This window comes from Protopterus annectens, chromosome 1.part1 (genome assembly GCF_019279795.1).
Source record: "Protopterus annectens isolate FY-2018-M chromosome 1.part1, PAN1.0, whole genome shotgun sequence".
Lineage (NCBI taxonomy): Eukaryota > Metazoa > Chordata > Ceratodontiformes > Protopteridae > Protopterus > Protopterus annectens.
This window is the reverse complement of record NC_056726.1, coordinates 1,778,624,528-1,778,768,706: the sequence shown is the minus strand read 5'-3', so window position 1 is coordinate 1,778,768,706 and position 144,179 is coordinate 1,778,624,528.

The following is a 144,179-nucleotide window of genomic DNA, read 5'->3' as shown; positions in this document are numbered from 1 at the left end:
AGCCTAGTACTAAACTATGAAACTATGAACTATGAAAATGGCTTCAGAAAAATTAGAACTCGGCAATGCACTTATGTGATGGACTTCTTTAGCAAAAGAAAGCAAATTCATTCTTAAACTATCTTTGAGACCCAGTAAAGATTGCACTGGTCTTTGGACTACATAGAATAAAAAGTTGGAACAGTTCTTGGCCAAATAACATGAAAGCATCACTGAACCTTCGGTTTGAATTTCTTCACCTCCATAAGCAACAAGTCTTGCACTACTGGTTACATTGAGTTGTTTGTTAGTTCTCACTTTAGCAAATGAGTCTGCTGATATAACATTACACTTTAAACCAGTGTCTACTTTGAGCTCTGTGGATTTTCCATTAATTCAGACAGTACAAAACACTTCACGCCTTCTCAAATTACTGCATCAACTCTTTCACCAAGTACTGATACACCATCTACATAGAAAGCTGACTGCTTGGGGTCTACTTGATCTCCTTGCATTTTTGTGCTACCTTTCTTTACAACTGTGTGAGGCTTACTTGATTTGCAAAACTTTTGGAAATGGTTCAGTTTTTTACACTAGTGACATTATTGACCAAATGCTAAGAACTTCGCTCTTTTAGACTCATGATTTGCACCACAGCAGGACAGTTAACAATAAAGCTAGACTTGAGTTTTGCTAATTTATGCTTATATTGCACTGAGTTTGAACGCACTCCTTTCTTAGAACTTTTTGGAAAGCCACGTGCCTTCCCTGGAAACCATGTAGCTGCCACGTGCTTGGGCCTTTTTTTTTGGCCACATGTTGCATACTATCTACATTTGCTCTGGAGCCAACTGAAACCATGCTCTTGTCATTTGCAAGCATACTTGTGTGTCTTTCTGTCACCTCATGGATTTGACAAATCTCTATGGCTTTGCTCAACATTAGATCACTGTCACAAAGTAAAATCTTTCTCACAGCAGCACTATTAATCCCACACACAAGCCTGTCTTTTATCAACTCATCTTTTAAGTCACCAAACCTACTTTAGCTCTGTTTCTCAAGTCAGTTATATAAGCTGCAAATGTTTCTCCTGGTTTCTGATCTTTTGTGTAAAACAAATGCCTCTCTAATGTAATATTCATCTGGGGGGGTTACACATTTCTTTGAACTTGTGCTTCAAATATTCGGGGTCTTCTCTTGATTCAGCCTGTACAACAATATGATATTGTCACCTTCTCCTTCATGTACTGCATGTGCATAGATAAATGAACACTCTCTTTCTATGGCCTCTGACCCAGATAGGGTTAGCAAAATGAATGCCCTGGTGCATCCATCTCTATCTGCATAAGCTGTTTGTATAAAAATACTGTACTCTTGCTCAAATATTCTCCAATTCTCTGAAATATTTTGATCAAATACAAGTGGTAGGGAGTTTCGAAATCTGTCTGCCATATTAACACATACCAGTGAAGGATTTTGCAAATAAGCACAAACATACACACATGCACAATGCCAAAAACTTAGACAGTAGTTGTAACTTGTCCAGTGCCTTTGCGCTTCTGAATTTGTACCTTTTGGGCTTTTCAGAATCATATTAATGGACAAACTCGTAGTACCTTTGAACAACTGGACTTTGTGAAATAAACTTCTTGGGCATTTTAATACTTTTGCAATATTGTTTGAAAGGCTAAAATGCTAAAGTCATTTATCATCATTTTGCTAAAATCATTTATCATCATTTTACGAAACATTTCAATAAGTTTACAATTCAACTAAATAACTCTTGGGCATTGTAATATTCTTTAATGTCTTTGCAAGAATCACCTCTTATCAGTGTAAGAAACATATCTAGTAACTGCACAATGTGAATAAACTGAACACATCTTGCCCAAAACTCAATAACACTTCTCCAGGCCTGCTGAATCTAGCTTTGTTTGTATGCTTGTTATTTCCCTGGAACGCTAATTCCACCTAAAACACAGCTTCTCAGCGCTTCTGTGGATCCCTAGTGATATCTTCATTGCTTACTGTACTTATTTCCTTGCTTCGCTTGAAAGAAAGTTACTGTTTGTCATTTTTGCATTTAAGTTACCTGTAACACATTGCACTTGTTACCTGGCACTTGCTCACTAAAGCAATTATAAGTCAGCACTAAAAATTAAAAGCACTACACCCTCGCTCACCATTGGCCCTTGTTTTCAATTATAAAGGAATTCCCAATATTATTCGCATGTCCAAAGGTCAGTTGTCAATCTCCTGTCCGGTCCAGCTGGTGAATATGGGAATCTTGAGGCAATGTTACAACTGCCTCATGTACACAGACAACCCTCTCCTCCTCCCAACAAATTCCAACACATGTGAGAGATGCAACCATATAGCCAAACTGGAGGCTAAGCTCTCTCAACTCAGTACTGGCATAACCAGTCAGGAGGAGAAGGAAACCACACTCACTACAATTCCAGTCTCACATAGACCTACCACGACAGCAAACCAAACACATAATCACACAAAAACATACTCGGAGGCTCTAAATAAAGATCTGCCTAAGCAGCAGAGACCTCCAAAATCAGACACCCAAGCAACCACTACCCCAAAACAAAACACGTGCAACACATGTCTCACAAAGCCAGTGTGCTGAACAGTCACAGCCCTTAAGGCTAAACAACACACCTGATACACTTGTAATAGGTGACTCTATCGTCAGGCACACTGACGTCCCGCGCACCAGGCTGAACAAGGAGAAGGTCACGGTGAGCAGCCTGTCTGGCGCTAGGATCTGCCACATAACACAAGCACTCAGGTCACTCCAAGGCAAGTACAAATATGACTCAGTCATTGTCCATGCTGGTGTGAATGACCTGAGACGTACCTCCTGGACTACATGAAAAGAGACATAGAGGAGCTCTCTGAGCATGTAGCCCAGGCTGGTATGACCCTGACCTTGAGTAGCATCTTACCCTCACCAAGAATGATGCCACAATATGAAGACAAGATGATCAATTTCAACAATTGGCTTAAGTATTGGTGTCATTCAAAGGGGATCCAATGCCTGTCAGCTTGGGATGATATGCACGACAAGCCACGATGCTTTGCTAGGGACGGCTTGCACCTGTCACCCTGGGCTTTGGATATTGGCAAAGGCTCTTGCTACCCCATAGTGCCTTTTTAGGCAAGGCTCAAAAGACAAACCCACCTCCATAGGTATCACAAGGGATAAGAAACTAAGAGTAATGCTACTCAACGCTAGAAGTCTAAACCTCAAGATGCACGCACTGAAACCTCTCCTTAGCATGGAGAACATCGATATCTGTGCAGTAACAGAAACCTGGTTCAGGACTCCGAGAGCACCCCAGCACTACCAGGTTATACCTCATACCATGCTTTTCGGCCCCAAAACTTGGACCGAACTACAAAAGGAGGGGAGTATCGATATTCATCAAAGATACCCACACCTCTAGGTTGGTGGCAAAGCACGAAGCATCAGAGACTATCCATGTGCAACTAACAGTGGGTAAAACTGCCTTCCAGTTTATAGCCTGCTACAGACCACCCTCCCAAACCCAGGAACCCCACTCGGCCTTCCTGAGAACACTGGAAAATATGAAGGTCTCTCCGAACACCATTATATTGGGCGACTTCAACTACCCAAACATAGATTGGGAGCATTACTCTAGCTCCAACACCCTTGCCCAAAGGTTCCTAGAATTCATAAACTCAAATGCTATGGAACAACTTGTTACCACTCCCACAAGAGGGGAAAACATACTGGACCTGATCATCACCAACATGGGGACTTTATGCTCCAGACCAGAAGTGTATCCCTCACTGGTAAAATCAGACCATAAACTGATCTCACTGGATATTCACATCCCGACCCCACCCCTTGCCCAGAAAACCACAGTGAAAAACTTCTCTAAAGCAAATTTCACGCTCCTCAAAACCGAGGTGGAATCCTTCAAAGCCCCCGGGCCTGTGGAAAATACGGCCCAGACCGCAGAATCCTTTATAAATGCATTCTATGAACACCTTCAGGAATGCATGGATTATGCAATCCCAAATAAAACCAAGACCCAATCCTCCAAAGGCAGATGACCTGTCTGGTGGACCCCAGCTATAAACAAACTATACAATAGAAGGAGGAAGCTACTACATGATAGAGCAAAATCCCAAAAAGGGAAGGCATCTCTGATCAGTATTAGCAAAAAACTAAGGGCACTCATAAAATCGTCAAAGGCCAGCTTCGAGAGAAAAATTGCACAGGACACTAAGGATAATCACAAGGCTTTCCTTAGTTATGTTAGGAACCTGGGTGGGAATTCCCAGATATGCTCAGAATTAGTCCAAAATGACAAAAAATACACTGATCCCACAGACATTGCCAACATCCTAGCTGACAGGTTCAGCAAACTTCTCCCCTCCCCACCAAAAGGGCAAATATCTATCCCAGCAGAGTGCTGCCCCCCTGACATCTCAGATGTTCAGGTGGGAGCCACCCTCTCCAAAGCAAAAACACAGCATCAATGGGACCAGACGGTGTCCCAGGCTGCCCTACATGAACTCCAAGAAGAGCTAAACCCAAACATAAAACTACTGTTCAATCTCAGCCTTACTACAGGATATCTACCCAAAGAGTGGCGTACAGCAACAGTGGTCCCTCTCCACAAAGGTGGTGCCTCAACGGACCCTGGAAACTATCGCCCCATAAGCCTGACTAGCTTGGTCTGCAAAGCTATGGAAAGGATCATCATGGACCTCATAAATAAAGATATTGGGGACCTACAGACACTGGATCCTACCCAGTTTGGCTTTGTTAAGGGCAGATCCTGCCTCTTAAACCTGGTTGACTTCTTTGAAACAGTCACCAAGGCCATTGACGAAGGGAAGGTGGTCCACACAGCCTATCTGGACCTCGCAAAAGCCTTCGATACAATACCCCACTTGGGCATTATAGATAAGCTCACCAGCTTAAATATAAACCCCTATGTCACTAGATGGGTTGCAAACTGGCTCAAGGACAGAACTCACATGGTTAGAATTTCTGGAGCCATGTCAGACTCCAAACCAGTTACAAGTGGCATCCCACAAGGCTCAGTCCTGGGACCTCTCTTGTTTGGTATATATTTCTCGGAGGTACAGGCCAACACGGAAGGACTGTGGCTGACCAAGTTCGCAGATGACTGCAAACTGGGCGCCATAATCAACTGTCCAGCCGACACAAGCATCCTCCAAAAGGGCCTCATAGAAACAGACAACTGGTGCCAGAGCCATGGCCTCAAGCTAAATGCCAAAAAGTGTATAGTCATCCCCTTTGGCAAAAACAAAGTGCCTACAAATTACCACATAGGTGGTAATCCATTAAGTACAGAAGAAGTAATTAGGGACCTGGGGACCCAAGTTGATAGCAATCTCTCATTTGACAACCACATGGCCAAAGTGGTTAGAAAAACATTTTATATAGCCCACCTAATCATGAAGGGATTCACATCTAGATTAGGGGAGGTCATCGTGCCTCTTTACTCATCCCTCATCAGGCCCATAATCGAGTACAATGCCCCTTTTGGGATGCACCTTACCAAACACCTGCAGCAACTGGAAAGACCCCAAAAGTACCTCACCAAGTGGATCAAAGGGCTCAAACAGATGCCATATGCTGCCCGGTTAAAGAAACTCCAGCTCTACTCAGTGGCATACCGCCTGCTCAGAGGTGACCTGTGCCTGACATATAAGGCCATGTCCAACCTGGAATTAAGGGACATGCTGCACCTCAAAAAATCCAAATCCCATCGAGCTACACGCCCGGGAGACTTGAACCTCAGCACTGAAATAAATAGGACATGCTGGAGGGACAGATTCATAACCCAGAGGCTCCCTTCACTATGGAATAAAATCCCAGTCCAGGTTAGGCAGAGTCCCTCATTGACTCTCTTCAAGAGGAATCTTGATGAGTGGATGGGAGATCATAGGTTTACCCCAGGTATCATTTCTGTGTCACTGTTAGACAGAGGCACAGTATACTAACCTCGAAAAAGGGCATAGCAAAATTAATTTAAAATGGGTGGCGAAAGCCAAACATACTCTGGCTAGGCTTATAAATGCCCTAGGGCAGATAGCCTAGTATGAACCTATGAACCTATGAAGTAATTGCACTTTGTGAATAACTGCATACAGCACACTGAAACATCCCCAAAATGGCAGTACCTTGCTAGGCAACTCTTTACAGTACAAGAAACACTCTGTAATGGCAGCACTTTACGAAAAGACACAACTAGCAGAAAAAACTTTTCGGAATGGCTATACTTTGACTGTTTTGTCATGAAATAGTTGCACTTTAACACAACAAGCAACTCTTTGAAATACACGCACGGTAATAAGCAGACTGTAAGAACTTTTCCACACTTTGAGATACTTCGAATAACTTTAAATATGCCCTTGCTACTTTGCCAAAATACATGCAGTCGCCTTGCTTTATTTTTGCTTAATGTGCCCTTTTTGTGCTTATATTTGTTTTGCTCGTTTAAGCCCTTTTCATGCCCAATGTACTTTTCTTGTGCTTGTTTTACTCTAAACATGCACAGTTTTGCCTTAAACACACTCATTTTGCTTTAAATGTACTCATTTTTGCTTTAAACATACTCATTCTGGTTTACCATTAATTGTTTCATCAAATACTTTTATTTTAAACATTTCCTTTAGTTAGCAAACTTTTTGCGCTTTCTGCTTGCTTAATAATGTGGTTTGTGCCCTTGTAATGCCCCTTTTTGTCTTCATATCAGATAAAGGTAATGAGAAATAGCACAAACTGTTTAATTCTTTTCTGGCTCTTTTTGTGCTCTTTTCTCTCAATTTTACCTTCACTGTCGTCTGTGCACCTCATGGCTCTGAATATTATTCTCTTCGATCCTGGTTCTGACACCATGTTGCTCTCCTATCTAGGACACAATAGAAGAGCCTTTGTGGGTTCTCTTCAAGCAGCTTTATTTTATACAAACACATTACTATAGAAGTTACTGACTTTAACTTAAGTAACATATACAAACTAACAACTGCCATCTTGCATGCTCTCTCCCTGGTGCTGCTCTTTCAAAATGGCACTAGTGATTGCATATGTCTGGGATTTATATGTGCACATATAGCCTTGGCATGCTTCTTAAAGATATAGCACACACATCACTTATACTCTGCTCTACAGATCCAAAGCCACATTCAGTGTCGACATTTCTACCAACACTGACACTATTACCTGCAGGGTGTGACATAGTTTCCTCGATGCCGTTTTGAGAATAGTGGCTGGTGAGGAGACAGTTGAAAGTGAGGGCAGGAAACAAGTGCCCATATGCCCATTGGTACAAGGGGGAGGGGAATAAGACACATCTACTGCTGCAACTTCATAAATGCCTTTAACATTTTTTTGTAGTTGAAATCCACTGGACTGAGTGGCAGGACTGACAGAAGGAGTGGAATGATTTAGTGAACAATAGTCTCCAAATTTACCTTTAGGCAAAGAAATGATACTGTCCCATCTAGATAGTCTGAGAGAACAAGAAGTACAGTAACTGGAAACATTGAAACACTTGTTGGAGTAGCAACAGAAAAGAAAGACTCTGTCTTTCTGTTTTTTTTTTTTTTGGCTGGTGTTGGGGATGATTCTTTTGAAGACAGACCGAGTCTCCCTATGATTAAGTTTCTTTTCTCTGTGTCTATCCTGTCCTTAGCTTTTTTCCTTTGTCTGTGGAAGTCAGAGGGACCTGTCTCAGTCCTAAGCACTGAAAGGATTACATCCCTGAGGAGCAGTAGAGGAAGAAGCCCCTTCTGCTTTAAACATTCATTTGTGTTCCCTAGCTCTTAAAAGTTTTAGGGTTCATGCCTCACAAATATCACCCTTTTCAGTCACAACCTGTGCAAAACACCAAAGCCAAAAACAATAACAAATAAAGCACAATGTAAAACAGTATATAAGACAAGGTAACAAGAGTAACATATCATAAAGTAGCAGCATAATGCTAACATATAAGATAACATGCTTAATGAACAAATAAATAATTAGCAAAAAAAGAACAAGAAGAAATAAGTAAGTTAATAAACAAAAAGGCAAAAGAAAAATACAGTATGTTTAAATATTATTCCAAACTGATTATATGTTGAAATGAAATGTTGTGCCTGCATTTGGAACATTTCTTAAAACCTTTGGGAATCCACACAATGCAATTCAGTGTACCAAGCAACCAACACACATCTGAACTGTAAACAAGAGCAATGGAACTTGTTTAGTAATGAATTAATTAGTGAAGTACTGAATGATAATTAACAGTGAATAATCCTCAACTGTTGAAAGGAAGTAAAATTAACTATCCAAAAACAGAACTTGAAAACAAATTTACAGATAATCCTACCTTTGTAAACAAGTATGCAATCAATGCCCAGGAAAGCAGAGCAAATGCAGAATACTGCTGAGATATGGCAGAAATATTGAGACCCAGAAACAGAGAAGAGAAAAAAAGACTGCCAGTAACAAGCAGTAAAAAATAAATCCGTAAATTATCAAAATTGAAAGCAGCTAATATTTTCTGTAAAGAATGTAGCATGAAGCCATTGATATAAACTCACCAAGTAGCAAAAAGAGATCTGGAGAGGAAGCTTGAGAGCATAGCATTATGGGTAAGGGGATGAGTAGTTGCCTTGGAAAGTGGTTATCAAAGATGGACTTCCTTCTCCAAGATCTAGGAGTACCAAAGCTACACTAACAGTGGAGTCTGTATTTTGTTCTCTGCATGTTCTCTAACAGCTTTGTGCATAACCGTGCTTTGTAAAAGTCAGTTGTTGTGTCTTTGTACGCCCATTCATGCATGTCTCCACAGTAGACGCTCTAACTGAGAATCGAACGGGACAACGTCTTGCTGTGAGGCGACAATGCTACCGCAGCACCACCACCGCGGACGCTTTGTAAAAGTCAGTCCAAACTTTATATCAAACGTTTGCTGCTTTCTTACCTGAAAAGAACAATGCAGGAAAAATGTTAATGTTTGCTAACTTTAGACTATACAGTTGTATCTGATTTGACTACTGTATGTGTTTTTTAGTCTTGTTTATGGAGGCACTGCCGACCTATATCTAAACTGTCATTCTTCTGAGATTTGCTTACTTTTAACCAAGTGGTTCAACACCCAACCCACAAAGTTTTAAAATTACTCAAGTTCAAAAACACTGAAACTGATTCTCTTGACTGTCTTCCAGGAATGAAAAGCCAGAATGTTGTGTTAGATGTATTTACATAGAGGCAAGATGGTGAAAATATTCTTTAGCAAGAAATTACAGGAAATTGAAAAACTGCAAGTCATATTTTGTTACATCAAATTATGTATGGAATGATGTGTTCTCCTTGGATGTTAGTAGGTATCTTAGACTACAGTCATACCTAGGTTGTACCAAAATGATTTTAATTTCCAAGTGGCTGGACATGTTTAATAGAACTGTAGAACAACAGGTTACCATCACAGTTTGCGTATTACAAACACTGTTATCATGTGTCAGCAGGCACATCATTTCAGTAAAGAAAAAATTTCCACTCTCCTCTTATAACTCTTGTTTTACAGTGTACCTGGGAGTTTAGATTGACCGAAAGACATGTTTGATTTCTACATCCTTCACTTGCTTGTTGTCTGACTCAGTATATCACTTATTCTCACCAGTTTCACAAAACAGGTAGCTGAAATATTTAGGTAAAGGGTTTATAGTATTATCAAAAATGTATGTCAGAGTCTGTCGCAATAGTATTAAGGGAGAGAAATGTTGAAGAATATAGATGTCTTTTTGTTATTAATTTATTTGCATAAATTAAAATTTGATGGAAGTGCCAAACATCTTAAACGAAGATGTGGTATATTTTTTAAGTAAAGATGTTGATACTTTTCAGCTACATCAAGATGTAGATAAATTGCAAGTTATTATTACTGATGCTTTAGATAAGTATCATAAAAGATGACAAGCCATGAAATATACATACTTTGAGCTAACAACTTAATTGAGTATTGCACCCCCTGGTTTGTTATGCAGAAATGGCCTTCATACCCAGTTTAGCCACTTGCATCCTCTCCTGCTGGTGCTTATTCTAGTTACTGTAAACAGAAGTTACCTATTTGCTGTAACAATAAGATTTGCATTAGCAATTTCATCGCCATAACCTCTACAAGCAGGTTCTGTGGCTCAACGGACTAAGGCATGTATCTGGTGTGATGGTGTTCAGGGTTCTAATCCTGTGATATCCAAATAATTAGGGGGTGAAGGTTGGTATAATGGTCAAGGTGTTTACCTTACAGACATAAGGTGCAGGGTTTGATTCTCACATGGGGTAATTGGCTAAGCTTAAAATGGCTCACAAGGGCAGTTAACCTAGTACTAATCTATGAAACTATGAACAAATAACATTTGCAGGTGTTAATGTTTCATAGTCTGGTTTAGCACCTGTTCTTACCTATAATCCTCAGTACAAAAGGCATCTTATCTAGATATGGTTAACACACAAGTCAGAGTCTCCAGAAGAAAAACCTAATGGAAGCAGAACACTAGACAGCAAATAGAATAATATCCATGGACATTTAGGTAAGGAACTGGAGGTTGGGAATGATAATGGAGAAGAAACTGCCAATACAGATTTGCTATTAAGGTATGTGAGCTCATGAGCAGACAGGTGATCCGCTGTGGCAACCCCTAACTGGGAAAAGCTGAAAGAAGATTAAGGTACGTGAGCTACTTTATATTCAGAATTTCATCTCTGTCACCACTGTGACAGGTTCCCAAGCTTATTCTCGTAAGTGGCTTATCATAAAAGAATACCACAGATTATGGCAACTCCAAAGGCGGATCTTGAACTGAAGGTGACATCCAACTTATAGTAAATTGAATATACATGATGTCTACATAACAGCCACACAAATGTCAACCTTCAAAGTATTTTTGAAGAAGGCTTGTGAGGTGGCCATGGACATAATAGTATGAGTTATGGTAGCTTGATCTAAGGACTTGCCATACTTTTGGTAGCAAAATCTAATGTATTGTAAAAGCTAAGAAGAAAGAGTAACTTTGTATAATTTCTGCCCCTCCCCACACACATATCTGGGTGGAGAAGGATACAAAGAGATGGGAATCCTCTAAGAAGAAAGAGTAACTTTATATAATTTCTGCCCCTCCCCACACACACATCTGGGTGGAGAAGGATACAAAGAGATGGGAATCCTTCATTTTAGTTTTTCTTTTGCTCAAATAATATCTGAACTGCCTGTGGGTTTCTGTGCAGTCCAACAAGGCTTCACCTCATTTGGAATAATTTGGGAAGAAAAGTGGAAGACCAACAGGTTGATTTATACTACGTTTTAAAACAAATTTGGATATGAAGAAAGGACTGATATTCAGTGACTTTCTTTGTGAACAATTATATAAGGTGGATGAACACACAAGGCCTGCAACTCCGAACTCCTTGCTGAAATAATCAGCATAAAAAAAAAGCTTTTAAAGAAAAACAAAACTTTAGGTTGGCAGAACCAAATGGTTCATTTGGAGAGAGTGTTAGATTCTGCAAAGAGGAACATGAGACTTGAAAGGCAAATGCAAGGGATGAGACTTGAAAGGCAAATGCAAGGGGGAAAGCCACACTCAACTGAAATTTTGCATACTTTTAAGAGAAACATGAGACTTGAAAGGCAAATGCAAGGGGGAAAGTCACACTCAACTGAAATTTTGCATACTTTTAAGAGAAACATGAGACTTGAAAGGCAAATGCAAGGAGGAAAGCCACACTCAACTGAAATGTTGCATACTTTTAAGAGAAGCTGGAGAAGCATCATTCTCTCCCTGATGAAAATTAGAAATGACTGGCACTTGAACTGTTACTGAGGGAAACCTAAACCTGAGTCAAAAATCTGTGAAAGATATTCCCAAATACTATTATTTATTTTATTTATTTCAGTTTGATAACCAGGGAAGTCCACTGGGCCAGAAGAACCCATTTTCAGTGGAGGCCCGGGGAGAAAAGCTCCATAACTAAGCAAATTACAGTATAGAACAGTATAATATAAAACAAGCAAATTACAATTTAGAAATTATAGACAATAGTAGATAGCTATTACATGTTAAACTGAGATAATAAGACAGAGGTGAAGTTAACTAGAGGCAAAGTACAAATGGTGGTATTTACATCAAATGTAGCAGAAATGGGTAAAATATTCATTAAGCAATGGAACATTCTGAAGGGAGAAAAAGTTTTAGTAGAAGTGTACAGTTGTGGATGATATGTGTCAAAGGCTGGTGTTCAGAAAGAGATAAGTATAGTACAGTAAGTGGGGTAGAGAACAGTCAGGTAGTGGTAGTAGAACTCAGATGGAAGTTGTAAGGAATAGTATGGAGAGTCGGGGAAGAGATTGGGTCTGGAGTTGAGAACAGGTTTAGTCCTCTTGCTGTGGACCATGTACAGAAGGTTTCCCTGCAGACTCCAGAAACTTACTAAATTTGGACTGGTAAAAAAAGGTCCGCAGCCACCACTGTAACTGGATAAACTATGCAGTTAACATTGGGGAGTGCAGGTCTGTGTGAGAATGACTAGAAGTTTGATAAAAAGGCTTATGGAAGGTCTCAAGAGGAGAGGTCTTTCCAAGAGATGAGGCCAAAGCAGAGAGAGCCAAACCTGTCAGGGCAGAAGGAGCTAACAAAATGATTTTGGCTTCTCATTTAGGGGTAAGAAGATATGGGGACAGGTATAAATATGTTCTTGGAGCACTTGAATTAGTGCATCCCTTGAGCATCCTCTCAAGGCAGGTATAAGGGAAAGGGATTGCTGTGTTTGATGCTGGAGGAGAATGCAAAGAGATCACAACATGGACTCCCCATGATACAACAAGGTTCAAGCTTTCAGAAAATAGATATTGAGCCTATTCATCAAAGACTTTGGGCTGATGTCAAACATGAGTAGCAATGTATGGTAAGAACGATGACAGGTGGAGGCAGCAGCGAATTCCCAAACTCTCATGGTCTCCCAATAAAGTGGATAAGAGTGGCTCCCTTACTTTTATATATACCAAATCACTGCCATGTTGTGTGCTTTTAATAGTGTCCTTACCTCCTCCTGTCCTTGGATGTGGAGTGTCCGAGGAGGAGGAGGAAGACTGACTGGTATCCTGCCTGGACACTGTAGTCCCTCTGTCATGAGTCAGAAGGGTAGTCAAGGTAGATGTAGCAGATGAAGATGCCATGTGAATTTGTGAGCTGTGGTCTGGATCTGTTCAGAGGCAGCTCACACAGGAAGGCACCTGAACCTGCTGCAACCCCAGGGGTTGCCAAGCTGGAGGAGCTGAGACAGTTGAAATGTATCCTCATCCATGAGGCCATCAAAATCAGTGATAAGCATAAGGATGTACTGTAACAATGGCAAGCAGCAAAAGGTACCCAACACTACCACAGTTCAGTTATAAAAAGAAGCTGGCAATAGCACTGCGATATTAACAACTCAGACAGGAAAGGTGTCTACTAAACACAACAGCACTGGAAAGAAGAATAAACAAGGACTAAACACAACAGAGCTGGAAAGAAGAATAAACAAGGACTAAACACAACAGCGCTGGAAAGAAGAATAAACAAGGACTAAACACAACAGAGCTGGAAAGAAGAATAAACAAGGACTAAACACAACAGAGCTGGAAAGAAGAATAAACAAGGACTAAACACAACAGAGCTGGAAAGAAGAATAAACAAGGACTAAACACAACAGAGCTGGAAAGAAGAATAAACAAGGACTAAACACAACAGAGCTGGAAAGAAGAATAAACAAGGACTAAACACAACAGAGCTGGAAAGGAATAAACAAGGACTAAACACAACAGAGCTGGAAAGGAATAAACAAGGACTAAACACAACAGAGCTGGAAAGAAGAATAAACAAGGACTAAACACAACAGAGCTGGAAAGGAATAAACAAGGACTAAACACAACAGAGCTGGAAAGAAGAATAAACATGGACTAAACACAACAGAGCTGGAAAGAAAAAACATATCCTCATTCATGAGGCCATGACACAACAGAGCTGGAAAGAAGAATAAAGAAGGAGTAGCCTTACCTTTAGGAAGGCTGTAACTGCAACAACTTTGGAGCAAAAGAAAAATTCTCTCTCTCTGAAACCATGCTAGTCTGAGGTTGTTTTGATGAGTAACTAACTTTATTGTGCAGCTGAAGAGGGGTAATTTGGCACCAAGGATTATTTGCAACAAGATGTATGAAGGTAGACTTAGCAAGTTTTAAGGACTGAGCTCACTCTTTGTCCTTGAGGTGACAGATGAAACTCCCAATACCAAGTCTAGCTGTTTCAGTCTGCACATTACAACCTAGCTGGTTCTGTGAGGTATATATATGATCTCAAAGTTTGCTAAGGAAATTTCTGAATTATGTGGATTAACGCTAATGCTTTTTTCTGCTTTTGTGCTTTTGTTAAGAAACTGGAAACTAGATGGATTTTTGTGTGTTTTAATGTGCTCAGTGAAAGGAATGCTTAAATGTAAACCTTTTAACCAATTATTTTGTCCTGTTGGGATAAAAACATTTTCTGATGAGGGAAAGAAGGTGCCCATTCATTTTGGCATCCTGATTATAAAACTAATGTGCTCATTCACACCTAATGTTCACTGATAGCTTTTTTTTCATTGTGGCAAAGAATGGTTATCCCTCCAGCCATTAATTTAGCTTACAGTAATACTTCAAAAAAGGTTCATTAAATTAGCCATATTATCAAGCCAAATATATTTCCATGACATTTGTATTAATTAGTGGGAGACCTAGGTTTGCTTTTGTCTTAAATAAATTATTGTTCTTCATGGTTATACATGCATATCTGGTTGGGACATAATAGGCAAGGCCACTACTAAAACTACATTAATCAGATACTGTCCTGACAGCGTTGAAGGTTGACAGTGTTATGGCGATAGTTTCAGTATACATTCATAAAAGCAAAGCTGTATGTATATAAAATAAATGGGCTTTGTAAGTACGAACACCCTTGACCAAATAGTGAATGCTGCACCCCCAATGTCTTGTACTCTCTGGTAAAGTCAGATCATAAGGCTGTCTCCTTCAAAATTAAAATAAACTCCATAACCCCAGTAAATCCATTAACTGACAAGACTATTCTAAGGCAAACTACGTTTTATTAAGTGATGGCTTGCCAAAGTTCAATGCCCTCAAACCAAGATAACACAGCAGCCTATGCTGAATTGCTCTCAGAAACTCTGTACAACAATGTCAATGGCTGCATAGAGGCTGCTGTACCTAGCAGAGGTAAGCCCAGGACTAGCTCCAGAAACAAACCACGCTGATTGCATCCCAAATTAAACAGGATATAGAACAAAAGGAAACAAATATGGCAGATATCAGGAAGGATAATTTCCATAAAGATAAAATCTCTCATCAAACTAAGAAGGCAACTAATAGAGCTAATTAGGTCAAAGCCAACTATGAGGTTAAGATAGCTTCTTAGGTGAAAGATAACCATAGGACTTTCTTCAGCTATGTCAGAAACATCAAGGGCAGCACACAGCAATGTGCTGAACTGGTGGTCAATGGTGCCACATTCACTAAGCCTGGTAATATAGTGAACCCTATAAACAACGCAAAAAGAAAATAAAAATATCCGCTAGCAGGTTTAACATATAATCAGGCTCAGTGAATCTGTTAGCAGACAAATTCAGTTCCTACTTTACCCTGTCTCATCCCCAACCATCTCCCATGAAATACCCTCAAACATAACCGCTCCAACTATAATTAAGGAGTGTGTACTGGCTGTGATTGCTAAAGCCAAAAACACAGCCTCAGTGCACCCCGATAACATTACAGGATGCCTCCTGAACACTCTAAAATGTGACTTATCAGGACTCCTGGAGTCACTCATTACAGCCAAGCCTACATGTGTTTCTACAGTTACCTTGTACTGACACCTTTAGGTGTCAAATATTACTTGTTCATATTTGCATTAATAATTCCAAAGCCATGCTACTTATCAGGTATCAAAATATTTCATCTTAAAACATACATGGTGGCAAACATAGGGCCTAAAATTATCCCATGATGTATTCTGCACCATCTCCAGCAAGAACTACCTTCACCATTGAGCACCCTATTCACCCACAGCCTAAGTACAGGCTTCATTCCAGCAGAGTGGAGAACTGTCATTGTCATCCCTTTGCACAAAGGTGGTGCCACTGCTGACCCTGGAAACTATCGCTCCATTAACTTGTCAAGTCTGATCTTTAAAGCCATGGAGTGTATTATTATTATGGATCTCATAAAGAAGGACATAGACATTCTCCAAGCACTTGACACTTTGGGTTCGTCAAGGGATGATTTTGCCTGTTGAACTTGGTTGACTTTGAGACTGTCACCAAGGCCCTGGTTGAGGGGAAAGTCAGTACATACAGCTTACCTTGATTTAGTCAAGGCCTTTGACACAATCCCTCACTCGGGCATCATCAAAAAACTAACACAGCTTGGCGTAAATCCCCATCTCATCAGGTGGGTGGCCAACTGGCTCACCAATAGGACCCACAAGGTCAAAATAGGTGCCTCCACCTCTGACAGCAGACCTGTCAGTAGTGGTGTTCCCCAGGGATCTGTCCTGAGACCCCTATTAATTTGCATCTACTTCTCAGAGGTCCAGACAAAGACAAAAGACCAGTGGCTGACCAAGGTTGCTGACGACTGTAACTTGGGTGCTGTCATTGACTCCCCAAATGTTAACATACTGCAAGAGGGTCTCACAGCAACATATGACTGGTGCCAAAGTCATGGCCTCAAGTTAAATGAAAAAACATGTATTATCACACCATTTTGGCAAAAGCATGGCCCCTACTGATTACCACATCAACGGCAACCCCCTAAACACACAACCTGTGGTAAGAGACCTGGGTACTCAGGTTGACAACAATCTCACATTCGACCATCATGTAGTAGCCGTGGTCAGAAAAGCCTTTTACTTGGTTCATCTCATAAATAAAGGGATTGCATTCAGAAAAAGGAGTTTATTACCTCTCTGTACTCCTCCCTCATTAGGCCAATAATTGAGTATAATGTCCTATTTGGTATGTACCTCTCCAAACATTTGCACCAACTGGAAAGGCCACAGAAATACCTCGCAAAGAGAATCCATGGTGTCCAATACCTGTCCTGTGTGGACAGGCTCAAATCAGTATCACTCTACTCGGTATCATACAGATTGCTCAGATGTGATCTGTGTCTCACCTACAGGGCAATCTCCGACCCTGCCCTACTAGAGATGCTCCATATCTGTAAGTCTAACTCCTCATACAGGCCTAAATCTAATATGTGACATCAGCAAAATCTGCTGGAGAGACAAGTTTGTCTCCCAGAGGCTGCCCCATCTCTGGAATAGACTTTCCATACACATCAAACAGAGTACCTCGCTGACCCTCATCAAGTGCAACCTTGATGAGTGGATGGGAAACCACAAATTTGTCCCAGGGGTTCCACCTATGTCCCTCACTGACAGGGGTGACAGGTGCTGACTGAGGTTTCTTTTTTGGGGTTAAACTTTTGGCTAGGCTTGTAAGGGCCCCAGGCCATTAGCCTAATAACCTCCTATGATCCTATGAATTGTATTGATATTTGACCTCTGTTTAATGCAGCTAAAGAAATATTGAATATTATTTGTATACTGTTTATTTATATTGTAATAATTTTCAGATTTCTCTAAATATCACAACATTCACGTAGCACAGATAGAACTGCATAGCCTCATATGAAAGCTCACAACTGTATGAAGAATATCTTGCTGGCAGTTTGTGTCTTGCTTGAATTATTACTGAGATATCTTAAGTGGTTTATACAACAATACAAAATTAATATTCACTACCTTTATTTTGGCTTATAAAATCCATTTTAAAGCATTGAACTGAATGAATGCCATTAATGTAAAGATTAATTTATCCTGAAGAAATTGCCATTTACAGTTTTCTAGTAGCATTTATGGTTCCTGGGATATGAATGTTTGTTTTAACTGTAAGGTGATAACTTCATTTTTTTAAAGGCTCAACCACACCCAGGAGGAGTTAAAACTACACACTCTAAAGAGCTGTACTGGAAGGAATGAGTTAACTACAGTCTTAAAACACATCATGAAAACTACAGACCCATTAGTCTGACTAGTTTCATTTGGAATTATCATGGAATTTATTAACAAGGAAATAGAAGACCTCCAGACAGTGGATACATCCCGGTTTGGCTTTGTCAGAGGAAGGTACTGTTTACTGAACCTGGTGGATTTCTTTGAAAAGGCCACTAAGGCAGTAGATGAGGGGGAAAGCAGAGAATACTACCTACCAAAATCTGGTTAAAGCATGATACAATACTCCACTTGGGCATTGTCAACAAACTTACGAAGCTAGGTGGAAACCCCTTTATAACACGCTTGATAGTTAGCTAGCTTATGGATAGAACCAAGAGGTTAGGGTTAGTGAGTCCACCTCTACAAAGTGGCAGGCCATCAGTGGAGTCCCTCAGGGTTCTGTATTGAGCCTTGTCTTCCTTAGTATCTACTTCAAAGTGGGCAAAGTCCTCTAGATGACCATGTTCAAAATGATTGCAAAGTGGGAGCAGCCACTGAATTCCCCAAGATGAGAACACATTTCGGGAAGGCTAAAACAGAGAAATGTTTGGTGCCAAAGCTGTGGCTTAAAACTCAGTATCAAGAAATGCATTATTGTACCTTTTAGGAAATTGTCCACCCCAGTAACTACGTCATCAATAAAACACCCCTAAAAGTTGATCCAGTACTCAGGGATCTGGGAACTTGTGTAGATATTAACCTAGCCTTTGATGTCTAAAGTAGTCCGAAATCCATCTATGTTGCTCAACGTATATGTAAGGACATGGTATCTAGTTCTAGAGAGGTCATGGTATTACTGTAGTCGGCCCTCATCTGACCCATCATAGAGTATAATGCCTCTTTTGGTGTTTGCCCTACCAAACACTTCCAGCAACTGGAACTTCTACAAAGGTTCTTTACAGAAAGAATACAGAGAATAAACACAATGCCCTACACTGATTGCCTCAAAGCCCTGCCTCTTTACTTGGTATCATACAAACTTCTGAGATGTGATCTTTTCCTGGCATACAAGGCATCCCTGGATCCTGTTTTGATGAACCTTTTGTGCATCCACATAACAAACAGTATCATAACTACTAGATCAAAAGATCTACATTTTGATTGCAACATAAATAGGACATGTTGGAGAGAGAGATTTCTCTCAGAAAATTCTCATTCTCTGGAACAGGCTCCCCATCCATGTGAAGCAGAGTTCCTCACTAACCCTATTTAAGTGCAACTTGGACCAATGGATGGATAATCTGAAATTTACCCCTGGTCTGGTGCCTATGTCTCTGATGGATAGATGCAGTCAGTAAATCGCCCTTTATATAAATCAAATTTGTGGTTCACATTTGGGTTTGTGGCTAGGCTTACAACAGCCGTAGTTATTAGCCTAGTATATACCTATGAACTGCAGAGCAGGTCCATAATTAAACAAGTACACTATGGTTGTGGACAGGTGTAGAAGAGACAAAAATAAAAGGCAAGAAGTACTTCATTTTTTTTACTATGCTGAAGATGATGCATCTACTGTGAGTAAATCACACTGGTTATGCAGTAATGATAAAAAGGAACAAGTAAAGTTAATGCATAACTGGATGAAATCCAACTATTTATGCAGCTCCTAAAGTACATTTACTGACTGCCCCAGTGCGCTTACTAGGGCACAGTAGTAAATTTATGACCACTACTACACTGAGTCAATGCAAAATGCAGCCATATGTTGCTTTCCTCTGTTTTTTTTTTTATTTATTTTTAGGACAAGCTATATATTGATTGTAGTGGTATTTTGAGTTTTAACTCTACTTCAGAGTACTTTTACCCAACATTCATTTTAATGAAGGGAAGTGTGATATCTCTGAAACTGCGCACAGTTGCCTTGCAAAATGAATGATTCTGGATAGAGCAGCGTTTCATTTCTAGGATTTGTCTTCCCTAGGCCCTTCTCATTGTTGGTGTAGTGGAATGCTGTGTATTGGTCAGGACTATACCCAGGACCTAAGTAAGATTTCCTTTCCTGCTAGGACTTGAGCAGACAAAGGTTACTAGAAAATGCCAAACTGTTTTAGAGGTATGACTCTATACTTATAGTCTGCATAAATAGGTGTAGAAAGCCATCTAATGTACTGGGCTGCCAGGATGGATTATACTCACTTTCCATTGGGATTCAATATGCAGCCCATGCCCAGCATTTTTCTTTATTGAGTTGCCATTATGTTAGAGGAGAAAAGGTCATATGTATTTAGTCAGGAAAATCAACATTTCTGTGTAGCATATAAGATAATGCATACATTCAATGTACTGACAAAGGCAGTCTATTGCTTTGTAAACCAGGTGATATCCTTGGAGTTAGAATGCCATGCTTTAGTATATTTTGAACTCAAATGGCCTATTTTTTATTATGAAATGCATTAGGGGAAATTACATATGTCTTCTTATGCAGAGGCAGGAAATCCAATGTTTCAGAGGACTTTTGTTGTATCAGTCTGACATTATTTCTAGTTTCCATTGGAAGGCTACACAATCTCTGTGCAAAAAGTTGTGTGAGATTAATATCCAGAATATATGTGCAGTAGGTTCTAAGTACAATGAAGAAAAAATCATATGTATTTTTAAAAGATTTTTTTTTCATTTGTAACATGCTGTGGCTGAAAGCTATGCTGTCAGGTGGCTAAATTGGTAACTAACAGTTTAGTACCATACCTCTCAACCTCTTAGTGCAAGAAATCTGGTCAGAGCCTAAAATAATGGTGGACATAGGCCCAAAAATAGGGACAGATTTTAAATATCGCTTTTATAAACTTAGAAAGTTGCTAGAATAACAGAAGTTGTTTTAGCATGCAATTCTTGAAGAAAATAAAGTCTGAAACTCAAATGTATGTCATTAGTTAGAGACTAGAATCCTCAGTGTTTGCCAGAAAACCACACATTTTATGAGAAACAGGCCAAAAATATGAGGCAAGAATCTGAAAATTCTGTGAAAATATAGACAGTTGAGAGGTATGTTTAGTACTCGGGTGCACTTTGTGAATGACCACCCTGTTGCTGTATGAATTTGTTTGTTTGTTTCTTTCGGCTTTTCCCGGTTAGGGGTCGCCACAGCGGAACTCCAGTCCGCCAATGATTGGCAGTAGGTTTTTACGTGCTGGCTTGCCAGGCCTAACGCACAACCTTCAATGAAGGAACGCCCATTCACGCATGTCGACACACAGAAGACGCTCTAACTGAGAATCGAACAGGCAACGTCTAACTGTGAGGCTGTTGTATGAATATTTAATAATAAATTTCAAAGGTGAACTAAATACAGCTATTTATGCATAATAGGTGCATAAGTGTTTACTAGGCTAATGACCACAAGGGCCTTTTTAAGCCTAGCTGCAGAACAGAGCGTGTCTTTGTACCTTTAAGAAGCATTTCCAGATGTAGGCACATGAATATAAATAGTGAGCATGTGCAGGCAGCACCATTTTGAGATAACAGCCAGAGTGTTAACATGTATGAGCATGGTAGTCAGTCTGTTTATAAGTTTATTTAAGTTTAAGTTACAAAGCCTCATTCCTGATGTATTTGTGTGTAATAAAGCTGCTTTAACTGAACCCACCGCTGTTCATCTGTTTTATCCTGACTGGATGAGTGACACTAGCCATGCATCCCAAATCTCTGACAAGTTTTGATACCCTTGAAAAATGTAAGAAGGGGCTTGGGAGATGAAACATTTACAAGCGGGACCTGGGAGATGAACCATTTACAGGTTGCCTGTGTCCATTAGAGACATAGGTGCCACCAGGGATGAATTTCCTGTTCCCCATCTAATTGTCCAAGTTGCACTTGAATTAGGTTAGGGAGGAACTCTGCTTCACATGAATGGGGAGCCTGTTCCAGAGACTGGGTAGTCTCTGGGATACTTACTAGTCTGTCCAGCAGATCCTATTTATATCACAGGCAAGGTTTAAGTCTTTAGAACTGGTAATTCTGGTGTTATTTGTTTTGCGGATATGCAGAAGGTCCATCAGAGTGGGGTCTGACAATGTCCTGTATGCCAGGCATAGAACTCCTCTCAAAAGCCTTTAGGAGACAGAATACAAGGATAGGGCCTTGTGGTGGTCTGCATAGGACATTTTAGTTATGCCCTGTATTCTTTTAGTGAGGAACCTCTGTGGACATTCCATTTGTTGGATATGCCTGGTTAAGCACATACCAAAGGTGGCATTGTACTCAATGATAGGTCTGATGAATGCAGAATACAATGGAACAATGACTTTGTTTATAAGCTGCCCAACATAGAATGATTTCCTCACTACTGTAGATGTGCTATGGTTTAAGGCTAGATTACTGTAAATGTGTGTCCCTAAGTCCCTGACTACTGATTGAACTACAAGTGGTGTGTTGTCAATATGATAGTAACCAGGGGTGGACGACTTCCCAAAGGATATTATTATGCATTTCTTGGCATTTAGTTTTAGTCTGTGGCAACAGTTGTTTGTCTGTGCCAGCCCTTCCTGGAGAACATTTGTGTCTGTGTGGGATTCAATGACAGCTCCTAATTTGCAGACATCTGCAAATCTAGTCAGCCAGAGACCACTGACACTGACCTTGACTTCAGAGAAGTAAATGCCAAAAAGGAGCAGTCCAAGGACAGATCCCTGAGGGACCCCACTTGTGAGTAGCCTCTTTCTAGAGGTGGACTCCCCAATTCTAACTTCTTGAGTCCTGCCTGTGAGCCATTTGGCTATCCACCAGGTGACATACGGGTTTGTACCTAACCTCTTGAGTTTGTCAACAATGCCAGAGTGGGATATTATGTCAAATGCCTTGGACAGGTCAGGGAAGGCAGCGTGAACTATTTTGCCCTCATCCTTTGCTTTGTTGACCTTCTCAACGAAGTCCACCAGGCTGAGTACCTAGGACCTGCCCTTGATGAATAGAAACTGGTTTGGGTCCACTGTCTGGAGGTTTACTTATATTACTATTGATAATTTCCATGATAATTCTTTCTATGGCTCTACATATAAGACTAGTGCGACTTATTAGTTTCCAGGGTCTGTGGGTTGCCCACCTTTATGCGGAGGGATGACTGTTGCTGCTCTCCATTCATGAGGCATGAAACCTGTTTAGAAATTACAGTTAAGTAGCAATTCCAGAGGGCCTGAAATGTCATCTTTCATGCTATTTACAAGGTATCCAGGGATATTGTCAGGGCCCATTGATGCAGTGTTCTTGGCCTTGAAGACAGCATTAAGGACCTGTTCCCTAGTGATAGCAGGGGGAGTTATATTTGATGGTATTATCTGAGGGAAGGTTGAGGGGGAGTGAGGGGTAAACTTGGAGCTGAATTTATCAGCCAGTAGGTTTTCTATATATTCTGGGTCAGTATAGATGGATCCATTTACAATGAGCTCTGCACACAATTGTGTACTGCCTGTGAGGTTGCTGACATAGCTAAAGAATGCCTTGTGTTTGTCTTTGACCTGGGAGGCCAAATTTACATCAAATTTGTTTTTTTAGACTTTATTTTTCCTCTGAGTTGTTTGTTTAGTTTGATGAGAGTGCTTTTGTCCTGCTGGGTGCTGTACCTCCTAATTTTGCCATAATTTTTTTCTTTCAGTCATGCATTGTATTCATTTTGTGATTCTACCAAGGTGGCTTGTTGTTTGAGTTAGTTCTGTACTTCTTTCTGGTAGGCACAGCTGCCTCTATGCAGCTATTAACATGCTTGTACAACATTTCTGTGAACAGTTCTGCATAGGTAGCAGTGTTCTCAAGGTTTATAGGGGCTTGAACTTTTGCCAGGTTATCACTTCATAGCAGGAAGATAGCCTTAGAGTAGTTCCTGAATATTCCAGGTTTAGCTGGGGGTCCCGGTTTTATTTTTACTTCAAAAGAGACCATTTTATGGTCTGACCTTACCAGAGAAGACATTACAGTAGGGGGTGTGCAGCACTCTCCCATGTTAGTGAGGACCAGATCCAATATGGTTGCACCCCTGGTTGGTGCATTGACAATCTGATCCATGGAGTTTGTGTTTACAAAATCAAGAAATCTATGTGCCTATACATTTGGTGTCATATGGGATTCCCAGTTAATAGCGGGGTAATTAAAGTTGCCCATGAATATCTTATTGGGTTGGATGGTGAGTGTTTCCAATAAGTTTAAATACATGGTATAGGTTTTCTGGGACATAGAAGGGGACCTATAGCATGCAAGGAAGTGGTATTGGACAAGCAAGCACTGCAAATGGGGATTCATATGCCTACCTTGTTAAAGTGTGATATTTTGTATTATTCTCTGTTTTCATTCTGAATTTAGTGTTTAACTGTTTAGCTTGTAGAACTGAATAATGCACTAGAATGCATCTTTAGTGAGTTGTTCTATACAGTTCACCAAAATGTATGTGTGAAAATATGTGTATATACAATAACTGCCTAGAATATTTCTTTACTAACTCATTCACTCCAATGGAGCTCAGGAAGTTTGCATTGCAACTTCCAATGGGTGAAGCCTAAGCCTTTTGACAGAATCAAATTATGTCCTCACATTTCAAACAAATGTTCATATCTCTGGAACCAAAAGATTATGAAAGAAGTATAAATGGCAAACTCTTCCGAACAAACTATTTTTATAGTGGTAATACAAAATTCGGTTTTAGACCTAGAACCTAAAAAGTCACAGTAAACATAGTTACTATTACATTTGTAATATTTTCTAAAAACAACTGAAAATATTTCAGCAACCATTCAAGTTACACACATACTATCAAGCAGCATTTTATTTATCTACAGCTTTCATATGAGGCTGAGATCAGTCTATGTTACTTGGTTGTTGAGATGTTTAGAAAAATGTGAAAATTATATCTATATAAATTAATATCATAAAAACAAGTTACTATCTATTTACCTGCATTGGGCAGAGGTCAAATATTAATTCAGTTGCATTTGCTACTGTGTAAGCTTTAAGATGAAATCTTTTAAAACCTTGTACATAGCATGGTATAGCAATAACTGATGCGAATGTGAACAAGCAATATTTGATGCCTAGAGCATCAGTAGGAGTTGATTGCAGATGTACCTGGAGGTGTCACTTGGATGTAATGAGTTAAGTTGTCATTATATCAGAAGTGAAACTTTTAGATATGTTTTTCTTTAAATTTGATATAAACAAATATTGTATATCTTCACCAGAATACATACATGCACCTGTCTGTCAATCTATCTATCTATCTATCTACAAACACACACAAAACATACCAAAACAATGAGGTCAAATTTAGTGTTGCACTGCAATCTTTAGTAAGAGTAGAATATCAGTCTTAGGTGCATTTTGTAGCTGAGTATCCTATTGTTTCTGTCAGAAAGTTTCTTTATGAAAACTCCAATGAGGACTGAGATGTGAGCTTTTCTACTTTGGTACCAGATGCAATGGTTCATAGGTCTTCACTTCCACAATCTTGACCTTTTGTGTCAGACTAGGTTTCCATGTGAGGTGTTGTGTTGAACTTTTGACAGATATGCTGACCATGGTAATAGCGTATAATACTTCTGATTTAATGGCACCTCAGTAAAGAAAGACAAAATCCTACTGATATCACCAAAAAGAACTATACATGTGTATATATATATATATATATATATATATATATATATATATATATATATATATATATAATGTGTGTGCGTGTGTGTGTGTATGTGTGTGTGTGTGTGTGTGTGTGTGTGTGTGTGTGTGTGTGTGTGTGTGTGTGTGTGTGTGTGCGCGCGCGCGTTTATAATAAGCCTTATCTAAAATGTCAGAACAGAATCTGGAGCAGCTAGACCAGTGGGGTCAAATTCAGTGTTTTAATGCACTCCGTAAGGGTAAGACAGTTGTCTTAAGTATATTTTCTAACTGAACACCATAAAGTTACTGCCTAAGTATTCCATAGTGGAATCCCAAAGAGGGACAGAAATATTCCGTTTATACATAGAAAAAAGGTACATTGCTTTGTCTGCCTTCACTACTGCAGTCTGATGTTTTGCACATTACTCTGATTCCATTGGAGATGTCCTGAATTTCAACTCAGGATACAAACTATAACAGTGGCTTAGAGGGCTTTGGTATTGATTTGCTGTGACAGGAGTAAATCTCTATTTATTCCTCCTAAGAGGAAGTCTGTGGCACTGGATTTATGCCCCCATTTAGACTCATGCAGTTGTTAATACATTACATGAAGATTAAGTTAGGTATGTGTCTTCATACTTAGAATTATCATCAAAGTGCATAATGTAGCTTAGGTTCATTAGTTATTTTTGGGAGAAATGTGTTGTAATATTTGCTATGGTTATAGAGATATGGTATTCTATTGCTAGCAGTCTTTTTGCCAGAGATTGGCTGTGACCCTGTGGTCTACACCACTGCCACCAATTTATATGTGATGGCATTGGTTTTCAAACTATACCATTGGCACCAAATAATATATTACATATAGTTAACATTAAGATTATACAGTAAATGCACACTGTTGTTTTAGGTAAACGCAAGTACCTGCCACACCTAAATAAGCTTTCCACTGACCAGCTGCAGAACTTCACTGACCAGCTACAGAGCAGAGTTAGTATGTCTAGCTTCCTAGGATTTTACACACATTGAGTTGAACTGAATGCCTTTGAGTGCTCTCTTACCAGCAACAGCAACAGCAGTAGCAGCAGAGACTTGTCCAAGATTAGTTTATACACACACACACACACACACACACACACACACTTTCCAGGACTGGTTAATGACGTATTTCTGATGACAACACTCCTTTTCCTGCCTTTTCATTAACATACTACCAACACCTTACAACCAAGACATTCAGATATTTATTTAGAAAATAATACTAAACACCGAAACATAACTTCTGTTCGCTCATTGAAGGCCCGTAGTGCCTTGAATCTACAGTCTCCGAGGAGACAGACAAAACAACTGGTACACCAACATTTTTATAACAATGTTTCAACATCACTAATTAAGTGATGAATTTTCCTTCATTTCCATTTAAGGAAGCATTAACTATTTTCATATTATTATGCTATCATATAAAAACCTGCCAATTAATTTCAACATTCAAACCTCATGAATGATATTTTGTGTGTCAGGTACTGCAAGATGGCATTTTAACCAAAACAGCTCCAGTAAAGTAATGTATAACTTTCATTGCTTTATTTTCAATAATATACTGAAACAATAACTGATGTACAAATGCAGAGTCATTGGACATTATTAATTTGGCTAATGACCGTGCTTTTAAGAAGATTAAAACTAGTACCCCCTGTTTTACCAGAGTGGCTGGGTTTTGAGTTAGACTTTTTTGGTTTCATGAGAAAACTATATGTGGAGGTTTTCTTTAATCATTGGGAGGGGGCAGAGTTCTTTAATCATGAGTGTTTTAGTGCTGCACAAAACAAGTAATATAACTGAATGTAATAATGGCAGTTTATTGACTATATTGGTATATGAAGCAACTGATGATATGTTGAAGGCTGTACAGCTGAGGTGCCAGGGATTTTTAAAGAGAAAGTAAACATTAAGCTTAGTTTACATAAAGTATTTACTACTATTATTGACATACTGACAACAGTCAGACCATTTTTTTATCATCATCAAAAACACATCACCATTTACTTTTAAAATAAGCCAGTCATTAAATATTTATACTAATATTTGTTAGCAACAGCTCTAAGAAGTCATTTCAAAGGGCAGATGCTTCTTCTTTCAGCTTTTTCCTGTTAGGGGTCGCCACAGCCGGACTCTGGTCCGCTAATGATTGGCAGTAGATTTTTACAGTGCTGAGGTGCCAGCCCGACACTCAGCCTTCAATGAAGGCATGCCCATTCACATATGTTTTTTGAATGCCACTCGACTACGGGGAGGACATGCAGACTCCACACAGAAGGCACTCCAGCCGAGAATCGAACGGGAGAACCTCTTGCTGTGAGGCAACAACACTACCGCTGCACCACCGTGGCTCTGGCTCAAAGGGCAGATACTAAGAACTGAAATATTGCCATGACAATACACATGCCTTTATACTTTATATTTATTCATCCTTGTGACCAAACCATACCGACCATAGGTAAATCCAGCATTACCCACACCCAGCCGTGGGTTATTGACCAAAAATAACATTAAAGGAATCACTAAGCTGTAGGCACTGCATATTTTTGAAGCCAGTTTCACTTTTTAATATCTCTGCTGCAGTTCTACATAAAACAACTACTCATCCTTTACATTTCCCATTTCTCTCATTTTTTGCATTTTGCATGTTGTAGAATTAATTGGAAGTACAGACTACAACTACAATTGCAAAAAACTAAAAAAAAAATTTATGAGGAAAAAAAACATTGTTTATTTTAACACAGCTTTTATTTATATTTTACTGAAACAATTATTGCAAGCTTTGTTTAGGCTATCATAATCATATAGCCATTTAGATACTCTTTTTTTGGCCAATCATTTCCCTACAATCATGTACATGTGCATTTTTCTTCTGATTGGCATACTCAGTATATAGTTGACTCAGTCCCTGGATTCTTAAAGGTTACCACTAAGTGTACACTTTCTGTATTCACGAAAATCCCTACCACATTGTTTGTGTTGTCTATTCACTCAAAGGCTACACTTAGTGGTAACCTTTATGAATTCCAGCAAGTGCGTTGATATTGAAAATAATACTCATTTACAAAAATTGATATTCTAAAAGGCATGCACATGTCTGTGATTCTGAGAGTTATTCAGAAACAACAGAACATTGCACAAAAAGGAGTGACTCAGGAACAGAAGTAGCGGAATCCAAATACCACAGTATGTGTGGTATGCAACTGACAACGTATTAGTATACAAATGAGTGACAACATAATAATGACATAGCCATTGCATATGCAAATGAATCCAAATATGGTGGAGCAACTCAAAAATTTATACATTTTGTACAGAGTGCCATGGTGATCAGCTGTTCTGATCACCAGGATTTGTCAGTGTATGTGATATTCAGTCATGTTTTAACACTAGGAGTAGCATCGGTATTAGTAGGACAACGTGTCAGTGGCCATTTTTAGAGCCTGTGCCCATGAGGTTGCACTTTGTGACATGCCTCTTTCTACTTAATACCTTAATAATTCTATCTGTAAGGTCTTTTACCATACAAAACTTTGACCCTAACTATATAAACTACAAACCTCATTGCTATATAGCTCAGTTCCCTTTGACTAACATATCTATCTTTCAATTAATTACATAACCTTCAACCATGAACTACAGTGAGTGTCCTCCTAATGTGTAAATAATCAGTGTTCACATACTCAGCCTTAGTAACCAAGTTAAGATGTCTGTGATTATATACCTCATAATCGTGTAAACTGTAATATATTTACATAATGAGTGCATACTGCTACATTGTGATATTTTTCTTTTTAAAACTGTATAACTATGAATATTCTGTATTATGTATAAACTTCTTTACAAATATCTGTAAATGTATCTTACTTCTACGTATTATATAACTGCTGGAGCTTTTTCCCCAGGCCTATGATGAAAAGGAGCTCCTTTCAGCCCAGTCAGACTTTCATAGGTTCATACTTGGCTATCTGCCCTAGGGCATTTATAAGCCTAGCCAGAGTGTGTTTGGCTTTCGCCACCCATTTTAAATTAATTTTGCTATGCCCTTTTTCGAGGTTAGTATACTGTGCCTCTGTCTAACAGTGACACAGAAGTGATACCCGGGGTAAACCTATGATCTCCCATCCACTCATCAAGATTCCTCTTGAAGAGAGTCAATGAGGAACTCTGCCTAACCTGGACTGGGATTTTATTCCAGAGTGAAGGGAGCCACTGGGTTATGAATCTGTCCCTCCAGCATGTCCTATTTATTTCAGTGCTGAGGTTCAAGTCTCTCGAGTGCGTAGCTCGATGGGATTTGGATTTTCTGAGGTGCAGCATGTCCATTAATTCCGGGTTGGACATGGCTTTATACATCAGGCACAGATCGCCTCTGAGTAGGCGGTATGCCACTGAGTAGAGCTGGAGTTTCTTTAACCGGGCAGCATATGGCATCTGTTTGAGCCCTTTGATCCTCTTGGTGAGGTACTTTTGGGGTCTTTCCAGTTGCTGCAGGTGTTTGATAAGGTACATCCCAAAAGGGGCATTGTACTCAATTATGGGCCTGATGAGGGATGAGTAAAGAGGCACGATGACCTCCCCTGATCTAGATGTGAATCCCTTCATGATTAGGTGGGCTATATAAAATGTTTTTCTAACCACTTTGGCCACGTGGTTGTCAAATGAGAGATTGCTATCAACTTGGGTCCCCAGGTCCCTAATTACTTCTTCTGTACTTAATGGATTACCACCTATGTGGTAATTTGTGGGCACTTTGTTTTTGCCAAAGGGGATGACTATACACTTTTTGGCATTTAGCTTGAGGCCATGGCTCTGGCACCAGTTGTCTGTTTCTATGAGGCCCTTTTGGAGGATGCTTGTGTCAGTTGGAGAGTCGATTATGGCGCCCAGTTTACAGTCATCTGCGAACCTGGTCAGCCACAGTCCTTCCGTGTTGGCCTGTACCTCCGAGAAATATATACCGAACAAGAGAGGTCCCAGGACTGAGCCTTGTGGGACGCCACTTGTAACTGGTTTGGAGTCTGACATGGCTCCAGCAATTCTAACCATGTGTATTCTGTCCTTGAGCCAGTTTGCAACCCATCTAGTAACATAGGGGTTTATATTTAAGCTGGTGAGCTAATCTATAATGCCCGAGTGGGGTATTGTATCGAAGACTTTTGCGAGGTCCAGGTAGGCTGTGTGGACCACCTTTCCCTCGTCAATGGCCTTGGTGACTGTTTCAAAGAAGTCGACCAGGTTTAAGAGGCAGGATCTGCCCTTAACAAAGCCGAACTGGGTAGGATCCAGTGTCTGTAGGTCCCCAATATCTTTATTTATGAGGTCCATGATGATCCTTTCCATAGCTTTGCAGACTAAGCTAGTCAGGCTTATGGGGCGATAGTTTCCAGGATACGTTGAGGCACCACCTTTGTGGAGAGGGACCACTGTTGCTGTATGCCACTCTTTGGGTACATATCCTGTAGTAAGGCTGAGATTGAAAAGTAGTTTTATGTTTGGGTTTAGCTCTTCTTGGAGTTCATGTAGGACACAGCCCGGGACACCGTCTGGTCCCATTGATGCTGTGTTTTTTGCTTTGGAGAGGATGGCTCTTACCTGAGCATCTGAGATGTCAGGGAGGCAGCACTCTGCTGGGATAGATATTTGCCCTTTTGGTGGGGAGGGGGGGAGAAGTTTGCGCTGAACCTGTCAGCTAGGATGTTGGCAATGTCTGTGGGTTTGATGTATTTTTTGTCATTTTGGAGTAATTCTGAGCATATCTGGGAATTCCCACCCAGGTTCCTAACATAACTAAAGAAAGCCTTGTGATTATCCTTAGTGTCCTGTGCAATGTTTCTCTCGAAGCTGGCCTTAGACGATTTTATGAGTGCCCGTAGTTTTTTGCTAATACTGATCAGAGATGCCTTCCCTTTTTGGGATTTTTCTCTATCATGTAGTAGCTTCCTCCTTCTATTGTATAGTTTGTTTATGGCTTGGGTCCACCAGACAGGACATCTGCCTTTGGAGGATTGGGTCTTGGTTTTATTTGGGATTGCATGATCCATGCATTCCTGAAGGTGTTCATAGAATGCGTTTATAAAGGATTCTGTGGTCTGGGCCATATTTTCCACAGGCTCAGTGGCTTTGAAGGATTCCACCTTGGTTTTGAGGAGTGTGACATTTGCTTTAGAGAAGTTTTTCACTGAGGTTTTCTGGGCAGGGGGTGGGGTTGGGATGTGAATATCCAGTGAGATTAGTTTATGGTCTGATCTTACCACCGAGGGATTCACTTCTGGTCTGGAGCATAGAGTCCCCATGTTGGTGATGATCAGGTCCAGTATGTTTTCCCCTCTCGTGGGAGTGGTAACAAGTTGTTCCATAGCATTTGAGTTTATAAATTCTAGGAACCTTTGGGCTAGGGTGTTGGAGCTAGAGTAATGCTCCCAGTCTATGTTTGGGTAGTTGAAGTCGCCCAATATAATGGTGTTTGGAGAGATCTTCATATTTTCCAGTGTTCTCAGGAAGGCCGAGTGGGGTTCCTGGGTTTGAGAGGGTGGTCTGTAGCAGGCTATAAACTGGAAGGCAGTTTTACCCACTGTTAGTTGCACATGGATAGTTTCTGATGCTTTGTGCTGTGCCACCAACCTGGAGGTGTGGGTATCTTTGACGAATATTGATACTCCCCCTCCTTTTGTGGTTCAGTCCAAGTTTTGAGGCTGAAAAGCATGGTATGAGGTATAACCTGGTAGTGCTGGGGTGCTCTTGGGAGCCTTGAACCAGGTTTCTGTTACTGCACAGATATCGATGTTCTCCATGCTAAGGAGAGTTTCGAGTGCGTGCATCTTGAGGTTTAGACTTCTGGCATTGAGTAGCATTACTCTTAGTTTCTTATTCCTTGTGATACCTATGGAGGTGGGTTTGTCTTTTGAGCCTTGCCTAAAAAAGGCACTATGGAGGTAGCAAGAGCCTTTGCCAATATCCAAAAGCCCAGGGGTGAAAGGTGCAAGCCGTCCCTAGCGAAGCATCGTGGCTTGTCGAGCATGTCATCCCAGGCTGACAGGAATTGGATCCCCTTTGAATGACACCAATACTTAAGCCAGTTGTTGAAATTGATCATCTTGTCTTCATATTGTGGCATCATTCTTGGTGAGGGTAAGATGCTACTCAAGGTCAGGGTCATACCGGCCTGGGCTACATGCTCAGAGAGCTCCTCTATGTCTCTTTTCATGTAGTCCAGGGAGGTACGTCTCAGGTCATTCACACCAGCATGGACAACGACCAAGTCATATTTGTACTCGCCTTGGAGTGACCTGAGTGCTTGTGTTATGTGGCGGATCCTAGCGCCCAACAGGCAGCTCACCATGACCTTTTCCTTGTTCAGCCTGGTGAGTGGGACGTCAGTGTGCCTGATGATAGAGTCACCTATTACAAGTGTATCAGGTGTGTTGCTTAGCCTTAAGTGCTGTGACTGTTCGCACACTGGCTTTGTGAGCTATGTGTTGCACGTGTTTTGTTTTGGGGTAGCGGTTGCTTGGGTGTCTGCTTTGGAGGTCTCTGCGGCTTAGGCAGATTTTTATTTAGAGCCTCCGAGTATGTTTTTGTGTGTTTATGTGTTTGGTTTGCTGTCGTGGTAGGTCTATGTGAGACTGGAATTGTAGTGAGTGTGGTTTCCTTCTCCTCCTGACTGGTTATGCCAGTACTGAGTTGAGAGAGCTTAACCTCCAATTTGGCTATATGGTTGCATCTCTCACATGTGTTGGAATTTGTTGGGAGGAGGAGAGGGTTGTCTGTGTACATGAGGCAGTTGTAACATTGCCTCAAGATTCCCAGACCAGCTGGACCGGAGAGGAGATTGACAGCTGACCTTTGGACATGCTAGAATAGTATTGGGAATTCCTTTATAATTGAAAAAAGGGCCAATGGGGAACAAGGTACTCAAGGGGAGTTTGTGAGGGTGTAGTGCTTTTAATTTTTTAGTGCTGACTTATATAATTGCTTTAGTGAGCAAGTGCCAGGTAACTTAAATGCAATGTGTTACAGGTAACTTAAAATGACAAACAGTAACTTTCTTTCAAGTGAAACAAGGAAATAAGTACAGTAAGCAATGCAGATATCACTAGGGATCCATAGAAGCGCTGAAAAGCCGCGTTTTAGGTGGAATTAGCATTTCAGGGAAATAACAAGCAAACAAACAAGCATACAAACAAAGCTAGATTCAGCAGGCCTGGATCTAGTCTATGCTACAGCAAACAAGGTGTACCAATTTCAGTAAGAAACAGTTCAAATATGCAGGCACTATAAGCCTTTAACCAGAAATTCCCAGCTCAGAAGGGCAGAGTCCAGCCTCTCTTCCCACAAGAGTGCAGACCACGAACCTTCTTAATGTAAAATAACTGGCCTGAAGCCCAAGTGCTTAAACCAGAACTGATACACTTTTAGAATAACAGACACTGAGCCCTCAATCAGCAGTTCCCAACTTAGAAGGATGTAAACTACCTGTCCTGCCACCACAGTTCAGGCCACAAACCTTCCTAATGTAAAACAACTGGTCTGAAGCCCAAGTGCTTAATCCAAAAGACTTAGAATGATAGCTACACTTTAATCAAGTTACTTAAAGCTACACTTTAATCAAGTTACTAAATACAATTGAATTATTTCCTTGTAAAGAAGATGCAATGAATAAATAAATAGAGTATATGCAATGAATAAATAAATAGAGTATATACGGTGTAGTTTATAAAGATGTTCTGTTGTGAAAAATAAGAAAGAACTCCTCTTTCTGACCTACCGCTCTGATTTTTAAAGCAGAGTGATATGATTTTTAATCCCAGGAGACTGAGAGATATGCATGCTATGTATGAGTAGTGTGTGTAGTAGCACATCTGTTTCCATTGTTATTAACTTTTGTAGACATTGCCATTCTTTCAGTTCCATGACCATACAACTGCACCAGTGGGTTTACACATGTGGATTAGTGCATTTTATGCATGACTGTCCTTAGCAGACTCCAGCGGTCTCAGCACTGTCATCCCACCTCAGTTTATTGGCCACAGAACTGTCTGCTAATATTCTGTCAGCAGTCACATCCTATGACATACTGCAACGAGCTATTGGCATGTTACCACCCTTGCAGCACTGTACTGACAGTACATGGAGAAATGACAGTACAGGAGACGTCATATCTCCCATAGCAGTTGTGCTGGTCTGTGTGTAAATTGTAAAGTTTTAGCTGCCCACTCACAGCAGGTCAGCAACCTGACCTGCCTTTGTGCATTGCATCCTGATGAATTACCTCTCCCAGAAGGAGGGTAACCTCCCCTGCATTAATGTGTCTATAGCCTGACAGGGTGAGATCCACTTGTACAGCAAGACAATAACCTGATCTGCCATGTAGTTTATACCCTGACAGGTGAGTTCTCCATAGTTGGACAGTAACTTGCTATACCTTTGTGCTATGTTACCCAACATGCTCTACTGCTATTATCTGATCACATTGCTTCCATGCAGCCTTGTATACATCCTGCAGCCCTGAGGTCCATTACCAGTTTTCTTATTTGTTGAGAGCCTACCTGCATAGCAGCAGAAACTGCTATGTGTCTCTCAGTATAGTTACTGTGTTTTTATCATGCTAAAAACAGACTTGTATGGAAGTGGTTATGCTTATGAGGTTCTGTAGATGATCACTCTTGAATCTTTGCCATAATGCACTATGCTTTCAGCCATAAAGAACACTGCCATGCTAGTTGTTGCCCATTCCTGGGCTAGGAGGTCATCTGAATGGTTTGCTTGTACACAGACACTATGAAGCTCTTAGTGTCATCTGTATATGCTAGTAGTTTGTTTCATTGCGCAGCTTTGCTGCCTAGAACATCACATGATATCATAATGTGCCACTATTCACATCAGACTGCTGTCTTCCTCCTTGTTCTGAACTGCAGATTGGTCATGGCCTCTTCAGGTGCTGTTTTATCAGGTTTCTACCTGATGCAGCAGGTAAGTTAAAATATTTCTCTTCATGATGCACACACATTAAAGGGAGTACATGTTGGAGGCTTATTTTGATCTCATGTATAAAACTGATGAGACAACCACTGGTATCACCTACTCTGTGAGTAATGCAAACAAAGGTTGAGTGATCTGTATAAATGTCACTGACCTGCTACAGAACTGGTAAACTGGTTAGGGAGAGAAAGAGAGAGAAGGCACCAGCATCTTTTGTAATCACTCTGTCCTCATTATGCAGTGCAGTGTTCTAACCTTCAGTTTTTATTATCCTTACCTTTTATTAGCAGGGGTATATTGTACTGAATGCTGTTTTTTATGTCTTACAGTACCAAAGAAAGTGGAAATGAATTGTAAAGCCTGTCTAAAGAGAAGGAACAGGTTCTCCAAGCTCTGAGGTACTGATGGTTGCCATCATTTAACTTTGGAATAAATGTATCATATGCATGAGTACAAATGCACTGCCTATTTTTTCTTTTTGTTTTCTCTGTCTACAGAATCAGCTGTGCTGCAGGAAGAGGTAAGGCAATAGCCACTTGAGGTTGCACCAGCCAATGTGCCTTTTGCTGGGTCAATAGCAGTTCCCAGACCTGCCTCACTGTTTGGGGACAAATATTCCTCCCAAGTGGAATGTGATCTGGAGAGCTCACTGGTCCCCTTCATACCCACTTCTTATGTGGGGGTTGAAGGCTTCTTCCCTAGCCAACAGGAGGTGCAGTGACTGGTGATGGCAGTGGTGGCCTGGCAGCTTGTTACTTGTACCAGGACCTTGAGTGCAGCTAATAGTTACACATAGTTAGACAGAAGTTCTCCAGGATGTAAAACAGGAATCTGACTGTCTTTTTTTCCTGGGTTTCCTCTAGGCCAGTGTATACCACCTTATCCCCCCATCATGGTGTTTCCATTCCTTGTGTGCCACTCCTCATACCCAATGTCTGTAGTCCAACATACTTGTCATCAACTGCCCTTCTTCTTTCCATCTGCAGCTCTTCACTGTTGCCCATACTTTTCAGTTCATGCCTCCACTCCCTGTTTCTTTATTCATTTTTGTTGATTTGTCTGCTTCTGATACATTTCCTATTCTATCCTGCATCTCCACACATGCTCTTTGCTACGACTGTTGTACCACTCTTAAAAATGGAAAATGGGCAGCTGTCTCAGTAAAAAAAAAAAAAAAAAGAAACGAAAGAAAGTCATGCCTCCATCTCATGTTCTTTTCAGGGTTGTTCCTCTTCTTGTTTTTACCTATTTTCTGAATGTCCTCTCTTCCCATTTCCTCCCCATTTCAGAGATGAGATGAGCTGACACTTTGCTGTGCTGGCCCTATGTGTTCTACTCAGCTTGCCCATGCTACAGCCATACCTCTCAACTGTCCAGATTTTTACTCATATTTTTGATATGTTCCTTATAAAATTTGTGGTTTTCTGGCAAATCACTAAGGACTGAAGTCATTAAATAATGATACTCTTTTGAGTTTCAGCCTTCATACCCTACAGATATGCACAAACCAGTATTTTAGCATCTTTCTAAGTTTATAATAGAAATATTTAAAATCTGTCACTATTTTGGGCTCTTGTCCCCCATTATTTTAGGCTATGTCCAGATTTCTTGCACTAAGAAGTTGAGAGGTATAGCTGTAGCTGTGTGGTATTTTCTCTCAAGTGTGAACACCACACACACCATTGGGAATGCCATCTTATTGTGTCTGTCATGCAGGTCACATGACTGCAAATAGCAGATGAAATTTCTCATTTTTATATTTTTGTTTGACTTATGCTTTCTTTACACACTTCCATTTTTTTCAGGTAAGTCCTTTAAGTGTGTACTTAAAATTCCACTTGCTATGCAGGTATCCACAACTTTTGTTGAGACTATATCTAGTTTTCATAAAAACGTGCTGTTATTTGATAATTTCTTGTACCACATACTATTCAGTTTTGTATTAACAAGTTAATTAGCTGAACAAATTCATAGCGTCTGGTTCAGTTTTTCAGCTCAGCAATATAATCGTTTGTAGTCTGTAGGACTCACACCAAGAGCATGTTCCTTGAATCACAGTATCTGTGTAGCCCTCTAGTTTACTTTCCTCCTTTAAAAAGAAAAAAAAAAGTGTTACAATACATCCTTCTTGACTAGTGACATGCAGAAATGTTGCAAAATTTCAGGCTTCTCAGCTATTCCACTTTTAGGTAGTAATATGTCAAATTTTTGAATTCAAAGCTTACAGTTTTTACTAAATTGCCTTGGTGGTTAAATCTGGCCCATTTTTCTGTCTTTAAGCTTTACTTCTGTATTCCTTAGCACATACCTACTGAAATGATGTACTGCTTTGCTTCTGATACTATATGATACCTGCGCATTTCTCAGAATGTTTCATATACGATATGTACAATATAGATGTGTTATTAGATGCCACGATGTAAGCCTAAGACTGTTTTAGAAAGTATGTCACATAGCATCCAATTTCCTATAGCTAGGCATTAGCATATTTAAACTGATGCCCCATTACAATACAGTTAGATACACAATGTTTCCCTCCTTGTCTGGCATGCCACATTTACCAAAGACAAATCTGTACCATGACAATCCCATTTTTCAACACATTCTGGTCTGTAATGCATTAATGCCCGGATATGGGGAAAGGGTTCTTGTAGTTGTTCCTATTACCTAAGAAAAAGAGCCAGTGTAAAACAAGCATTTACCTCTTGAGTCTCAGTATTCTGGGGAAGTAAAAACATTCAGGATGATTACCTCATACACCTTTATTTCCTTGCTCTTAAGAGATGCCTTTCCAGTAACTCTGGACATGAAGAACTTCTACCAGCACAATCCTATTAACAAAACTCACAGATAGTAGCTCTGTTTCAGAAATGAATGAAAACTTACATTTCCAGTTCCTGGCTTTGTTCTTTGACCTATGCACTATGTCTACCAAATAAATGACATCCAGATTTTGCACATCTGAGGATAAAAGGCATTCGCATTTACCGTTAGGTGGATGGCTGCCTAATCATGGATGTTCGATAAGGTAATAGCAGCAGTCCCTTAGCTACACTACTCTGTAGTACAATACTTGAACAGGGACTTAAGGCCTCAGCAAAAAAACGATCCTGAACAGAAGTATAAAACAGATTCAGGTCATGAAAGTGAAGCATATACTGTAGCACTGAATCCAAACCGAAAAGTTCCAAAAGTGAACCATACAAGTCAAACTCTGAAACATTAAGATCATGCAGAAATCACACAACTCAAACTAAAAAATACCAAGAAAAACATTTGCAGGGTGACTGCACCACTTTGGCAACTTTCTGAATTGTTTTCAGCTTGGGTGACAACTCCATATAACTACATTCAAGTGTTTCATTTCTATTGATTTTTTCATCATGAAACTTTAATCCACAAAGATTCATTCCAAATAGCTTGAAAAAAATAACAAGCTTCCTCACAAAATAAGCAGATCGCACTGGGCATTGACCTATCTACATCACTAAAGGGCCACTAAATGAACATTTTTGTTCAGAGACACCTTACCGAGCCGCTATAGGCACCCATACTTTTTCAGTCCAGTGGAGCTAAGTTTTTCTTACTCCTTCCTCAAGTGTTCTCGGAACTTCTGTTAAAGTCCAGAGAGAGAGAAGACAGGGGTTTACCTAATATCTCTAAATTGGCCAAGACAAGCTTGCCTGTACACATATGCAAGGAAGATCCAGTCACGCTACCACACCTTTTTACCCTGTGTACAGAACAAGGATGGACTCTACAGTTTTAGGGAGCCCAAATGCAAGGCCTAGAATATTTCAGGTTAGTACTGTATCTCTTGTTGGCTGTGGTCTGAAAGAGACTAGGAAGCCAACAAAAAGACTTAATAAGCTATGTGAAATATACCTTCAATTTGATGTGAAGGGAAGCATCTACATTCAACTGTTTCTTTCATTCCTTAAGTCCTGCAGTGCCTTTTGGAGCCCTTTGACCAAGTTCTAGCTTATTTCATGAGTTAAGGTCACCCTCACAATAATAACAGCCTTTTTTAAGTTTGGATCCCCTATTTTCAATAGATTTGCATTGAAGCTCTTTCTGGAAAGCACTGTGGCCTAGGATGTTTTAGAAGGATTCATGCTAATTTGCCAAAGATAATTTCAGCAAATGGAAACAAATCGAAAACCGTTCATCCAACCTATCTTTGGCAAACATTAGAACAATTTTTTTCAGCGGTACAATGTTGCTGCACCCCTCCATGTGGGGGGGGCCCTGGCCCCCTAGAATTGCATATTCCTACTTTGAGGTTGCACAGCAGTGGAGGAAAAAGAAAACTCCCCAGCCAGTGAATGTAGCTTCAGTGAAAAACATCCGTTCTTTTTGCATTTGCCAAAACTACATTCATCCAAATGACATATTCCCTTCCAGAACATCCATTCCTCACCTTTGGACATGACGCTTCTGATTAAGAAACTGCCTTTGAATTTGCAAGTGTTGCTACCCTTTGTCTTCAAAGATATTTCTTGGTAGCTGTCACTTCAGCCAGAAAACCTTACCTTCATAAAAGCACAATGGCATTAAGGACCATGCCAAGTTCATAAGTTCATAGGTTGGTACTAGGCTATTGGCTCTAGGGCCTATACAAGCCAAGCCATAGCAATTCCCTGGCTATTTCTTCCCACACTGTTTAATTTCCTGGACCCCTGTTGTTTACTGCTGTCCCACTCCTTAGCTAAACAGTGGAACTATCTCCCCACACACCCATGCAACCTACCTAACCATACAAATTTCAAATCTCAGCTACTCTCTCATCTTTCTTCCAAATGGGAATGCCCTTGCCATGCTCCAACTTAACCCCCCCCCCTCATTCCACCTTGCACTGACTCATCCAACTACCTCTCCTATTACTTCATCCCACCCAAAACAATCCCTCCCTACCAAAAACTAATTTTCTCTCTAATATCTATTTTACTATACTCTCCAATCTCAATTATACTATTACCCTCTCCATGCATAATATTTTCCTAACCTGCTAATGGCTAGTAGCTATACATTTTGAAATGTTAAACCTACAATTGAGTTTATAACAAAAATATTCACTTTATGTAAATGTTGAAATTTCTGTATTGAATTCTGTCTTTTCATTTTTGTAACATTGTGACAAGCCAATTGCAAATATCATGGTGGTCATCTGTAAATGTTTAATTAGCTGTATGAACTATGTCCTTTTGTGACTTGCAATTATTGTTGAGCTTTTCTCCCAGGACCTCCACTGAAAATGGGCTCTTCTTGGGCCAGTGGACATCCCCAGTCATCAAACTTAAATAAAATAAAATAAACTGTCTTCCATAACCAGACATGGCATCATTTCTTGGTTGCCTGCTCACAGTCTCAGGTATCTCCACAATGGATGTTGCCATAGAAGTACTGAAACAGTGACCTTGGCTGCTCATACCAGCTGTCATCTATGTAGGCAGATGTGGATATACTGCTGTGCACATGCCTCCCATGGTCATGTGACCATGGGAAGCTTTGTCTTGTTACAGTAGGTGCTAATGTCTGTCAAATGAGTCAGCTATATGATACATGCACTCTTGGAAGTAATTACCCACACATTGTAGCACCCTATAATCTCTCCATAGGCTATATTGCCACTAGCCTGTTTCTCCACAATAGCCCTGCACATATGTTGTGTGGCATTCTGTGACACAGCTAGTTCAAGCAGAGTAAAATACCCATGCTTTTGACACACACCATTATGCACACCTTTCTGATCCCCTTCTGCTCTGCCTGATTTCTGCTCCCACAGAATGCAATGCAGTACCCTCACTGTTAGTGGCCACAGAAACCTGTTTTGTGTGTGTGTGTGTGTGTGTGTGTGTGTGTGTGTGTGTGTGTATATACACGTATGGGTGTGCATTTTGGCCGTGCTTGAGCACAGAGCCTGTAGTCATGGTCTGGCTAAGGAATCTGGTGATCACACTTCCTGTGTCCAATAGTGACAGTGTGCCTTTGGACCATGTGAGCTGTTCACTGACACCATGAAAAGAGACTGATGAGTCTCCAGTTTCAGGTAACAGAATTTCCACAGTGGTGATTCCAGACAATGTGTTGTTTGAGCTCCCCTGGCACAGAGGCAGGCAGGGAGTTTAGCTGGACAGCCCTATTTTCCATCATGGTGTTCCCTCCCCTTTTTTGTATTTCTTCCTTGTTTATTGCTGAGGCCTCTCCATCAGTAGTGTCTTCCTTTAATTTATCCACTATACTCTCCCTCACTCAGTGTGGGGTAGGGTTGGCATAATGGTTAAGGTCTTCACCTTATAGACCCAAGGAACAGGATTTGATTCTGACCTCAGTTTTGTTGCTGCTACACTCATCTAATCCTATTTCCATTCCATCACCTCTTGCTTCCTTCCCCAAGTACCCTTTTTCCACATATATCCTGGCTGTCTGTGCTTGTTCCTGATAACATATTCTTCCATTAACATTTGATTTCATAAGTTACACTATATATAACTTTCTTGTCTTTACTTGGTTATTTTTTTCTAAATTGCTTCTTACTTTTTACTAATTGTCTATTACTGAAGAGTGTGACTGTTTGTCACACTTTGTTGATATCACAATTTTGAAAGGATGCCTTCTTTAAATAACAAACGGGCACTTGTTCTGCCCAAAAAAGTGACCCCACCCTTCCATTCCCATACTTTCCTTTCCTTAGAAATTTTCATGCCTGCATCCATCTACTTGTTTCCTCTTTTCCATAATTTGCTATACTCCCATAGCCACTCTATCAACTGGTGAAAAATAGACTTAAATAACATTATGGACATTTTTATTGAGACAAATTCCTTCACTAGCTTGCAGCATTTTGAGTTGCATACACATTCTGTGAACACCTGATGCAATTGCTCTTTCATCGGGCACCCTGGGGATTTATTCCTTCATCACAGTCCCTGTTCCGGCAATGAGCAGGACTCCTAATGAGCTCCTTTTTCTAGATGTCTTTTAGCCTTTATTAATCATTAGTGGTCTTAGAGCCACATTGTGCTAACCAGGTAAACAGTGGCCAGTTTGGTACAGTCATAGCCGCCTATTTCTGAATCCCAGTAATGGTTTCCAAGACACATACATGTTGGCAGTGCTCTTAAAACTATACTAGTTTCTCCATAAATGTTTGTTTGACTCAAATAGATTTATTTATTTGCTGTTTGTTTAATGGGTAGTTGGGCCAATTTGTTGACCCCTTCAGCCACAACACAAACTCAAATAGCATGCATCAATAGTCAAAAGCAATGATATCAACGACAAACCAACTATGTAAGTGCAGTATTCAGTCTATGCAGAAGATAAAACAATATTGTAACAGAAAACATACTATATATAGGTAGAATATGCTGAAGACAGTAATTGTTGTTGTTCTTCCAGCTTTTCCCTGTTAGGGGTCGCCACAGCGGAACTCCGGTCCGCTAATGAAAGGCAGTAAATTTTTTTACAGATGCCAAGGTGCCACCTCAATGCCCAATCTTCAACAAAGGCACGCCCATTCTATGCATGTCTTTCGAATGCCACTCGACTGCGGCGAGGACATGCAGACTCCACACAGAAGGCACTCCCGCTGAGAATCGGACGGGAGAACCTCTTGCTGTGAGGCAGCAGTGCTAACGCTGCACCACCGTGGCTTATTGAAGACTGTAATTGTACAAAGTGAAATAAATCTGTAACTATGCACACTTTATACACTAGATGCAGACATTTCAGTTCAAATGAAATGTACTAATATACAGGTTTATAAGATTTACCTACTTAGCTGTTATCGCAAAAAAGTATGATCACTTTTTTTTTTTGTATGTGTAGGTGCTCTCTCTGCGTTTTTAAAGGTTTCCAAGGCTTTCTCTTTCTTGCTTCATTTGGAAGCTGGTTCCATGTAGTGAACCCTATCCTGGAAAAGGATCTCCCACAGCTGTTTGGAAATGAGGCCTTGTAAATCACTGGTTTAAAGAAAACTGACTTAAAATAAATGCAAAAAATGTATTATAGCTATACTTTAATAATTTGCTGAATATTTTCTCAAATTCCCTAGTTAGGTCTATAAACAAACTTGTGGCAATGGGGCTTGGACTGAAATTTACACTAAAAACATTTTATCTTTAGCAGTCAGTAAGGCTGGCATAGTGCCTAAAGCATTGGAAAAGTGATGTTGTTGGTCATAATGTGAGCACAATTATATACATGCTCATTTAATTGGTTTGGCAGTTTTTCATAAAATCATAGGAACAACACTATGCAAGCAGTCATATGGCCATAAGATGCCTAGCCATATAACCTTTTAAACAGATACACAAAAGTTCATGCCCCCTTTTCAGACACTTAATAATGCTCGCTTCTGAAATTAAGCAGGGCTGCAAATAATAACACTGGTATAAATTTGTGCCTAACCATCTAGTCATTATCACAAACCATAAGGTTAGTCAATGTAGTGCTTTGTTTGACCTGAAATGGTAACTTATTCTATAGGTTGGAAATATGTGTCTCTCCAGTGAGATCCAATTATTTGTTTTTGTACATTTAAGTGTCTTGTGTTGTTGTTTGTAGAGCCACGGTTTTTGCAAAGATACAGGAGATCAAATAGGTGTGGATATTTCAGGCCTTGAAAAGCAAGACACAGATCACCTCAGAGCATCCTGTAGGTTATTGAGTATTATACAAATGGTAGCTCATTAACATTCAAAAATGTGCATGCTGATTGATCATCCCAGCCAGTGTGCCCATTGTAAATTGAGCATATACAAATAGAAAAAAGTCCGGGTAATCGGACTTTCTTCTATTAATATATTCTAAGGCTTTGCAGGTTTCTTGAGCTAAGAAGTTGAGAGGTACATATAGAGGGCAGAGAAAATACAAGGAAAATCAGATGTTTTATGCAAAACTAAAGAAACGCAATGGATTTTCCTTATATTTTTGACATCTCTCTCATACCTCTAAACTGTCCAGATTTCATAATTTCTTTTTTTTTTTTTTTAAGAAAAAAAAAAGAAGCAACAGAGATCTTCCTTTCTCCATTGCTTGGTTTCCAAATCACTGATGTACAGTGTAAACATGGGAACGTAAGTCCCATACACATGAGTAGTACATCAACAAAATGGCAGAATACTGAAACAACATGGAAAAACACCATGGGGCTGTTATACAGACATTATTTATGAAAAGTAAGTGATTTCTTTCTTAAGTAATGCCATTGTATAATAGCAATAATGGACTCCTGGGTGTGATATAATGATGATTTACCCATGGTTGTCTTTGTTTAATAACTTGTGCTTTACCCTCATGATTAAGCTGCACCAACAGTAGGTAAATCTTCAATATATCACACTCAGGATTTGGTTATTGCTATATAGGAAGAGTAATGCTAATCTGCAGCAATATTTTAAGGATTTAAGGACTTAATTTTCTAGGTTAGGTATGAATGGGGCTTTTCAGTTGAATGACATGCTTAGATTTATGAATACCAAAGGGGGCATTGTAGTCAATGGTGGGTCTGATAAGGTAAGAGTACAGTGTCTGGATAAATTCTTTGGATCATGAAAATATTCTATTGCCAATTAACTGTGCCAGATAGGATTTCATGAGTTTATTGGAAACATGACTGAATGAATGAACTTTCCCCACATAAGTAACCAGGCCTGTTATGACCCTATCTGCCTGAAGAGGATTACTATTTTTAACATATGAAGTGGGAACACATGTTTGGCAAAGGGTTCAGTGCTACACTGCTTTCAGTGTTCCAGATGTGTGCATATGTCATCTTTTGCTGGAACAGCTTAGCATCAGTTGATGAGTAGATAACAGTGCCCAGGCTGTAGTTATCAGCAAACATGATTGATCCAACTTCTGGGATATTGGTTTGGATGTCTGCAAAATAAATGCCAAATAGGAGATGGACCATCACTGAACCCTGGGGGTACCCAAGTAGTTACAAGTTTATGGTCAGAGAATTACCTGCAACTTCCATAATCTGACATCTGTTGGATAGCCTATTTAAAACTAAGTGGACAGTGTACTTAGTTTAAGTTAAGTGTGTCTAGTGGTTTCTGAAAGTGGTTTCTGAACTTACCTTGACCCAGTTTATTCAGCTCCCGGATTTTATAAAAATCCACAGTATAAATGAGAGAAGATCTTGCATATTATGGATGTGCACAGGTAACTCAATTGTTATGCTAACAAGACAAGAGTCTTCAATCAATCTGACCAGTTGTTTATTTTCTGCAAGCCAGAGAGTGTACACTAGTATCCGGACAGGTTTTATTTGGCTTGAAAAAATAGTTTCAACACCTGTAGCAAGACTCTTTCTTGTCAGCTTATAGCATACTCCACTAGGGTAACTACCACTGTGACCTAATTTACAAAAATGTGGCAACTCATACGATTTGCTTCTTAGATGATTACAGACTAAAGATTTGCTTGGGTTGCAGAGCTGGCTTTGCTTCTGCTGTTGTGCATGGTATGCTGTAACTCTCTACTGATTGCTGGAATTACCAGCCCTCATTACTTGGTAATGTAGTCATTTATGAACGTGTTGTGTCAGTAATACTTATCATAAATATGGCAGAACTGTATGACGGTACTATGCATAATGGTAGGTGTTGGAATAACAGGGTTATTGCTGCAGTAGGAGCTCACACAAAACTTCCATCCTCTTACTGAATGATCCTTTTTTTTTTGGTTGGATAATACCAGCTTTCATATTGTCTAAGGGTAGACAACATTTGGATATAGCTGAGTTGCAACTTTAGTTCCGATCTGGCTGAGGGTATTGGAGTGTGTGTTAGTAGGGGCACTGAGTACAGAGATACTGGTGTTTTAGAATTCTCCTCTGTAATACATGCTTTTGAGATTCCCACTCTACAGCTGAATGGATACAATTTCACATAAGGGGTTACGATCTGTTCCGAAAAAAATTATGACAGAATGGATTACATTCTCTTTTGTACCCAGTTTCTTACTGTTGTCCTCAATATAGAAGTTAACCTTGTACCTTGATTAAGGGAAGACTTTTCAATAGCCTGGCTGAAAAGCTAATGTTCACTTGAGGTGGCATCCCATTTATTTATGAATATACTACAGTAATGATCCTATTATATGGAGATTACTGGTTATGATGCATGCACTCACTCAGTTGTACTATTCTACTGCTCCCAGCCCACTGCTTTAAACCTTTATAATAAATACAGTTCATGATACCATAATTTTAACCTAAATGTGAAAGAACTCAGTCATAAATAAATCATCATTCTAGATTTCAACAATGAAAACTATGATGCAATATATAATGTCCTCAAGAAAACTGCTTGAGATACTATCAACTTCTTCAGTGGTGTCAATGTGTACATTCAAGAAAGTATACCAGTAAGGCATACATGTTTAGTCAATTAAAAATTAGTGGAATCACAAAATTAAGTTATACAACACAAACAATGTTGCTAAGTTCTTTAAAATCCCCTGGGTTGTAAAAACAAATCTTTATTAAACAAATTATAGTAGGTATTTCCTCATCAAATCTTTCAGATGATGCAGTCAATTTGTCTTGTTTCTCAGAGGATGAAAACAATAATATTTTCTTTAATTATGTCAGGAAGTTGTCAATGTATTATGTTATCAATGAATAATAAAGAGATCACCCAGTCAGAGGATGTAGTGAATGATTCAGACATCACAGTAAGCAGACTTATGTCAGAGTTCTATTTTTCCTGTTTGTCTACCTTCTTTCCATGGAGCAAGAGCTATAAGCTATTCTCTCCAGTTCTAGGTCTGGGAGCAACCCTTTATCTCTGCTTTGGGTGACACTCTGTAAACATCTCACACAGACAGACACACTGGAAAACTTACAGTTGTTGGATGGACAGGTGTTATGCCACTTATTGATAAGATTTATTTTTTATTTTTTCTAAATAGGCAACTGTTACATACACATAAGAAAAATGTGGGCCTAGTTACTGTTACTTTGCTATTGGTTGTAGAGATGGGAAGCCAATGTGAACATGTGCACCTGAGTGACTACCGTTCCATAATTGAATGGTGCGACTTCTTGTCGGCAGGTTTAATTTTTGATGCTTCTTACCACCCTTCTAGCAGTAGCACATCATTGTGAGTAGACACTGCAAAACCTCCCCTCCTTCCTCTTCACTTGACTTCGCAGTTCATGCTCTTCTTATCCACATAGCCTTCCCTTCTGAAGCATTCACCTACCAACCCTAAAAGGACCCCTACACATTTGTCCAATGCAGCGATACACTTGGAGGTACTTTAAGTATTTCAATGAGTTATTATTGACAATTTCAATCTGTTAATCATATCAACAGTTCATCTAGTATAATCATCTCCTAGTACTAATTTATTACAGACAATATACATAAATATTTTTTTTCTGAAAGTGTGATTGCATTACAAAACTAGATTACTACAGATTATCTGTTAAACTGTCAGGCTTCCCGTTTTTTCTCTGAAGTATTTTACATTGTGTTGAACCCTGCTCTACTCCCAGCAGCAGTCATTTATATACAAGTAAACATGTAAATTGCAGTATTATGTGATAACAAAATATTTAGCTGTTTTTCTTACATAATAAGAGGAATTTTATAGTGAGTAGACCTTACTCTGTTTTGTATAAGGTTGCTTATTGATTAGATATATCTTTCACTTAGCAAAACCTTGCTCTCCTCTTAGCGTACAGTAATTTGTGAACAATTATTTCAGACAGATGGACAAGGGGGATTTCCCTCAATGTTGTGTTGTTATTCATAACTTTGGATCCTTTACTAACATGGCACTACAAATATTTAGATTACTAGCCTCTGCATACTGTTCACATCTCCTTTGCTACAATTCCTGCTTTGCTCTGCCTTCTACACCCACACTGTTCTACATAACTGCACTTTCTGGAATTTCCATATCAGTTCTTGTACCTTATCTAGGTCTCTTCATTCCTTATTCAAGACTCTTCATTCATGCACTGACCTTTATTATTCCATCTAACTACATTTGCATATCCTGTTTACATAAGTGCCATATCCTTAACACTACATTTGCATATCCTGTTTACATAAGTGCCATATCCTTAACACTACATTTGCATATCCTGTTTACATAAGTGACATATCCTTAACACTACATTTGCATATCCTGTTTACATAAGTGCCATATCCTTAACACTACATTTACATATCCTGTTTACATAAGTGCCATATCCTTAACACTACATTTACATATCCTGTTTACATAAGTGCCATATCCTTAACACTACATTTACATATCCTGTTTACATAAGTGCCATATCCTTAACACTACATTTACATATCCTGTTTACATAAGTGCCATATCCTTAACACTACATTTACATATCCTGTTTACATAAGTGCCATATCCTTAACTTTGCCGTTCTCACGGGTGTTCTATGTGTTGTTCCAGACTGTATATCGCTGCTACTATTATTATAAGGCACATTGACAGAGATGTGGTGTGCGCCCCTATCCCCAAGAAAAAAAAACTGTATGGTGAGAAAAGCCTGAATCTCACTTATTCTGTAGGTACTAGGTAGTTATGCTAGACTTCCAGGTTCTAACTGTTTTGCAGTCTTGGACAGTGGTGATGTCCTTTAGAGGTCTCAGTCATGTCTCCCTTTCTCCTGGGTTGGCCTCCCATGGAGCTGGCCAGACAGTAGGCCTCTTCTTTACTTCCCAGTGTGGCTTAACAGCTCACAGCCATACACTGCTGTTCATGTTATGGAGGCAACCCTTTTATCTTTGTTTTAACAGCTACTTTGTAAGTATCTTTCACACACAAGAAAGCTGGCAATTGTTAGATCGGCAGATGCTATTCATCTTATTAGGTAAAATGTATTTATTTTTTCTTATTAAAGTGGAGGCACTTTCATCAACATAATAGAAACAGTTACACCTGGTTACATGTACCTTCCTTACTGCTTGCATATTATGGAAACCAGTCGGCTACTGCTACACAACTCCTTGGTGCCTGTTTCCATCACATCCCAGAAACTCCTAGATTAGCTACTTTTATACTCATCCCAACAACTCCCTCCTTAAAAACTATCCATTAAGCCATCCACTGTTTCCTCTACCATTCATTCATGTACAGCCCTTCCAACTACCAACTAACACCAGCACCTTTCTACACTCAGCCATGATCAATCTATCTTCTATCCTTCTTCCTACTTTCAACTAATGCACATATCTTTCTTGAAGCAAAACATGGTCGTCCCTGTAAATTCTTTCCATATATCATTTTAGACTCTTTTGCTTCTGTCTACTAGTTTGAAAGGATTCATGTTTATTCATCAAAGGTGTTTTCTCCAACAGACAAGGCAAATAAAAAAATTGATGAAAACCACTTTCAACAAACAATTTTTTTATGCAAGGTGCAAGTCCTCCTCTGCCCCCTTGTGGCATGATCCCCCCCACACTTCCTCTACTTTATATATACCAACTACATGGTCATACAATGGTGGAGAAAGGGATGACTTTCAGTGATCTTGCCACTGTACTGTTGTCAGTCAGACAAACAGCTCTCTGCAAAAACACTTTCCTCTTTGAATTACCCTACAGCTCTTACATTATCACCAGCATCCCGACATTAGTTATCACCCTTTCCTGTTCAAAATGGTACCACTTATCTCCAACCATCCTCGTTACCTGATCTTTCTAAGTTTAGCAACAGGGATTGCCACCATCTTGTTATCTTCTTCTTTCAAAAAAAAAAAAATTATCCCTGCCATTACACCTTACCCACCATTCCTATTACATTTATTCCATCTGAATATGTGAATGATCCTTCTCTATCATTTTATGACAATGAACTCACCAAAAGCTGCCTCAATCATTTATAATTACTTATTCAGTCTAGTTGTCACCAAAACTACCTCTTTCCCCTTTTTCATTTCCTTTCACTACCTCATGACCTCCAGTCTTTTTATCTTACCATACCCCTGTCTATTCCCAACTTATGTTCTCCATCTTATGCATTTCATCTCCTTCCTCCACACCTCCCTCACTCCCTACACCACTCCCATGCATATCCCATCTCTTCCTAATGACTATCACCACCCCTCATCTATACATAAAGTTTCCAGAATTTCTCTTCAGATTTACTCATGTTATTTTTTACTTCTTCATTCTGATGTAGAATTAAATCATGGACCTACACCTATTTGTTCCACTTACTCTCCATTATCTGACCCCCCTGTTTATCCTGTGCCCTCTTTAATGCCAAAATCATCAGGAACAAACTTGATTAAGTTCCTTACTCAATGCAAACTCCCCTGACCTGGTTTTAGTCTCAGAATCCTGGCTCAAAAATAATCATCCTAAATTACAACAATTCTTCCCTTGAAATAAGTGCAATTTTGATGCTATGCCTAGGGATAGAACTGGCAGGGTAACCTTACTTCTATACAAATTTCACATTAAGTTTATGACAATTAACAAAAACAATCCTACTGCTGACTCAGAATCTAACTGGTTACATAAAAATTCCCTCAAACAAAAACAACTCTCTTGTAATTTCTGTTGCTTACTTATCACCACATTCCTCAGTCAGAAAATTCAAATCCCTCAGTCAGTAATTATCTGAAATATCTGGACCTGTATGAGTGAGTCCAATAATGCTGAGACTGAATTGCTGAAAAACTGGACTTACATATGTCTGAGAGGGTTCCTATCAGCAGACTGAAGAAGCATGTTTTTAAATGTGTCTTGGTCGAACTGACAAACCCAAAACTGCAAAATATAGAAGCGGCATGTAAGTGAATTCTTTCCCTGGGAAAGAATTTGCTTGGCCGCTTTGGTACTTTTCTGTTTCCGGCACTGTAGTGCGGTCTTGGATTTGGTATATTTAAGTGGGGGGGGGGGAATGTGGAGGGCACAACCCCCACTTAATCTCATGTTTTAATGTGCTTACTTTTTTTTTTTTTTTTTTGTTATTGGAACAGTGATTTTTTTTTTCCCTTAGAAAAAAATCGCTGTTCTGACAGTTCAGTTTTGTAAGCTTTTACCTACATGGGGTTGATTAATCACCGTTCGCTTACCTAAGCGTTCGGTGATCTAATATAGACCCGTCTTAGATGGTCATTTTTCAGAATATTCCCTTTTTTCCAAAATATAATGATCTTGTAGTTAGTATATATATGTTTGGGGGGGCCCATATTGGGGAGCATAGGGGTAGCTTGCACCCCTGCAAAAAAGGAAGTTTAAAGAAAATAGTAATATTTGATATTCACTCTTTTGTATTTTCTGGCTTTTTTTGGCATGTCGGCAATTGTCATTATAAGTGCGATATTTCACTAGGGAAACCCCTCATTCTCAACATCATTATCTTCATCTGTCCAAGTACCAAAACCTATTAATCCTTGGAGACTTTAACCCTTATCTTTTTGGGTCATTCCAATAATGGCATAACTGAATTCCTATCAGATCTTGATCTCATCTAAGTCATATTAGAACCCACACATCATTACTCACTTGTTGTACTCCTGTATACCAACCATACCTCCGGTATTTCCTCAGTTGCCATTTACTTTGTCTTTCAATGACCAATGCCCCATAGGTTTCAATGTACATAGCATCTTAATAAAATATCCTCCCAAACTGATATCCTTTGGGTTTAAATAATTTACTCATTTTCTGAAATGTAAATCCAATCTGTCCACCATGGTCTGGTCTGCTATACTTTCCTCTCAAGAACTATTGTATGCTGCTGAATCTTTTAACTCCACCCACCTGCAGATCCAAAGCAGATTTTTTAGTTATTACATGATATTTTAAATAAAACAAAGATGTATGGTTTGCCAAATAATTAAAATGGCTTTTAAGCCTTTTTGACAAAGGGTGCATTACTGAAAAAAACTCCAGACTCCTGAACCAATTCACTTTACTCTGAAACTTTACTTAACAAACCAAAGAATACCATCCTATGCAGTCAAGGTGTCCTGTGAACCGTTGTCTTCCTCCATGGTGCTATTAACCTCTTCTGACTTCCAGCTATCTCCACCTCACCCATCCTTCTACAACCCCCCCCCTTTACTTTTAACAGCTCAAACAATGACATTATATAACTACTTGTACAAATCCCTCAAAATGCATCCAGTAAGGCAGACAACCCATATCTTGATTCCTATAGAACTGCAAATTGTACATTAATTTTTCAGGGATTCACATTTACAACTTTAGCCTCACCAGAAAACTCAGTTAACATCTAATGAAAAACTGCTTTACTTTCTTTCCTTTCAAAGTAGTCTAAACTATCAAACGCATCTTACACTTCCTCATCTCCATTTTACCTGCCATCAGTAAGATAATTGGAAAAGATTGTATGCAATGCTCTCACCTCCTACATACAGCAGTACAACGTACCTTCCCAAAAATAGCATGGGTACTAGTCAGTATGAGAACTATGCTAGCTCATTGTATCCTTGCCGATGAAATTGTAATTAATATGGACAATGGATACCTTACAGGAGCTCTTTATTGATCTCACATGAACCTCTGTTCTTGTTTGACTATTCCATCATTCTTAGTCATGTGATAGAACTTGGCATTAATGAAATGATCTCAGCTTGGTTCCACAGTTTCCTTACCATCACAGACTTTGGGGACAACATTGATCAGCATTCTTTGAAGAGGCTCCTATTGTGAAAGCAGTGCTCCCAAGAGTCTGTCCTTGCCCCATATTGTTCACTGTCTTTATCACTGTACCCCATCTACCCTTTATCTTATTTGTAGATGATCTGGTCATACTTAAATCTAGCCCAGCACACTCTGAATTAAAGAATTAACTCTTAAAATGACATCCTTATTCTCTCGTCTTGGTTCAGTTTAAAATACCAAATTAACTTTAATAAAATTAATATTTTGACGTTTGGAGCTTATCACAAACTTTAATAACTCTCTACTACTAGCCATAAAAAGACCAAAACATTTTTCTAATCAAAACCACTGGATATTTTGGATACCTGGGAATATGGCAGGATCATTCATTGTGTTTTCAGATTTTCAATGAAAATAAAAATAGGCCAAAAATCAATCATCTGCTTTTCCATAGGATCTTTCACTTCCTTTTCCATTTTGCCTGATCTGCCATAGGAAATATAATCCTCGTTGCCCTCCAGGAATATGGACTTCTGTTAACTGCTGCAGTTTCTAGCAAAAACATGGCATCTTTCTAAATCAGGTTCTGATACAATTTGTCATTTTAACACTAACTCCCCAAGGTCTGAAAAGCACTGTCACACTATCAGGAAAGCTGTTTGCCAATTAAACAGAGAGTTGTCTTCTGGCTAGGATCACTCTTTTTCAAATTTCTTCATCTGGGCACCTTTACACTTCCATCTGCCAAATGTACCACCACCACCACCACTACCACCACCATAACCACCTACAATTTAAGAACACTCTACTACACAGGACCTATTTTATAAACATCTACAATTTAAGGGCACTCTCCTACTCAGGACCTATTTTATAAACACCTACAATTTAAGGACACTCTCCTAAACAGGACCTATTTTATAAACACCTACAGTTTAAGGACACTCTCCTACTCAGGACCTATTTTATAAACACCTACAATTTAAGGACACTCTCCTACTCAGGACCTATTTTATAAACACCTACAATTTAAGGACACTCTCCTACTCAGGACCTATTTTATAACCACTTACAATTTAAGAACACTCTTCTACTCAGGACCTATTTTATAAATACCTGCAATTTAAGAACACTCTCCTAAACAGGACCTATTTTATAAACACCTACAATTTAAGAATACTCTCCTTCACAGGACCTATTTTATAACCACCTACAATTTAAGGACACTCTCCTTCACAGGACCTATTTTATAACCACCTACAATTTAAGGACACTCTCCTACACAGGACCTATTTTATAAACCCCTCAGAATAAATGCATACCTTCTCTCTTTGACCACCTGTGAAATTTCTACCTCACTCCTTGAAAGTCCTTACTGAGTACATTAACTACAGATCCTATTTTCAATTTTTTCTAATCAAACAAAGTCAATGCAAATGGTTCATCTTGACTACATATCTTAGCAATGACCACCCTCTAACATAACCATAAATTTCTTAATTAGACTTTGTGTTTGTTCATTCTTTTTTGTTCTGCTAAATCCATGTGTATACTGCATATAACCCTTGTCTGTACAACTAGATTTACAGTTCTGTATTGCATGGCTTCATCTTTGTAAAAGCACTGTCAGATCAAATTTGAGCTGTCATTTTGCTGTTGTATCTATGTAACCACCCAGGATGATCCTGAAGTTGGTCTTTTGTGTTCAGTATCCCACCACATCAAGCAAACATTAATAAATAAATACAAACCTGAATATTAGTCTTAGAATAAAATGTGACTGATGCATTGCATATCTCCTTCCAAGATTATAAAATAAGTTTCTCTTTTCAAACAAAGTCACTTATTAACATCCTTCATAAGTAATCATAATACATATATGGGAAATAAAACCTGAACACTTGAGTTATGGCAATAGGTTTTAAGTTTGACAGTCAGATTTATGACATACAATGGCTACGTCTGTGGCCACTTGTACATACTTTTATAAGGCAGCAAGACCCCCTATCCATCTGACTCATGTGCAAACCCTAAACCTTAACCCTACTACTGCTTCTAACCCCAGCCCAGTACATTAGCTTCCCAACTAGCTCCAAGAGAATTACTTTTCAGACAAATTAAGTCAGTCTGCGATGTTAGCATTTGCTTTCCTTTCACAGTTGGTGTAGTTTCACTGATTCGAGTTTCAATGTGCAGATATCAATGTTTTGAAGGTCGAAATTTCTGCATGTCAATGACTGATAGCACCCTCACTGAAACAAGTGAAAGAGATGGTTCAGATGAGATGGTGAGGGACAGGATTGTAAAAATCACCGTTGATTTAACATTTGTTTACTGGGAAAGTCTAGCTGGGACCGAGCCCATTTTCAGTGGAGACCTGGGGAGAAAAGCTCCAGATGCATGTCTTTGGAATGTGGGAGGAAACCAGAGCACCCAGAAGAAACCTCCATGAACTCAGGGAGGACATGCAGACTCCACACAAAAGGCACCCCAGCCGAGAATCGAACCAGAGAACCTCTTGGTGTGAGGCAACAACAATAACCACTGCACCACTGCATAGCCCATACTAAAGCCAACAATGGGAAACACACTGTCACGTGTAGGTCTAATACTACAGATGTCTGTACCAGGTTCAGTTGTTAGGCAGCATACCTGGATCAAAATGCATAAACTTTCAGTGGATGTTAAGCAAAAGCTCTTGAAGTTCGCAACCCCCGATAAACAACTTCTGTCTAGTCCACCCATCTCAAGAGGTATTTATAAAGTTGGAAGAGAAGGGAAAGACCTTACTGCCAGGCAACTATTTCACATCTCACTCTCAATATGTTTAGGGAATTATCCTATAAAACAGTGACCCTTTTACCAAAAACAAAGAAGAATAAGCCAGCAAAGAAGGAAAGTCATGTCTAGAAAAGGCAGCTACCCTGGAATGGAAAAGAGGTGAGGGTAGATAACATGTTTATAGATAGAGAATGCAGGCTCCAAACAGCTGTGATTACTTTGTCCCCCCTCTCCTAGTCCTCCAAGCCTTCTGGATGGGAGGGTTTCCTATTTTTGGGAGAATGGAACCCTCCTGACCTTGGACCAATGGGATTCAGTTAATGTGAATCACTTTGGCACTTACCTCATTCACTCCCCCATATACAAGCACACAATCCAATACACACACACACACACACACACACACACACATACACACACACACACACACACACACACACACACACACACACACACACATGGGAAAGGCCGGCACAAATTTACTACCTATGCCCCCTTCTGCCCAGACTATAATGCAGTTATACTGCCACCAGATACCCCAAAGCCAGCTACTCTAAGGCTCCCAATTATACTAAGTGAAATTAATATTAATACAAATGGTAATGTTGACCAAACAGCAAGGTTTTCAGGAGTAGCTGCAGTATCATCGAATAAATATAAGTACTCTGAAAGGTTAAAATATTATCTAAAGGATGAGCCACAATGAAACGTTTAAATATATTTAATAATAAATAATAAAAGAACATGAAAAATATGAAATATCTATTTAGAATAAACACCAGAGTTTTAATCACAGGAAAAATGAAAAGTAACAATGGGGGACATGTTCACACAGTTACTGAAAAACAATACTTAACTAATCTCACTATATTTTCCTAAATAATTATTATTCACTGGTTACTTACTAGAGCAAGGCAAGATGAAGTAGGTGAGGATCCTTCCTTGTCAGGTTACAATAACAAACTGCCAAGAGACTTCAGTCACATCTAGTATTAAAATATCATGTTTGTCCTAGATTACAGAATGACATCACATACATCTGGTCATCTGACTTCCGGTTCCCATGCAATGCCCCTTGGCTAGACGCTGTCAGAATTTAGCACATAGGTGTCAATAATACACACACACAGAGCCTTGCCAAGATCTGCTGCAGCTCCTGGAAGTCATAAATCCAAAAAACACTTCCACTTTTCCTACAGGAGCTAATAAACCATATTCCTTACAGACATTGTGTCTCTGGCTTCATTCAAAACTGTGAGATAACATCTTTATGGCCTAGGACCAGTAATTTAAGTTATTACTGTTTTCCAAAGTCAGGTGGATTGAGATTAACCTCTTCTCTTCCAGTATGCTCTGTTAAATCCTATACATTTAAACAATTATAAAAATACATGTATATTTATTTTCTGTCCAGCAGGGCACACTGTTGGTACAGTTTTAACACAAGCAGCTTTTCAAATACATTTTTCTAATACAAGCATCTGTACAAATCAGTTTGCTATACAAATGACATATAATTCTTTACAAAATTCCAGCTAGCTGTTCTGACATATGTTATACATCCACTGCCCTACTTCTCCTGGCATCGTTGGCAATACCTCACATTATTACAGATAGTATTAAGTTCTCACTATAGTTACACACACACACAATTTATTTATTTATTGAATTTGTTTTCTGGGGTACATCACTGATCAATTTTGATCAATTTCAGACTCAACATGGGGTCAATAATATGACCACTCTATCTAAAGGAATCAATCAGAGGAGATGAGAAAAGATTAGGAAGAGAGACTGGATAAGTAATTTACAAGGGAACAATGAAAGGACATATGTATTGCTCCCTAGTTTGCAACAAACTCTAAAAGATTTTAGATTATTTGCTTGGAAGTGTTTGCATATGTATGTTTATAACCCAGGCAGACTCCAATATTTTTTTTTCTTCAGGCAAATGGCAAATATTAGATATGTGATAGGGAAGGAATAGGTAACAGGAAACATGTGTTTTGGGGGTGCAATGAGTTGGTAGATTTTAAAAATTCTCCAGAGAGTATTTTGCTAGAAACATTGGGAGCGCAAATGAGTGTAACTAAGGAAATTATTTCTTTGGGATGGACACAGGATCTGAATTGCCTAGATATAGCAAGGCCTTGTTAAGTTTGATTTAATATGGTTTCCTATTTATAAAAGTTGTAGACAAAGTGTTACAATGTATCATTTTCCAGTCTGACATGGTGCTAAGTGTGCTTAGTGCTGCTAGCACCTACAGATGCTATAGTATCAAACTGGGTTGCTATTCCTCATCACTTTTGTTTAATAAATACGTTTTAGTTAAAATAGATACTAAGCAGTGAGTCTGTGTGTTCTGTGATTCAGTTTGAAGGAAAGCAATAAGTTAAATACAAAACACCATATTACGGCTAAAGTCCTGTTTTGCTGCCAAGTCAGAGCAATCCTTAGTTGTTTTAACTGCTGTACCATGAGAAATATTATAGCAATGTAGATAATGTAAATGCCTATGTTGCGATATTTAAGTACTGTTGTATGCAATTGTTGATAGTTTACTACTGCTATATATGTGATAGAACTGTCTCTTTAAATTCATGGGCTACTTAAATTATCTTGTATATATCACTAAGTTAGTATTTTTTATGTCAAGGGCTTCATATGTGAATGCATAACAGTTGCCTGAGCCTTTTTTTACTAAACACTTTGTACCTGTGTAAATAGTGTAACGTGCTGCTACTCTTAAACCCAATACCCTTCCAGCCTGGGTGGTAATTTATTATTTCAGTTACTTTTTACAGCACTTCTCTCTCATTCCCCTTTCAGGGTCCTTAACATAATAATTGTTTTTGTCTCCATCTTTTCATTTAGTGACCACTGTCCCTGCAAATGGGTTCTATCTCGGACCCCCACTTGCTGAATCCTTAGCCATTGGCCACATCTGCTGTGGAGAAACCAGCCACAAGGACTCAAGGGCTTTGGACAGAAGATAGGTTACTGTAGGTGTCTAGCTATGTTTCCCTCTTAGCCTGCTACTGTAGAAAGTACCTGGTCTAAAGCAGAAATAACTGGCTCTACCCACACGGCTAAGGACGGCAGCTGCACTCCCACCCCATCTGCTGTAAATACATTCCCCAGTTAACTTTTTCTTTTTAGTTATCAGTAAACTAAGATAAAGCTCTAGGTGAAAAAAGGTAACCCAGTAGATACACTGGAATTGCCCACTTGTAAAATAGAGGCAAAAAGCTACTTAAACTGGCACTTTTTATCTGCTTCAGACTAGATATCTACCCGGAAAGGACACAGCTGAAATCAGGTCTATAGATTGTTTTTCCCTACTAGATTCGTATAACTCCTAACAGTTTGGCTATTTAGACACTTACCCTGCAATCTTTAGCCGAGGGGGGGGGGGTTCTAGCCCACACGTTCGCCCCAGTACCTCTACATTTATTCTTAGCCTTAACCCCACCCCTAATTGCCAGCAATTAGGCTACACCATTACTCACTCCCTCCCCCTACATCCAACACAATCATGCTACTACCTAATATAATAACAATCCTAACCTGCGCAGTTCTAGCTCACATTACATCCTACCAAGGCTCCACAGTCACATGCCCCAAAAACTTCCACTGTACTCTCTCAACATCCTCCCTCAAACATTTACACTATAACTACACAACCCCTGCCACCAAAACCATCCTCGCAATACACACACCTCATTGCCAAACACCTAACACACTCAAAAATAAAATATCCCCAAGTTATCATAAACAATTTACTATGTATATAAAACATATCCTAAACACCCTCTATAAACTAGCCCTCACTGACATCCATCCAAACCCTGGTCCTCCCAAATCCAACCCAACCACAAACTCTAGTCCAAGCAACCCCCCCCTACACAAATCAACTACTAGCCAACAAGAAAACAACAGACCTACTTATAATGTCCCTAAACATCAGAAGCATATGCAATAAAATTCAGGAACTACACAAGGATATACTTCCACCTGAATACAACATCCTTCGCATAGACAGATTGTCCAAAAAAGGCGGTTGTGTAGCATTGATATTTAAACATCAACTCAATATTCAACTCCTGAACTCGTCTGCCCCTCACCACAACAATGAAGAAATCCTTTATGCCAATCTCAAACTAAACCCAAACAAAAAGCAATCAATATCAAAGGATGCTAGTTCCCACCAGGGCAAAATATCACACCCCTAGAAAATCTCCTGAGCTGGGCTACTATATCTCTACCCCAGGAAACCATCATTCTCGGTGACTTTAACATCAACTGGCTATCCTGTAATAAAAGCCTCCCAACCATTCACCTTAATCTCCATGGGTTCACTCAACTCATTCAATCCCCTACCCGAATCAACAAAAACCTTAACAATCATACCTTACTTGACTGGATCCTAGTCAACAAAGCCCCTCACTCTTACCTAGCAGGCTGCTTACCTGACAGTCTTAGTGACCACTCCCCCACTTTCCTAATTTGGCACCACACAAACAGTCTGAAGCCCATTATCCACAGGCAAATATGGAACCAGTCCAACTTCAACCCCAACTCCTTCATCTCCTCCCTGCAAAAAATTAACTGGTCGCCACTAAAATACCTCAACCTAGATGAGGCTGTCCACTTCTTCAACAGTATCTTCCTCTCCATCCTAAACACCCATGCTCCTCTAAGAAATGCCAAAGTCAGATCCAGGCATTCCCCATGGTTACAAAAGACCACCAGAACCCTAATGAAATCCAGAGATAAGGCCTGGGAGCACTGGTGACTTAACAAAAAATAACTCAGATAGTCAATCATTTCTTGAACTGTGCAATAAAGCCAAAAAGCATATACAATTAGACAAATCCCTCTACTATAAATCCACCCTAAACTCTACCAGCCACAACCCTAAGCAATTCTGGTCCACTATTAACAATATCATCCACCCAGGGAAGGTTAATACCCCCCAGCCGTCCAGTTCCCCCTCCTCCAGCAGTATTGCTGAATCCTTCAACAAACACTTCACTGAAACTATAACATCTCTAAACAAACAACACTTCCCTACAACAGCCCCTCCAACTCCTAACAATAAACCCCCCACTCCTCTTTTCTTTTTCACCTCAGTACCTACCACCAGCATAAAAAGACTATTGTCAAAACGTAAACCCACCAAACTCGTAGCTGACAACCTCCCCTCTGAATACTTGAAAATTGCAGCTGATACACTAGCCTATCCAATTTCATTTCTAATCAACCGTTCCATAACAAAAGGCTATGTTCCCTCGATATGGAAAATATCCCACATCATTCCCCTCCACAAAGGCACCCCCTCCACTGACCTCTCCAATTACCACCCCATTGCTATCCTCTCCCCTCTCTCAAAGACACTAAAAATGTATCAACACCCAGGTCTCCAACTACCTCCTAGCTAAAAATCTCCTCTCCAAACCCAACATGCTTTCAGGCCATATCACAGCATTACCTCCACTCTGCTCTCCTTCACCAACACTATACTTCATCACAAAAACAATGGCCTCTTCTCTACTGCCGTATTTCTAGATCTCTCAAAGGCCTTTGACATGGTATCTCATGAACTACTACTCTCTAGTCTCCCCAACCTCTTCTTCCCACAACCAGCCTGCAACTGGTTCCACAACTATCTACACGGATGCCACCAATCAGTAATCTGGGATGATAACACATCACTTCACCTCCCAGTTACTCTCAGAGCTCCCCAAGGGTCTATCCTTGAACCTCTGCTATTCTCACTTTTCACTAACAACCTACATACTGCCACCACACAAGCATCTGTTATATAGTATGCAGATGACTGTACTCTCATCTGCTCTGCCCCCACTCTACCAGAACTACAACAAATCACACAGGAATCATTCTCTTCTGTAGAAAGCTGATTATTCAATGCTCAGCTCCTACTCAACCCAAGTAAGACAAAACTTCTCCTGTTCCAACCTTCCAAAGCCACCCAAAACACCCGCCACTTCAACATTCTTGCCAAAGACAATACCATCATCACTCCATCAGAACACACAAAATTACTTGGTGTGGAAATAGACAACAAACTTAGATTTGACACCCACACATCTCTCACAATAAATAAAGTTCACAAGAAACTTGGTGCATTATATCGAAGCCGCTAATTCCTAACCAAGGCAGCTAGAATCTCCATAGCCAATTCCCAGCTAATCTCCACCCTACTCTATGCATCCCTGATACTTACCAACCTTAGACAGACAGACCTACACAAGATGGATGCTTGTTACAACAAAATTGCTAAATTTGCCATTGGAACCTCCTACCACAGCCATCATTGTATCTCACTTAAGGAACTAAACTGGCTAGAAATCCCACAACTCCTTCACTTTAATCAACTCACCCTCGCTCATAAACTTATTAACCACCCCCTTAACATCCCTTCCCTTCAAACCCTTCTCCAACCCTATCACCCCACTAGGCCCCTAAGATCAAGCAACAAAAATCAATTCCCTGTTATCATACCCAAAAACTGTACCATATCTGAACTTTGGAACAATCTTCCGCCCTCTATAATTACTCTACCTTCCAGCAGCCTTTTCAAGACTGCACTCAAATTCCACTTAAATTTGCACTGGCTTTGTCCTTGTTCTAATCCAGATTAACACCCCCCCTTACCCCCCCCCCACCTAGACTCTTAACCCAACTATACTACCGCCACTACTAACCACAGTCAGAAATAGCTAGTTGTATTTACATACTTCAACATCTTGTCTGGCAACTTTGTTACTAATATTATAAATGACAAGAAATTATCTTAATTTGCAACATTTTCTATATATACTGTTGATAATCAATATCTTGTTATTGTATTAAAGCCAACAACCTGTCATGTACATGATGTGGGGCTTTTCTTCCCGGGCATCCGCTGAAAAAGGACCTGCGTCCAGTCAGAATTTCCCGGTAAACAAATGTAAATAAATAAATAAAATAAATAAATTCTGGTAGCTGCCAAAAAAAATGAAATCAAAGTCTTAACCAACTTTATTTGAAGTACTGGATATTAAAACAGCGATAAAAGAATTGCAAGTGGGATTTTTAAAAAGGGTAGGAGCAAATTGCATCAAAATAAATGGAAATTGTGGGAACAATACAAGCAGAACAATGTTCTAAAGGAGGAGTGAGGTTTAAAGGAAGGCAGGAACTGAACAGTTTATGTAATGTTAGCTTGATAAGAGTTGCACAAAAGAACATATATGATGTATAATGTATGTCACTAGGAACATGTTAATATGGTTTTCTTTTATATAAATGTATGTTTGCCCATGTCTTAAGTGATAATTCAATAAAGGTGTTAAAATATGACCACTCCTGCAAAGTACATTAGATAACAAAAACATGAAGTGACAGTGAATAAAATATAAAGAATGTGCAATGCTAAGAATACAAAAGTACATAAACCAATAAAGTTAGGGAATAAAATTACACTGCTATATATACATTTTACTACAAAGCTTGTTTTACATTTAGGAAGACAGAGAAATATATATATGTATATATATATATATATATATATATATATATATATATATATATATATAAGCTTGGTATATAGAAATCTATGGTGGGAGACTTGAAACAATGGAGTCTATTAGGGAAGTTAGAGTAAAAGAGATATATTAGTTGATTTAGGTTAGGTGGCCTGTTGGGTTGCAGGAATATTTAGCTCGATTTATGTAGTTGAGATTTTGGAGTCCACTGAACTTGTGATGAGAAGACGTGTCTTTAAATTTGGGTGGGAATTACTCCCATAGTTTGAGACCGAGACTCGAGAATGTATGGTCAGAGGCATGAAGTTTGGAAAGTGGGATTTGTGTTGAAGGAGCAGTGTGAATTGGTTTTCTGAGGTTCTATGTGTGTGTAGGTGGGGTGGGGTGGGGGGAGGGCTTGTCGTATTAGTTTAGAAGTTAAAGGAGGAAGAGTCTGCTCATGAAGGAACTTGAAGGGTTGTAAGTCTAATAGTAGTAATTCACTCTGGTGTTTCTTTCTTGGGGAATGAGTGATTTAACAACAAATTTTGTTTTCTATTATTTGAATGGTAGTAGAGTTTTAGGATTTATTTTCTATTATTTGAATGGTAGTAGAGTTTTCTGGCAGATTCTGCTGAGATAAGATGGAGGCAGAATTCAAGTTGAGGAAGTAGGATTCCTTTCCCTATTGCAGCTCTGGTTGACTATGACAGAAAAGAGAATATAGTTTGTCTTTATTAAACATTTGTTGACCGGGAAAGTCCGACTAGGACAGAGTCTATTTTCAGTGGAGGCCTGGGGAGAAATGATTCAGACGCATGTCTTTAGAACATGGGAGGAAACTGGAGTACCTAGAATAAACCCACACAAATGCATGGAGAACATGCAAACTCCGCACAAAAGGCACCCCAACCGAGAATCGAATCGGAGAACCTCTTGCTGTGAGGCGACAACGTTATCCACTGCACCACTGCATCATCTTCTCTGGATGTGCTTTCTACCCCTGGAGGAACTTTGCTACCAGAAGACATAATTTTACTTATAAGGCAGCTTAGTCAGTAAGCAGAGGCTGTCAGCACCAGTGGTGAGTCTTGCAACAGTAACAATGGTGTAGCAGAGGTCTTGGTTCCACAACATGATGGTGGTAGTAATGATGGCAACAATAAAACTGTTGACAACAACTTACACTTTTTGAGTCCAAACTCACCAGTTATCATTCTTGATTTCATGATAATTCTTTTTTGACAACTAGTCATGATGACCACCCTGTTTTCAGTGGTGGAAACGGGGACACACTTCAGCTATAAACCAGCAGAGCAGCACTATGGATTACAACAGTAAGTGACACAACCAAAAGGTGAAAGTGATTTCTGATGGTGATTTTAACATTTTCCATTACAGTAATTTTTTGTGGTACCAGAACCAGTACATATTGGAATATTCAACAGAGATTTTTCCTTTACCCTGTCTACCAAGGCAGGACATGCTTTTGCTCCAAGTGACCTTAAGATTTATGCACTTAAGTTGAATCTTCAGTTAATTTTAAACTACCAGACCATTAAACACAAAACAGAACTGCATTCAAAAAGTCCAGTTGTTATAACCCACCCTTGCATCTTAACATCAGCATGTATGAGGCATTATATATATGTGAAACATAATCCGTCTCAACTGAATATATAAAATCTCTACTCTCTAAAGTCAAACCCTTCTCTCTCTCCGCTGATAACCTACCCTCTTATTTCCTACATATAGCTGCTGAACCCCTAGCCTATCCAGTATCCATCCCGATCAACCGATCTAGCTCTGAATCATACGTTCCATCAATATGGAAAACTTTCTACACATTACCCATACATAAAGGAAATAATTCTTCTCATATATCAAACTTCAGACCGATTGCTATACTGTCTCCCCTTTCCAACATTCTTGAGAAATGCATTCACAAACAGATAATGCAATACCTTCTCCAACAGAACTTTCTAACAAACACAGCACTACAACTAAACTAATATCCTTCATTAATATTATATCACTGGCCTGTGACAATAATAAACTAGTCTCATGTCTGTTCCTTGACCTGTTCAAAGCCTTTGACACTGTCTCCCATTTCCTCCTCCTAGACAAACTCTCTCACCTAAGATTCTCTCCTCCCACCATATCCTGGTTTTCCAGCTATCTCTCTAACCACCAGCAAGCTGTTAAATGGCACTCTACTCTTTCTCCCCCCTAAGCATCCCAATGGGTGTTCCCCCAATGATCCATACTGGGGCCACTGCTCTTTAATGTTTTCACCAACCTACTTTACACTTCTTGTCCCAACTCCCCACTTGTACAATATACTGATGATTCTAAAGTTATCACCATTGCTGACAATCCATCTGACCTCCACTCTACTACCCAAGCATCATTCAACACCATAGAGACATGACTTTGTGACAACAAATTCATTCTCGACCCTAAGAAAACTAAGGTCCTACTCTTCCTCCCAAAACACCTCATCAGTCTCAAAACAACGTTTTCCATCCTATCTGGCAATAACACTGTTACTACCTCTGACCCAGGCACTAAACTGCTAGGAGTCATAATAGATGATCAGCTTAAATCTGATCTCCAGATCACCACCTCTATCAAAAAGACTCACCAGAAACTCGGACTCCTTTACTGAAACAAAAAACATTTAACCAACTCAGCCAGAATAACTCTCTCCCATGCATTTCTTCTTCCCACCCTCCTTTATAGCTCTCAATTATACACAGATCTTAACACCACATTCATAACCAGACTTGAAACTACGTATAATAAAGTTGCCAGATTTGCTGCAAACCAAACAATTGCAGTGGCTCGAATTCCCTCATTTGCTGCTACTACAGCAACTGTTAATTATCCAGTCCATCCTCTATCTACCATCTTTATGCCCTAGCCTTCAATTATAATTAAATATTCCCCAACCAGGACACTACGTAGCTCAGACCAAGACTTCCTACAGATCTATAAACCCAAAACCAATTCAGGGTGTTTACTCTATAACTATAACCCTGCTACAACTTGGAACCAACTACCCCTAGAAATTAGGTCCCTTGACCAAACAAAGCATTTCAAACTAGCCACTCGGGAATATCTAATAAATAAATGGTCCTGCCATTGTAGTTATCCTCCCTGAATCTACCTAACCCTAGCTTCTGTCTCTCATCCCTCCTTTCTTTTCCACTGTCTGTCTTAATATCCATCTATCTCTCTGTCTCATTGCTTAACCTCTACATTACCTTACTACTCCATCTGCACCTCTACATTACCTTACTACTCCATCTGTACCTATACTGTATATAACTACGTAGGAATTATGAACATTGTTTTCCCTACATTGACATTGCACCCAAGTTTTTGTTGTAAGAATTCTGACATTGTACTCTACTGCTTTTCTGTATGATTTGTTGTAAATGCTTTTTGCAGTTTGATCTCTAACATTTGTACCCAACTGTTTTCTGTAAAATTTTATTGTAAAATGTTATTTCTGTAACTAATTGTTTTAGCTGCCAATGCAATTTTCTTGCTGACTGTATGTACAATGTTAATACTGATTGCGGAGCTTTTCTCCTCGGGTCTCCACTGAAAATGAGCTAATGCTCAGCTGGACTAACCCGGTTAACAAATGTAAAATAAGTAAATAAATAATGAAAATGTTGTAAATTATAATACAACAAACAATAATAATGTGAAAATTTTGCAGTACAAAACATTAGGGCAGATTTGAGAATTTGTCTTTAGCTGAATGCATGGCCTTTATTGATATATCTCAAAACAGAAATATCAGACTGATGAAACTTGACAAGGGCAGGGGTCTGGTTATTATCAATTCATTAGATTACTCAGAAAAAATGCTCAGGATGCTGAATGACACACGTTTTTACTCCAATATATCCAAGAACGAAATAGGTATAGTTTATGCCAATATTAATTTCATTCTTAAAGATTTATTGTTAGAACAAATAATCAGTCGAGGACTGTATGAGTATATACATGTGTCTAACCCAGTTGTGCCTGCAGTATTTAGGATTCCTCAGATCCACACTGACCTGAATGATCCACTGCTGTGGTCTATAGTCTCTGCTCATGGTTCCATCACAGAACCATTTCCTATTGTTCTTGATTGTGAACTTAATATTTTGGGTGAGCATGCTCAGATAGTAAAGGGCTCATGGGATTTTTGGCATCCCTTTCCAAGGTAGAATATTCTCACAACTTGTTGTTAGTTACAGCCAACATCAAACGTTTGTACAGTTATTCCTCATAATATGGGGATGGAATGATTTATGTATTCTGTGGCAAAACACATAGCATTAAATACAACAGATGTCAAACTTACAGAACATTTTAATGGACATGACCTCGAGGAACAATTTCATCTTTTTTGAATGTGAATGGTTTCAGCAATGCACCGTTGTGGCAGTGGCACCCATCTATGCCAACCTAGTGCTTACATATTGGGAAAAAGGAGTACATTTTTAACTCATCATTTAAACCTATGCTCATACTGTATCTTAGATATCAAGATGATGTTTTCATGTTATGGTCAGACATGATCAGTGAATTGGACAGTTGTTTTGAATACTTGGAACAGACCACAGAATTTTCTTAGGTTCTCCTATGTCTCTCCACTAAATAGTATTCATTACTTGTATGTGTTGATCTCAAAAGACAATGCTTCCCAGTGTTTCAGTCTTGCTTTTATCGTAAACCATCCTTTTCTAACAATTATGTCCACTACACCAGCTGACATCCTTTTCAACATAAGCACAGTCTTGTGAAAGGACAAATAATAAGACTGTCCCAATAATATCTATGGATAGTGTATTTTTAGAAGAAGTGTCTGTTCTTAAAAGCATCACCAACAGACGGTACAAAGTTCAGCTCATTGATGAGATGGCAGCTACAGCTACTGCTAGTAGAAGTCCAATTTACAAAGCCGCTCTGAAAGACTTAGGGCTCACTGTGAAGACATGCTGCAGTGTTTGAACCAGTACCTCTGAGTCCTTCATTGCAACTTCTTCGGTAGATGCAGGACACATTTGTACAACTGTAAAATCCAGCTGGGAAAAAGTTATGTCTTGAACCTCATGCATACCTTAGGTGTTGAATCACTCTGTTAGGAAAATAGAGCATTTCTTTAAAGAAAGGGTTCCTGTGCATGTTGCAGATATTAAAAAGGGGGATGTCTGTGCATTATTTAAACATTTTCTTATGTGCACAAACTAGAAGTTTGTATTTTTTATTAGCAAAATGAATATCTCTGAAAGGGGAGATCCTTGGAAATGCAAACTTGACAAGAAGAACTCTTGTGGCAATTCAGACCTAATACCACAACGTTTATGGGAATAAGTGAAAATGTTCCCATATCACTAGTCTTGAAACTTAAATCTTTGGAATATGATATTTAGATAGATATATGAGTATACAATGGTATGTATAAGCACACACAATATTTTAAGTGTTATATCACTTTACATTTTTGTGCATTCTAATTTTACTTGCAAATTTTGATTGGTTATTGCTGATAACATGATTGAGTTTTTAAAGTGAGGATGACAATGTTTTTAATAATTTGGATAAAGTCCTTTTTTTGTTGTAGGATGAAAGCACTCAACTGTTTTGGAATAAAACACATTTTCTTGTGAAGACAAGTGTAAGAGTTTTTTTGGTTCTTAGATATTTTTTTGCCCTTCAGTACCTTGGTTGCTGATTTTTTTGCTATTTTGTGAATATTTATTAACAGAGTAGATGAGAGTTCAGTTTTTGAATGTCTTTTCAAGAAAAATGAAATTGAGCGAGGTGTTTAACCAGAGACCAGGGAGGACACTTCCTCCAAGACAAAGTTGTCTTCAAACATTGTTATAGAACTAAGGGATCTGCGGAACTTCCGATGTGTGCCAAATAACATTGATTTTGTTTTTGATGTGTTAATGAGATTTTTCTTGTTGATCTATTCATGGAGGGAGTGGAAATCAGATTGATGTTCATGCTTTAGGCTAGGTAATGGTTGTTACAGCAGTAGAGGACCATGTTATCAGAATGCAAAAGGTGAGGACGGTGCAGAAATACAGTGGAAGTATGTTGCTATCTGTCTGTCTGTCTAGCTATCTATATAAAGAATAGAGAACGGTCAAAAATAGAGTTTTGAGGAACTCCTTTGAATAGAGGTGATGCTTCAGAGTTACAGGAGTTATAGTGAAATGTGAAATGTCTGTTTGTCTGTCTGTCTGTAAGATAGCTCTGTAACTGGAGAATGGCATCAGGACTGAAGCCTAGTTCAATCAGATGGAGTATGACAGAGGAGTGGTCAGCTGGGTCAAGGACCCAAGTGAGACCTATGAAAATGGATGCCGCTAGCATGATCTTGTCAACTGACATGAGAATGGCATCTCTGAGTGCTCATATGGCTGTTGAAATTATTCTACCTGACCAGAACCCATGTTGTTTATGACAGAGGAGATACTATTTTGAGATATAATCTTTAAATTGGAGGTAGACAATTTTTCAAAGATATTGCACAAGGTTTGAAGAATAGAGATGGGATAATAGTTGGAGGGGGGTGTGGGATGATTTTGGTTTTAGTATGTTAGTTTTCCAGATATTAGACATGGTATTAGTATTGAGACAGAGAATAAAAATGCATTGTAGAGGTTTTACAATGTAGTTAAATAAACCAAGGATGGAGGCTGCCTATACTTGGAGTTCCACCCAGTTTTATTTTTGTAGTAGCAGTATGATATCTTTGGATACATTCTATCTGAAATTGAATAAAGGAAGATATTTAGGAGGGGTGGGGTATCTGCCTCAGTTGGAGAGGTCATAGAAGTGTTTTTGGAAACCATCTTCTGATATGAGTGGTGTCTGTTACATTCAAGGAGGATACTGACATCTTTCCAAAATTTCCTTGAGCTGTATCTAAGGTGTAGGGTTAGTGTTGGGGGATGGGGCAGTGTTAGGGTTAGGGTTAGCCACCCATTACTAAGGTGGTGCAGGGTGGTTACCTCTAGTGCTAAAAAGCAGTATGTTGTGGTAATCACCAGTGGTGGCTTATGCATCACTTTGGCACTCACCTCATTCACTCCCCATATACAAGCACACAATCCAATACACACACACACACACACACACACACACACACACACACACACACACACACACACTCACACACACACACACACACACACACACACACACACACACACACACACACACACACACACACACACACACACACACACACACACACACACACATCTTCCTACCTCTCAAATTCACCTAAGTTTTAAAAAATCCATGAGTTTGTCTCTTACAATTACCCTATCCCTCCTCATGGACCACTGCAATAAATAATGCCACACATTAGTGTTTTATACTTATTGCTCAGAATATGCTTCGTGCTGAAAACAAATATTTGTTCTGTTGACTTTTAATGAGACTTAGAGTGATATTTAACAGTCTCTGGGTTCTATGTTTTAGTGTTTTCCAAAGTATTATAGGCTTTGCTCATTAGTCTAGGGGGATTTAGAGAAACAGCAACCCCATAACACATATATTCAGACATTAATGCATATACATGCTGCACACACACACACACACACACACACACACACACACACACACACACACACACACACACCCTCACCATAGACTAAATACCTCCACCCCCACACCCGATCGTACTCATGGATACATTCACCCATTCACTCTTATACACATGCATATATACTCTATGAATCACATGGCTGCATAAATCATTTATTGCAGGCATTTCTGGGAAGAACACATCACACATTTTCATATACCTTTCTCCTAAAATGTCTCATCATCACTGATGTAAGCCATATGGTTAACCAGCCATGGTGATTCCACAGATCTCACAGAGTCACTGTGGTAGGGCTCTGCATGAATGGGAATAAAAATAATGCAAAAACAGCCATATTTTGACTTCACACTAGCAGTAGTCCTTTCTGAATTACTGAGTGGTTTGAATCTTATAAAGGATCAGATTTTGTCTTTATTTTAATATCCAGAGAACATGTATAAAATTGGTGATTAGCAAGCGCACTTTCATGACTGTTGTTTATTTATGAAATGATGAAAGGCATGATTTTTGGTGCCTAGGAAGGAATGTCAAGAGAAAAGGGGATTTATTTTTGACTCTTCCTCACTGCAAAGAAGACAAGGAGATCCTGTCTGATTCTGGATCTCAGTGGCTTCAACTGACATATTAGGTACATGAAGGTTTGAGCATTGAGTTTTCATGTGGTTGTGAACTTTTGGCATATCAGTGTGTCTGGGACCCCATAAAAGGTTTATCTGCTTTTCTCTAGGCTAGCACTGTTTGCAGTACAATGTGTGGGCCTTTGGCCTATCATCTGCCTCCAGAGCATTCATCTAAATATGTGCTATATTGACAGTTGCACTTTAAAAGAAGAGTCTGCTGGTGCTCAGATATTAAGATGTCCCTTGATGATTTAATCTGAAGGCTTCCTGAGAGGAGCCCTTGACTGGGTTCTGCTATGGCTGCATACTCTCTGACTTAACATACATTGGGACAAAGTGGGAGAAGTCCCTCTCTGATTCTGGTGCAGCAGATGTCCACTTCTAGGCTGGAGTTGGGCACTTTAAAATAGTCCTTTCTACCTGAGTAAAAGAACCAGGAGTACTCCATTTATATGTTCACAACCCTTTGAAAGTATCTGCTTTATACTCAAATCACAAAGCTATTCCATTAAGTATTAAACCACTGAAGTACATAAAAGAGAGCACACTTTCATGCAATAATACATTATCAATGCACCCACACCCCCCCTTATTTTATTATACTGACTTCAAGGTCAGTGGCATTCTGAGAAAGAGCATACAAATATTGGAACACCATGATCTCAGCCTGAGCAAAATATAGCAATCATGCAAACATTGTTCCAGTGTATTGTGAGGGAAGAGGCATATCAAAATGCAACATTAAACATCTTAGTTTGGTCTGATACCACATGACAAAAGTAACCTTAAGCAACTGAACGGAAAACCTCTGGACATCATCACTTTGGTGTTCACTCTGAGACAGCAGACTGTGCAAAGATCTTTTCACTTCTGCACATTTTGGAAAATATGGCAGGCACAAACTTTACTGTTCCTTTGGTTCATCTTTGTGTGACAATGCTCCAGTGGTTGCATAATCGTCACATTGTTGTGGATCTTCCACTGGTGGCATAAGTGTACCATTTTTGCACTAAAGTGCTGGATGGATTGTTCCCACTAAGCTGAATGATGGATGCCTCACAGTGGTTGGGAGAACTTACTTTTGGTTCACACTGAAGCAAAGAAGTTAAAGCCCCTGCAGTTGGAATACAGAACTTAAATGTGCTCATGCTGAGGATTTTGGTGCTTACTTGTAAGATATTCATAAGAAGTAGCCAAGAATTACAAAAAACGAGGCATGAGACAAGTCAGAGATTAACACTTCAGTATCTTTACTGCAACTCCCTATATGAAGCATACCATACAACATGCATCCCTTTAAGACTAACACCCTTTTTTGAAGCTATACTTTGCATGTGAATTCTAATACAAATTACTGTAGCCTACACTGCTTTACATAAATGGTTAGGCAACCCTATCATACAAAGAGTTTATAAATACTACTTTTAACTATGAAATAGCATGTCAGGAGATGCAATTTAAGAATATTAAAAGCTGTTTAGACATTACCAAACATAATATTCAGTCCCTCTGTTGACTCAACTATGATTTTCATCTTTATACACTACATAACATCACTATAACATTGCACATTGTAAATTATTCTTAAAAATCAGTACAATTTCTTTCTACATATCAGTTCAGCTGCATCTTGTTTATTTTTCATGTATTTATTGTTTATTCAGTTTGGTTCCTGGGGTAGAGTACTGAGCCAGATTGACTTATTTCAGTCTCAGCCCTGACAAATATAAATGACAGCACACAAGCAAGTTAAGAAGTATTATGAATACAAAGAAAATGTGTGAAGGAAATTCAGATTGAGCACCATGTTCAATCATAACCTCACCTCAGGCTATGCGCCTACTGAATGATGCACAGCAATGGTTATCCCACTCCACAAAGGGGGTGCCACCACGGACACCAGAACCTAGCGTCCCATTAGCCTGATGAGCCTGGTCTGCAAGGCCATGGAACATATCATCTTGGAGCTTATAAACAAAGACATAGGTAACCTCCAAACCCTGGACCCCACCAGTTTGGGTTTGTAAAAGCTAGATCATGTCTACTAAACTTGATTGACTTCTTTGAAGCAGTCACTAGACTAGGCAAGGTAGTGCACACAGCCTAGGGCAAGGTAGTGCACACAGCCTATCTTGACCTTGCCAAGGCTTTCAATACCATCCCCCACTCTGGAATTATAGATGAACTCACTAAACTGGGCATAAATCCCTGTGTCACAAGATGGTTGGCCAACTGGCTCACTGACAAAACCCACACAGTACAAGTAGCCGACTCTAAGTTCGACTTCAGACCAGTGACGAGTGGAGTACCACAGGGTTCGGTCCTGGGTCCTCTCCTGTTTGGCATCTACTTCTCTGAAGTGCAAGCCAACACAGAAGGTATTTGGCTAATAAGGTTCACAGATGACTGCAAACTGGGAGCTATAATTGAATCAACTAATTATGTAGACATTCTACAAAAGGGCCTCACAGAGACAGATGCTTGGTGTCAAAGTCATGGGCTCAAGCTCAATGCCAAAAAGTGCATTGTCATCCCCTTTGGGAAAAACTCAGTACTCATGAACTACCACATACGTGGTAGCTCACTAAACACTGAAAGTGTGATAAGAGACCTCAGGACACAGGTGGACAGTAGTCCCTCCTTTGATAACCACATCACCACAGTAGTCAGGAAATCCTTCTACATGGCCCACCTCATCACAAAAGGGTCCTCCTCTAGAAAAAAGGAGGTCATCGCTCCTCTCTACAAATCCCTCATCAGACCCATTATAGACTACAATGCCCCATTTAGCATGTATCTCACAAGACGCCTACAACAATTGGAAAGGCCACAGAAATATCTCACTAAGAGGATTACTGGCCTCAAATAGAAGCCATACTCAGACCATCTCAAAAATCTCTAGCTCTACTCCGTCGCATATCGCCTACTCAGAGGTGATCTCTGTCTAACATACAAAGCTGTGTCAAACCCAGAGATATTGAACATGCTACACTTAAAAGAAATCCCAATCTCTCCGAACTACATGCTCCAGGGACCTAAACCTTGTCACCACAATAAACAGAACATGCTGGAGGGATAGATTCCTGTCCCAGAGACTTCCCATACTCTGGAACAAACTGCCCATTCATGTCAAGCAAAGCTCCTCATTGGCCCTCTTTAACAAAAAGCTTGACGACTGGATGGGAAATAGAAAATTCACCCCAGGGATCACTTTTGCAGCACTGCTTGACAGGGGCACAGGAAAATAATTTTCTTGGGTGGCAAAAGCCAGGAAACCTTTTTGGCTAGGCTTATATAGGCCCCAGGGCTGATAACCTAGTACCTACCTATGAACCTATGACTCATTAAATCTGGTGGCTTTGTGACTGATGCAGCTTTCAATTTACTACTGTTATGTGTTCTGGAAAATGTTCATTATGTCCCTATGATTTTGCCTTTTTTACACATAGTTCCAGACTTGTTAGTTTTATGAGACAATAGTAGAGATGCTTTTTTTATTGTGTGTGTGTGTTGTGTGTGTGTGTCTGCGTGTGTGTATGCGTGTGTGATGTGTGTGTGATGTGTGTGTGTGTGTGTCTGTGTGTACATCCATGTGTGTGTGTGTGTGTGTGTGTGTGTGTATGTGTGTGTATGTGTGTGTGTATGTGTGTGATGTGTGTGTGTGTGTGTGTGTGTGTGTGTATGTGTGTGTGTGTGTGTTTGTGTGTGTGTACATCCATGTGTGTGTGTGTGTGTGTGTGTGTGTGTGTGTGTGTGTGTGTGTATACATCAGTGTGTGTGTGTACATCCATGTGTGTGTATGTGTGTGTGTGTGTGTGTATGTGTGTGTGTGTGTGTGTGTGTGTGTGTGTGTGTGTGTTTGTACATATGTGTGTGTGTGTGTGTGTGTGTGTGTGTGTGTGTGTGTGTGTGTGTGTGTGTGTGTGTGTGTGTGGATACATTTTAATTAATGTTTTGATATAATTTCAGGCACTTCTTAAACAGCAGCCCACTGGCAATCACTGGATGCATTATCCTATGACAGGTAGTCATCCCTTAGAAAGTGAGTGCGGGCATTAGAACTCAAGGAAAGTGGAGCTCAACACAGCTATGTAGAAGCCAATTTGAAAAAGGTATAATGTGTTATGTACTGAATGTATGGGTGTCCTTATGTGAACACCCTTATTGGGTTTTTATAAAATCATAATGGAGAAAATAGAACAGCTGGAAACAGGAGAGAGAGAAGTCAAGCTGCAGACAAAAAGAATGCATCAAGAGAGTTGTACTGGAGTAGGTGGGAGAGGATGGCGTACTATATTTTTGGTGGCCGATGCCTCCCTCTATTTTTCAAAATTTTTATATGAGAGAAGTTGGGGTAGGAGTAAGGGAAGTGGATGTAGAAGAGAGGCTTAAGGAATAGTTAAGGAATGGAAGCAATACAAAAGACTGACAAATCAGACAGGAACAGTATGGTGGCCTGACATGGGTGGGAGACACAAGATACAGATGGCAGACAGACACAAAAGGCAGAGTGTGAGGAAGTGCCAGATTAGGTCTCACCCTGGTCCAGAGAGCCTTAAGTAGTCTTGATGGACCTACAGTAGTGGATCTCAGTGACATGGTGGTAGAGGCCTCTGGTGGTTTGATTGATTGAGCTGACTAGTTCAGCAGATCTTTAACACACTGGAAGAGGTCTTGCGTCAGTTGAGGGAGTCTCTTCACTACCCTTTCAGCTGCATCCTCTGCCAGGTTCCAAAGCGCAAGCTTTTGCAGATTTCTAGGCTAAACTGCATTAGGGTACCCGTCAGAAGCAGAGACACTGCCTCAGCAATGAGAAGATTCCCTGGACAGGCAGAGGGAGATGGTGAGTGGTCCATGACTGAGGAGGTATGAGGCTGTGCTGCCCTCGGGATCTCTGGACCTGTGGAAAAGGGAACATAAAAGGGAAAGACTAAAAACAATGGAAAATGAACAATTGATAAATAAATAAAAATAAGAGAGAAGGAGAGAAACGGTAAATGGGCTCAGAAATTGCTGTTGCAGTCGTTTATTGATAGTTTAGATTAAACATTTATTAGGCAGGTTTACTGCATGAATTTTTGTACATATTTCACTACTGAGTAATGCTGCCAAATGGTACTACTATTGACTTTAGTGAAATAATTGCTTATGGTTATTATATTGTTTTTACAGTGATACTTGAAGCAGTTTATCAAAAACTTCTAACATATTTTCTCTTTCTTTTTTTTTTTTTTTGGCAATAGAATAGAACAAATAATGAATGAGTGATACTCATAAATTCCTTCGGTCAGTCTTTGAAGCCTCCTCTGGTCCTGATCCTTATTGTAAGTCCTCTCGTCATAAGCTGTAGAAATAATAAGACAAGGAATGCATACTTATTTACTTATGCTATGTGTATGTGCACATGGAATATATATTTTTTGTTAACGGAAAGTTTTTCTAGTACATGAGATACAATCTATGCAGTACTTATTTAACAATACAGTAGGCCTTACTTTATAAATGAAAAGTGCTAACAGTAAGGAGTGATCTGCCTGTGTCTTGACAATCTTTCATTTCATTTCATAAATTCTTTATTTTTTGGTGTAAGGTTTTGTTATAGGATGTATTCTGTTCTTGTGATTTTCTACATTTGAGGGGCACCACAGTATCTGGCATGGGGGAAGGTTTGCTATTATGCATTGCTCTTTATGTTTCCTTAAAGCATGCTAACTTTAACCTATGCTAGACCAATATAATCTGCATTATGATGTGCTTTACCTGTAAGCATACCTCTCAACTGTCCAGATTTCTGCAGAATGTTCAGATTTGCACCTCATATATTTGGTCTGTTCAGCATAAAATTTGTGATTTTCTGGCAAATCACTGTGATGATCTGAGGACTGAAGTCATTAAATAATGACATACATTTGAGTTTCAGACTTCAAATCCTTCAGAAAATGCATATTAACACAAACCCCGCTATTCTAGCAACTTTCTAAGTTTATAAGAGTGATATGAGAGTGAGCAAAGATTTCAGTAGCAAATTCCCACCTTATCTCCACCCTACTTTATGCCTCTCCAACATATACCAACCTAAGGCAATGCGATCTAAACAAGCTAGAGACCTGCTACAACAAAATCGCCAAATTCGCCACAGGGGCATCCTACCGTAGTCACCACTGTCTCTCACTTGCTGAACTGGGCTGGCTTGAACTCCCTCACCTCCTTCAGTGGTATCAACTCTCACTCGCCCACAAACTAGTAAACCATCCACTGAATGTCCCATCCCTCCAGAATCTATTCCAACCCTATTGCACCACCAGACCACTAAGATCCAGCAACAAAAATCACTTGCAGATCACTAAAGCCAATAACTCTGCTGGTGAAGCACTATTCTCTTGCACCATAGCCAAATTATGGAACTCCCTTCCACCCACAATTACCTCCGTACCATCATGCACCCACTTCAAAACTTTACTAAAAGCGCACCTAAAAACATGCTGGCTATGCCCTTGCAACTCCCACTCTAATATCACCCACCCCATCCAACCACTACCTTTCTTTCCACTCCACTAACTACCTTGATTATAGCAAGCTCAGATGCTCATAAGCCTAGTACTTATTATACAGCAGGAACTTCTCATTGTAGCATTTGTTAATGTCTGTTATGTACTTCACAGATAAATATTCTAGTTGCCTACTGATGTACTATGTTCTTCATCTGTAAATATGTTGTAAGTAATTGCTATGTTAAATTATTAATCGCTATGTAATCCAATGTTACCACTGTCTGTTTATTTTAACTGTGGAGCTTTTCTCCCCGGGCCTCCACTGAAAATGGACTTAAGTCCAGTCGGACACTCCCGGTCAACAAATGTAAATAAATAAATATTTAAAATCTGTTCCATTGTTTGGGCCTTTGTCTCCCCATTTTGTGAGGCTTTGTCCACATTTCTAACAATAAGAGGTTGAGAGGTATGCTTGTGAAGCATGCAATTCCTTGTTAGTGGTAAAATGAATTGAACAGTACAGCATTTGCAAAGGTGTATGCGGGGTCATACACTTGCTGCTCTGTCCCCCACCCAACTTTTCCTATGGTGTTTTGGCTAGCTCTGGTCAGCCGTTTTGTATGTGCAACAGCTATTCTGAAAAAAAAAGTTAGATACTTCAGAAAAACATGCAGCTTGTACAGCTGTAAAACAGTAAGGCCTTATTTCTGCATAGTATTACCCAATGAAAATGAATTCAACATTCATTCACTGTGTCTGCATACTTGTAGAGCTCAGCTTTCTCTCCTGCCCCTAACCTACCCAGCAAGCCAGCTCGTCCCCTCTCTCCCTCTCCAGGTTGTTATACATGTGCAAGACTGCTACCCAGAATGGGCAAATCTTATTAGGGATGACGTGCTCCCCATCTTCTGATGGATATCTATTTTCTTTCACTCTATGCCGGCTACAATTTGGTAAGTTTCTGCAGGTATGATGATCTTCATCTGTTTCTCAGACCAAGTTGAGGCACAACACTGGGTTTTTACAGATGTCATTGTGTCAATTACCAGTAAAAGTGAAGGATGTACGTGCAGTTCAGGACATCAGCATGCCCAACACATGTATCTATATAGGGGTAGTACCTAACTGGACTGAACAAGTTATATTGGCTTCTACATTTTTTTTTACTCAATGGTATTAACTTCTTTGGTTATATGAACTGAAAACTTTCAGCAGGGTAATAACTGCGGCAGACTTAAGAGCTGGTGGAAATAGTCAAGTTTTCATAAATCTTCAACTGTTTGAAACATAGTAGGTAATCTGACCTTTTCTGCATAATGTATTTTGAGTGAGGAGAACTCTTCACATGGCCAGTTATGTAATTCTTCCATATTCTTTATGGTTTCATTAATAGATTTATCTTGAAGTGCAGAGCTAGCTGGCAGTGATGAGGTGTCAGCATGCTCAGACTCAAGCTACTTAAGGAATTATATTACAGCTGAATTAAACTGTTACTCACCATCAGAAAATAGAAAGGAAGGACACATCTTATATGTCATCTGCTTCCCTTTGGCCTTCACATGTACCGCTGAAGATCCATGATATATAAGTTTGAAGGAGGAAGTGCATTGACCTTATAAGGAAACCAACACAGGTCATCGCTGCTTTCCTGAAGTAACATTAAGGAAGTGTTTCAACAAAACCTTATGAACTAAATGTGTGGAAAGCATTGGAAAACTAGCACCATCAAAGAAAAGTTTTTTTTTAGTTGAATTGTGATTTGGCAGAAGGCTATTTCTTAATTGTATATTCTGCAGTTGTTATCTACTTCACTTCCAAAATACATACATAGTGAGTTGGAGAAAGGAACTAACATGGATGCTTGTTTTAGTTTATAAACTGAGGCTCTGACATTGATAGAGACTGTATGCACTCCAAAAGCAGGTTGTAAATTTCTAGTATATAGAGCTGCCATCAATGATTTACCTTCCTCCAAGAATTCTGTTAATGTTCTTTTGCCATAATCAAAGACTTTGAATTCATTTTCTTGAGAAAAGTGTTGTTTTTTTTCTGAGAAATATAATCCATTTCCCCATCTTTCCTGAATCTGTAGTCTCAGAAAAAATACCTCTTCTTAGGTCTTTTCTCTAATGAATTAAGATTTTTTTTGGTTAAATCTGAGCGAAAGGCTTTTAAATGTCTCAATGTACCAGTTTATTTAAATCTTGAAGAAGTTTTACAATCCTTCATACTACAATAACCCTAAACTGAGCAAGCAGTCAGTGTGACAATTTTCTGGGGCTGTGTTTCTAGCACAAGCATACATGTTCTCTAATTTTGAAGAGCAGACATATAATTTAATGTACTGATTTTCTTAAAAATGTTGCATAGCTTTGTGAATAAATCTGGAGAAAGCCTGACAAAATGGGGGGAACAAAGGCTGAAAAATAGGGACAGATCTTAAATATTACTCTTATAAACTTAGAAAGTTGCTAGAGTAATAGGATTTGTGGTAACATACATTTTATGAAACACAAATGTATGCCATTATTTAGTGACTTCAATCCTCAGATCATCCTAGTGATTTGCCAACAAACCACATGTTTTATGAGGAACAGACCAAAAGTATAAGGCAAAAATCTGAGCATCCTGTGAAAATCTGGACAGTTGACAGGTTTGCATTGTTGAGTGAAATTGAAAAACATTAATAGGAAGGTCTTCCATGGTACAAGACCTATGTTAGCTCTTATGGGGAAGATAGATGAAAATCATGATTCAGAAGTTGGGCAAATCCAAGTGTTATGATTTACTGTTATAGTGGCCATTACCAAGGAAGATCTTGCTTCATACTTTGGTATCTTATTAGTATAACATTATCACTGTGAACAAGTATGACGAGAAAGCTGATTTTGTGGTAGACTGCTTGATAATGAGTAGGCCAGTATGAAAGTATTGTTAATTAAAAATCTAAGCATTGGACCGATCAAGCAGGACCAGCAAGAAATAAATCAACCAAAACTGCTCAAGTAAATCCTACTGCTGCAAACAGTCCAATGACTACAGCTGTACTTATGATTCAAAACCAGAGAACAAAGCTTCTCAGTGAAGAAAAAAAAAGTTTAATAAATATGTTGTTTGGTGATTTTTGTCCGTTAAAGCAGACTTCATCAGAACAAGCAAAACAATGCATTGCCCTGGTTTAAATAGCAATCACAGTTGAATCAAGTTACATCACTTTTTACTGAATTCATCATATAACATCACTTCCTTTTAAAATATATATTAACCAACATACTACAAAACAATAAAATTACAAAATTTATATAAATCTTGAATAAAAGTTCCTGATGTTAGTAATACGTGTGTATTAAGTGCTTATACTGTATTCAAAATACATTAAATTAAATACAACAAATAGTATACATTGGTCACAATCTGGCATTTGTCATTTTCAGTACTGCCTCTACAGATATCAGAAGCATAACTGGCTCAACCAGCATGCTGGGTTTGTACCACAAGAAAAAAATAAAATAAAAACAGCACTTTCTTCTATCTATATTAAGCTGATCTAGCAATCAGCTTATTAAAGATCTATGTCTTCCCAAGCTCTTCCACTGAGGAGCCAAAAAAATGATCTTCCTTCTACTACCACACCACCCAAGTGGTCAGATGCAAAGCACACCCCCTACCATCTGCCCAGCCATTCGTGTCCCATTTCTGTGCCCTGCTCCCAAACCTCCTCCTTTTAAATAAATAACTAAATAAATAAACAAATAAATAATATCTAGTTATAAACTGTAGCAAATTACTTGGTACAAATGCAACAAACAGTTGTTACAGTTTATACCCTGCCTGCATGGAATGCTACAGTGCTCAGATTTTAGTTAAAAATATATTTTCCTAACTTTTAAATGTAGCAAATTATTTGCTACCATGCAGCAAGCAGTTGCTACAGTTGAGATCATACACAGAGTGCTACAGTGCTCAGATTTGACTGCAAATACAATACCACCTTTTAAAAGGCATTGATGGCATTTATCCATCTGATTAAACTTAGCTCTGCTTATCCCAGACTACTCATAAGCTACCATATATCTGTTATAGATTTTCCTCTTAAACTACACTGTGTCTAGTCTCTCTAAATACTTCCTACTGAAGAAACAAACAAACAAAAAAAAAAAAAAGTATTCTCTTATATAAAATTTTTATTAGGAAATTTTTCGAATGGCTAACCATAGCTGAAAAGTACCATGATCCTGTTTACAGAAATGCAACAAAATGTAATGAACAAGATGAGTATCTGTAAATTTAGCTGTATTTGTAAATGTCTCATATTATAAATGATATTGTGTTTTTTTTTTTTTTGTGTTTGTTGGAGCTTTTCTCCCCGGGCCTCCACTGAAAATGGACATATATCTAGTTGGACTAGCCCGGTCAACAAATGTAAAATAAAAATAATAAAATAAAAATGCTGGTATTGCATTAGATATCAGGATCAGTTGACTGCACCCCCCAACACTTTGTGCCATGGCAGTTGCCCCTCTTGCCTATCTCTAGTTAAGATTTTGATAGATATGCTGTGATTTAAGCCTGGAGGAATGGTAGCGGCCAATCTTAATTGTCAATAAAGTTCAGGATATCCTATTTTAGTTTCCCACTGGCCCCCTCTTGGATCAATGGAAATATCTTCAAGTACAAAAAAATAGAAAAGTTCTTTTTTCACGTCTTAGTATTTTTATATGATGCATTATTCTCTACCTTGGTTTTGATATATATATAAATGCTCATACACTCACTTTTTAAGTAACTTTTCTGTTTAGAAACACAAAACTATGGGCAAATTTTACAAGTGATGTAAATAACTCCTTTACTCATACAATTGTAGAATTTTTTAATGCCCAATATATTGCCATTTGGGCCAACTTTTATTTGTTCTGTATTCGCAATGTAAGGGCATTGCTTGCATGCCTCACATTTATATGTCCCAAATGGTAATCTTCCAGAATTATGTTCACCATTTTTTTTCTTTTCAAGAATTGCTTTCAAGTTTTCACCCCTTTTAACTACAAATACTAGAGGTTCAGAAAAACTCACAAAATATTGGATGATTTTGTAAATATGTTCCAGTATTTTACCATTATTTGCCCAACTTCTTAGAATCTTGTATATATTTCAATATCAAGAATTTACTAATCCCATCAACAACACCTACTGTGCAACATAAATCCTCCTGTACTTTTATTTTACCTGTACCCAGTAAGGGGATAGATTTAGTACCCAAAGCTGACCTTACTTCATCCATTCACTGTTGGATAAGATCTTCAGAATAACATCTGTGCACAAAAAATGCTTTAATCTTGTCACTTTCTTCAAAAAAATCATCATACTCTGATGTCATCCAGGCCACTTGAAACAATTACCCTTTCACAATATTCCTTTTCTGGTGTATGGGATGATCACTAGTATAATGTAAGTATGAGTTAGAAAATTTGTCTTTCCTATATAATTTAGACTTAAAGGCCTTTTTATCTTTTTCTTCTGTATAAGCACATCTAAATAGTGCATCTTTATTTCAGCTATGTTATAGGTGAACCTAAGAAAAGTAGTAGTCTGATTGAGGTACTCAATAAAATTTACCAAACTGCCTCTAGTGTCCGCCAATAATACAGAGATGTCATCCAAAAATCAGGTGTAAGGACTGCAATGTTTACAAAGGGTTGAGTTTAATAAAAATGTTGTTCCCATATCTATGGTGAAATATTAACATATATGAGGGTGCATGCCACCCACATCACAACTCCACTTGTCTGGTTGAAAAACTCACCTTCAGAATAAATAAAGTTGTTCATAAGCACTAACTCTATGTATTCCAAACCTAACTTCACATCCTGTTGACCTAAAAACTCACAAACCATTTTAAACTTTGTTCATGATGAATGACAGAAAAATGATCAATTATATCTATAATTTCAAATAGAAGATCTTCTCTGCGTAGGGCCTGTTTTAATTTCATAAGAAATCCCATGAATCTATCAAGATATCGCTTTTCATATTAACAAAATGCTTTAATTTTTCTATACATGTAGACAGTTAACGGGTATGTTTTTGAACCTCTAACCACTACTATAGGTCTAAGGGGTGAGTCTGAAATGTTTATATGGGCATTTGGTATTCCAAATATTGTTCGAATAATGGCTTTTTCAATATAAAGGAAATAAAACAGAGTTTTATCAACAAACCCCTGAAGTAGATGGTCATGCAAAATAAAATCAACATTTCTCTAAGTTAAATTGATTTTGATTTTAGATACCGTGATGTATCTCTCACTAGTATATAACATTTCCATTATTTTAGCCATATAAACCAATGGTTCAATGATAACCAGCCCAATTCCTTTGTCAGGTTTCATACGCATAATCTCTTTGTTTGTACATGGCTCATGTAGTATTCTCTTTTCATGCTGTTCAAGGTTGTAATACCTGTGACATTTAGTCTTTTCAAAATTTCTAATGTCCCTCGGTACTAACACTTCAAAATTATGCAAAACTATGTGCAAAGGGGGATTCAATTAACTTTTTTTTCTTTAATTTAGTTGCATTTTCAAAATTATTCTGATCTCCAAACATGATGTCAAAATTAATCTTTCCCAAAAGAAGTATTAAATCAATTAAAGTATCACTTATGTCCAGATACAGAAGAGCAGGCTAGCACGTACGGTTGATGCACGGATAAACCAACCTTGAATACAAAAAACAAAATCCAGCACCCTGAGTAGGTGTAGCAAAAAACTGATTTATTATCAACCGTGGTTGATAATAAATCAGTTTTTTGCTACACCTACTCAGGGTGCTGGATTTTGTTTTTTGTACTTATGTCCAGAGACTGTGCTGGAATAACAGTGAAATCCCTTTAAAAAACTTTAAAAGGTATTTCATCCAGGCTCAGACCACTTAAACTGAAAATATTAAAATTATCTTAGGTTTAAACCAAACCATCATCTTCTGTCCCCCAAAAACAATTGCTCTTTTATTGCTGACCAGTTACCTTCTTCCTCTTTCTCTTGATCTTCCTTTTGTTTTGCTTTAGAAAGGTGTTTCTTGGCTCCAATATCCAGATTGTATCACTGGTGCTTGATATTTGTTTTGCACTCTATTGGACTGTCTCAGTGGGGACATTCTAAAGGGTTTGAGTCATCAAATCTCTGCTCATCATCATCACCTCTAACATTAATATCCCTGTAAGGGATGCATAATTCTGTATTACATTTATCGAACTTCTTATCAGTTATTGGATGATCAAGGTTAAATCTACCTTTATTTTAGAATGGGGTAACACGTAAGCTATATTGGCATCGTACTCCTTTTTATCTTGTTCTAATTTATCCATTTTCTTTTTGTTTAAAACCATATGTTTTTCATCCACTTTTTGTAACACTGTACAATATTTACCTTAAATAGTACTCAAGAGCAAATAATAAATCACTTTGTACTGTCACATTTACTTTTATTTCAGCCAATAATATTTCTAAAAGGTTATCATTATTTCTAACTATAGCTGTCATAAGTTCAATGCCACATTTCTCAGAAATGTCCAGTAACTCACAATGAAATGTTGTCCCTTCAATAACATAAATGTATACACCCTAAGTCCCCTTGGAACTTGTTTTTGTGCTATATAGTCCTTGACAAATGCATTGTCTAACATCAAAGTGTGACATTTTAAGAGTTTAGCTTGTAGTATATTAAGCATACCTTCATATGAACCAAACAAGCATCACCTTGAAAACATACTTTTTCATTTAAGCACTGCCCAAGGTCAATATGAGCGTATTTCTCTAATAATATCAATACATGCGTTTGTTGTCCTTCCATTTTCCAATCTCCAATACCAACATCCTGCAATGAAGTATGAAGTGAGCCATTAGATGAAAACCCCTGAAAAGGGCACATAGCTTCATTATGCTGCCTGATATTTCCTTATTGGTTGCATGGGATAACAGCCCTCTCACTGCAATTGTTTCATCATTGTCTATACCCAGTGATTGGGACAACATGTTGATGGGTCTAGTCAACTCTCCAGTAATGCCTCTGGTGTCACAAACATGTCCATTTTTGCCTAGTTGATCTGCACCAGCAGAAGACATGACAAAGACTGCTTTAAAAAATGAGAACCAAACAAGTGGAACCACCAGGATAAAAAAACAAGCAAAATTGCTTAAGTCAATCCTGCTGAAATGAACAATCCAATGATGGGTCTATATTATCTTATCAAAAAGGCATTCCATCGAATATGTTTTCATCGACCCGTAATAAGCAAAATGCCATTTCAGCAAAAGGCCACATCAGCGATTTCTTTCTCTGTGAAAGAAATCTCTTGGCCATCCTTGCGAGTTTGTCCTTTTCCCCACTGTAATGCGATCTAGGAGTTCATAGGTTCATAGGTGTGTACTAGGCTAATGGCCCTGGAACCTTTACAAGCCTAGCCCATAGGATTACCCTGGCATTTCTTTCTGTCCGATTTGGTGAAGTTTCAGCCAGAAACTAGTAGTCCATTGGTCGTTTTGGGCCAATTCCTAGCTCCTTTCAGCCCCCTGCTAAAAAACACGCTAAACACGCATTTTCCAGCTTGTACCAACTCAGCACAGATCCTCGTGGTGGCCTGCAGAGTGATCCAAGCAGTAGAGAGCTAAAAGAGTGACTTTCTACCAGATATAAGTATTTTTTGTGGCTTTCCCACAGTTATTAAGCTAGCGACTGCATTTCACCTATTTTACTGCTACTTTAAGTGATTTCTGCATTTTACACTGTTTATTGCACTTTAAGTTACTAATTGTTGCAAATTGTTTCTGTAGGCTACACACTAAAGTGCGCTAGCCGATTTACAGCATTTATAGCATTTACTGTCTGTTTTTTTCCTTGTCTCTGTAATAAAACAAAAATATCTCTTGTTTTCCCACCTTACTGAACTAGAGTAGTCCAGTTTCAGAGTTGCTGATCCCTGGGCTTTGTTTTTAGTTCCTGTTACTGATCCATTGCCTTATTAGGAAGGAGGGAAGTTTCTTTGCTTACCAGTGGGAGTGGGAAGCACTGAGCTGCCTTTTTGTCCGATTTGGTGAAGTTTCAGCCAGAAACTAGTAGTCCATTGGTCGTTTTGGGCCAATTCCTAGCTCCCTTCAGCCCCTGCTATAAAACACCCTAAATGCGTAAGCTGATTTAGCTGAGTTACCACTGTTGCACACAAGAGCAGCGGTGGTTAAACAAGGTTAAACTATTTGGGCCATCTAAATTCCACTCTTCCAATTTTCCCTTAGAACTACCTTCCTCGAGCTGTACTGCTGATCTAACCAGCATATCCTATAACTGAAAAGTTCATCTCTACTTGATTCCCAAGTAGACTATTCTCTATCTGTAAAGCCTAGCACTTACTCCTACAGTACTTGCACCTTGATAAAGCACTCTTATTATAGATAGTACCCCACCAGCCTAAAACCCACTTCCCCCGGAGTCCTTTGAAAGTCTCTTTATCTACTACTTCTAGTATGTCGAGGGATCAGTTGCTAGTGTCCTAGCCAGCTCAACTGGTGAACCTGGGAATATTGAGGCAATGTTACAATTGCCTCATGTACACAGACAATCCTCTCCTTCTCCCACAAAACACAAATACATGCGAGAGATGCAACTATACGGCCAAACTGGAGGCTGAGCTCTCTCAACATAGGACTGGCAAGACCAGACAGGAGGAGAAGGTAACCACACACAATACATACCCAGTCACACATGGTACCATCACAACTTCAAATCATACACATACTCACACAAAGACATACTCGAAGGCTCTGATCAAAAATTTACCAAAACAGCAGAGGCCACCAAAGCAGACACCCAAACAACTACCACCTCATGACCCAACACATGCAACACATAGACCACACAGTCAGAGTGTCAAACAGTCACAGCCCTTAAGGCCAAACAAAATGCCAGACACACTTGTCATTGGTGATTCCATAGTCAGACACACTGACGTCCCGCTCACCAGACTGAGTAAAGAGAAGGACACAGTAAGCTGCCTGTCGGGCGCTAGAATCCGCCACATAACGCAAGCACTCAGGTCTCTCAACAGCAGGTACAAGTACGACTCAGTCATTGTCCACGCTGGTGTCAACGACCTGAGACGTACCTCGTTGGCCTACATGAAAGGGACATCGAGGAGCTCTCTGATTATGTAGCCCAGGCAGGTATGACCCTGACCTTGAGCAGTATCCTACCTTCACCTAGAATGATGCCACAATACAGTGATAAGATGATCAGCTTTAATAATTGGCTTAAATTCTGGTGTCATTCAAAGGGGATCCAGTGTCTGTCTGCCTGGGATGACATGCTGGACAAGCCACGCTGCTTCAAGGGACGGCTTGCACCTGTCACCCCTGGGCTTCCGGATATTGGCAAAGGCTCTTGCCACCCCATAGTGCCTTTTTAGGCAAGGCTCAAATTCTAAACCTACCACCCTAGAACACCAAAAGGAAAAAACTAAGGGTAATGCTGCTCAATGCCAGAAGTCTCAATCTCAAGATGCACGCACTTGAGGCCCTTCTCAATATGGAGAACATCGATGTCTGTGCTGTGACAGAAACCTGGTTCAAGGCTCCTGAGAGCACCCCAGCACTAACAGGTTTCACCTCATATCACGCTCCGGCCCCAAAATCCGGACAACACCAAGAAAGGAGGGGGGGGTGTCCATATTCATAAAGGACACCCACACCTCAAGGTTGGTGGCAACGCACGATGCATCGGAGACCATCCAGGTGCAATTAACCATAGGCAAGACTGCTCTGCAATTTGTAGCATGTTACAGGCCACTCTCTCAAACTCAGGAACCTCACATGGCCTTCCTGAAAACATTGGAGGGGATAAATGTATCTCCAAACACCATCATACTAGGTGACTTCAACTACCCTAATATAGACTGGGAACACTACTCAAGCCCGAACACTCTAACCCAAAGATTCCTGGAGTTCATAAACTCAAATGCCATGGAACAACTAGTCATCATCCCCACAAGAGGAGAAAACATACTTGATCTCATCATCACGAACATGGGATCAAAATGTTCAACACCGGAAGTATACCCCACACTGGTGAGATCAGATCATAAACTAATCTCGCTGGAGGTCCTCATCCCCCCACCTGAAACAAAAAGACCACAGTGAAAAACTTCTCAAAAGCCGATTTCACACTTCTAAAAACTAGTGTGGTCTCCTTTAAGGCCCCTGAGCCAGTGGTAAACATTACTCAAACCGCTGAATCACTTACAAATGCCTTCTACCAGCACCTACAGGACTGCATGGATCAGGCAATCCCAAACAAAACTAAGACTCTCTGTACCAAAGGCAAGCATCCAGTCTGGTGGACCCCAGCCATAAACAAGCTCTACAACAAAAGGAGGAAGCTACTACAAGATAGAGCAAAATCCTTGAAAGGTAAGACACCTTTGATCATTATAAGTAAAAACTAAGAGCTCTCATAAAATCATCCAAGGCAAATTTTGAGAGAAAAATCGCCAAGGACTCTAAAGACAATCATAAGGCCTTCTTTAGCTATGTTAGAAACCTAGGAGGAAACTCCCAGATATGCTCAGAATTAGTTCAAAATGATGTGAAAATTACTGAACCTACACACATTGCCAACATACTGGCTGACAGGTTCAGTGCAAACTCCCCTCCCCAAAAGGAGATATATCTATTCCAGAGGATTGTAGCCCCCAAACATCTCCAACGCCCAGGTGAGAACTGCCCTCACTAAGGCAAAAACACAGCATCCATGGGACCGGATGGTGTCCCCGGCTGTGTGCTTCACTTAACTCAACGAGGAATTAAACCCACAGTTAGGACAGCTGTTTAATCTTAGCCTCACCTCAGGATACGCACCAAGGAGTGGCGCACGCGACTGTGGTCCCACTTCATAAGGGCGGTGCCTCCACAGACCCTGGAAATTACCGCCCCATTAGCTTGACAAGCCTTATCTGCAAAGCCATGGAGAGGATCATAATGGAACTCATAAATAAAGACATAGGGAACTTGCAGACTTTGGATCCAACCCAGTTTGGCTTTGTCAAAGGCAGATCCTGCCTCTTAAACTTGGTTGACTTTTTCGAGACTGTCACCAAGGCCATTGATGAGGGAAAGGCAGTCCATACAGCCTACCTCGACCTGGCAAAGGCCTTCGACACAATACCCCACTCAGGTATCATCGAAAAACTCATCAGCTTGAATGTAAACCCATACATCACAAGATGGGTTGCAAACTGGCTAAGTGACAGAACCCACAGGGTCAGAGTTGCTGGAGCCATGTCAGACTCAAAGCCTGTCACAAGTGGTGTCCCACTGGGCTCAGTCCTGGGTCCACTCTTGTTCAGCATCTACTTTTCTGAAGTACAAGCAAACACAGGAGGGTTATGGCTGACAAAGTTTGCAGATGACTGCAAACTGGGTGCCATAGTCGAAAACACATCTGACACAGATATTCTCCAGAAGGGCCTCACAGAAACGGATAACTGGTGCCAGAGCCATGGCCTGAAGTTAAACGCCAAAAAATGCATAGTCATACCCTTCGGGAAAAACAAGGTTACCCCTAGCTACCATATAGGTGGCAATCCACTGAGCACAGAAAAAGTCATTAGGGATCTGGGGACCCAGGTTGACAGTAGCCTTTCGTTTGACACTCATGTTGCTAAAGTAGTTAGGAAAACCTTCTATATCGCCCACCTGATCATGAAGGGATTCACATTTAGGTCAAGGGAGGTCATCGTCCCCCTGTGCTCATCACTCATTAGACCTATGATTGAGTACAATGCCCCGTTCGGAATGTATCTGACCAGACACCTGCTGCAGCTTGAAAGGCCCCAAAAGTTCCTCACCAAAAGGATAAAGGGTCTCAAAAATATGTCTTATGCTGCCCGACTGAAAGAACTCCAGCTCTATTCAGTCTCATACCGCTTGCTCAGAGGTGACCTGTGCCTGACATATAAGGCCATGTCAAACCCAGATTTGATGAATATGCTTCACCTCAAAAAATCTAGATCCCTCAGAACCACAAGGGCGGGAGACTTAAACCTTGACACGGTTATAAATAGAACGTGCTGGAGGGACAGATTCATCACCCAGAGACTCCCTATGCTGTGGAACAAAATCCCGGTACATGTGAGGCAGAGCACCTCTCTGGCCTTGTTCAAGAGGAATCTTGACCAATGGATAGGAGATTGCAGATATACCCCAGGGATTACTTCAGTGTCACTGCTTGACAGAGGCACAGCAAAATGATAGGCATAGTTTTTATTCAAACTAAAGGGGTGGCGAAAGCCACATAACTATGGGCTAGGCTTATAAATGCCCTTGGGCAGATAGCCTAGTATGAACCTATGAACCTATGAACCTATCATGCCACCTGACCTTAGTTCCCAGTGCCTTTGTCAAGTAGAGCCACTGGAGTGATCCCTGGGGTGAATTTTCTATTTCCCATCCACTCATCAAGATTCCTCTTGAAGAGGACCAGTGAGGTGATTTGTTTGACATGTATGGGAAGTCTATTCCATAGCATGGGCAGTCTCTGTGTTATGAACCTGTCCCTCCAGCACATTCTGTTGATTGTGGTAATGAGGTTGAGGTGTCTGGAGTATGTGGTGCAGAGGGATTGGGATTTCTTTAGATGTAGCATTTCTAACACAGCTGGGTCAGACATGGTTTTGTAAGTCAAGCAGAGATCGCCTCTAAGTAGGCAATATGAGACAGGGAATAGTTGGAGTTTTTTGAGTCTGTCCATATAGGACAAGTATTTAAGGCCTAGGATCCTCTTTGTGAGATACTTTTGTGGCCTCTCCAGATGTTGCAGGTGTTTAGTGAGGTACATGCCAAATGGGGCATTGTACTCGATGACTAGCCTAATGAGGGAAGAGTAGAGGGAGACAATGACCTTCTTCTTCCTGGATGCAAAACCCCTAATAATGAGATGTGCCACATAGAAAGACTTTCTGACCACAGTGTCAGTGTGGTGGTCAAAAGTAAGGTTGCTGTTAACCTGTGTTCCCAGATCTCTTATAACACCTTCTGTATTCAGTGGACTACCATCGATGTTGTAATTCATGGGAACTGGATTTTTCCCAAACGGGATGACAACACATTTTTTGGCATTGAGCTTAAGGCCATGGTTCTGACATCAGTCATTGGTCTCAAGGTAGGCTGTATGAACCACCTTGCCTTCATCCACAGCTCTGGTTACTGACTCAAAGAAGTCAACCAAGTTGAGCAGGCATGATCTACCCTTCACAAAACCAAACTGTGTGGGATCCAGAGTTTGGATATTCTCCATATCCTTGTTTATTAAGTCCACGATGATGCATTCCATAGCTTTGCATCTCAGACTTGTCAGGCTAATGGGGTGATAGTTCCCAGGGTCTGTAGTCACTCCTCCTTTGTGGAGAGGGATGACTATAGCAGTGCCCTATTCAGTAGGGGCAAAGCCTAAGATGAGGCTGTGATTGAACAGGGCACACAGGTGAGGTGCCAGTTCACTCTGTAGTTCATGTAGAACACAGTCAGGAATATTGTCAGGTCCCATAGAAGCCGTATTCTTGGCCTTGGACAGTGCTATTTTAACCTGTGCAGCAGTAATACTGGGTGCCTGGCAATCTACTGGTATTGTGATTGGTCCTTTGGGGGGGTGAGAGGGGTAAAGTTTACACTGAGTCTGTCAGCCAGTATATTGGCAATATCTGTTGGCTCGGTATAGGAGGTACCATTGTGCATTAGTTCAGAGTAAATCTGTGCATTGCTGTGGAGATTCTTTACATAACTATAAAAGGCCTTGTGGTTATCTTTAGTATCTGCTGCAATTCTGTTTTCATAGCTAACTTTAGAGGATTCGATGAGGGATCTCAACTTTTTGTTGAGGCTGATAAGGGAGTTTTTAAAGTCTTGCGATTTCACCTTATTTCGCATCAGTTTCCTCCTTCTGTTGTAGTGTTTGTTTATGGCAGGGAACCACCATATTGGCTTCCTTTTTTAGGAGGAGAGTGTCTTGGTTTTATTGGGTATGGCGAGATCCATGCATTTGTGTACATGTTCGTACAGTGCATTGGTGTATGATTCTGCGGTCATGCAACTATTCTCCATTTGCATGGGTGCCGTGAAGTTAGCCACCTCTGTTTTTAGGAGCCCAAAGTTAGCTTTGGAGAAGTTTTTCATGGCGGTTCCCTTTGTGGGTGGGTGGGGTGGGTGGAGGGATGTGGATTTCCAAGGTGATTAGATTGTGGTCGGCTTTCACCAGGGAGGAGTTGACTACTGGTGTAGAGCAGCATCACCCATGTTAGTAATGACAAGGTCAAGGATGTTGCTACCTCTAGTGGGGGTAAAAACAAGCTGGTCCAGGGCATTGGAATTAATGAATTCCAGGAAACGTTGGGCATGTGTATTGGTACAGTTAATGGAGGGGTAGTTGAAGTCGCCCATTATGAGAGTGTTAGGTTGGACCCTAATATTCTCCAGGGTGCTTAAGGAATGTGGAGTGTGATTCTTGGGACATAGTTAGGGACCTATAACAGGCTACGACCTGAATCACTGTCTTACCCAGTGTTAGCTGCACCTGAAGTATCTCTGAAAAGTTATGTTGGGCTACCAGTCTGGAGGTGCGTACATCCTTTATGAATATGGAAACACCACCACCTTTGGAACTTCGGTCCAGGTTCTGGGGTCGAAAGTTGTGGAATGAGTTATAGCCTGGTAGTGCAGGGGTGCTTTCTGCTGCCTTGAACTAGATCTCTGTTTCAGCACAAATGTCAATGTTCTCCATTTTAAGGAGTGCTTCGAGCGAGTGCATTTTGAGAATTAGGCTTATAGCGTTGAGCAGCATGACCCTCAGATTGGATTTGTTTGTAGCTGTTATGGTGGTAATTTGGTCTTTGGAACACCGCCTAGAAAAGGCACTATAGGGGTGGCAGGAGACTTGGCCAGTATCTAGAAGCCCAGGGGTGACAGATGCACGCCATCTCTGGTAAAGCATCGAGGTCTGCAATCATGTCATCCCAGGCAGACAGATACTGGATCCCCTTAGAATTACACTAGAAACTTAGCCAATTGTTGAAATCAATCATTTTCTGTTTGTACTGTGGTATCATTCTGGGTGATGGTAGGATGTTGCTCAGGACTAGGTTCATACCCACCTGGGCTACATAATCAGAGAGCTCCTACATGTCTCTTTTCATGTAGTACAGGGAGGTACATCTCAGGCCATTCACACCCACATGTACAATGACAGAGTCATATTTGTACCTGTTGCTGAGGGACCTGAGTGCGTGTGTTATGTGGCGGATCCTGGCACCTGACAGGCAGCTGACTGTTACTTTCTCCTTATTCAACCTAGTGAGTGGGACAGCAGTGTGCCTCACTATCGAGTCACCTATGACTAGTGTGCTGGACATGCTGTTTTGCCTTAGGAGCTTTGGTTGAGTGACAAACTGTTTAGGAGAGTTATGTGTCTCGTGATTAGTGTTGTGTTTTGGTGGTCGAGTGCATTTCTGCCTTGGAGGTCTCTGCTGTTTGGGTAGATTTTTATTGAGAGCCTCCATGAAGGTGGGTGTGTGGTTTGTGTTTTTATGTGAAGGCAGTGCGGGTGCGTGTTCTGGAGGGCTATGTGTTCCATGTGTTGTGGTGCAAGTGTTGACCTTCTCGACCAGCTATTCTGGTTTTGGATGGAGAGTGCATGGCTTCCAATTTGGAAATATAAGTGCATCTCTTGCAAGTCTGAGTGTTGGGAGGCAAGAGGAGAGGGTTGTCGGTGTACATGAGGCAGTTGCTACATTGCTTCAGGATGCCCAAGTTCACCAGGTTAAGAGGAGAAAGCACAGGGAACTGACTTTAGGTATGCCTGGAGGGGTGGGCATTAATAATAAGTACTAGAACTGTTTCCTTGTAGAATGTTTAGCGCTGGTAGCACTTTTGTGTGCCACAATAATTGCCACAAGAAGTCTGGTATGGTAAAGTGCTAGACTAATAAGCTAGTAAAAATGCAGGAGAGGAGATAACTAAAAGATCTAAGGGAAAAATTGAAGAGCAGACTTTGGCACCTCTCAGAAGTTTACAGACAGTCCTGGATACAGCAAATCTGCATCTGGACTAGACTAGTTACAGGAAAGGTGGGCAACAAGCGCAAACACACGTTTTTAAACCAGAAAGTTGAAAGATATGGAAAAACTGCCCAAACGGTCAATAAACTACAATTTCTGGGCCAGAAACCACTCCTCTTGTGATAGATAGGCTACCTAGTGCTTACCACTCTCACTGATTTCCCACCAACACAGAAAAGCTTGGGGGACTCAGAAGCTTACATGCAATCTTGGATACAACAAATCTGTATCTGGACTAGACTAGACTAGTTACAGGAAAGGCGGCAAAAGCGCAAACACGGGCTTTTAAACCAGAAAGTTGAAAAGAGATGGAAAAAATGGTCTTGGATACATCAAATCTTGCATCCTGCACTGATGTTAAAAAACCTATAACAATGCAAGGTAAACCTTGGTATCATGAAACTGTTTTCATTCTGAAGATATTTCTCCATGCATTTGTATTTCTTCTTGCAGCTGGTCTTTTGAACTTAAAACTTACAGACTAGAATATCTAAAAAAGGCTATGAACTTTTTTAAACAATCCTGTAGTCCTGGTTAATTGTTTTGATTTTCATTTGCATACTTTTCTACTCACAGCAAATCATTTAACAAGACAGTGCTCTTGCATCATCTCTAAAAAAAAAAAAAGTAAAATAAAAAATAAAATAAAGCAGTTGCTGTTGGTTTTACCTGGTTACAAAATGAATAGAAACAAAAACATTTTTTGATGGTTGTCAGATCTGCAGACAGTTTCCAAATATATAGGATGGCATTAGCTGGCTAGAAAACACATTCATGAAATGCTGTTTCAAGTGACAACCAACTTATTGATGTGGTATACAGTAAATATATATTTTTTGCGTGAGGAAGACTTCCCCACAAACTCATGCTGAACACTTTGTTCCCATCATCCAATCAACTCCAGGGTTAATACAGCATAGAGATAAGGAGAGATCCTAACTGAGGTGAAAACATAACGTGTTCCATTTCCTTGTAGAATATGCACAATGAGTTATAGGTTCATAGGTTCATAGGTAGGTACTAGGCTATTGGCCCTAGGGCCTATATAAGCCTAGGCAAACGGTACCCTGGCTTTTGCCACCCAAGAAAATTATTTTCCTGTGCCCTTGTCAAGCAGAGCCACAGAAATGATTCCCTGGGGTGAATTTCCTATCTCCCACCCAATCATCAAGATTTTTCTTGAAGAGTGCTAATGAGGAGTTTTATTTGATATAGATAGGTAGTTTGTTCCAGAGTATGGGAAGTCTCTGGGACAGGAATCTATCCCTCCAGCATGTTCTGTTTATTGTGGTGACAAGGTTTAGGTCCCTAGAGCGTGTAGCTCGGAGGGATTGGGATTTCTTTACGTGGAGCATGTCCAACAGCTCTGGGTTTGACATTGCTTTGTATGTTAGGCAGAGATAGCCTCTGAATAGGCGATATGCGAAAGAGTAAAGCTGGAGTTTTTTGAGATGGTCTGCATAGGGCATCTGTTTGAGGCTGGTAATCCTCTTTTTGAGGTATTTCTGTGGCCTTTCCAGTTGTTGTAGATGTCTTGTGAGGTACATACCAAAAGGGGCGTTGTACTCTATAATGGGTCTAATGAGTGATGAGTAGTGGGGAACAATGACCTCTTTTTTCCTGGATGAGAAACCTTTTGTGATGAGATGTGCCATGTAGAAGGATTTCCTGGCTACTGTGGCGATGTGATTATCAAAGGAGAGTCTACTGTCCACCTGTGTCCCAAGGTCTCTTATCACACTTTCAGTGTTAAGTAGACTACTGCCTATGTGGTAGTTCATGGGTACAGAGTTTTTACCAAAAGGGATGACAATGCACTTTTTGGCATTGAGCTTGAGGCCATGGCTTTGACACCAGGCATCTGTCTCAGTGAGGCCCTTTTGTAGGATGTCCACATCGTTAGGAATTTTGATTATGGCTCCTAATTTGCAGTCATCTGTGAACTTTGTTAGCCAAAGACCTGTGTTAGCCTGTACTTCAGAGAAGTAGATACCAAACAGGAGAGGACCTAGGACTGAACCCTGTGGTACTCCACTTGTCACTGGTCTGAAGTTCGATTTAGAGTCTGCTACTTTTACAGTGTGGGTTCTGTCAGTGAGCCAGTTGGCAACCCATCTTGTGACATAGGGATTTATACCTAGTTTAGTGAGTTTGTCTATAATTCCAGAGTGGGGGATGGTGTTGAAAGCCTTGGCAAGATCTAGATAGGCTGTGTGAACCACCTTACACTCATCTACGGCTTTGGTGACCGCTTCAAAGAAGTCTATCAGGTTTAGGAGACATGATCTGCCTTTTACAAACCCAAACTGGGTAGGGTCCAGAGTTTGGAGATTACCAATGTCATTGTTTATAAGTTCCATGATGATACGCTCCATAGCCTTGCAGAACAGGCTCATCAGGCTAATGGGCTGGTAGTTCCCGGGGTCCATGGTGGCTCCCCCTTTGTGGAGTGGGATAACCGTTGATGTGCACCATTCAGTGGGCAGAAAGCCTGAGGTGAGGCTATGACTGAACATGGTACTTAGGTGGGGTGGCAGTTTGTTCTATAGTTTATGTAGAACGCAGCCTGGGATGTTGTCAGGTCCCATGGATGCTGTGTTCTTGGCTTTGGAGAGTGTGCTTTTTACCTGTGCAGCCGTGATTACAGATACTTTGCATTCTTCCAGTATAGAGATGGGCCCTTTAGGGGATGAGAGAGGGGTAAAGTTAGCACTGAACCTATCTGCCAGGATGTTGGCAGTATCAGTTGGTTCTGTATATTTAGTGCCATTGTGCTGTAACTCAGAGCAGATCTGAGTGTTGCCATTGAGATTCGTGACATAGCTATAGAATGCTTTGTGGTTGTCTTTAGAATCAGTGGCAATTTTGTTTTCGTAACTAGCTTTGGAGACTTTTATGAGGGATCGCAGCTTCTTACTGAGGCTGACCACGGAGTTCCTCCAGTCATGGGATTTTACTCTTTCTTGTAACAGTTTCTTTCTTCTGTTGTAGAGTTTGTTTATAGCAGGGGACCACCAGATTGGCTTCCTTTTTTTAGACGATAGCATCATGGTTCTGTTAGGGATTGGATGATCCATGCACTTGTGTAAGTGCTTATAAAGTGCAATTGTATAGGATTCAGCAGTCGTATCTCTATTGTCTGTCAGCATGGGTGTCATGAGGTTTGCCACTTCTGTCTTAAGAAGTGTGAAGTTGGCTTTGGAGAAATTTTTTACGGTGGTTTCCCTAATGGGGGGTGGGGGTGGGATGTGGATGTCTAGGGTGATTTGCTTGTGGTCAGATCTGGCCAAAGAGGAATTGACCTCTGGTGTGGAACACCGGTTGCCCATGTTGGTAATGACCAGGTCTAGAATATTGCTGTCCCTGGTGGGGGATGTGGATAAGTTAATCCAAGGCATTGGAATTTATGAATTTGAGAAAACGTTGAGCACAAGAGTTGGTACATGAATAGTTTTCCCAGTTAATGGTGGGGTAGTTGAAATCGCCCATTATTAGAGTGTTAGGTTGTACCCTAATATTTTCCAGTGTATCAAGAAATGAGGTGTGGGAATCCTGGGGCATGGTGGGCGATCTGTAGCAAGCTACAATTTGCATTGCGGTCTTGCCCAGAGTTAGTTGCACTTGGATAATCTCAGCTGCATTATACTGAGCAACTAGCCTGGAGGTGTGGATATCCTTACTGAATATGGACATGCCTCCACCTTTAGTGCTTTGGTCCAGGTTAGGTGGCCGAACGGTGTGGTATGAATTATAGCCTGGTAATGCAGGGGTGCTCTCTGGAGCCTTGAACCAGGTCTCTGTCACTGCACAGATGTCAATATTCTCCATTTTAAGGAGTGCCTCGAGTGAGTGCATTTTGAGGTTTAGACTTCTAGCATTAAGTAGCATTACCCTCAGATTTTGCTTGCTTGTACCTGTTACGGTGGTGAATTTGTCATCTGAATCTTGCCTAAAAAGGCATTATAGGGGTGGTAAGAGCCTTAGCCAGTATCCGGAATCCCAAGGGCGACAGGTGCAGGCCATCTCTGGCAAAGCATCATGGTTTGTCGATCATGTCATCCCAGGCAGACAGATACTGGATTCCCTTAGAATGACACCAGAAGCTTAGCCAATTGTTGAAGTCAATCATTTTTTACTTGTACTGTGGTATCTTTCTGGGTGATGGCAGGATGCTACTCAGGGCTAGGGTCATACCTGCCTGGGTTACAAGATCAGAAAGCTCCTCTATGTCTCTTTTCATGTAGTCCAGGGAGGTACGTCTCAAGTCATTCACACCAACAAGGACAATGACAGAGTCATATTTGTACTTGCTGTGGAGTGACCTGAATGCATGCATTATGTGGTGTATCCTGGCACATGACAGGCAGCTGACAGTAACTTTCTCCTTGTTTAGCCTGGTGAGTGGAACATCAGTGTGCCTGACTATAGAGTCGCCTATGACTAGAATGTTGGGTACATTGTTATGCCTTATGGGCTGTGGTTGAGTGGCACACTGAGTTTGTGGGCTATGTGTCATTTGGGTTGTGTTGGGGGGTGGAGGTTGCTTGCATTTCTGCTTTGGAGGTCCCTGTTGCTTGGGTACATTTTTTTGAGAGCCTCCGCGAATGTAGGTGTGTGTTTGTGTTTCTATGTATGTGTTTTGGTGGTGTAGGTTTTGAGTGACTATGTGATGAATGTGGTGTAGTGCAAGTGTTTACCTTATCCTCTTGACTGCCTAGTCCAGTCTTGGGTGAAGAGGGCTTTGCTTCCAGTTTGGTTATATAAGTGCATCTCTCACAGGTTGTAGTGTTGGGTGGTAGGAGGAGAGGGTTGTCTGTGTATATGAGGCAATTGCTGCATTGCCCCAAGATGCCCCAGATTCATCAGGTAGACAGGAGAAAACACTGGGAGCTGACCCTCAGACATGCCTGGATAGGTGCTTATTTATTAAGTACTAAAAACTGTTCTCCTCTAGACAAGTGAGGAAAGTTGAGTGCTGTAGTAATTTGTAGCTTATTTAGTGCTTACAATGAGTTCTGAACAGGTGCTGAGCTCAAAGAAACAGATTTGAGTACTGAAACTAGAAAACTGGCTAGTTCTAAGAAACAAAATTAAGCTAGAAGGCTTCCTTCCAACATAGAAAGATAGGGGGCTCAGAAGCTGACAAACAGTCCTGGATACAGCAAATATGTATCTGGACTAGACAACTTATAGGAAAGGCAAGAAACAAGCTTAGAACATTTTTTTTTTGTAAAGTGGAAAGGGGAAAGGAGGAGCAGAAGCTAAGTGGGTTGGCCTTCTCAAATGTTCTCCCTGGAATAGGTAGAACGAGGTAATGACACTAGAGTGGGAGGAGTGTCCCAGGTCAAATTTACAGTAGGGGCGGGCAACTGCAAAGCCACCATGTATAAAAACAGGATACCAAGAGGGAGGGAGTGTGGGAAACAAAAATCAGAACAAACAAACCCAACCAGATCCTTAACAATTGTAGAAAATTCTACTTAATATCTCACACACAGTGAGTAAAATAAAAGTGCTATAAATAACTCAGAAATAAGCAAAAAAAAAAGGATACTTAATGCTATATATCACAGATTAGTTAGCTCAGAGCCCTTCCTCTGACTTCCTCCGATTAGCTCAGTCACAAATTAACTTCTTAAGTAACAAAGATGAAACCTGAAACAACTTTAAAAAATGCTTGAAAGAACCAATGAGGTGCTTACTCCAAGGCGTAGTCCAGGCAACCCCAGTCAGCCAATGACCACAAACAATTCACTCTCACTGAAATGCTATACTGGCTTTGGCTAAGCTATGATGGGATATGTGACAGCCTCTACTAACAAACAACTAGGCTCAAAACACAAGCCTGAATATGAACAATGCTACACTACCAACATTACTTAGGTAGAAAAAAACCTGCAGAAATGTTTAAACCGATAAAGGATCAAGGAGACTCTAGAGAATGCTTTTAAATGCAAACAAGTTATATGATACACTCCTAGCAGGAAATCAGAACAAACAAACCCAACCAGATTCTTAACAATTGTAGAAAATTCTACTTAATACCTCACACACAGTGAGTAAAATAAAAGTGTTAGAAATAACTCAGAAATAAGCAAAAAACAGGATACTTAAAGGACCACTGCAGGCAAATGATCAAGAAAACATATATTTTTTATCCTGCCATGATTTACTACACCTCCCAAAGCTGCCTGCAGCAAAATAAGTACTCATTCCTAATTTTATTTTGTTTTTACTCTTGTCTGCCCTCATGGGGGCAGACATCGTGATTCCTTTGGAAAGCAAAATCTGTCTCAATGCGCAGACTGTGAGAACAAATAGCCCTAACATTTTTTGTCAGACTAGACTTCCATTCACTTAGAATGGACCACCTGAAAAAAATGCCAAGTTTGAGAGTCTGCAGCTCATGTGTCATTGACTGGTATGTGCTGAGTTTTACAAATGTTGTTCCTATTGATGTACTACACGATCTCTTTAAGAAACTTGCAAAAATGTCAACAAATTACTGAGATAAAAAAGACTTTTCACAAGGAGCAGTTTTGCAAGTTTCAATTCATGGCCAAGTTACTCCTCCCATCTCCCCTCCTTCAGTGGGCTACAGTCTCACATTTCAGGCTTGGGTAGATTCAACTATTTTGTCAGCTTTGCATGGCAATAGACATAAAAAAAATCACAGCCTGGTGTGCCACTAAAACTGTTCCCTTATATGTCTCTTCACTTCTGAATAGCATTTCCCCAGGAATAAAAAAGAAAAAAAGCACACACATCAGTCCAGAGTTTGGGCCAATCTATCCATTTCTTAATGTGCACAGTAAAACATTCAGTTTATAATGTGTTCTGGCTGCTGACACGGTTATCTTTACATAGTTATTCTCTTATAGCATAACTTGAACTTATGGTATTCAATGCCAAGCTTTACAACAGTTCTCAGTTTCTTAACAATGACCTCCCAAGCCTCTGATGTGACCCAGTACTTTGTCAATATACTGTAAATACATAGATTAATACAAATATTTGTGCACATATGACACATACAATAATACACAAATACCATCATTAAAACAAGATAAAAGCAATATAAATCATATCAATATAGTTATGATTTCTAGTTTATGACCCTGTTTGTCTATGGAAACTTATTTTTGAATTTATGTTCAAGCAGTTGTATATTTGCTGTATATTATCTTGTTTAATTGTTTCTCAATATTCTAACCACTGTGTATGTTGCATCAATTGTAAAACTCTGATTTTACTCCTTGTATATTTTCTATGCTCTTTGTACAAAATAGCTATGTTTGTATAATTAATTTTTATTATTTTTTTATAATTGTTTACTATGTATCTGGAGCTTTTCTCCCCCAGCCTCCACTGAAAATGATCATCTTGTATCCAGTCGGACTAACCTAGTAAACAAATGGAAAATAAATAAAAAATAAAATATACTAAGAAAATCAATCAATATACCAAGAAAAATCCAAAACTTAAAAAAAAAAAACACAGAAGGAAGGAAAATGTTTCCTTGATGCTGTCATGAAAATCCCACTCACTTATTCAGATATTATGGGCAAACATATATGTATATTTTAACATATATAATATATTAGGCAAAACAACATACCCAACACACTAGTCATAGGTGACTCTATAGTCAGGCAAACTGATGTCCCACTTACCAGACTAAACAAGAAGAAGGTTACTGTCAGCTGCCAGGATCTGCCACATAACCCATGCACTCAGGTCACTCCACAACCAAGTACAAATATGACTCTGTCATTGTCCATGTTGGTGTGAATGACCTGAGACATGCCTCCCTGGACTACATGAAAAGAAACATGGAAGAGCTCTCCGATCTTGTAGCCCAAGGTGGTACAACCCTAGCCCTGAGTAGCATTCTGCCATCGCCCAGAATGATACCGCAGTACAAGGACAAAATTATTGACTTCAACAATTGGCTAAGCTTCTGGTGTCATTCTAAGGGGATCCAGTATCTGCCTGGGACGACATGGTTGACAGACCATAATGCTTTGCCAGAGATGGCCTGCACCTGTCACCCATGGGATTCCGGATACTGGCTAAGGCTCTTGCTGCCCCTATAGTGCCTTTTTTAGACAAGTTTCAAATGTAACAGGAACAGGCAAGCAAAAACTGAGGGTAATGCTACTCAATGCTAGAAGTCTAAATCTCAAAATGCACTCACTCAAGGCACTCCTTAAAATGGAGAACATCGATACCTGTGCAGTGACTGAGACCTGGTTCAAGGCTCCAAACAGCACCACTGCACAACCAGGCTATAACTCATACCACACTTTTCGGCCACGTAACCTGGACCGGAACACCAAAGGCGGAGGTGTGCCCATATTCATTAAGGATATCCACACCTCCAGGCAAGTTGCTCAGCATAATGCATCCATGGTTATCCAAGTGCAACTAACTCTGGGCAAAACTGCAATCAAAATTGTAGCTTGCTACAGATCCCCCATCATGCTCCAGGATTCCCACTCCTCTTTACTTGATATACTGGAAAATATTAGGGTTCAAACACCCTAATAATGGGCGATTTCAACTACCCCACCATTAACTGGGAAAACTACTCATGCACCAACTCCTTCGCTCAACGCTTTCTGGAATTCATAAATTCCAGTGCCCTGGATCAACTTATCCACACCCCCACCAAGGGCAACAATATCCTAGACCTAGTCATTACAAGCATGAATGACCGGTGTTCCACACCCGAAGTCAACTCCTTGTTGGTCAGATCAGACCATAAGCTAATCACCCTAGATATCCACATCCCGCCCCCACCCCACATTAAGGAAACCACGGTAAAAAATTATTCCATAGCCAACTTCATGCTTCTTAAAACAGAAGTGACGAACTTCATGACACCCATGCAGACGGCCAATACAGTTACGACTGCTGAATCCTACACAAATGCACTCTATAAGCACTTACATGAGTGCATGGATCGTGCTATCCCAAACAGAACCAAGAAGCTATCCTCCAAAAAAAGGAAGCCAATCTAGTGGTCCCCTGCCATAAACAAACTGTACAACAGAAGGAAGAAACTGTTGCAAAAGAGAGTAAAATCCCATGAGTGGTGGAGCTCCCTGGTCAGCCTCAGTAAGACGCTGAGATCCCTTATGAGAGCATCCAAAGCTAGCTATGAAAATAAAATCGCCACTGATTCTAAGGACAACCACAAAGCATTCTATACCTATGTCAAGAATCTCAATGGCACCCAGATCTGCTCTGAGTTACAGCACAACTGCATGAAAATTACAGAACCAACTGATATTGCCAGCATTCTGGCAGATAGGTTCAGTGCTAACTTTACCACCCTCTCACACCCTAAAGGGCACATATCTTTACAGGAAGAATGCAGAGTCCCTGTAATCACAACTACACAGGTAAAAGCTGCACTCTCTAAAGCCAAAAACACAGCATCCATGGGACTGGACAACATCCCAGGCTGCATTTTACATGAACTTCAGAACTAACTGGCTCCCCACCTAAGCACCATGTTCAGTCATAGCCTCACATCAGGCTTTGTGCCCACTGAATGACACACAGCAACAGTTATCCCACTCCACAAAGGGGGAGCCATCACTGATCCCGGGAACTATCATCCTATTAGCCTGATGAGCTTGGTCTGCAAGGCCATGGAACGTATAGGTTCATAGGTAGGTACTAGGCTATCGGCCCTGGGGCCTATACAAGCCCAGCCAAAAAGGTACCCTGGCTTTTACCACCCAAGAAAATTATTTTCCTGTTCCACTGTCGAGCAGAGCCACAGAGGTGATCCCCGGGGTGAATTTCCTATTTCCCATCCAATCATCAAAATTTTTCTTGAAGAGTGCTAATGAAGAGCTTTGTTTGATATAGATAGGTAGTTTATTCCAGAGTATGGGAAGTCTCTGGGACAGGAATCTATCCCTCCGGCATGTTCTGTTTATTGTGGTGACAAGATTTAGGCCCCTAGAGCATGTAGCTCGGAGGGATTGGGATTTCTTTAAGTGGAGCATGTCCAAAAGCTCTGGGTTTGACATAGCTTTGTATGTTAGGCAGAGATCACCTCTGAGTAGGCGATATGCGACTAAGTAAACCTGGAGTTTTTTGCGACTGTCTGCGTAGGGCATCTGTTTGAGGCCGGTAATCCTCTTTGTGAGGTATTTCTGTGGCCTTTCCAGTTGTTGTAGATGTCTTGTGAAGTACATACCAAAAGGGGCGTTGTACTCTATAATGGGTCTAATGAGTGATGAATAGAGGGGAACAATGACCTCTTTTTTTCTGGATGAGAAACCTTTTGTGATGAGGTGTGCCACGTAGAAAGATTTCCTGGCTACTGCGGCGATGTGATTATCAAAGGAGACAATACTGTCCACCTGTGTCCCAAGGTCTCTTATCACACTTTTAGTGTTAATTATACTACCGCCTATGTTGTAGTTCATGGGTACAGAGATTTTACCAAAGGGAATGACAATGCACTTTTTGGCATTGAGCTTGAGGCCATGGCTTACCAGCTTACCAAACAACTCTGTACCCATGAGCTACCACATAGGTGGTAGTCTACTTAACACCGAATGTGTGATGAGACCTTGGGACCCAGGTGGACACTAGTCTCTCCTTTGATAATCACATCGCCACAGTAGTCAGGAAGTCCTTCTACGTGGCACACCTCATCACAAAAGGGTTCTCATCCAGGAAAAAAAGAGGTCATTGTTCCCCTTTACTTGACACTCATTAGACCCATTATAGAGTACAACGCCCCTTTTGGAATGTACCTCACAAGACATTTGCAGCAGCTGGAAAGGCCACAGAAGTACCTCACAAAGAGGATTACTGACCTCAAACAGATTCTCTACATTGACCATCTAAAAAAACTCCAGCTTTACTCCGTAGCATATTGCCTACTCAGAGGTGATTTCTGCCTAACATATAAAGCTTTGTCAAACCCAGAGCTGTTGGACATGCTACACCTAAAGAAATCCCAATCCCTCTGAGCTACATGCTCTAGGGACCTAAACCTTGTCACCACAATAAACAGGACATGCTGGAGAGAGAGATTCCTGTCCAAGAGACTTCCCATACTCTGGAACAAGCTACCCATCTATGTCAAGCAAAGTTCCTCATTAGCACTTTTCAAGAAAAATCTTTGAGTGTATGGGAGATAGGAAAATATACCCCAGGAATCACTTCTGTGGCTCTGCTCGATAGTGGCACAGGAAAATAACTTTCTTGGGTGGCATAAGCCAGGGAAACTTGCTGGCTAGGCTTACTTAGGCCCTTGGGCCGATAGCCTAGTACCTACCTATGAACCTATTATTAGACTAAACACAATATTATGTAACATTGAAATGTGCTGACATTATAAGGGTGACAGTTCATTATTTACCCATAAAGCAAATGTCAGAGTGGAAAAGTTCAAATAATGGATAAAGAGGAGGAGGGGAAGAGAAGAAAGAGTGAGAAAAAGTATTTGTTAGAAGTAATAAATAGGGTACATATGGGAGGCAGGAGAAAAAATGAGTAAAAGCAACATTACAAGTAAGAGAAACGAAACCAAAGGAAAAGAATAAATAACATGGACAACAAGATTTACTGTGTGTGTGTGTGTGTGTGTGTGTGTGTGTGTGTGTGTGTGTGTGTGTGTGTGTGTGTGTGTGTGTGTGTGTGTGTGTGTGTTTGTGCGTGTGTGTGTGTGTGTGCGTGCATACGTGCGTGCGTGTGTGTGTGTGCGTGTGGTGTAAAAGAACTATAAAGCAAATCTGCACTGATACCTGCTTGCTGCCCTGCTGAGGGGGACACTTGTGCAAGTGCAGTGGACTGGCTCCAGTAGGAAGGGATGGCAGCATAACTCTTAACATTATAGAACAAGAAATCTGGACAAGGCCATAAATAATAGGGGACAAAGGCCCAAAAATGGGACAATTTATAAATATTGCACTTACAAACTTAGAAAGTTGATAAACAGGTTTTGCATTAGAGTGAATTTTCTTAAGGATATGAAGTCTGAAAATCAAATGCCTGTCAACTTTCTGACTTCAGTGTTCAATGATTTGCCAGTGATTTGACAGAAAACTGCAATTTTATGAAAAACAGACAAAAAATCTGGACTTTCTGAAAAAAATCTATACTGTTGTGAGATATAGATGGGAGTCTTGAACAAACACCCATCAATCATTTTCATTTGTTTGCCAAAGCCATTACAGCAGTGTTTTGCAGAGAGGTGGGAAAAGCCTTAAATTTGACTGGTATGTTGTGTGGGTGTGGGAAGCTGTGTTTGTGGAAGGTGGAGGTGTGCCTTTAAGTGTGGTGCGAATGTTATGGATTATGAAATGGAGAGATTAAGAGTAAAATTGTGCTCAGTGAAGTCCCTAGCAATTTCATCACTGCTCGATTCAGACATATATATTCCCCTGTGTTTGTTTGTCAATACTATGTTTGAGTGCATTGTTTTGGAATGTAGTTTCACTGCTACAGCTGCTGCTACTCTTTCAATGCAAGTATCTGCTTTGGAAGTTTTCTCCAGGAGTCTGTTGCTGAGAGGATGAGAGACATTCTACAGGTATACAACTAAGACAAACTAGATAAAGCCATAGTAAGAAAAAGTACTAGGTCACATCAGAGGCTTGAGAGGTCATTGTTAAGAAACTGAGAACTGTTGTAAAATTTATCATTAAATACCATACGTTCAGGTTATACTATAAGAGAATAACTATGTAAAGGTAACCATGTCAGCAGCCAAAATGCATTACAAGTTGAATATTTTACTGTGCACGTTTTAAATGGATAGACTGGCCTTAACTCTGGACTAATGCGTTTGCTTTTTTTTTTTTTTTTAATTCCTGGAAAATGCTATTCAGAAGTGAAGAGGCATAGAGACATACAAGGGAACAGCTTTAGTGGCACACCAGGCTGTGATTTTTTTTTTATGTCTATTGTCATGCAAAGCTGACTAAATAGTTGAATCTAGTAAAGCTGGAAATGTGAGACTGTAGCCCACTGAAGGAGGGGAGATGGGAGGAGCAACCTGGCCAGGAAATGAAACTTGCAAAACTGCTCCTTGTGAAAAGTGTTTTTTATCTCAGTAATTTGTTGACACTTTTGCAAGTTTCTTTCAAAGAATGTGTAGTACATCAGTAGGAACAACATTTGTAAAACTCAGCGCATACCAGTCAATGACATATGAGCTGCAGACTCTCAAACTTGGCAGTTTTTTTCAGGTGGTCCATTCTAAGTGAATGGTAGGGCTATTTGTTCTCAGTCTGTGCATTATGGGACAGATTTAGCTTTCCAAAGCAATCACGGTGTCTGCCCCCATGAGGGCAGACAAAAGTAAAAACAAAATAAAATTGGGAATGAGTACTTATTTTGCTGCAGGCAGCTTTGGGAGGTGTAGTAAATCATGGCAAGATAAAAAACATATGTTTTCTTCATCATTTGCACGTAGTGGTCCTTTAATGTTATATATCACAGATTAGTTAGCTCAGAGCCCTTCCTCCGACTTCCTCCAATTAGCTCAGTGGCATGGGAGTATTATGTAGCAGAAGATGCACTCATTTTATTTAACATTTGTTTACTGGGGAGGTCTGACTGGACTAGTAGTCCTTTTTCAGCAGAGGCCCGGGAAGAAAAGCTCCATGTAGAATTAAACAAGTGACAGTAATTTACATTTTACAATGAAACTTAATAAATGGAGAAACAGCATAACATCATCTAGTTAGTACAGAACAATAGCATTCAAACCATCACAGTAGGTATGGGTTAGTATAATGGAGGCCCAGGTTGAAAAATAAAAAAACAAGAACATAACAGTAATACACAAGTAAAAAAATAATAATATGTATAATGGTGGCCAAGGCTGAAAAATAAAAAAACAAGACTGAAAACAAGAGCACATGAGTAAAAAAAAAATAATATGTATAATGGTGGCCAAGGCTGAAAAATAAAAAAAACAAGACTGAAAACAAGAGCACATGAGTAAAAAAAATATTCTAACCCATAGCATAATAGAAGAGTTAGCAAATGTTTGGGGTCTACTTCATGACACTGAAATTTCATAATGTTGAATTTCATAACATTGAGACCATAACATCGAAAATTCAAAACACTGAAAACCCAAAACATTTAAAACTCAGAACATTGAAAACTACATTGTACAAGTAAATAAGATCCCCTCCACCTACAACACCACCTAACTAACAAACACACTTTCTACTACATTTCTGATGGGGGGGACAATCAGTGTATGCTGATTGTGATACAGTGAGGTTAGGAAATTAACTTTTTTCCACTGTAGTACAATCTTGGAGTTGGTATATTTAATTTACAGGGTGTGTGGGGGGCGGGGGGGGGGCTTGACCTCCTGCAGAAACATAGTAGAAAGTGTGTTTATTAGTTAGGTGTTGCTATAGGTGGAGATTATGTTATTTCAATGTTATGAAGCACACTTTCAATGTTCTGAGTTTTCAGTGTTTTGGGATTTAGATGTTTTGGTCTCAATGTTATGAAATTCAACGTTATGATATGGGTATGAGAAGAGAGGTGTAGTGTAAGTAAGAAAAAAGTAGTTGCAAGAGTGAGGTGTAGGTGTGAGGTTATGGTATGATCAGCCAGGTGCTATGCATGGGCAGAGCCAGTTGTTGGTTAGGTATTCCTTGAGGAGATATTTAAACTTGGATGGGTTTGTGATATTTATGATTTCCTGAGGGATGGTATTCCACATTCTGGATATTTGACTAGAGTATAGAGAATCTCTGAAGCTATTGTTTGATTTACGGACTTTAAGTAGGAATTTACTGGAGTAGGGTTGTGCCAGGTTTTGTAGGACTGGACATTTATTGGGTTGGTATATGATGGTGTGGGCAGTTAATATTTGATTGAGAGGTGGTAGATTGGGTAGCTCTAGACATTTTATTTGTTGGAAAGCAGCACAGTGGTGAAATCTGTAAGAGGAGTTGGAGGGAATCTGATGATTTTGTTGTAACATACCTCAAGTTTAGTTAAGTCTGTTTTTTTTAGATTTATGAGGATAGGAGAGGTGTAGAGTATGGTAAAGAGTAGTCCTCACACCTGATTGTCTGGTGCAGTTAATTAGGAATGGCTTTACTCTGTAAAGTGAGCCTAGTTTTATGTGGGCCTTTTTTATGATGCGCTAGATGTTTGTTAAATCTCAGGCTGTTATCAATGGTGACACCAAGCAGTTTAGTGTGTGAGTCTGGTTCGATTTCGGTTTTGTTGGATGAGTAGATGAAAAAAGGGGGATTGTGGTCAGTAGATTTGTTATTAGAGAAAAGCATTAATTTAGTTTTGTTTGTATTGAGAATAAGTTGATAGAGAGATAGGATTCAATAGCTGAGAATGATTTTTGTGTTATATTTCTTGGAGTTGTGAGGGTGCAACACAGATGAGAGAGTAATCGTCTGCATATTGAACTATGGTGGCGAGGTCAGTAGCGGTGTAGAGTTTGTTGGTAAATATAGTAAAGAGGAGAGGTTTTAGTATTTTTAAACACCTTTACTGAATTATCACTTGTGACATTGGCACATTTACATTTATATAAAAGTAATCAAACTGTATTAACAAGTTAAAATTAACAAACATTATGCTTCGCATATATTGCTATACATCATATAACCAAAGCAACATTACATAAATTATTCAATTCCTGCCCCCCTTTTTTAAACAAGAAACGTCTTTATTAAACCATCACTTACGACACAAGCAATCATACATTTATATAAATGAAAACAAACCACACTGACACAATCTTAGTTGCAAGCATTTTACCTCACAAACCATACTGACACACTCCCAGTTGCAAACATTATATATCACTTATAATCTACCCAATCATTTTCAGTTAAACAATACATAACTCATTTAAGTCCTGCTCTCTTTTAAACCTTATTCCTCCTCTGTATTGTTCCCCCCATTCCCATTTTTTGCTATGTAGTTTGCTCCTTCCTTTTTCTAAAAATCTCAGTTCCAGTTGTTTTGTCTCTGTTACTATATTCACTACTTACGGTATAGCTGGTTTAGATTTTGATTTCCATTTTCTAGTAAGTGCTTTTTTTGGCAGCCACCATAATTAGAGACAGCAAGGCCTTACCATGTCTAGACATTTCGGATTCTGTATCATAGCTCAGAAAAATCAACTCCCTCATCACACCAATCTGCCCACCCAGCATCTCTGAGAGCACATCCCACAGGGGAATCCTTTAAGTCTGCCAACTCACTGAACTCCCAGAAAAATATATTCCCAATTACATCTTTCTTTCCTGTCACACCGCCAACATTTGCTGTCTATCAGAGGAAAAATTCTCTGGAGTCTACTTGAAGTATAAATATATCTATGTAAAGATTTCCAAGGAAAAATCCTAAATCTTCTCGATTTTGTTGCATATTTGGGAGACATAAATATATTCTCCCATTCTTTCTTTGTGAATTGCTTATCCTGTCTCTCTTCCCAATCCTTTCTAACTTCCTCTGATTGATTCTTATAGATATCATGCAATACTTTATATGCTCTACTAATTATTCCTTTTTTAATTGCAGATTCTGTTCTAGATTCTACTAAAAACTCTACCAGTGCTGGTCTTTTGTTTAGGACCCCCCTATTTGTATCTCTTTGCCTATACACTGATATCAATCCTTGATAGGAAAGGCAATCTCTAACCTGCAGTCCAACTAAATTCTTGGCATCTTCCCATTCCATCATCTTTCCCTGTCTTGTTATTTGCTCTCAATAGCTTGGTTCCTTTGCCAGTTTTCTCCAATAAATTCCATCCCCCTCTTGTCTGTTGTCTGTATCCCTCATTGCAGTCATCCCTATCAACAAAATTTCCTTTCTCCATTCCCGTGTTGGCTTAGTTCTTAGAATACTTTCTGCTACTTTATGGATATAATATTCTATATTTTTGTTGTTATTATTCTCCTTAAAGGCCTGCACCCAAAATCCCAGTCTCTGCTTGATTCTTCAGCTTCCCCCGTTTCAACGTCATCCCTTTCCACTTTGAATTTTCTGTTTGCCCTATGTATAGGAGCCTTAACCGTGTAGCTCTGAAATACCCCTTCAAATTGGGTAATTTCAATTCAACCTGTCGTACTGGAAGAATCAGCTTATTACACTTGACTCTTGCTATCTTTCCCTTCCAGAAGAGGTCCTAGTATTGAGGCTTGTGGGACACCAACAGTGACAGTTAATAGGGTGAAGAGATCATTTTGCCATTTAACAGCTTGTTGACAGTCACAAAGTAATAAAATCACAAGGCTACAGATTAACACGCATTACCACAGATTTGGCTCCTTTTCTCAAAAATATGAATGATCTTGAAAATGTTTTTTTAACCAGAGGATATGAATCAAACATGTTACATATGATCCTGGATTCCATTAGAGATTCTAAAACTAACAACAACCCTATGTGGAATAAGCGTTTTTGTAGAATTATGCAACGAGGACACCCTAACCCAAAAGAAGAGAAAAGTAAGGACAGCTGTATTCTAACTTAGACCTGGGATTTCATTGTAATTAAAGCCATTATTAAGGGGAACTGGGCCATCCTCAGTGACAGTCAGCAGCTTGTAAGGGTTTTAGGAGAGCACCCTACTTTTGTATATAAAAAGAGCTGAAACATATGTAGCTATTTGGAAAAGAGAACGAAGGAACACCAGGATGACATGAGTACTGAAATCTGTGGGCCACCTAACTGCACTTTCTGTGAATACTTGACAGAGTGCGACTCATCTGAGTGCCTGCATCTTAACAAGATGGTAAAATCTTCAGCAGTTGGTAACTGTTATACTGAAAAAGTTGTATATAACACCATGTGCAATGACTGCCCTGCATTTTATGTGGGTATGACTATGAATAAACTGAAAAGGAGGATTTCAGGTCATCTTTCTGACATCAGACATAAATGCCAGAGGAACACCTTAACCAAGCACTTATTAGAACATCCCAGCTATTCTGGTTTTAAATTTATCAATCTGGATTGTGTGGAGATGGATGAGCTTAAATGAGATGTCAATGGTGTTTTGGAGAAAAAAGAATTATGTTGGCAGCTGAAATTAAATGCATTCTGAAAACCAGGGCTTAACTATCATTACTCTATTAAGAGTGTATTGAATAAGCTGCCACATAATCTGTAAAGGTTTTTTTTAGGGAATTTTTTGAGGAAATATTTTTAGTACTAAAAATATACGAAATAATAATAAAAATTATGTGTAGAATGTATATAAATGTATATGTGCTTAGTTACTTTAACCTCAATTCTGCTTTAATTATATTTATTGCATCATTGCAGAGATTTAAATGGTAAATTCAAAACACATTTTTCATGCCACTATTACCATGTAGTATTGGTATAATTCCCTCATTTACCATACTAGTGGACATTCATACACACCATTCATACACACCATGCACACATCTGCACACTTTTATACATTACTAGTTTACTTCATCCACTGTTTTCTGTATTTTTTGTAATTTGTTTCTACTAGTTTTCTTTTATAAACATGAAAACTGTCATGACAGGTTTTTTTTGCTAAGCACTGACATTTTTTCTGATTTTTTTCTGAAATGTAAATTACTTAGTTTTATTATGCACACTAATACACATAGATGGATATTTACTATATGATATTATTAGACAGATGTATTTTTATATTTATAATGTTCTAGTTAGATTATGTTTATGGTTAGATAGCTATGTGTTTTCTCTTGGTTTTAGTTCTTGTCACAGACCTGATGAAGGCTTTATTGCATTAGGCAGCTGGAGGCGATTTTAGTAAAAGTATTTTTATGTGTATTTTATGCTTTTCTTAATACCCGATTTTGGAATGTGGGTTGCAAATAGGTAGGTAGTGTTTTATTTAGTTTGATCTAATCAGTAGTAGTGTGTGGGGGTGAGTACTTGTTCTAAAATGCACTTCTACAGCCCTGTTTATGCTGTTTGCCTTGAATAGGCTGGTTTAAAATGAAATAATACGTACATTTTCCACACCTACTTTTAAGTATACAAAAGCGGATATGTTTAACATTGATAAAATATTTCTGATTTATTGTTATTTGTCTGTGAAGAATAAAGGCTTTTTTCTTTGGAACACTACCTGTTTTTCATCATTTTGGAAATGATTGTGACTGAGCTCATCAACAAAGTTTTAAGACCACTAGTTTCTTTGTTTTCTAAAAGAGGTAGCTGTGAAACCATGATATAGTTGTTTATGTTACGTTAAGTGATGACAGCTCTTTGAATAGAATTTGGTGAGAAATGGCATCTAAAAGTTTTAGACATATCTGGGAAGATAGAGGAAACAAGCTATCTGTTATTTTTGAGTTTGTTTATTGTATTAATGAATCTTATTAGAGCGGTTGTGATGTAGTGTCTGGAAAGGAATCCAAGTTGGGTGTTGGTTAGTAGGTTGTTATGTAGTAGATAGTCCATAAGTTGTGAGAGTATACATTTTTCTAGAATTTTGGAAAGTGGAGATAATATGGCAATAGGTCTATAGTTTGATAGCTCCATTGAGGTGCCACCTTTGTACAGAGGGAAGACATAGGAAATTTTCCAGATCATTAATGGATCAGTTGATTAAAAGAGAGATGGGGTAAGAGACAGTGTCTGCTGCTAACTTAAGGTATTCAGTAGAGAGTTGATCTGCAACAAGGGATGTGGGTTTCAGTTTGTTTAGCAATTTTATGGTGTTTGTTTGGATAGGTTTAAAAGAGAAGTAGTTGGGCACTGAATCTGTTCCTGCATGAATGGAGAGGGGTGTACTATCATTATTTTTCACTAAGGATAGTATGGAGTTGATAAAGTATGAGTTAAATTGGGTTGCTACGCTTTCTGTGGTGTTTGTAGTGGCAGGGGTTGGAAATCGGGATTGTCCATGTTGTAGTAGTTTTTTGATAGAACCCCAGAATTCTTGGGGATTATTTTGGTGTTTTTGCTGGATTGTAGTGTAATAGTATTTTTTTGTCAGACTTAATATGTTTTTTGGATTTATTTCTCAGTTGCTGGTAGTCGACAAGGATGGTTTGTTTTTGTTGCTCTGATACTGGGACCAGGCTTTGTCTTTGTGTTTTTGTAGTTGTTTGGTGTCCTTTGTTATCCATGGCACATATTTAGGTTTAACTCAGACTTTTCTGAAAGGTAAAAGATTGTTTAAAATGTCTGAAATTCATCATTAAAGTATTGGACAGCAGAGTCTAACTGGAGACTTTTTAGTGGGGACAAGTTGCATTGTTGCAATAGTAATTTAAATATATGTGTTTTGGATTTGTTTATATATAGGATTTTTTTGTGGGGATTTGATGATGTCTGAGTAGATAATTGGGAAGATGATCACTGATGCTGTCAGGGAGGCAACAGGAATCAGAGATCAGTGAAGGATTGTTGGTTAGGGTCCAATTAAGTATGGACTGAGTTTTGCTGTGCTTATCTATCCTGGTTGGAAATTGTATAGTTTAGGTAAAATCATGCAGATTTAAAAGGTTAGAAGGGCTGTCAAAAGTGCAAGTAAGCCAGTCCATATTGAAGTCTCCCATTATTGTGGTTTCCTGGTTGAATGAAGAAGATGACCAATGAAGAAGGTTTTCAATAATGGATGGGTCATTGCTGGGGGGAATGTAGATGGATATTATAATAATATGTTTTTTTAGGGTTAATTTTGAGATTGGAGCTCGATATTTCATTGCTGTTGAGGGGCTAGTGGTTTTAAGTCTAGGCGTGTTTGTTTTAATGTATTGTCATGGGAGAATTATGTAGTAGAAGATAATTCAGAGAAAAAATTGATAAAAACATCCATCATACCTATGATGCAGACCAAGACAGGAAGCAGTATTGATTGACAACTGAAGTAGTTTATTTGTTGTGACATTGTGAAGTCAGTCCTGCAAGAGTTGCTGCATTACTGGGTCAAACAAGTTAATGTAGTGGTGTGCCATTGTGACATATGTGCTGTTTACTTAGTTACTGCAAACATTTTTTGATATAGAGGAAACTCAGTGTGAAGGGTGTTATAGCTGTAGGCTTGTTAAGATTAGCATTTATTGTACTGTATACCACAAATGGAATACATCTATATCACCAACAACATGTATTTTTATTTATGTGCATTTCCATTTCCTATATATAAACAAATCCAGAACACATATATTTTACTGGGACACAACACTGATCAACTCTGACCAACTGTAGGCTCAGCATTAGTTGCTTAGTACAACAAAAACATCATAAAACATAGTATAGATAGTACATGTACACTGTATAATAGAGAACAAGGATATAGTTATTACTTGTGACAAGATACAGCCTCCTGTATCAAGGCTGGTAGGCTAACACAAACAAGGTGCGGTAAAAGACTCCTAGCTGGGGAACTATATACAAATTTCCAGGTTTTGCAATCTGAGAGGTAAATCACATGCATATATACAAGTATTATATGTGTGCAGGATATATAGACAGACAAATAGGGCAATTCAGACTAAGAATATGTAAACTGAGAACTCTTCACATTGTCAAAATGTGTGAGGAAGTGCTGCAAATGTATGAAAGCCATTGAGAGCAACAGTTCCTGCATATACTGCAGTAACAAAGTTGTTATGCTACACTAGTTAAATTTCGACTACAGCAGAGAAGACCAAACTGAGCATGTGCAAACACAGACATATGGGCTACAGTAGTCATATTTGCCTCACAAATAACATTTACTACTGTGCCTTGCATTATACAATAGGGCGGCACTGTTGTTCAGTGAGTGGCAATGTTGTGGCACAGAAAGAGGTTCTTTGTTTCCATTCGAGTCTGAGGTGCCTTCTGTGCAGTGCCTACATGTCTACTCTGGGGGTTTGCATGGTTTTATCTGGGTACCCAGTTTCCTACTACAACCAAAGACAAGCAGTAGGTGGACTGGTGATAATAACCTGTCTATATATGCGTGTGACACTGCCGATAAAGTCTGGCAATCTACATCCATTCCTTATCTTGTCATCATCATCATCCTCATCATCATCATCATTATCAACCCCTTTTCCCCCCATTTTTCTACATGGGGTTGAGGTGTTGCATCAACTGTTGCCATCTCTCTTGATTCATAGCCACTCTCCTTCCTTTTTCAACAGCCAATCCTGACTGTTGTAGGTCTTCTGTCACAAAATCTAGCTACCTCTTTGCTGGATGCCCTTGATTCTGGTTGTCTTCCTCTTGTCTATCTCAAATCTTCTTCACCAGATTGTCTTCTGTTTTCTTGAACATGTACCTTTACCACTCTGATTTGTTCTCTTTTACCTTCTCTGCAATTGGAGTTACTTGGGCTTCTACTCTAATGTCCTCATTTCTTCACCTGTCCCACAGTGTGCATCCTACCACCCTTCTCAGGCACTTCATCTCCATCACCTCTTGCTTCCTCAGCTGTTCTGCCTTCACCACTCCTGTTTCTGTGCCACACGACACTGGTTACACTACTGTTTTGTACACCTTACTTTTCAGCTTCTTTGGCATTCTTGTGATACACATTACTCTGGACACTCTGTGCCAGTTGGCTGCAGCCCTTCTGATTCTAGCTTTGACTACCTCATTCAGACTTTTCTTCTTCTCAACCACCCCTGCCAGATACTTAAAGCTACTAAACTTTTCCCCTATTTTCCCTTCTATCTCAATTCTTAGCTTCTTCTGATTTCCCCATTTGCTGTCATTACAACTGTTCTATCTGTACTAAGCCTCGTCCCATCTGCCTTCAGTTTTGCATTCCATTCCCCTGTCATCTCCTGAAGGTCTTGTTCAGACCCTGCATGTAATGCCTCATCTTCTGTAGACAGCAGCTTTGGTGATCTGCCCTTGCTGACCTGTTTAGTAATGTATTCCATCACCAATGTGAACAGCAGTGGGCTCAGAGCTGAACCATGATGCAAACCCACTCCCACTGGGAACCCCTCTGTGAGTCTGAACAGTGTTCGTAATTGTGTTATTGGGTCCTTGTACATAGTCTCTACTAATTACACTAATGTTTCTGGGATTTTGAAACATTGTAGGACTGCTCAAATCAACTTTCTTGGAACCTTGTCATTTGCTTTCTTCGAGTCTAGTAAAAAACACAAATGGCCAGCACTGAAAAGAGGAATCCAATCTTTTTTATTATAACTCAACCCAAGGCAAAACGACACACTGATAAACACAAAAAAGGAACTGTAGCAAGCAAACGGCACATGAATAAAAATACCAAATTCTTTAATACAATAAAGCGCTTTTCGTTTGACACAGTATACAAACTTCTTCAGATGAATGAACTATCTTACCCAAAGGGTTTAAATACTAAAACAGTTAATCACTCAATTAACCAATAAGACAATAAAAGCAGCAATAATGCACTTTTAAAGAACTTTTAAAGAAAAACAAACACTTTAAACCACCTGTCATACAACATACATCCATACTCTACGATCAATCGTTGTATCAATAAATTACATAACATTACACATCTCATATCGCAATACCTACTAAATATAAATTAAAAAGTAAATAAAAACTTATTAAACTTAAAATTAAAATGATGTTATATAAAATAAATATCATCTTGTTAAACTCTTAAGCTTCAAAATGCTGCTAATAGAGCAGCCTTCATTCAAACCAGGCACAGTGTACACATTTAACCTAATCTGCCAGCCTAATTCAAGCTCTTCCAAATTTAAGGCTGCAGGACCACCTCGAGAATCCTGACAAACTTAGTCAATCACCAAAAATTTAAAACTATGCTCAGGATAAAATGAAATATGCTTAGCCAAAGCATTTTCAGATTTATTTTTTCTTATAGCATAAATATGTTCATAGAGGCGCTCACGAAGACGCCTCTCCGTTTTTCCAATATAAAAGGCCAAACAGGCTTGGCACTGAGCTAGATAAACTATCATTCTAGAATTACAATTCACTCTATGCTTTAAAGTGTACAGATGGTCATGTACCTTGAATCTATTAGATTCAATAATATATTGACAATAACTACAAGATTGACGTTTATACATGCCAACAGTTCTACTGCACCGTAATTGATGTTGTTCAAAGAAAGCTTTAAGATTTTTTGCTTTCTTATACACAACTCTAGGTTGATCACCGACTCTATGAAGAACACTTGGGTCACTCCTAAAAAGTGCCCAGTTCTTACATAGAATACGGAAGCAGTCTTTACTATTGATACTAAAAGTTGTGATAAACATAGGTCCTTGTGCCTTAGACTTGAGGAGAGTATTGGAATCATTTGCTGACAGGGGAACAATATTCTCATCATGTTGATGTTGTGTGTGGGCACTGTCTAGAATCGGTTTGCAAAAACGTGTAGCACGTTTACTTGAAACCTCCTCAATGATGCCATCAACCATATGGTCTGGGTAACCGCGATGTAAAAACATACTCCTTAAAAGGGAGCATTCAGCTTGAAAGTCATCGTCAAGGGTAATAATGCGGGCTGCCCTAACCAACTGGCCCTTTACAACAGCCCACTTCTGATGGTAGGGGTGGCAACTAGAGTAATGTAGAAATGAGTTGGAATACGTACTCTTCCTATGAATATTGGCCATGAATTTTTGAATGGAATAGTCCTTGGTTAACAGTACATCAAGATATGCTATAACCTCAGTGTTAAATGTAGAGGTAAATTTCAATAACTGCGTAGACCTATTAAAATGATTAACCACCATATCACTGGTCGTACTGTCACCATTCAACAATATAAAAATGTTGTCAAGGTAACGGGTGTAAAAAATCATTCTATCCTTAAAATCGCAGTTGTTAAGGACAAAAAGGTGCTCCCAATAGGCCATAACAGAATTAGCAACACTGGCCCCACACGGGGAGCCAACTGCTACCCCTATTTTCTGTAAATAAAACCTGTCGTCAAAGATGAAATAATTATTATCAAGTATCAGATCTAATAATTCATTAACAAGTTACAACTCATTTCTCATGCCACCATGTAACCTTAAAAGTTGGCCAACCCATTCTAGAGCTATATCATGTGGAATACACGTATACAAATCTTTGACATCTATGGTGAGAAAATTAAATCTGGCATCAAAATCTAAGCTGTTGATTTTATTCAAGAATGTCCAGGAGTCTTTACAAATTTGGTTAACTTTAACCAAATACTTCTATAAGACAGCATCAACAACCTTAGCACATGGATATGTAGGGGAGCCCCTACCGTCAACGAGGGGATGCATAGGGGGGTTGATCACATCTTTATGTATCTTAGGCATGCCGAATAAACAGGGGAATCTGGGATATGTATTAAAGGATTTGGTATTTTCATTCATGTGCCGTTTGCTTGCTACAGTTTCTATTTTATTATAAAGTAGACCGGTTTCTGTCCTGAAGACCTTTGTCAATGCAAATAACAAAAAAAATGCAATAGTAACTCCCTTTTTAAAGGAATATCCCTTAATTGTTCCACCAATCAGAACAAAAAAAGTGTTCACTTAATAAGATGTAATAAATGCACCCACAATAAAATGTGTATACAATACAGCCACATAAAAAATATAATGAATATATTTACTATGTCCACATAAAAAAATTATTTATCACATACAGGATATATAAACATATTTGACAACCTGAAAAATAAAAAATAAAAAATATGTATAAAGAACTAAAAGGGGAAGAAAACAAAACTAGAAAACATAATAGAGCCCAATGTAATAGATTATCTATACCAGAGACCTATATTTATACATACTAAACAAAATCTCCATACTATATGAATATATAACTTTATAGGTGGTCATTGAGTCCAGGGGGAAACAAACCCCCCAAATGAATGATCCATGACCTTTCTTTCTTATTAAGATATTCATGCCATTTTTGTTTGGAAAACTTTAAACCTACAACCTTGTCAATGATGGTAAAATGAAACCTAGCCATTTTGTGAACTAATGTGCGTTTATATAAGGCAGTTGTAATAACCTTATTTTTAATATTACTCAAATGTTCTGAGATCTGTAATTTAAGAGACCTAGATTTTTGGCCTATGTAAAATGCAGAGCAATGGCATGCAGCTAAATAAATCACCCAACTGCTACTGCAATTTGTAAAAGTCTGGATTTCAAAAACATTTGTAGTATTTTTACTAGAAAATTCCTTGGTTTTCAATGCATACCTACAAAAAGTACAATGTTCACAGGGAAAGCACCCATATACTCTAGTACCATCTAAGGTACATTGGGTTTAAATTTGAACAGAAGCATGTATCTTGTAGAAACTAAGATGTCCCCCTAAAGTAACTCCATTCTGATATGAGAAAGCACATATGTTGTCCAATATCTTAGCCAAATATTCATCAGAACGTACAATGTCCCAGTGTTTTTGAACCAACTCAGAAAGATATCTGTTATTTCTACCAAAAGTGGTAGTAAACCTGATTCTAGGTTTTTCCTGTGATTTCGAAACTTTATAAGTGAGAAGTTCATCCCTGGATATCTGATCTACAATTGAACTAGTATATGACAGGTGTTTGCTGGAATACCCCCGTGCCATAAATCTATGGGTTAGATCCTTATTAAAATGGGCAAGAGCCATCTGATTTGAACATATTCTTTTAATCCTTATATATTGGGATTTTGGAATATTTTTCGTAATATGACCTGGATGACAGCTGGATGCATGCAATAATGAGTTAGAATGAAAAGGCTTTCTATAAACTGTGCTAGCTAAACTACCATCTTGTTGTTTATTAATCAAAACATCCAAAAATGGGATGGACTTTCTATGGAAATCCACAGTAAATTGAATGCCCCATTAATTGTCATTTAAATAACTGACAAATGATTGTAAATATGTTGCATCAGCTTTCCAAACCATCCAGCAGTCATCCAAGTACCTATGCCAAATGTTCATTTCGTTCATGAAAATGTTGTGACTCCTGTCATATGATGTTCCAGGTAACCCATAAAAAGGACCACATAAATGGGTGCAAAGGCTGCCCCCATAGTGGTACCCTGCACCTGTAAATAAAATTTCCCATTGAAAAGAAAAACATTCTTCGTTAGGACATGCTCAACTAAACAGAGAAGAAAAGTATTAAACCCAGAACTATACAAATCCAGTTGGGTGAGCCAACATTCAAGTACCATGAGGCCAGTCCAGTGAGGGATGCTGTTATATAGTGATGTTACATCCAAAGTGCACAATAGCCATTCATCCTCCACCTGAGAGTCAGCAATGATGTTAAGAAACTCTGTTGTATCTTTAATCCTAGGCCTAACTCCTATCAACAAAGGTTTGAGATATTTGATAAAGTAAACAGAGATGGATTCCGTCAACAAACCCCTACCTGGCACAATTGGTTGCCCCGGGGGATTTTGAAGGCTCTTGTGCACCTTGGGAAGCAGATGAAGATGTTGAGAAGAGGGTTCACTAACTTTAAGATGAAAACAAGTTTCTTCATATATAATGCCTTCACTCTTAGCCATATCCAAAAAAATTATCAATTTCAATTTTGAAATGTGAAGTTGGATCAATAAAAATATTTGTATAGAATCTGGCATCCTGAAGCTGTCTATTGGCCTCTATTTCATAATCAGACCAATTCATAACTACTATAGAATCCCCTTTATCTGCTTGAACTATAACCAGATCTTTCCTACTTTTAAGTTTGCAAAGGGCTTCCCTCTCAGCTAGATTTAAATTATTGAAAAGCACACCCTCACTGGTATTATCACCAAAATGTTACTCTTTGAGTAGACATTTCCAAAATATCTCAAGTTGTTTATTCATTGGTGGTACAAAACTGGATGCATGGAACTTGAAGTCCACCTCATTGGGTTCTATGTGGTTTTCTGATAAATAATTTTTTATGTGGACATAGTAAATATATTCATTATATTCTTTATGTGGCTGTATTGTATACACATTTTATTGTGGGTGTGTTTATTATATCTTTTTAAGTGAACACTTTTTTGTTCTGATTGGTGGAATAATTAAGGGATATTCCTTTAAAAGGGTGTTACTATTGCATTTTTTTGTTACTTGCATTGATAAAGGTCTTCAGGACCGAAACCGGTCTGCTTTATAACAAAAAAGATTGGATTCTTCTTTTCGGTGCTGGCCATTTATGTTTTTTACTGTGTCTAATTTTGGCCTTTGCACCTGCCGTCCGTGCGTGGCTTTTTCTGACTTCTCCAAGTCTAGTCATAACAATTCCCTGGCTATTTCTTCCCAATGAAGACACATGGGATGAGGCTTAGTACAGATAGAACAGTTGTAATGACAGCAAATGGGGAAATCAGAAGAAGCTAAGAATTGAGAAAAAAGGGAAAATAGGGGAAAAGGTTAGTAGCTTCTAGTATCTGGAAGGGGTGGTTGAAAAGAAGAAAAGTCTGAATTACGTCAGTTGCCTTGCTAGATAGGGGTCCAGGGAAGTAAATACTGTGGTAAGAAATAGCCAGGGAATTTTTATGGCTATCCTTGTATAGGCCCTAGGGCCGATAGCCTAGTACCAACCTATGAACCTGCCTTGTAAACGCTGTGAATGGTGGAGGCTATTGATGGAATGACTATAGGAATCAGATGTAGTGACAGCACAGGATGGATATTACAAAGCATACACACATCATACCTTAAGGTTGGTTTCGTTACAAATTACTTATCAGGCCATCCTTGTGCATTCGGTTTCTCTTTCTGCAGGCTGCTGTCACAGTAAAATTTCCTTTACTGTGTACTGTAGTCACACTGTTCTCCAGCTGTAGCATGTTAGGTCATCAGTTCACAAAGGGTAAAGCCACTTGTAAGACATAAATGCTGAAGCTTGTTACACGAAATACCAAACATATTTTAAGTTCTTCATTTGCATTTTCATGGAAGTGGTTCACAGGTTACAGCTGAGAAAGTGATGTTAACCTGAATATGTTGCAGAGTTCAGTTTGATATTTCAGATGCTGGTTTTACTGTCAATGCATTATCAGCAGTGTGAAAATCATTTTATGCTATGCTACCTTCTTTGTTCAAGTGCAGTGTACATGACCTTCAAGATTTTCAAATATGACAGACCTAATGGGATAAAATTATTTTTCTGACATTTGATATAGATATTGCTCCTTCACCTGTACTGAGATAACAGGTAACACACTGTAGGTTATATGACATAAAGAATAAGGCTTGGCAAACTGTGGATTATTATAGCAACTCATAACTCTGTTATTGGTATACTATGTTTATTATGTAATACACGTCATTTCTTTGCTATCTATGTTATAGATAACATTTATTTAAACACACACACACACACACACACACACACACACACACACACACACACACACACACATACACACACACACTGTGCCCTTGTGCCCTCATTAAATAACACACACACACACACACACACACACACACACACACACACACACACACACACACACACACACACACACACACACACACACACACACACTGTGCCCTTGTGCCACTCATTAAATATATAGTTACATCTTGGTTTCCCTACACAGAATACCATCATCCATATGCAGTTAATGCCTACTTTAAAATTCTGGGCAGTGATTGTTGTTGCCTTTCTTTAATGCTGAACTGAATAGTTCATTTACATTTTCTTTTTGTTACTCTGATCTTTATGTGCTAGTGCTCTAATACAGAGTATTTATTTATTTGAGAAGCATGTGATGTAATTGCAGTGCATGGGAATGTGCATCTTTGCATTCAGTGAAACATTGCATATCCCTCCCAAAACTACATCAGTATGGCTGTACTGATGCATTCAATCCATGTAACAATTAAACAATAATGAAACAACAGGTAAGCAAAGCAGCTGAGGGTGTGAAGGAACTTTTCAGCTTTTATTTTGTGCTGTGAGTGTGGTTTTAAAAGACATCTGTCTGGGAAGAGTAGGTCTGCAGGCAGTTGAAGTTTCTGTCATGAACATCTGGGAGATGCAAAGGGATAACTGCTTGCTTACTGTTTACCTTCATATTATATTTCTTTTTTAACATTAAATCAGTTTCTGTTTACATCTTTCCAAAGCCAGGTTTTTCTTACATTTATTTGACAGCCTTTCTGTAACACGAGAGTCTCCCAATCTAGGGATCTAAACTTAGTGACTCAAACAAAACATGCTGGAGAGACAGATGTGTGTCTCAGAGGCTGTCATTTGGAAAAAGGCTTCCTATTCACATTAAGCACTGCCCTTCCCTGGCCCACTTGAAATGCAGTTTGGATCAATGGATGGGGACTCATACCTGGGGTAGTGCCTGTGTCCCTTATGGACAGGGGCAATCTGTGAGATACTCAAAGGCATAGGCACAAACCCATACCATCCTCTTACCCCCTAGGGGCCATATATTTGGTAAAATTGGGTTATATTAGCTAGGATTGTAGGGGCTCTTATGTCATTAGCCTAGTAATCCCATTTGAACACAAAATATGTAACATTCCCATTTTTTATTCAAATTCCTTCCTCAGCTTCCAGTCTGTATATTTCATTTGGCCTTGTTAACTCATAGTCTTACCTGCCATTGAGGTCTTCACTGGCACTTCTAATTTAATGTAGCTTAAATCACCTCATGTCATTACATCATAACCAAAGTTGCCATATAGTTATGTATTTTCTTTGTACTTTAGCTGCCCCACTTCTTTGCTGCATTGCATATATTCCATCCATTATTTCAATGCTATTTGCATATTTAGCTTCCTACCTTTACTTCTGCTTCCTAGTTACTATATTTTTGCCGCAATTAAACGCCTCATTGTTGCCTTATGGTATATTAGTTCACCCTGACCAACCTGACATCATTGCTGCCACCGAGACCTGGCTCAAACCTAATGTTAATGATTCTGAATTCCTCCCTCCTGGTTTCAACATTATATGCTGTGACAGACTTCATAAAAACGGTGGTGGCATTACTGTCCTTTTCACCAATGCGTACATTACACCTTACACAAATACCATTACACAGTTTAACATTGCTGAAATTCTCATTTCCTTTCTGAAAATAAATAAATCTAAAAGCCTCTGCATCATAGTGCTCTATGTACCCCCAGGCAATAATATTACTGTCCTAGAAGAAATCCTTGCTTGGACTTCCCATAGAATCAAAAATGAAACATTCATTCTAGGGGATGTTAATATAAATTGGCTAGCTTTCTCTCCTCAATACCCTTTTGCTAATATTAATTTATTCAACTTTACTAATCTAATCGCCAGCCTACACAGATTTAATACAGAGAGCACCAGTGGCTCATTTCTAGACTGGATACTAGGTTTCTGATCGAAGCAAAATCTCCGCAGCTGGTACCTTCTCAAACACTCTTAGTGATTATCTCCCCACCTTTATTCTTAGATCTTCTCTTACACTCCACAAGGAGCATCATTATAAACACATATGTAACCTCTCCAACTTTAAACCGCAGTCTTTCACTGACCTACTGGAAAATATGAACTGGATCATCCTTAAAACTCTACCACTAGATGATGGAGTGAACTACTTTTAATACCACATTTCTAAATACCCTTAACAGCCTCGCACCCCCTCACACTAGGCACCTCAAAACCAACCATGTCCCAATAAATTTACTAAAGAACTAATGCAAAACGGGCAAAATCTAGAAACTATGGCAGAAACAGAAAAATCCCACAGACTTCTTGAAATTTAAGCAACTACACAACCAAGTAAAAAGGTATGTAACCAATTACAAAAAAAAAATACTTCCTAGCACTCCAATCTAACCACAAATATAACCCCAAGAAATTTTGTACATCTGTATCATCCCTCCTAAATCCTCACACTAATAATAACCCTTGCACTTCCCCATATAATAGTCCTGCACAATTGTCCAATCTCTTCATCTCTCATTTTACTAACTCAGTAGCAAACATATGCCAACTTTCCCCATCCACACTGTGACACACTTTCAGATAACATCCCACCTACAGCTCCTCTCTCCCTCCTCACTCAGTTCACATAAAGCTGCAACTCACCTAACACCTACATTCACAATCAAATCTGCTCCAACCTCTACTATAAAAAAAGCTTCTATTAAAACTCAAACTTAGTGTCACTGCAGCTGGCAACCTTCCCACAGAGTATTTAAAGTTAGCTGCTGATGCCATTGCCTACCCTATAAGTGTACTTGTCAGCCACTCCATCCTTGAATCTTATGCCCCAAAAATCTGGAAACAAGTGTTTATTCTACTCCTGCAAAAAGGTGGCAGCTGCTCCGATCTCTCTAACTACTGACCTATTGCCATTCTCTCCCCATCACTAAACTCCTTGAAAAATGTATTAACATCCAACTATTAAACTTTCTGCTCAATAATCACATCTTAACCCCCCACAGCATAGCTTCAGGCCAGGTCATAACACCATGACCGCCTTGATATCTTTTATGGACATAGTCAACAAAGCCCAAGACTCAGGCAAAATCATTTCTTCTCTATTTCTAGACTTATCAAAGAATTTTGATACAGTCTCTCACCGCTTACTTCTACGCCAACTCTCAAAAATTGGAGTCTCTCTTTCCTTTCTCAACTGGTTCTCTAACTATCTGTCAGACAGACAACAGTCAGTTACCCTAACAATCTCATTGGTATTCCTCAAGGCTCCATATTAGGTCCCCTCTTCTTCAGCATCTTTATAAATAGTCTCCAGTTGTCATGCAGTCAATGCACACTAATACAATACATAGACAACTCGACCATCATCTGCTCTGCCAACTCCTTGTCCGATCTTCAGCATGTCACCCAACTGGCCTTCACAACTATAAAATCCTGGCTCAGTAACAGTCACCTTAACCCTATTAACCAGAATAAATCCAAACTTCTGCTTTTAATTCCCAAGAAAAGAATGCTTATAGACAAGTCCCAGTTTTCCATTTTCTCCCAAAGCAAAACTGTAATAGATGTCATCCACACTAAACTTATAGGAGTAATAATTGATGAGCAGTTCAAATCTGACTTGAACATCCAGAATAACAACAAAAAACTCATCAAAAACTTGGCATTCTTTACAGACACAATCACTTTCTTACTCTCTCCACATAACAAACCCTTGCCAATACTTCCAACGCTCTTACATGGTGCCCCATTACTAACTAACTTTAACTCCACCTTAAAAGCCAAGCTCGAAATGTGCTACAACAAAGTAGCCAAATTTGCTATAGGTTCATATATTCATAGGTGTGTACTAGGCTAATGGCCCTGGAGCCTTTACAAGCCTAGCCCATAGGGTTACCCTAGAATTGTGCCACCCGACCATAGTTCCAAGTGCCTCTGTCGGGTAGAGCCACTGGAGTGATCCACGGGGTGAATATAGGTTCATAAAATGCTAAACATTGAACCCATCACTGTACAGCCTTACACTCCCCCAAATGAGTTGAACTCCCACACTATCTTTCCTTCCTGCAACTAACAACGGCCCATAAAATAATATACAAATGCTCTGGTTGTCCTGCTCTCTCCTCATTGTTTAGCAACTATCTATCTAACAGCAACACCTTACCACTAACTACTAGATCTAACCAAAACATTTTCTCATTCAAAAGCTCTCTTCACATCTACCTTTCTACAATCTGGACCTGGTCTGGATCGAACCTCTCACCCTATAGTACTTGACTTTGTGATCTTGCTTTCACTTACTCTTAACATTTTCTTCTCTTCTTTCTGTTAACACCTACTAACCTTTCAGTGTTGTATGCTTCCCACAAGTGTACGATGTATGTGTTACACTGTTAACCTTGTATCTGAATTTGACACTGTATTACAATCAATGTGCAACTGCAACTATTGAGAAATCCTGTTCTCATTTGTATTGTTTACAGTTTTTATTTTACTTTTAATCTGCATATTTTATTGAGCTTTTCAATTGTAAATGCTTACCCTTTGTCAACTCTTATAGTTTATATTTTATATATTGTACTTTGTATTGTGGAGGTTTTCTCCCCGAGACTCCATTGAAAATGGGCTCTTGCAAGTCCAGTGGACTATCCCAGTTAACAAATATCAATCAATAAATAAAAAATAAATAAATAATGAATGTGATGCCCAATCCCAAATTAGTCATAGCATGCCTTTAGTCCATTTTACTTGCTTATTAAACATCTGACTTATCATTTCTTGTAATGACTTCTTAAAGCTATCTAGTTTAAGATAAGTCCAAAAAATATGTTTGCAGTTTTATTAGCCTGTGGGGACATCTTTTTGTTCCTACTAGAGGTGTAAAAAGTCTGTATCTGGTTGATTTTGTGGCATACTTTAGTGCTCTACATATTTTTCCGCTATTCTTAAGAAGCAACAAAAAAGCCCCATAACATACACTTATGGAAAAGATTACCTCCCACATCTACACACACACACACACACACACACACACACACACACACACACACACACACACACACACACACACACACACACACATGTGCACACAGAGTCAGCTTCCCTTACTGAACTCCTACAGGACTGCCAACCAGGTAGGCATGCACACATCCATTCAGCTGCATGCTCCCAAGCACACACAGCTCCACATTATTTATCTGTTGTCGCGGTACAAGCTGTACATATTTCATGGCTAAGTAACATTATCCTTTGGACTGCTGCGTTAGCAAACAGTATCCCCACTGAGACAGTTTTCCATGCTACAGCCACTGCTAGGGGAAAACGGTAGTGGAGAATTGTTCTCTGGATCAGAAAGGCTTACTGAGCTACAGGAATCTTCCAAATTAAGGTTCTATCACAGCAAGCCTTTATGAATCCTGCCACTGTTTCCATCTTGATTTTGTATCCAGTAGTATATTTACATAGCTCTGCATGTGCCACAGTGTTTACCAGCTCAACAGACTCTTCCAGAATGTTTTCTTTACAGTTCTGATTTGTTTACTTGGTTTTCCTTCTAGAAGGCATCTGGACTTCTATTGTAACCTCCTGGGAGCCATTATTTTCTGATTAGTTCCAATTAATGGTCTTTTCACACAACTTATGAATCCTGGGTGGGACAGCCAAAAATAACTACCTACATGCAGAAGATGCCAAATAGGGAAGTCCACCTTCTAATTATATTTCTGTGCATATGCTATTTATGCACAGTTTACAGATGGCATGACATAATGAAGATTTACTTATTTCTTGTAGCAGCTTCTTGAATCACAGTTGAGTTATTTGTCACTGTAAAAAGTACATAAATCCACTGTAATTCATAACACAGACTACCTTATAATGAATGCATGTAGTAACTTTAACATTTATTTAAAGATGATTTTTATTACTTATTATAAAGATGATTTTTTAATTTGTAAACTTTCGGAAGGATTTACTTTGTTCACCTAGCAGAAAAGGCTTCTTGACCCTCAAGGATAAAGAAGCAATCAGAAAATGTATGGATGAAATGAAAGTTACATATGTAATGTAAATTAAGGATGGGTTGTTTTGTTTTTACTGTCTAGCAGGAATAAGGCTGGCAGGACTTAGCACAGCATTTAAAACTTTCCAGGCTACTGGCTTGCCACCCATACCCACAATCCTTTGCAACAGAAACTTCCAGACCTTGTCAAGACTGAGGTAAAGATAAACTTGATAGGGACATTAATGAAAATAGAACTATCCATCCAGGTCTAGTTTTATGATGTGTGGAATTTTGAATCTGAAAACGGGACTTTCATCTTCATCAAGCAGCAGGACAGAGCCCCAAACTTATCCTCATGGGCGACTTTTCTTGGGAACATATTCCAAATGACTGTGGAGTCAAAGGATGACCTAGACCTAAAGATCACATCCAGCTTATTGTGTCTTCCAAAAGTTTTTTAGGTATAGCTACATAGTTTATGCATAATTATCATTCAAGTGTGCATTAAAAAAAAAGGGCTGATAGCAGCCACTTTTTTGGCTAAATTGTATATAGGATCAGAAGGCAAAACTTCATAGTATTCCTGGTAACAAAATTTAATACAGTCAGAGAACCATTGAAAAGACCACCTTAGAAACTTAGTAGCCCAAAAGGTGTGATGTATTTCTATTAGATTTAGTTCTGTCCAAATAGAATCCGAGTTGCTTGTACAAGTCCGTGCAGTGTTTAATCTCTGTAGCTAACTTGGGCGTAAAATAATTATTTGTTTTCAAAGACACTTTATCTTTATGAGTAATCAAGTAAGAAGGGCTAATCTATCAATCTTACACTTCAGAAATTCAGGCAGAGATGATGACCAGAAGGAAAGGGAGCAAGATATCTATTAAGGCTGCCTTACAATTTTTTTTAAATGCTAGAGACAAAAATTCCCAGTAGTGATGAAAATTGGACAGGGCAACTAAATGCATCTTAATAGATCAATGTGTGTGCATGTGTCTGTGTTTTTAATTTGACCTTAATAGCTGAGTAATTTAAACAAGGGTCAAATATTTGCATTAGATATTCTAAAATGGCTAAACCAGAGTCAGTAAATGGAGTTAAGCTGTAGCTATTGCCTATACTGAAAAACATATCAATTTACTTTTATGCTTTCCTGGTATTAGGTCTGTATGCAGAAGTGAGAACTTGGATCTCTCTGTCTGAGCAAGAAGGATCACTGACCACCACCACTGGAATTGGAGTAACCAAGCAGTTAAACACAGACAGTGAAAGCCCAGGTGGGGCTTGCCAGAAGGGTGAGTACACATTGTTCTGAAGGGCTTCAGACACAGAGGCTTCTCCATAACATTAGGCCAAAGCAAGAGGAAACAAACTTGCTGAGGTCAATATTGAGATATGAGAAAGACTTTGGCTTTTTTCAGCTTGGCCTTTTGAAGAAACTTGGGAATTGGGTAAACATGTAGAGGAGTTCTGGGGCTCATTTTTATATGACAGCATTGTATGGATGCTCCTTCAGTGATGGAAAAATGGAACTTGCTGCATGTAACATTAGTAGGGCATTAAAATCTGTTGCAGCAAGGCTCCACCTTGCAATGGAAAAGCTTCCATATTACTGTCTGGATGAGAGACCACTCATGTAACATCACAGATAGCAACTGAGCTCAATCAGTAATGAAATGTTTTTCCCCAGAATGTGACTGGCTATCAGAGGGAGCGTTGTGGAAATAGTCCATGCACAATACTCTCATCATCTCCTGGCAAAATCTGGAAAAGGAATAGATTTTAATTTCTTTCTGTTTCTTCACATACCAAACAACAGCCAATTTGGTGGTGTGAATGGCAACAGCACCTTGGTGAATAGAGTCTTGGAATGGTTGCAGAGTTAAGAAAACTACCCTAATCTCTGTGAAACTGATGTACAGACTGATATCTACCTGTGGCCATGCACCTTAGACCATCTGCCCTTGATAATGCCTTTCATTAGAGAGGTATATTTGGTGATAGCCACAGCTGGAATGGGAACTAGGAATGGTCTAACCAGAATAGGATTCAGTCTGTGCAGTCCTCAACTCAAAACCCTCTTGCATGTTTTGGAATTTTGACTAGAAGGGGCAAGGGGTGTGAATATTTATTCCATTGCACTGTCAAAGTTCACTCTAGCTCTGTCATATAAATCAGAACATTGGGAACCATGAATATTGTTGCTGCCATGAGCCCTAAGGCCTTGTGACAGGAAACAGAACTGTTTTTGTCTGGAAAATCTAAATCAATATTTTTGTGCAAATAGGATCTTACTGAAAGGTAGAAGAGCCCTGGAAGACGGCATCTTCACTATGTATCCAATGAACGTGATTATTTGAATGGGTATCATCTGCGACCTCCCACTGTTCCTCATGATTCCCAAGGAATGGAATAAGTTCAGTACAGATGCTCTGGCTGAAATTAGTGTCTGTTAAAGAGAGTAGAGGAGACAATTGTCCAAGTATGGAAGCACTTTGTCACCTTGCAATTTCCGGTTGACTGCAACAGTGAATATCCACTTAGTGAGCACCATGGGGACTGTGGTAAGTCTAAATGGTAGTTTCTGGAATTAGCAGTGACTGGATCCGCCTTGGAAGTATATAAAACTCTGGACTCCTTGATAATAGTGATATACAAGTAGGTATCCTGGAGGCCCATGAGAACATCCAGTCTTCTTCTGACAAATAAGGAAGGATGTATTGCATTGTACCTTGCAAAAGGATTCCTTTAGGCTGAACTGATTTAGGCCACTCAGAGTACTGGCCTGAGGCCCTTGATTTTCTTTGGAACTAAAATAATTTTGAGTAGTATCTTAGCTCTCTGTGGTCTAGTAGGACCTCTTAGATGGCTATGGTTTGAAAGACGGGTACCATATGTTTTCTTGCTGCACTGTTTGGATGGGGCGAGATATCTGATAATGGAAGATAGTGAGGTTGGGAAGGTCTGTGAAAAGGATATAATTTTCCTGATCCACTTGTTCTGAGTAATGGCATTTCATTCAAACAAGTGACAGGAGAAACCCCACCAAGCACCTTCAGAGTGGGGCAGTCAGGCAAGACGTCGGGGATTTCTCTGCTATCCCTTTGACAGGGAGCTTGATATCTCTGGTTAGTCTTCCAGCTTTTACTACCTTTGTGCTGGTTGCTATTCTGGACGTTGCTGTGCTCTCATTGTTGCCTCAGACAACCTCAGTTGTTACACCACTGTTGACCACACCTGTACCAAAGTTATTGTTGGCTACACTGCATTCTAGAGAACATGCACCTATGAGTGCCAAACTTGACTCTAACAGCATACGAGTCTTATTGTCTTGTTCCTCTTTCTGCATTTCTGCTTTCACAAATGGGCCAGTGAGCAAGGATCATTCTGAAGGAACATTCATAAAGGTGGCATTTGCATTTGCAGCAACATCAGATGCAATCAGGTATAGTGGTATAAAGCTGATCTGGCCTGCCACGCTAGCTGTGACATCTGCCAAACTGTCAATTAAGTGTGCAGTGAGACTGGAAGTTCAAGACATGGTTACATGTTTTATTGCTAGTACTGCAACTAAAATTTAAAATCCAGTAATGGCAATCCTTGACTCTTTTCATCATCAGCTAGATCTTTCAGGAAATGAAGTATATGAGAAAGCTGTGGTATGCTGTAATGCAGAAAGTGGAGGATGCATAAACCCATTTTCCAAGTCTATTCAATGCACATGACTCCTTATTAGATGAGCATTTAGTAGGGATCTGCAGTGTCAGACCCTTCTTATGGCAGAAATAGCAGCAATGGAGTCATTCTGGGGAATCTGTGACAAGTGGGGCCAATCCTTGGGAAGCAAGAGGATCTTGTAAGGTCTCTTCAGAACAGGCATCATGACATTCAGGTTTTCTTTGCTGACTTGACCAGCAGCTACTCCATTCTATTGGATAGGTGATCCACCCAGGAAGAGGGCTTTGGAGATTGAAAGACCTCCTGCAGGATGTGCTGACGTAAGGTAATTGATTCATTGGACCATCTCCCCCTTTCTTTTGTCATTTCCAGAATTTCGCTAAATGTTGGGTTGTCAGGGGGTGGATGAAATGATGCTTCCTCTTACTAATCCAGATCCGAAGTGGGAGACTCCTGATAGAAGACTAAGTGATTCTGGGTATGCTTAGCCTTCTTACTCACCCTTGTATAGGAAGGGTCCAAGGAAGGAGAACAAGAACAGCTTTTGCTCAGATGTGATGGGGCATCCAATCCAGGGTCTCAGATCCCCCTATTCTGTCTACAAGTCTGGTGAAGAGCCAAGCTACCAATCAGATTAATGTCTCTACCCAAGGACAAAGTGATAAAAGATGACAAGGGGCACACATGCAGAAGAGTCTTTACATGGAATTTGAGGGCAGCATAAGCACAACCCCCATGACTAACAAGGCCGACCCCATGCTTCCTCGATTGAAAACTATCAGGACCTATTTTGAGATCTTAAACTCAGTCCACAAAACTGACCTCAGCAGCTCTATTGCAATAAGTGTGGCTGAGATCTCAGTCAATCCTGGAGTCATTGTCTTGGGAGCCAGTGTTGAAAGGTTGACCTTGCTGATCACAAGGTCAGCCCTAAGAGGAAAAGGATAGATGCTGGTGTCAAAGGTTCTTGTATTCTAGGTCATTAGTAATGATATTTGAAGGTGTCCCTTTTTTGGATTGTTTTGTCAGATTGGTGTTGTTTCTGATTATCAATTTAAAAATCAATAGCTTTCTATAGTAAAACAACGTGTTATAACATTTATAACAGACCACTTTTCCTCCAAATAAGAAAAAGTTTATATCGTTAATGCAGCCAGATTAAAAAACTGCCATGGGTTCTGGTCGTAATTCAATACACTTTATTGCAATCTAGTGTGAGTAAAACCAGCAAACATTACATGCAGCCACATCTGTGGTAATAAGGCTGCTAGTAGAGAGCTCTTAACATGTAAGAGAAGAATGTACAACATGGAAATTTCCATATGTAAACAGAACCATATGTAATAAATAAAGTACCAATATGTAAATAAAGCTTACAAGCATAAATAAAGTACCAATGTGTAAATAAAGTTTACAAATATGTATATAGGTCTTACAGCATGTTATCATAATAGTCACTTTTCAGAGAAACAGAGGATGCTCACAGGTGATGCAGTTCCTAGCACAGAAATGGAGTCTGGTTTATACATGCTGTACAAAATCAGAATCGAGTCCATGCGAAGATTGTCAGTTTATTGCCTTGTCCCCGTTGGATGAGTCCTTTTTACCATCTTGAATTGAAGTGGTCAAATTCATCACAATCTTACAATGATAGGCACAAAAGTGCTGCAAGATAAAGAAGGGTTGGGGATTAGAAAATGTAAATATTAGAACTTTGTGTTTCAAATGAGCAGTGGTGGGCATTCGCAGTGGTGCAGCGGTTAGCATTGCTACCTCACAGCAAGTGGTTCTCCGGTTCGATCCTCGGCTGGGGTCCTTTCTGTGCAGAGTCTGCATGTCCTCCCTGTGGTCACGTGGGTTTCCTCTGGGTGCTCCGGTTTCCTCCCGCATCCCAAAGACATGCAGTAGGTGGATTGGACACTCTAAATTGGCCCTAGGTGTGAGTGCGTGCATGTGTGTGCCTTCTGTGGAAGGTTGGGTGCCGGGCTGGCAACTTGACACTGTAAAAACTTCACTGCCAATCATGAGCGGACAGGTGATCCACTGTGGTGACCCCTAACCAGAAAAAGCCGAAAGAAGAAGACGTTTCAAATGAGCAGTGGTCAGGGTCTCTTTCAGTGTTCAGTTAAGTCAAATCTGAGATAGTGCTTCCCTACATCATGTTTGTGAACATCTATAAATGGAGATGTAGCAAACATGGGTCTGTGTTGTAATTAAATTAACCACACTATTATTTTTGGCAGAAACTGACAGGACATATCTGAATTTCAGGAGGACTGGAGTACCACATAGTTTGTGCTTAAATGCTCAAGTTTGTATTCAAAGTCTGTGCTATCTCGACAGGGAGCTGTTTTGTGCAATCAAATATACCTTTGGTACAAAGATTTAGTAAAATGTTGTGCATATTTGGTACAGAGTTTTAATGAAATCTGTGGTGGTCCAATGGTTTGAAGAGTAGAACTCTCTTGATGGAGTTGCTGGTTGTAAGCCCAGGAGGTGTACAGGTATCACCGTGTAGCTGCCTTTGGAATTTTCTGTGTTTTAGTGCAGCTGGATTACAGGCATCTTTATAATATAAAAGCATTGCGGACACTGCATTCAGCTGGGTATATTATAAGGGTAATGCTGCAGTTACTATGGGTATGGCTGAAGTATTTCTTAAAGGTTTTGATGTCCTAGATGTTGTCTTTTTCACTCACATATTGGCAGAACTTGCACTACAGTGGACTCCCTTTAAAAGTACGTTTTGTTTTATTTTCAATTTCTTGTCCATTTTTTTTTCTGGCCAGTCCCTAATATTCTTTCTTTTCTTAAAGACAAACATGGGACCTGGGTTCAAGATGTTTATGTTTTTATTTCATTCAATTATCTTCCAGTTATTCTTGATAATTGTCTCTTTGTGGGATGTTCTTAGTGTATGTGATCACCAAGCTCCTATCCCTGTTCTGTTTAGTTCCATCATATAGAAAGGGGTACAAACTGTCAGGGTACTACAGATTACCCTTCATCTCCCATGGCTTTTAAACACTTGATAGGGTTCAGTATGTTGTCAATGATCTTCCTGCTGTGTCCTCTCTCCAAAAAAGTATTTTTTTTGTTTGTCCATATTTTTAGGGACTTAGTCATTTCTGTGGTGGCCACTCCTAACCATTGTGATTTAATCATATTGCTTTTATTATGCAGAGGGTGTATGTTTGGGGAATGAGTTAGCATGTACATCCTACTGGGCTCCCTGTATAAGTCATGCATAAGGTTCTTGGTATTGGTATTTTTTGTATACCAAAAGGTCCAAAAAGAGAAGTTTTTCTTTGTCACTGTAGGCGGTAAATTTTAAGAAGTTAATGGTGGGTTCCAATGTGGTTAGCAAATGCTTCCACTTCTATCATATTGCCATCCCACAGGATAAAGATGTTGTCATTGAATCTGAAGTAAAGTTTGATTTTGCTTTAGCAAGAGGACCCATATATAGTTTGCTATAACAAGAATTCCTTGTTGAAATGGAAGTAGTTGTTGAGCAAGTTCAGTTTTTTTTTTAGTGCTTCAGTTTTCCTCTATTTGGGTGTTTCAATGCTTGCATACAGGACTCATGAGGGACTACTGTGTATAAAGGTCCAAAATTAAAGTTACTAGTGTTTCTTCATTGATGTTGGTTTTCTGTATTTTCCTAATGAAGTCAAAGGTATCCAGAATAAAAGAGAGGAGTTTCAACTTGTGTTCAAGATTTAGTGCTATCAATTCAGTTTCAGCTACTTCACTGGTCAGTACTGGTATATTTACATATTTACACACGCACACACACAGACACACACCGCTCTGTCTCTCTGTCTATATATATATAGTTACACACATACTCACACACTCACATACATGTGTGTGTGTGTGTGTGTGTGTGTGTGTGTGTGTGTGTGTGTGTGTGTGTATGTATGGGTCTATATACTCCTCAAAACACAAAACATTGAGTACAAAGTGCTCAAACAAATGTATTTGAAAAATAAAGTAATTTAACATATTAAAATACAAAATCATCGAAAAGCAAAAAACTTTTAAAACTTCTTTGCCCCTGCACTCCACACGATACCCTGCTGCATATATATGTCAACTTTAAGATTGTACCTCACTGGGAAAAGGGCAAATTCCTAATCCCCACTGTACTATGACCCTGCACATGAAAAGACCAGAGATTTGTGCTCTTTCCATATTTGGTTGGGTTTACTGATCTTTTCACCATTCAAACTAACGACTGTGTAGACAGATATATATATATATATATATATATATATATATATATATATATATACATACATATATATATGTATGGGTTCCATACAGAACGCCGACAGCTCACAACGCCGGCACCCATATGGCTGATGCCATATGGTCGACGTTCAGAATATTGCCAATGGGGAAATGCTATCTCCCAATAGTGCGGAATGGAAGAATTTCCATTCTTGCACTGTAGTGCGATCCCGGAGTTGGTATATTAAAGGTATGGGGGATGTGGGGGGGGGGAGCCCCCTGCTAGCACAAATAAGGAAATTTTATTTTCCTTTTTTGTGCCACTCTAGCACTGTCAATATTGTGAGTGATGATGTTTTGGGCTGTCAGTGCTCTGTAGGTGATCTATATATATATATATATATATATATATATATATATATATATATATATATATATGTGTGTGTGTGTGTGTGTGTGTGTGTGTGTGTGTGTGTGTGTGTGTATGTCCATATATTGAAAAGTAAGAAAATTGAAAGGCAAGTGATCAAACACAACTAGATGATTAGCAGCCAGTTGGGAAAAAAAAGAGTTAACCCCCTCCTGCTAATTATATACAACAACTCTGAGACAGCAATATGGAATGGAGAGGGCAAATCCCCTCATTCCCACTGTACTGCGATCTTGCATGTGATCAACCAAGTTTAAGTCAGCTGTGCCAGCTTTTTTTCTCTTTAACAATTGGAACTCTCAGCCAGTTGTCAATAACCCATATGTGTGCAGAGAAAATCACTTGGTATTCTACTGGCCATAAAAATATCATTATTAGCTGGCACTTGACATTTTTACATCTGCCTGATGCATACTTCTAATTGGCTAATGTGGGAAATATTTTACTTTCAACTTATAACTTATAACTATAACAGTAATAATAAATGTTAATTTTTTATTGTATAATTTATAAACTAAATCCAATTTCACTAGCTGAAAGACTCCACCTATACTCTGTCATATATTGTCCACTCAGAGGCGATCTCTGCTTAACATACAAAGCCATATCAAACCCAGAGCTGTTGGACATGCTACACTTAAATAAATCCCAATCTCTTAGAGACACACACTCCAGGGATCTAAACCTTTTCATCACAATGAACAAAACATGCTGGAGGGACAGGTTTCTGACCCAGAGACTCCTCAGACTATGGAATAGACTGCCCATACATGTCAGGCAGGGTGCCTCTTTGGCCCTCTTCAAATGGAACCTTGATGAATGGATGAGAGACAGGAAATTCACCCCGGCGATCACGTCAGTCGCCCTGCTAGACAGGGGTCCAGGGAAGTAAATACTGTAGGAAGAAATAGCCAGGGAATTGTTATGGCTAGGCTTGTATAGGCCCTAGTACCAACCTATGAACCTATGAATCTATAAGACCAGTAAGTACCCTATTAAAAGTGCAACAGAAATAGGCTTTTTGATAGTTGTACTGCTCACTGACATGCAGCATTTCAGTGATCATATTACACATTTAAAAGACTTGCTGTGACCTTGAAGATGATTATTTTAGTGAAAAGGTAGGAAGGATGGAGATGGGAATCCATCCTTTAACAGCAAACTGAAACATAATTGGAAAGGGAACAAAAGTATAAGTTATCAAAACTTTTTGTTTTGGTGAATCAAATCACATCCTTGCATTTTGCCCTCACTGTCCGCTGCCTGAAACATTTATGAAATAAAAGTATTTACAGCTTCATTAGAGGAAGAGATTTATAAAAGAATTTACTGGAAACTCTCTTGTAAAATAACTTGCTTACCTCAGCAGCAGTTTTCAAAAGACTCAATAAAGTGTTGGGGGCGTGGCTAGGATGTAGACTGGTTGGCAGCATCTTTTCTCAGCTCTGCACTCAAAAGATATTTCTGACAGGAATTTTTAAAAACTAGATATTGTAGACAAACCTATTTTGTTGAATTACTTCTACTAATATCACTAGAAGTCTACAGTGCAAAAAATTTGGCTTTAAACATTATTTTTCCTGTCAAAAACAAGAAGGAAGGTATCTGAATCTACTGAAAATTAGCTTTTCTAAGCATACCACACAGGACCAGACGATGAAAAAGGAGATACAGTCTTTATTAAATGCTATACAAGACTTGTCAGTGAAATTTGACAAAATGAATACCAAACTGGAAACTTTTGAGGAGAGATCTACAAAACAAATACAGCAACTACAAGAAATAATGAGGCAACAGAAGTCTCAAATAGCTGACATAGAGAGATCCTTAAATGATACTGAGGGCAGACTCTCAGAACAAGATCTTCAGCTACTTTTTTATCACAACAAAATGTTTCATTACAAAATAAAATAGAGGATCTAGAGAACAGGTCCAGACAAAATAACCTTTGCATCTATGGGCTACCAGAGAAAACAGAGGGAGATAACATGGTGACTTTCCTTACTACCTGGTTACCAGAAGTTTTAAAATTGCCTGAAGCTCTTTCTTATGGAATTGAAAGAGCCCACAGATCCTTAAGAGCTGCTTCATCAACCATCAAATCAAAAAATCACCCGAGATCAATAATAGTACAGTTTTTTTCATCACAGGACAAGGAACTTATTTTAAAAACAGCGTGGTCAACTTCTCCAGTTAAATACAAAGACAACATAATCAGATTTGATAATGATTATTCTGCTGGAGTTATAACTGCAAGAAAAAAATGTCTCCCTCTGATAAAGGAATTGAAAAAAAGACAACTTAAAGTCCACTTGCTGTTCCCTGCAAGAATAAAAATATTTTTTACTGAAGGTCCTAAAACTTTTGACACTCTGCAAGCAACAGTTTCTTATCTTTCAGCTAATAAAACCTTGGATAATGTGGAAGAAATGGATTTCTCCCAATTTGGGGTTAAGCGTCACTTAGAAAAAAATTAATGGAGCACTGCTGACAAGAAGAACTAGAAACGATAAAAGACATATGAAAAACACAAACATTATTGTCTTCTATTTGCTCTGTAAGGCAAAAAAGTTCTTTGAAAGCATTCATGCTTTACACGTGTCAGTCTTTGAAACAATATAAATACAAGATAAGCAGGACATTTTATAACTAAAGGAAACAACCTTAAAGAAAGCAAGGTAACATATCTTTCTCTATTACAGTGTAAATACTTACAGTCATGATTTTTCTAACTCTAAATGATGTTTAGATAGTTCATTTATAAATTACCTGCCTTTTACTGCTAGTATAGAATATGATGTATTTACACTGACATATTAATGTGGTGTGTTTAAATGAGCATGATTCCTTTTATATTATTTACACTAAGCTGCATGAAATATCTAAACTGATATATTTAATACACATAATAATATATAAAAACTGATAGTAATAACTGTTAAAAAGTGTCTTGAAAAGTAATTATCTATTCTTTGATGCTAAAAGTACCTTTTTGACTAACAAACAACTGTTTGGCTTGTATATCTGCCCTTAATGTTAAGAAAACTAATAGAAGTTTAATGAGCTGGTGTTCAGTTTAAAAAAGCCCTAAAAACTTCACTTACTTTGTTTTTGTCTTCCCGCCATGGTCACGAGCTGGGAACTCTTATTTTAACACCCCTGAATGAAGGTTCTTCAGTTAGAATCCATTACAGTGCGTTAAACCTTCTAACAGCACAAAATGAAAGTAAACAGTCATGAGTGATGTCAGCACTAAAACAAGACAGTATGGGTGTGGTGTCAGCTCCTAAGCTACTTAAAGTAACCAGCACACTATTTATGAGATGGCAAAGTGCTTTTACAGTTTTAACAAATATTAAAAGCACACTGAAGTACCTAATGAATTTAGAAGGTATCAACACATACATGACATTTTATTATATTGTAATATTTGTTATTCATTTTGAATTGTACACATAAACAGCACACAAAGCTTAAAAAGAAGTATATCACTTGGAAGAAACTGTATGAATAGTTAACACATACAGACTTTACTATAATCTTTTCTGATAAGATTACCCACGTAAATTACTATAATTTAACTTAATTTTATAAAAATTTAATATATTTAAGTCCTTGACTGGAACTATATAACATATTTGTAAACACACTGCAGCTAGTGTACTCAACCTTAAGGATAGTAAGTCAATTAAGGTTCATGAATGTAGTTATGTGTTATTAGACATTTTAAAGGTAAAAAGGAGTTGCTGTTTAATTATCAAGATACTCTGTAAATATTAAATTGTTCAAGCAGCACAATCATTAAGCAGTAATGAGCAAAAAAAAAATCTCAGTCTTGCTTATGATATTGTTTTATATATATATATATATATATATATATATATATATATATATATATATATATATGAAAGAACTGCTGAATTATAAGTATGCTTTTATTAAAGGCAAGTTATATTAATATTGAACATCCTCACTGAAAATTAATGGTTGTGTAGAGACACAGTAACTCCCATTATATAACCAAGGCTAAAGAGATTGTCTTGTATGTCTAAATTGATCAGCCTTGAACCTTAGATTGCAAATAGACATGCAACATACTTTTACTTATAATACTGAATATATATTATATAACATCACAAACGCTAAATCCATTGTCAGCTACATCTCATATCAATCAGCATTAAAATATGATTTGAATAGCATAGGCATTTACTAACATATTGCTGTCGGTACCTGATATGCATATAAGTAACAGGTCTAATTTCTGTCTATGAAAGTAAATACCAGGCTGTGTGCATTTGGTAATTATGAAACAAGAGCGTGCTATCTATTCTTTTTAATATCCTATAGGTATGTACTTGTTAGAGACACACACATGCTGCAAAGCTGCTAGTTATTGCATATTCATTAGTATATTTCTGACTGCAGTGTTATAAATATATGGTGTGGACCACTTGAGTTGAGAATATGTCTCTATATTGGGCATGTTCTCTGTTTGAACATTGTATATTATCTATAATATGATATGGAGTACCCTCTCTAAATTCAAAGAAGCCACAATAGAAACAAATATTTATTAAAAATGGAGAATAGAAGGATGAAGAGAAAAATGAAGGAAAATGGTTGATGGTCATATAAGGTTATCTTTTCCTGTATATGTAGAAGAGTTGACAGTAATAAGTACCAAACAATTGTGTTATAGCATATTTAAAGCCTACTTTGCTTCTCATATTTTCCAACCTTACAGTTATAACGTTGCAGATAAATCCTGTAATATCATAAGGATTATGAGTTGCTATTTGACATATGACATATGTGGTACACTAGCGATGAAATATGCCAGTGGCACTAATAAATATATAGGAATTGCTAAGAAATATAGTCTTAAACTATATAATACCAATGCCAAAAACAAATTAGTAGCATTTATACCGCTAAA